Source organism: Gasterosteus aculeatus, chromosome 5 (assembly GCF_964276395.1).
Source record: "Gasterosteus aculeatus chromosome 5, fGasAcu3.hap1.1, whole genome shotgun sequence".
NCBI lineage: Eukaryota > Metazoa > Chordata > Actinopteri > Perciformes > Gasterosteidae > Gasterosteus > Gasterosteus aculeatus.
This window is the reverse complement of record NC_135692.1, coordinates 15,717,424-15,843,175: the sequence shown is the minus strand read 5'-3', so window position 1 is coordinate 15,843,175 and position 125,752 is coordinate 15,717,424. Positions and strand designations below refer to the sequence as shown.

At 47.5% G+C, this 125,752-nt stretch overlaps 15 protein-coding genes and 1 long non-coding RNA gene across 46 annotated transcripts; 8 read left to right on the top strand and 8 right to left on the bottom strand.

The window, feature by feature from the left end:
• Positions 1–4,257: 4,257 nt before the first annotated feature.
• lrrc3ca (leucine rich repeat containing 3Ca) lies at positions 4,258–8,624 on the top strand. 2 transcript variants are annotated; one of them, XM_040177388.2, is made up of 2 exons: positions 4,258–4,661; positions 7,260–8,624. In XM_040177388.2, the coding sequence occupies exon 2, from the start codon at positions 7,349–7,351 to the stop codon at positions 8,141–8,143; it is 795 nt and encodes a 264-aa protein (XP_040033322.1). In that variant the 5' UTR covers positions 4,258–4,661; positions 7,260–7,348; the 3' UTR covers positions 8,144–8,624. The 2 variants fall into 2 exon arrangements, with proteins under 2 accessions (XP_040033322.1, XP_040033323.1); XM_040177389.2 differs by lacking the exon at positions 4,258–4,661 and adding an exon at positions 4,718–4,855.
• Positions 8,625–13,440: 4,816 nt separating this feature from the next.
• On the top strand, positions 13,441–15,838 carry csf3a (colony stimulating factor 3 (granulocyte) a). Its single transcript, XM_078102528.1, has 5 exons — positions 13,441–13,616; positions 14,074–14,246; positions 14,650–14,757; positions 14,865–15,005; positions 15,106–15,838. The coding sequence occupies exons 1-5, from the start codon at positions 13,601–13,603 to the stop codon at positions 15,295–15,297; spliced, it is 630 nt and encodes a 209-aa protein (XP_077958654.1). The 5' UTR covers positions 13,441–13,600; the 3' UTR covers positions 15,298–15,838.
• On the bottom strand, positions 15,789–24,707 carry med24 (mediator complex subunit 24). 5 transcript variants are annotated; one of them, XM_040177046.2, is made up of 26 exons: positions 24,535–24,707; positions 24,118–24,248; positions 23,944–24,026; positions 23,807–23,845; positions 23,646–23,719; positions 23,269–23,495; positions 22,973–23,084; positions 22,678–22,828; positions 22,361–22,474; positions 22,053–22,106; positions 21,872–21,954; positions 21,649–21,735; positions 21,303–21,414; positions 20,975–21,117; positions 20,747–20,784; positions 20,555–20,637; positions 20,133–20,311; positions 19,676–19,775; positions 19,115–19,290; positions 18,726–18,990; positions 18,269–18,450; positions 18,094–18,187; positions 17,840–17,939; positions 16,983–17,063; positions 16,752–16,900; positions 15,789–16,471 (listed from the first exon to the last, which is right to left on the bottom strand). In XM_040177046.2, the coding sequence occupies exons 2-26, from the start codon at positions 24,245–24,247 to the stop codon at positions 16,355–16,357; spliced, it is 2,973 nt and encodes a 990-aa protein (XP_040032980.2). In that variant the 5' UTR covers position 24,248; positions 24,535–24,707; the 3' UTR covers positions 15,789–16,354. The 5 variants fall into 5 exon arrangements, with proteins under 5 accessions (XP_040032980.2, XP_077958652.1, XP_040032983.2 ...); XM_078102526.1 differs by having other exon boundaries at positions 19,115–19,287; XM_040177049.2 differs by having other exon boundaries at positions 21,303–21,402.
• A 5,321-nt stretch (positions 24,708–30,028) lies between these two features.
• kcnj12a (potassium inwardly rectifying channel subfamily J member 12a) lies at positions 30,029–40,275 on the bottom strand. The gene is made up of 2 exons (XM_040177370.2): positions 39,658–40,275; positions 30,029–34,722 (listed from the first exon to the last, which is right to left on the bottom strand). The coding sequence occupies exon 2, from the start codon at positions 34,583–34,585 to the stop codon at positions 33,284–33,286; it is 1,302 nt and encodes a 433-aa protein (XP_040033304.1). The 5' UTR covers positions 34,586–34,722; positions 39,658–40,275; the 3' UTR covers positions 30,029–33,283.
• A 13,643-nt stretch (positions 40,276–53,918) lies between these two features.
• LOC144407939 (uncharacterized) lies at positions 53,919–56,146 on the bottom strand. The gene is made up of 3 exons (XR_013467651.1): positions 55,971–56,146; positions 55,650–55,678; positions 53,919–55,331 (listed from the first exon to the last, which is right to left on the bottom strand). It is a non-coding gene; the product is annotated as an uncharacterized LOC144407939 (long non-coding RNA).
• A 227-nt stretch (positions 56,147–56,373) lies between these two features.
• lyrm1 (LYR motif containing 1) lies at positions 56,374–59,055 on the bottom strand. 2 transcript variants are annotated; one of them, XM_040176964.2, is made up of 5 exons: positions 58,005–59,055; positions 57,478–57,659; positions 57,337–57,397; positions 56,963–56,994; positions 56,374–56,856 (listed from the first exon to the last, which is right to left on the bottom strand). In XM_040176964.2, the coding sequence occupies exons 2-5, from the start codon at positions 57,634–57,636 to the stop codon at positions 56,743–56,745; spliced, it is 366 nt and encodes a 121-aa protein (XP_040032898.2). In that variant the 5' UTR covers positions 57,637–57,659; positions 58,005–59,055; the 3' UTR covers positions 56,374–56,742. The 2 variants fall into 2 exon arrangements, with proteins under 2 accessions (XP_040032898.2, XP_040032896.2); XM_040176962.2 differs by having other exon boundaries at positions 58,327–58,699.
• On the top strand, positions 58,754–63,859 carry dcun1d3 (defective in cullin neddylation 1 domain containing 3). The gene is made up of 4 exons (XM_040176961.2): positions 58,754–59,121; positions 59,844–59,914; positions 60,411–60,958; positions 61,999–63,859. Exons 3-4 carry the CDS (start codon positions 60,519–60,521, stop codon positions 62,543–62,545), a joined length of 987 nt encoding a protein of 328 aa, XP_040032895.2. The 5' UTR covers positions 58,754–59,121; positions 59,844–59,914; positions 60,411–60,518; the 3' UTR covers positions 62,546–63,859.
• Positions 63,860–64,047: 188 nt separating this feature from the next.
• Positions 64,048–77,432, top strand: katnip (katanin interacting protein). Of its 9 annotated transcripts, none has more exons than XM_078102512.1 (30): positions 64,048–64,168; positions 64,679–64,837; positions 65,003–65,034; positions 66,013–66,098; positions 66,312–66,487; positions 66,894–66,994; positions 67,082–67,183; positions 67,328–67,459; positions 67,537–67,777; positions 68,007–68,138; positions 68,287–68,438; positions 68,589–68,683; positions 68,964–69,060; positions 69,177–69,386; positions 69,489–69,626; positions 70,326–71,154; positions 71,606–72,373; positions 72,478–72,689; positions 72,792–72,870; positions 72,956–73,133; positions 73,629–73,794; positions 73,926–74,092; positions 74,196–74,260; positions 74,584–74,694; positions 74,821–74,960; positions 75,046–75,147; positions 75,234–75,394; positions 75,576–75,605; positions 75,864–75,958; positions 76,053–77,432. In XM_078102512.1, the coding sequence occupies exons 7-30, from the start codon at positions 67,178–67,180 to the stop codon at positions 76,109–76,111; spliced, it is 4,365 nt and encodes a 1,454-aa protein (XP_077958638.1). In that variant the 5' UTR covers positions 64,048–64,168; positions 64,679–64,837; positions 65,003–65,034; positions 66,013–66,098; positions 66,312–66,487; positions 66,894–66,994; positions 67,082–67,177; the 3' UTR covers positions 76,112–77,432. The 9 variants fall into 9 exon arrangements, with proteins under 9 accessions (XP_077958638.1, XP_077958635.1, XP_040032795.2 ...); XM_078102513.1 differs by having other exon boundaries at positions 64,059–64,168; positions 64,714–64,837; XM_078102509.1 differs by lacking the exon at positions 65,003–65,034 and having other exon boundaries at positions 68,007–68,132.
• A 65-nt stretch (positions 77,433–77,497) lies between these two features.
• On the bottom strand, positions 77,498–79,147 carry cox6b1 (cytochrome c oxidase subunit 6B1). 3 transcript variants are annotated; one of them, XM_040176885.2, is made up of 4 exons: positions 78,903–79,147; positions 78,347–78,474; positions 78,139–78,239; positions 77,498–77,702 (listed from the first exon to the last, which is right to left on the bottom strand). In XM_040176885.2, exons 2-4 carry the CDS (start codon positions 78,450–78,452, stop codon positions 77,649–77,651), a joined length of 261 nt encoding a protein of 86 aa, XP_040032819.1. In that variant the 5' UTR covers positions 78,453–78,474; positions 78,903–79,147; the 3' UTR covers positions 77,498–77,648. The 3 variants fall into 3 exon arrangements, with proteins under 3 accessions (XP_040032819.1, XP_077958648.1, XP_077958649.1); XM_078102522.1 differs by having other exon boundaries at positions 78,347–78,530; positions 78,642–78,943; XM_078102523.1 differs by having other exon boundaries at positions 78,347–78,566; positions 78,642–78,931.
• A 333-nt stretch (positions 79,148–79,480) lies between these two features.
• On the bottom strand, positions 79,481–84,277 carry fam234a (family with sequence similarity 234 member A). 6 transcript variants are annotated; one of them, XM_040176879.2, is made up of 12 exons: positions 83,929–84,277; positions 83,118–83,410; positions 82,924–83,031; positions 82,623–82,805; positions 82,148–82,272; positions 81,884–82,016; positions 81,497–81,623; positions 81,248–81,391; positions 81,019–81,100; positions 80,782–80,934; positions 80,598–80,700; positions 79,481–80,487 (listed from the first exon to the last, which is right to left on the bottom strand). In XM_040176879.2, exons 2-12 carry the CDS (start codon positions 83,377–83,379, stop codon positions 80,276–80,278), a joined length of 1,632 nt encoding a protein of 543 aa, XP_040032813.2. In that variant the 5' UTR covers positions 83,380–83,410; positions 83,929–84,277; the 3' UTR covers positions 79,481–80,275. The 6 variants fall into 6 exon arrangements, with proteins under 6 accessions (XP_040032813.2, XP_040032810.2, XP_077958643.1 ...); XM_040176876.2 differs by having other exon boundaries at positions 82,130–82,272; positions 83,929–84,275; XM_078102517.1 differs by lacking the exon at positions 83,929–84,277 and adding an exon at positions 83,554–83,865 and having other exon boundaries at positions 82,130–82,272.
• Positions 84,278–84,962: 685 nt separating this feature from the next.
• On the top strand, positions 84,963–90,500 carry luc7l (LUC7-like (S. cerevisiae)). 2 transcript variants are annotated; one of them, XM_078102520.1, is made up of 11 exons: positions 85,048–85,319; positions 86,676–86,746; positions 87,803–87,897; positions 88,028–88,126; positions 88,452–88,562; positions 88,675–88,818; positions 88,930–89,106; positions 89,282–89,370; positions 89,456–89,485; positions 89,574–89,771; positions 89,849–90,500. In XM_078102520.1, the coding sequence occupies exons 4-11, from the start codon at positions 88,031–88,033 to the stop codon at positions 89,967–89,969; spliced, it is 966 nt and encodes a 321-aa protein (XP_077958646.1). In that variant the 5' UTR covers positions 85,048–85,319; positions 86,676–86,746; positions 87,803–87,897; positions 88,028–88,030; the 3' UTR covers positions 89,970–90,500. The 2 variants fall into 2 exon arrangements, with proteins under 2 accessions (XP_040032815.2, XP_077958646.1); XM_040176881.2 differs by lacking the exon at positions 86,676–86,746 and having other exon boundaries at positions 84,963–85,319.
• Positions 90,501–90,922: 422 nt separating this feature from the next.
• LOC120819444 (epidermal growth factor receptor kinase substrate 8-like protein 1) lies at positions 90,923–98,578 on the bottom strand. Of its 5 annotated transcripts, XM_040176866.2 has the most exons (20): positions 98,473–98,578; positions 98,249–98,299; positions 97,153–97,233; positions 96,902–97,060; positions 96,657–96,806; positions 96,447–96,529; positions 95,497–95,609; positions 95,159–95,205; positions 94,936–95,062; positions 94,751–94,839; positions 94,584–94,658; positions 93,409–93,557; positions 93,004–93,136; positions 92,640–92,683; positions 92,445–92,553; positions 92,195–92,320; positions 91,958–92,105; positions 91,708–91,873; positions 91,489–91,621; positions 90,923–91,269 (listed from the first exon to the last, which is right to left on the bottom strand). In XM_040176866.2, exons 2-20 carry the CDS (start codon positions 98,291–98,293, stop codon positions 91,183–91,185), a joined length of 2,064 nt encoding a protein of 687 aa, XP_040032800.2. In that variant the 5' UTR covers positions 98,294–98,299; positions 98,473–98,578; the 3' UTR covers positions 90,923–91,182. The 5 variants fall into 5 exon arrangements, with proteins under 5 accessions (XP_040032800.2, XP_040032798.2, XP_040032802.2 ...); XM_040176864.2 differs by lacking the exon at positions 98,473–98,578 and having other exon boundaries at positions 98,249–98,430; XM_040176868.2 differs by lacking the exon at positions 98,473–98,578 and having other exon boundaries at positions 98,124–98,301.
• Positions 98,579–98,697: 119 nt separating this feature from the next.
• LOC120819445 (sodium-dependent neutral amino acid transporter B(0)AT2) lies at positions 98,698–106,068 on the top strand. 5 transcript variants are annotated; one of them, XM_040176872.2, is made up of 13 exons: positions 98,733–98,963; positions 99,816–99,972; positions 100,471–100,681; positions 100,783–100,940; positions 101,099–101,219; positions 101,463–101,638; positions 103,045–103,155; positions 103,236–103,477; positions 103,587–103,761; positions 103,847–104,048; positions 104,160–104,319; positions 104,392–104,554; positions 104,658–106,068. In XM_040176872.2, exons 3-13 carry the CDS (start codon positions 100,477–100,479, stop codon positions 104,904–104,906), a joined length of 1,962 nt encoding a protein of 653 aa, XP_040032806.2. In that variant the 5' UTR covers positions 98,733–98,963; positions 99,816–99,972; positions 100,471–100,476; the 3' UTR covers positions 104,907–106,068. The 5 variants fall into 5 exon arrangements, with proteins under 5 accessions (XP_040032807.2, XP_040032805.2, XP_040032806.2 ...); XM_078102515.1 differs by having other exon boundaries at positions 98,736–98,833; XM_040176873.2 differs by lacking the exon at positions 99,816–99,972 and having other exon boundaries at positions 98,698–98,833.
• Positions 106,069–106,848: 780 nt separating this feature from the next.
• LOC120819449 (uncharacterized) lies at positions 106,849–108,559 on the top strand. The gene is made up of 4 exons (XM_040176883.2): positions 106,849–106,913; positions 107,077–107,300; positions 107,426–107,575; positions 108,018–108,559. The coding sequence occupies exons 2-4, from the start codon at positions 107,099–107,101 to the stop codon at positions 108,251–108,253; spliced, it is 588 nt and encodes a 195-aa protein (XP_040032817.2). The 5' UTR covers positions 106,849–106,913; positions 107,077–107,098; the 3' UTR covers positions 108,254–108,559.
• Positions 108,560–109,254: 695 nt separating this feature from the next.
• LOC120819446 (vesicular glutamate transporter 1) lies at positions 109,255–118,596 on the top strand. The gene is made up of 13 exons (XM_040176874.2): positions 109,255–109,920; positions 113,316–113,568; positions 113,778–113,896; positions 113,994–114,108; positions 114,222–114,309; positions 114,519–114,605; positions 114,786–114,922; positions 115,022–115,171; positions 115,297–115,429; positions 115,942–116,052; positions 116,180–116,307; positions 116,717–116,786; positions 116,927–118,596. Exons 1-13 carry the CDS (start codon positions 109,859–109,861, stop codon positions 117,229–117,231), a joined length of 1,758 nt encoding a protein of 585 aa, XP_040032808.1. The 5' UTR covers positions 109,255–109,858; the 3' UTR covers positions 117,232–118,596.
• A 1,135-nt stretch (positions 118,597–119,731) lies between these two features.
• Positions 119,732–125,165, bottom strand: LOC120819306 (uncharacterized). The gene is made up of 9 exons (XM_040176580.2): positions 124,963–125,165; positions 123,392–123,461; positions 122,729–122,767; positions 122,410–122,631; positions 122,041–122,316; positions 121,638–121,916; positions 121,294–121,521; positions 121,041–121,166; positions 119,732–120,964 (listed from the first exon to the last, which is right to left on the bottom strand). Exons 1-9 carry the CDS (start codon positions 124,963–124,965, stop codon positions 120,489–120,491), a joined length of 1,719 nt encoding a protein of 572 aa, XP_040032514.2. The 5' UTR covers positions 124,966–125,165; the 3' UTR covers positions 119,732–120,488.
• Between the last annotated feature and the right edge of the window lie 587 nt (positions 125,166–125,752).

Sequence of the window (125,752 nt, the reverse complement as noted above, 5' to 3'; positions counted from 1 at the left end):
CTCAGATTTACCTGTGAGCGTTGCCTCGCTGGCCTCCTGTTCACACCTGGATCGCCCCACCAGTGATCTGAGGTTGAGTGGATATTGATCCTTAATGGAGTAAAGATACAGCTCTTCCTGGATTGTTTTCTGCTGACTTGAGTATTATTGTTCACTTTGCTTTCTCTCTCTCTCTCTCTGAGTGCACTTTTGGTGAAATTGGTCTCTGAGCCAAACCGGCGTTCGAGTGAGAACTGTAAATAATATTCAGAACATTTGGATTTCAAAAGTGCAACGTTCTCCTTTTCTCAAATGGTTGAGCTCTGATTTCGCCTCATACATCTACATTCTCTCCCGTAAACATCTCTCCTTCGATCTCTCTGCCACACACACTGGACGTGATCGCTGCCTAAAAGCTCTTTAGCAGTTAACCAGTTTATCTGCTGAGAAGGACGGCGGTGCAGTTTCATGATAGTCCTTAGCTGATGCTCTTGCAACTTGGTATCATTAAGCAGATCTTTCCTCCGTGTCAGCATTACAGAGCAGAGCCTGGATTTCATTCAGCACTTGGCAAACATCGGCCTTTCAGTTTATGGTTGTGTGAACGGATTCATCCAACAACTCTGTCGTACTGTGTTGCCCGCTCATCTGACCTTCGAATAATAATGATAATAATGATAATAATAATAATAGGGCTGAGAAACTCACAGCGGCACTCATGAATAAAGGCGTCAACGCACTTTATTCTGTATCTTCAGCGTAAAGAAAAAGACCCTGACTCCTTCAGGGAATGTGACGGGATGTTAAGCAAGCCGCCCTCGTCTTTTTCTTTGTCCGTGCAACACAAAGGACGCGCTGTGCTCCTGTGAAAGAGCTTCAGATGTGCACCTCTCGGGCCGTCACCTCGACCAAGCGAACGGATGTGAGACCGCAACCCATCTTCAAACCGAGAGGGAAAATACGCCACGTTTTAAACTAATATTTTCACGGCAGGATGGGAAAACTCCTTCCTCTTCCTCTGATACGTTTTTTTCTCACAGTCGTATTTTTCTTTCACATGTATCTCTCTCTACAGCGGCACATTCATAGAAACGTATATATATTTTTTGCAACTGTGCTGTTACTATTCAGCACACGCACAGACTTCCTTTTATCTCCAGTGGGCCGTTTGAATCGGGGGGGATACTAAGTATCCAAAAATAGTGTTTCCCTCTGACGTGGTTGAGAGACGTTAGCGAAGTAGATGGACACCGTCGCCCTGAGCACCACCTGCTTCCCTCCTTATTTATTGATGGGCCTGTGTTTTCTGAGCAGAAACCCGACGTGTACAAGCGGCCCGTTTGGTGCAACTCGGCGACAAGGAGGCCCTTTGACGTTACCTCTTCATTTGGGCTCTTGTCGTGGAAATAACGGGGGGGGAAATGAACGACGTCTAATGCGACATGAACTAAGTCGTGGCGTCTGTGGGAAGACGAACAGAGGGAAGCTCTGGTTTGAGCTCTAGTTGTCAAGATGTCGGATATTTCCGGCTTATCGCTGTACTTTATGACGCTGAATGTGACAAGATGTCAAGATTAGTACGAGATTAGAGAAATATTGTGTTTGTGCGTTTGTTGCCAACAGTCGAGAGGAACAAAAATGTGGGTTAGCAAAATTAGAGCTATTTGAGACATTCAATTATTCTGCTGAATGAAAACAACTCGATCTCAGAGAAACACTTTCATGTATGTGGCTCTTTGTGGCAGAGAGGCAAGTTGCTGGGTCAGAGGCCCGTGTGGGTTCACTCCCTCTTGAGTTTGCGTAAGTGAATTAACTGGAGTTGGACTCAGTGTTTCTGGGTAATTATTTCCTGGCAGGGGCTCGTCGCCTGTCTTCAAGTGGGTGTCGGGGAGAAACAGAGCGAAATGGGCGTGCTGATATGAAACAGCTCAACTAAAACCAATTAATGGTGGAAACGGGGAAAGCGTAATCACCGCTTTGTGGGTTCTGTGGGTTTTTATCTCGGGGTAATTTCCACGCGAGCGATGGACGAAGTCGTTAGCAAACAAACTTTAGAGGGCAAAACTATTTAATGTCTATGCAGGAAACCATGGAAACGGACGAGAAAACCAACGTCTGAACAGCTCCAACAGGTGTCCTCCATAGAAAGCCCGTAACCTTTATCGAAGTCCATGTCATGACCTTTAAGGTGAACACCCCTCCCTGGTTTTCGTAGTAAACATGTCTGAGAGACACAATGAAGGACTAGGAATTATTAATTGCTTTAGAAGGGCAAAGGAAAAACGCTGTAACCGCCTCTATCCTGTTTTGCCAGGAAACTGTGACAACTGAACATTTAAGTGCGTCACAGTCGCTGACGGCACTTTGATTATTGTGCACGTGACGTGACCGCTCACTGTTTTGCAAACACTAACTGCACATTTGCAGAACAAGGAAAAACTCATTTTCACAGCGTGCAGAAAAGTAACCGTTTTTCTTCAGCGAGGTCAAAGAAGGATCCAATAAAGTGATTCACCAGCTGAAATACAGAGCACCTCAACGGCGTCAACATGCGCGAGCCCAACAGAATGAACCGGACCTACTGGGGTGATCCTTTGACCTTTAGTTCAAGACAAAATGCCTGCAGAACTACTCCGTTGGCTGAGATGCTAACTAACACATGCTAGCATGCTGACTATTAATGTTAAACATGGCTGAAGAAACAATAACATTATCTTACAATTCTCTTTTCTTTTTATCCTTGAGGCGAATGAAATATAAAGCTTGTGGTTGGGAGCTTTTGAAAAGACTCAGCCGGCCGAGGCTCCGTCAGCGAGGGAATTCAACGGGGATCAATGAGTGCGGCGCTTTCATATCATCGGTCCATTGTTCCCTTCATGTCAATCATGTCAGACTTCAAAGACAGGGGTCTTCACAGAGGAAGAGGAGGCGAGGGGGCCCCTTTCTGTGACCGGCAGGAGCAGGGGGAATTCTTTTAAAACACATTTCTCACAGTTTGGGATGAAAAGCTTCAGTGCATGTAACGGAATTAAATAAATAAAGTCCAGGACGAGGTTAAATTCATAACGACGAGGCAGAGCTTTGAGCCGGCAGGCCAGACAAAGTAGGAGAGAGAAGAGACCTTATTCACTTCCCTCCTCTGGTTCCGTGCAACTCAGAGACCCCGGAACCGGCTAATGGAGAACCATTGCCAACTTCGGTGGATGGAATTGTAGAACTTTTTGAGCAAAAGCTTTCTCAGCCGAAATCCCGCTGCAGCTTCTTGGATTAACGTCATCCTGCTGGTTCGCCACATGCACAGGAGGGTAACAAAGAGGAGGCCCAGCATGCTTTGAGATACTTGACAGGCTGTAAGGTGGGGCGGCGGGGGGGTGCGGGGGGTAAAAATAAACTTTTATCCACTGGAAGGTGTGGTCGGGACTAATGCTCGGTTGATAATGCACACAGCGCCCATCCACAGCGGAGCATTTGAAGTAATCTGATAGAGAAAACGGAGCGCCGGCGCACTCTCCCCGCTGCCGATCAGGGAAGTGATCTTATTTTCTGCTATTTCGCTGTCACGCGCTCCTTCACCAATATCTGATCGCCATGTAATTGATGAGAGCGGCCTCTTGACCTTAAGGCCGCGACAGCAGCGACAGAGCAGCACCATCACCACGGAGATCAGGGTACCGTCGTGCATGATGGTTTCAAACAGGTGCGTCAAACTCATTTTAGGTTTGGGCCACAGGGGGGGGGACGCAGTCATTTTCAACTTTTTAGGAAGAGCAGCTACTTTTATAGAAATGCAAAGTCATTCGGTGGGCCGCACTGGGGAACCCCCCCCCCCCCCTCCCGTGGCGGGCCGGATTTGGCCCACAGGCCTTGAGTTTGACACCTGTGGTTCAAAGCGATGGCGGTAACTACCGATCCAAATGAGACAGCGTGCATCATTTTCCTCTATCAAGAAATGGATGCAAGCGCCTCGCCGCAGTGAACCCTTCACAGCCGATCATTCCACCAGGGAGGGGGTTCGAGGAGCGTCCCACCTCACTGATTTTAATTCCGTTAATACCCTGTGACCGACTGCTTGGCCGACTCCGGTCCCCACCAACGTCTGTTTTCCTGCTTTTGGATTTGATTGCGCTTCCTTATCGGCTGGCAGCAGGCAGGAAAAGGGCCCCGCGGGCTGCGTGCTCGAAACAACAAGATTCACAATCAAGCGTGAACTGAACTGGAGTATGACATGCGTGCGTGTGAGGGGGGGAGGGGGGGGGGGGCTGGCAGTCTGCTGGCACCAGATGCGTGCAGATGTACTTCACTCGCACGTATATGAGGGGGACCGGCGTCTCTAACGCGCGTCTGCGTTGACGCATCCTCCACCGCTCACATCCAGCCGCGAAGCTCTCCGTGCGTCTTCTTGTTCAACTTCTCCTCTCCGACGGTCACATCCGGGATCAGACGTCCCTCACGTGCCCCCCCCCCCGCACTTATGTTGTTTTTCTTCTTCTTTCGGTTGCGTGGAAACTAGATGCCGCACCGCGAGGAGCGCCGCGCTGAGGGCGCATCCCCACCGGCGCGTCCTGGCTCTCCGGCACAAGTCTAAGGACCCGAATGGAGGCGGGAGACGGAAATCGCGATCCGATCCGCGGGAGCGTTCCACCTCCGGAGGCGCGCGTCATGAGGAGGGCAGCGAACGGGACGTGAGTGAGCTCTGGCGTTTTGGGGAGGGGGGGAGGGGGTCAGCGCGCCTTTATGCAGCCGCGTTGGAGTTGTAACGCGCGGGGTGATCGCGTGGAAACGAGCGACGGATGCGCGGACGGGAAACAGGGTGAAAGACAAACTTGAAAAGGGAATCGATTCCCGCGAGGCATCGCCTCCACATCGCGGGCTTTGGGTTCGTTCTTCACCAAATGCGTGTCGCTTAGAATTAGAATTAGAATTAGAGCAGGAACTGATACCGCTGTTGCGCTGTGATGTTGTAACCTAAATGTCCCCAGATTGTGTTTAGATTATAATGACGTGAAGTAATTGCATCATGACTGTTGTTTTAATCAAGTTTCTGATATTTATCTTGAATAGATTTATAAACTGTTTTTTATTGTGCAATCCAGTACATTGTATGTAATGTAATTGCATTATTTAAGGATCCCCCCCAACGGTGTTGTTATTGATATCAGGAAGATCTGTGGGGTGTAATGGGGTCTTCTGGTAAACAAAAAAGATTGGCATAGAGGGGGGGGGGGTAATATAGCAGTTGCATTAAAAGCCTGCGTTAGTAAATATGTCAGGGATGCTTTATGTTTCCCTCTCAGTCATCCACACACATCCGTGTCTAGAAAACACTTGATTTGATATTCACGCGACGTTCATATCTGTGAGAGATGCGATTCTTCCACCGCAAAGTGCATTTAGATATCATGTCTTATAATACATTTCTGTTGCATTTTATCGCCTTTTTGCTTTTGGGGAACTGCCAGGTCCTGAAATAGTTATGTGGAGAGAACAGAAGTGAATTTACGACGTGAGAGAGTGACCTTCGTGAGCACTCTATTTACTGTGGAAATTAAAAGCAGGACGGTTATTTATCACAGAAGACACGACTTCGGGGACACTGATTGAGACCTCGCCCAGATTTAAAGGCCACTTGCAAGATGAGTTATATTTATTGTATAGGGCTAAAGTAAAATTACACATTTTGGTCTCTGGGATTGAAAATCTTTTTTAAACCTGTCACTTATTTAGTTAACAGCCGCTCTCCTGTTTGTATCATCTGTGTCTCTTTATTCTTTCAGTGCCAGATGTCCTCATCAGCTCTCCCTGCTACTGACAAACGTGATCCTTTCCCCCGATATCTCATTAGTGTCACTGTTCTCTTGTTATGGTAATGTTACCCCCCGCCCCCCCTCTACTTCGATATATAAGGCTTTCTGTCACAACCCAGTGGCGGCGTCCCCATTTTCCCTCTGTGCCCTGATGCTCATCTCGTCCTCCTCCGTCACCAGCTCCCCCATTATCTCTCAGCCAAATACCAGGCTGCCTCACTGTGTGACGGGAAGAGTGCAGCCTTCGCAGGAGCATAACATCTCTCTCTTGGTTTAGGGCGAGGGATTTGTTTCCTTGGGTGTTGAACTGCATTTGTCGGGCGCCCTGCAGACCCTAAGTGCAGAGAGACGTCCTCTGGGAGCTCAGTGGAGACGCACGTCCCGACCAGTCGCAGCTTCCTCACGGCGGAGGCTTCGTTCGCCCTTTGCTCTGCATCCATCTCCCCCTTCATTGTCGGCACGCATCTTCGGAAAGCGGCGTAACACAATGAGTGTTATTATCTGCGTGGACAAGACATCTGTCCCCTTTAACGCACACATACACACCACCATTGCCGCTATACACTCTGTCTTCTACCCCCCAGCGCCATGTGATACTTTGAGGTACTTAGAGATCGATTTCATTTTTTTAATCTTGGTAAGTGGATCTTGCTCTCCGGCCATTTTAAAGAAATCTTGAGGTCTGGTGGTTCTTTTTTTGTCTGGAAGAGGACGGACCGTCACATTCGTGCCATTTATTGCGTTAGCATTTACCACAACAAAAGGATTGGGTGGCCGACGCTGGTGCAACACTGGCTTAAGGAGTTTTTCCCTGAGAGGATTAGTAACAGGAGAGGAGGTGGCCCTGTTCAGCTATTAATGAAGTGCGTTGGGACGGGTGGACCTGCTATTTTTAAAGGCTTACACGCAAAATACAAAGTGTAATTCATAGGACACATTTAGCTGTGTTACTTGCACTTCCAAAGCAACTGACCTTAGCGACTGCATAGATTGATCAACACCAAGCTAAGACATGTTCAATGGCCACTTTTAATGAAACGATGGCATCAGAAAGGCAGCTGTGGTTTTAGAAATAACTGATGATGCTTAGATTTTACGATTGGTCTCACGTTTTGTTTGGAACGTTTTGTTTCACATGGTGTCACATCACTATGTTAATGCCCGTATCTGTGTACTGAAATAGCCCTGCTTAGCAAGGGTGTCAATTATAAACGAGCCACAGTGACATAAGAAGGAGTTTTCTGGCTTGTTTAATTAGTTGGTGTAAAGGCATTCTTTCACCCTCTGACTTTTCTGGAAATACTGCAGAGATGCAGTTGTTTGTCGAGCTGCTGCAGACTAACCGCTGCTTCCTGGATTAGATGACGTTACGGACTCTCAGAAACATTGCTAATGATCCCAACGCAATCTGCACTCTTTGGTTGCTCTTCCTTCCCTTGTTAATGTGACGTTCTGTTGTTTTTTTTCGTGTCGTAGACTCAAAAGGTACTGGGGAGGTTGATGAGGACTTCGCCCGGCCCCCCCGCATCCAGGTGGTCCTTCCTCGAGCATGCACGTATCCCACAATGCCCCTTCTTTCAGACTGGTTACTGCGCCACCTGGTGGTCATGTGTTTGCTGCTGCACAGCCTGGTGCTCGTGACCTTTTGCTTCCACGATGCTGCTACCGGCTGCTCCGACGGCTGCTACTGCTCTGAGAGCGGCAGCGGCGGGAAGACGGTGCGCTGCAGCAATCTGCAGCTTACGGAGATCCCCCAGGATATTCCCAACGACACGCGACACGTGTACCTGGACTTCAACCTCTTCACCGCGGTCCCAGCGAATGCTTTCGCAGATTTGCCCTACCTGGTCGAACTGGATCTATCGCACAACGAAATAAGCCGGTTGGAGCCAGGGGCGTTCAGGGGCCTGGGCTCCACGCTACAGTTCCTAGACATCTCTTCTAACAAGTTAGTCAACTTTGACCCTGAGGCCTTCGAGGGCCTGCGGGCTCGCGCCAACCTCACGAACAACCCGTGGCATTGTGACTGCAACTTGCAGATGGCCATGCCCCGCGTGGACCTGGAGCCGGCGTCGCTGACGGGCATCGTGTGCCAGACTTCGGAACCGGAGCAAATAGGAGTTCAGGGACTCGCCTTCCTGTTGGCACCGGACATAGACCTGTGTGTGGTGATGAAGAGGACTACAGATGTGGCCATGCTGGTCGTCATGTTCGGCTGGTTCAGCATGGTCATCTCCTACCTGGTCTACTACGTCAGGGCTAATACAGAGGACGCCCGCAGACACCTGGAGTATCTCAAGTCGTTACCCGGCATACAGGGCAAGTCAGAGGAGTCCTCCACCATTAGTACGGTGGTGTAGGGCGGACGGCGGTGTACGTGGGACCGTCAGGACCGTCAAGCCTGCGCCAAATAGGATGGAGCCACAACCCACAACTACGGTCATCATCTCTCTCAGACGGTTTCGCTCTATTGTTGCCAAGGTGGGCCATAGGACACGTGCATCTGCACTAGAAAACCGGGCCGATGCAACCGATGAATAATTGACGTTTCAGCGACCCATTAGGAGGTTTTGTTGGCTCGGTTGATGGTCTGGTCTGTGCGCTGAGGGAGTGAAAGCAGCAGCATGTTTTGGGATACAAATGGGATCTGTTCAGTGGTGCGTGCGTCTACGGGAGATTCATATGGCTCACGCGGACAATCACGGACACGGCGTCAAACAAGAGTATGGACGATAGGAACGGGCGACACTAGAGTGACGATCTCCATGTACAACTGTTTCCATTAAAACCCTTATCGTATTCACTAATATATTCTAAGTAAACTGATGTTTTCCAATCAAATTGATGTTTCGTGGTTTCTCTTACTGACAAACTGTGCTGGTAACGGACTGTTTTTAATTGTAGCTCAATACGGATGAAAAGCGCAGACTTCAAAGTGGCCTCTGAAGATGGTTTGACAGCAAACCGCTGCGAGCACACTCGCAATAGCCAGAGGGGGGGGGGGGCACAATATCTATACAGAAACAGCAGCATGCATGTGCAGCTCCAGAATTATCATGTAATAGTCAGAAAATGTGGATATGGGAAGCAGAGAATTAGAGGTAACTGCAGTTCACCTTTCATAAAGCACAAATAGATGCGGAGATGAGAAACTTGATTGAAACTTAATTGAAACTGGGACCCATCTTTCATATTCTGAGTATAAAAGCCCTTCGGTGACAAACATTCCCCTGCACTCAGCAGTAGTTAAGGGAGCACAGAGGAATCCTTTACCCAGCCTCTGCCTTTGTGAGGTTTGTTCATTATTGCTCATGCATCCAGGGAACCTCTGGAAGCCATATTGACTGATGCGGTCGCTGCCATGGGTTTTCCGAATAACATTTATGTGCCCACGATGTGCTTTTCCATTTATAAGAGCAGCCGGGGATGCAGATCTCCTATTGCAACCGCCGGGGAAAAGAGGAAGATCTTTTTGTGTCTCTTCTAAAGGAATCGTCGATGCGAAAGCGAGACCACAAAAAGGGAAACGTAGTTAAGTGGAGGCGTAATTGAATTCACATCAGACTGTGCTCTGAGATACGCTCTGGTCTGTTCCACAGAACGAGGTTAGGATAACCCGGCGCGGTCTTGAATAATGAAATCCGCTGTTTGAGATGTGGGGAATGATTTGTCAACGAGGGTTTCCCCGTGTCTGACACACACATGCCTCCAGAGCACAGCAGGGCCGATGCATGATTCATGATGGCCGCGAAAACACTCGAGCACAAAGTCTGGGAATGCACCCATCTTCTTGGGTGTCCCAGTTCTTGAGGAGATGTTAAGGGAGAACGCCACGGGGGATCACATGCCCTCCTCTCGGCTGCCTGGCCGACCCACGCTGGTTAAAAGCGCCTTCCAAACGCCCTCGAGCAGCTTTGTGAGGGTCACGAGAACTCACAGTCAGTTCCATCGCCTATTATCCTCCGTCCCACAGACGGCTCTCGCTCTTTGCTCCTGTAGCTGGACCGTTTGGAATGCTTCGCGTTACATGGAATGATCAATACCACTCTGGGGAGTGCGCGGGTAACATGTAGCTGCAGGCTGATTGCTTAGCTTAGCATAAGTTTTATTCTACGTTTCAAACCTGTTTCACACCAATCACAGGATTTTGTGGGATTCTGATGAACGCTTCTTCAGCTACAGTAGATAGTGGGGTGCAGAATGATCAGACGGTCCTCGATTTCCTGCTGCGGAAGTAGTTTATACATCTTATCTGTGCAAGCAGCCAAAATGGGAAAAATATCTTATCCATTTAGTTCGTCTCAAAACGCACGTTGTCAAAGAGACGCAGCAACAACTACCTCAAAACCCAGAGAAAGGTTAATATAGGCTTGAGATCCCCCAGCAGCTGGGATTTCATGAAGATGTAAGTGATATGAATTTACATCTCGGCCACAGATCGGATGTTGGCTCTGATTGTTTTTTCTATTTTAAACAAACAAGTGTGTAGATTGGGACTGTAGCTTCAAACAGAGGCCCCACTAGCACCTTCTGAGAAACATCCAACTATAAAACTGTGAGAAAGCAAACATGTATCTCTCATGGTGGATATTGATCTCGTCAGAGTTAATCTTAAGGAAGCACAGGTACAGCCTCCCATGGCGAGCAGGAGCTTCAACACCACTGAAAAATAGATGCTAAGCCTCTCTCTCTCTCCCTGACATTTCCTGCCACACGCAGACGGAGCTCCTTCCTCGATCATTCCTCCGGTTACGGACCAGAAAGCCGCCGATAAGAGAGGCCCACCACCACGCGAGACCAGCATTAAACTAGTAACAGACAAGCGCTGCTCCGGATTCCGTGCACCTCATGTCCGCGAGTGTGCACGCTCTTTTGTTCACCTGTATGTCCGACAGGTGTGTGTGCATGGCGGGAGTGCGGGGTAATGTAACACCGCTGTTCCCCTGCACACAGAAATGTCACTGAGGTTAATTTAAATTTCAGGCCGGCCCAACTCGCCCCGCCCGCCACCATGGACACGTTACACTGGTGTGAGCATTACAACTGCTGGGTAATGAGACACAAAGTGGGGGATAAGGTGACCCATCCAATCCCACGGAGCGCGGCCCTCTTTGGGGTTGGGTTGCAGGTGGAACTCTTTCCAGGCTCCGAGATCACATGGGGTCTCCCAGCGAGGGCCCGTACACCGACACCTCAGTTCCCCTTCCGGCCCAAAAAGGTAAGAGGCCCCCGAGGATGATGCATGCAAGGGCCGAGACGAGGACGGCCATGTCAATATTTTGAATGACTGAATCTGAAGAGAAAAACACTGTTTTGAGGTCCTAACTTCATGTTGGGCAACACAGCTCCCCCTGTTGCAAAACATCTGCATGTGCAGGTAAAAGAAAAGTGATCAGCAGCAAAATAAATGTTGCTTTATTATAACATAATACATGAGCAGCGTGCATCCACACAAGTATTATGAAACAAACAAAACACTGTACAGACCTGGCACGGATTTGCGAACAATGAAGTTGGTGAAGAATATGCGTGTAAGTATACCAACTAAAATATACTAGTAGTGCAATACATTTTCCTGTATTGCATCCAAGCCAGGACTTTGATGGAATAACACGTGATATTTATTGTGAAATAATTTCCTGACTAAACTTCCTGAGATCTCCCTGAATTGGCTCACATTTGATGAAACGCGCATTTTGCAATGGCTCATAAATCGTGGAATCACATGACACAATCTGTTCCCAACAGATTTAATTATTACGTTGAAAAAAGCAGAGAAAAAGTGGACACAACGTATGAAATCAAGCACCAGTGGAGCGAGGCCTCGGCGGTGAATAATGTCCTTCTTTCATGCTGTAGAGTATAAGAAATAAACTGACGACCCGGTTCATAAATTAATTAATAATATAAAATGCATTTAGTGTATTTAGTGAGAATGTTGCAAAACCACTCATTTTAAACTGTAACCAATAGAATAATACCAATTCACAGCTATGATTGTATTCAACGTAATGTAATCAAGCGAAATGCATGCATGTAACCCTTGATAGCACCACAACTGATATTGACTGAGAGACACTCGAAATGCGAGTAACAGTGAACTCATCAGGAGACCACGCCCCTTTCACACCTTTACTGATCTGTATAAATACCTGTGGGAACCCATTGTTCTGGAGTTCGCGGGTGGAGGCAACAGACAGTCACTGTGGGGGGTCAACGTGCTGCCTTGTGGCCTGTTGATGGCAGAGACCAGCGGCTCCTCAGCTGAGATCTTCTCTTTAGCTCAACACCTTTTCTTTTATTAAATACTTTGGGTTTTAACTCTTCAAACCAAGACGCTTCCTGTCCGCCCGGAGTTTCTTCATCTTTAGAACGCAACAATGCGTATATTTGATCAGAGATCAGCACAGTGTGGATTTCAGGGATTTGATGGCTTCACTTCACAGCGTATCAGGCCGAGATGTTACAGAGCTCCGCCGACTGACTGAGGAGCCTCGGGTCAGAGCAAGAAGGAGACCGATCTGTTACAACGGAGGCACAGGATGGACCCGTCGGGGGATGACTCCCACCACAATGGTGCATACCTGGATTTTATCATTTTGAAATGATTTAATGGATCACTTCAGGTGGTAAAATAATTGTTTGCAACATTTTGTGTGATGAGCTCATTTCATTTCTTATAAGGTCTCAGAACAGAAGATCAACACTCCCAGTGTGCATGCGCGGCAGCAGGTTAGCTTAGCTTAGCACGGCATAGCATAAAGACTGGAAACAGGGGAAACGGTTAACCTGGCTCCCCCTAAATGTTAGCGACGTAAGCAGACCCGTCCCTACGTGACAATAGAACCTGTAAGAGTGGGAAGCTGGGAATAACCTTTTGACCTTTGAAAAGAATCAGGAGATTTTCTTATCGAACTCCTGGTAAAAAGCAAATACGAGTGTTTTGACGTGCTTTAAAGCACTGGAAGCAAATGTATTACAGCCGACATGTTGTTTTATTCTGTTTCATACCAACACAACATCACTGAGGGAGGAAAAAGGCGTTATTCCACAAGGTGGCAATCTTGGGCCTGTGAAGTTCTTTCCGCTTTTCTATCACTCAGACTTTCTAATTGCTGCAACAAGGTGATTTTTTTCATTACTGCCACAGAAATACAACTGTGGTCATTTTTTTATTGTGAGATTTTCCAAACTATATAAATAGGAACAAATCAGTTTCTTAGAGAAGAATCACAATGACCAAAAAACTGCTGGATGACGACACACGAGGGAAGAAAAGATTCCTCCTGAAGAACCTAGATGTCATAACTGTGTTTTACACTTTCAATTTTCATTTCCCTGTTAGCTGCTGTCAGAGGAAATTCTGGTCCTGGATGACCTCAACAACTGACTGGGCTTGAAGCGATCTGCGTTACCTCAGAATTCCTAAAGTTAAACTCTAGAATTGTGTTACTTTGGCGTGTTAGATGAACACGTTATTAAGTAACGAGCACAGCTGCTTTCACCCTGTTATTTAAAATGTGTTCGTTTATAATTCTGGTAAATCTGAAAATAACAAAATGCTAGTAATATTTGACAGATTTTTAAAATATGAATCATCAATTTGTGATTGATTTTGTAAAATGTGAACTTACATATATCATTATTATCCAATCCAGCGTCCGAAGAGAAGCGTAAGAGAGGATCTGCTGACAGTCAAACTGACTCATTGAGATGAACACATAACGGGAAATCCCTCGGACTCCTGGCCTGCTCTATAAATCACTGATGGTGTCCACTCAGGGGTCAATACTCAAAGGCATCCGTCAACACAAGCCATGGACATCCTGCTGGGTGAGTAGTGATGATGAGGCAATGCTGCTTTCTCTTCTTCTGCTGCTCATCAAGTGTTGGACTGTTCCTCCATCAGATATCATACACTGAATATTATATATATATATATATATATATATATATATATATATATATATATATATATATATATATACATGCGTGTGTTTTATCTGTATGGGAGCATCGCAAAGCACGCAGGTGTGTTTTGAGGAGTTACCGGGATATTTATTTCTGGATCTGTTGGCAGTAGTTACTTTGTTCTCCAGTTTCAAATTACGCACGCCTCTATTTAGCCCGGAGGAGGGGGGGGGGGGGGGGGGCTGTGGTGGGTGGGAGGCAGGGCGGGGGGACCACGGGGGGGCTGCAGAGGAGAGAGAGCCCACCGGTGCATAGGAACAAGGAACAAGGGAGCAGCTCTTTGGATTGATTATTTTTTTCCTGCCCCCCCCCCGCGCAGTTCTCGCCATTCCCTGCTACATGGCCGCCTTCGCCCGCGGCGCGCCTTTGCCGGAGAGCAGCGCGCAGGTCGCGGATCAGCAGTTCCAGGGCGCCGTGCAGAGGAGCCGCAGCTTGACGCAGAAGATCCTGCTCTCCATCCCCGACGCGCACGAGTCGTGCGTCCACGCGGAGGTAACGCGGCCGTTCGACGAGCCGATGAGACAAAACCAAAGGGCTGAATGTGACGGAGAAGTTCTCAGAGCGCTGTTGTTAAAAAGGGACCAGCATCGGTCTCCAAGCTGCGGATGAATTCCTTTACGCGCTTGTCTGTACTTGCATTTATGTCAACGTGTTCTGCATTTCACTTCACTTTTTCTGTTACTGTGACTCGGACAGCAAATAAGTAAAGGCTGTAATGATCTTATGAAATACGAGGTTTCATCCACACAGAACTGTCAGGTAATTCAAATAGTCTAAAGTAAAAAGAATGCATGGCCTAATGTAACAGACGACTTCCTAAAGCATGTTAGGGTCTGCTACCTGTTGCATGCAGGTGAGATTTGTGCATAACGTCTCTGCTTTCTCGCTCCATCAGGCGCTAAAACTCGACTCCCCACAAAACGCCAAGCTTGCGGTCATGGCGTCCAACATCGGCATCCCGTCGGCTCCTGTGCTCAGAGTCGTGTCCGAAAGCTTCTCCTTGGTAAGCCTCCAGCAGGAGAACCATCACGTGTGACCGTGTGGCGGGTAAAGAGCGGAGACCTTGACCAGCTCGCTGTCATTCTTCCCCCCCCCCCCTCCCCCCCTCAGGAGGACGTTTTGAGGAACGTGTCCGAGGGCCTCCAGCTGCACCGGGCCTTGCTGCGCTCGGTCTCTCCTCGGCTGCAAAACAAAGACAAAGTGGCCGCGCTGCTGGCTGACATCAAAGACCTGATCATCCAGATCAATAAGGTGGGAGAGCGCTTTGAGATCGCTTCCATTCACGATTCCACCCGTCCGCCGCCCCCCCCCCCTCTTCATCACACGTCTCTCGTTTTGCGTTGCCCTGCAGATGGTGAAAATGGCCAACGGGGAGGCCGCGGTGCAGCCCTCGCCCTCGCCCGTAGTCCTGCGGCTCCCCGGGGAATACGACGTCCAGGTGGCGGCGCACCTGAGTCTGGGGCAGCTGCAGAGCTTCGGGCGGGACGTGCTGCGCTGCCTCAGGAGTCTGGACCGGAGCGGCGAGGAGGAGGCCGAGAGCTGACCACCGAAACACACCATTTATTTATCCGGTAAATGATTATGATGATTATGGGGTCGGCCGTGGCGCATGGAGTAGAGCGGCTGCTCCTAACCGCCAGGAACCGCAAGTCAAGGTTGTTGAAGTGTCCCTGAGCAAGACACCTGACCCCCCCGGGCAAAAATGTAAACTCCATGGGTTAGAAATGCAATGTAAGTCGCTTTGGATAAAAGCGTCGGCTAAATGACCTGTAATGTAATTTATATTTATATTGAAAAAAGATATTTATATATTTATTTATGTAATATTTATTTGGGGAATTTATTATGATGAGGAAACTGTATCCCTCAGTCACTTTGGTTCCATTCCTTATTACATATATTTAATATCTGTATAATTTCCTCCATATCAGTTAAAAAAATGTTGTGTATGAACTTTATCAACCATTATTAGAATTAGTTATATTGTGTAAACTAAACATATGTCCAAGAATCTGTTCCTGTGCTGCAGAATTATATTTTTCTGATATTTTAATAAAATAATGCATTTCCCGGAAACACAGACCGTTCCTTTTTGTGAATGACAAAGCGTGACCCATCAACCGCTGGCATTGCGTCACCGCGGCAGCGAGCTCACGGCGGAGGCAATCCGGTAATGCAGAAGTGTAACTAAAAAGGGAAAAAATGTCTTGTGTCACGCTGGAAGACAGACTCCCCGAGGAAGTGTTGCAAGCGCCGGATGACGGCCTGATGAGCACAAGGTCCGGTCACCGCTGAGGGGCATCAGGCGGTGGAAACCCACGTGGTCTCTGCCCAACGTCACGGAAGTAATAAGGTCTTACACACACAGTGAAGGAAACTTCCCGCTGTGGAAGTGAAGACTTGCATGAAGAGACAAACGGATCAGGAAGTTTTTTCAAACTTATTTACACATTTAAGTGTGAAAAACAAATCAAAACACAATAGCAAAACAGTGGTTACAGAAAGACGGTTATAAAAATGTCATTTTCCAACAAAGAAGCCCTTTAAATGGGGGAACTAATGAGGGGAGTGTGTGGAGGAGGGGGGGGGGGCTGAGAACTTTACAAGGCGGCGATGGCTTTGGCAGCTACTCTTCTCCCCAGCGGCAGAGTCAGGTCAGTGATGGCCAGGACGACTCTCGGTTTGGCCAAAGCCGGCAGCTTCACCAGCTCGGACACCTGCACGCACAGAAAGACCAACGACCGTTCAAACTAATCCACTAGTTATTCCATCTGTGCGCAGTCTCCTGCAAACGGGAACCTCACCGCCACAGCCCCAACTCAAACAACACCACCTTAACTTCACTGGCTGCAAGTACACGGATCAAACGCTGGCGTGACTCAGATTTATCACTTCCTCAAAGCACTTAATCCTCAGAAAATGTGTCTTCAGCCATTCCGAACAAACAAAGTCTTTCCCGGTAACGTACAGCAGCCGCACGTCGGCCTCGTAGCTCACCATCGTAAAGGGCATGAACTGCAGAATGCTCCCGCGGCTCCCCTGCTCCAGGCACTCCACGCACTCCTCCATGAAGCTCTGCACAAATTGGGTGTGGGGTCCGGCCATCTTGGAGCCCAGGATGGAGGAGATGAGGAGGAAGAGGTTGGCTGCGGGCAAGTGGGGAGAAGTCAATTTGGGTGTTAGTGGCGGGCGACGTGTCGTCGTCCGGGGGAGGACGAGGGTTCTCACCCAGGACTCGGTGGAGAGGGTCTCTCATGTTCACCGTGTGGAGCTGGGAGGCCGAGAGGGAACTGCTCATAGATCGGTCTCCTGGGAAATGTGACCAGACAAATTTTCATCAACAGTCTTTTTTTTTTTTTCTCAGTGTGTCAAAAATAGACAAAGTAAACAGGGAAGTGGACGTTTCTACTGTTAAAACCAAAACAAGACAAAAGTCCTCCACTGACGTCTTACATTTCATCATTTTCTTAACCAATATAATTGGAAACCAAAATTAAACAACCAACTAGGTACATATTACAAGTGGCTATTTTTATAATCTATGGCTGCAGATATAAATACATTTCAGTCTAGCAAACACTGCTTGTATCGGTTTCTAAATGACTTGTCTAGACATTTCTTTTCTAAAGGAACGAAAGGAAAGCCGCTCATACACGTTTTTTCCAAGTCATGCAGCACATCGATCTTTGACCCCCCCCCCCCCCCCCCCCGTCTGGGACTTTCTTCGTGCTGAGAGTAAAAATTCCCAAAGCTCAACACTAGTTCCAGCAGTCAGGTTTGGGACCTCAACGCCGCCCAGCGCGCTTTACCCCTCATTAAACCGCAGCGCTCAAGTCGCAACCTGCCGGCGGTCTGAGACACTCGCAAGATAAATCTTGACAGGCAAAGCTGATTTAGGAGTATCTGATCTGGCTCAGATGTGCACGCAAGAAGCAACTTGCTGGTAACCACCTCACAAAGCCCATTTTCTCTCTAGAAACCCGGCTGGTATTTCTGGTGATCCTCAGCTCACACACACATGCAGAAATGAGTGCCAGGCAACACTATTCAACCGAGTATTAAAGCCCCGACATTAATAGACTGACCCGGACTGGAAAGGGCAGCGGGCTCGTCCTCGTTGGAGCTGAGCAGACGCATGAGTTTAGACGGCTGAGTGTCATCCAATGGAAACAGGCTGTTGTAGTCCTGCAGGCATTGATAGATACACTAGACTGCATTGTAATACAAGTCCAATATGTAGACACTTATAAAGGAATTTGACCACAGTATTGACATATTTCAACAAAATAACTTTCTAGATACTACACAACCCAAACATGGCCCTCTGTGGCGGTCCTACCTCGATGTCTTCCCGCTGCCTTTTGCGCTGGCGAGCCGAGAACGAGCCTCTGTTGTGCGAGGAGAAGGAGCTGAGTGCGCACCACACGGACAACCTGAGGAGTCACCCAGGGAGAAAAGGTCAACGGCCGACCTCAACCGCCCCCGACAACCCGCCGCCACTGAGCTCCTCTTACTTGGCCAGCGCCTTTCCAGGTGGGTCAGCCAGGCCGTGCCAGTGGGCGGAGTCTGTGAGCAGGTCGGGCAGTATGGTGCCCAGCAGCGTGAGGCTGATCTGCTGAGTGTCCAGGCAGAAGATGCTGTAGAGAAGCTCCGAGACGCGATCGGCCCACTCCTGGCGAGTCTCCTTCAGCAGCTCCTAAAACACGATGCATGTGCAAATATATATATATATATATTAAAAAAAGAGGCTACGATCTGGAGTTTATGATTTATAATTTAGTGTCGTTTCTATTTTCAAGCAAATTTTCCAAAGATTCAGAGGCTTCGGGTTCTAAAATGTGTTTCCTGCTCTGCATTGCGTCGTATTGTAGGACATTTGACATACGCGCACTAACAATGAAAGCGATTGTTCGCTGCAGCCTTTGAATGCAGCCAGTTTTGCTGGTGTTTGCTCCGTTTTGGTCCCCTCACCTTGACCAAATTGTTGGTGAACCAGAAGACCCCCCCCATGTTGAGGAGACTCTCAAACAGGTGCAGGGCCCGGCTGTCCGCCCAGCCTTTGCGCAGCACCGTCTGGAACTGCTTGCTGAGGGCCACGTGGATGGGGTCTTTGGCCGGCAGCAGGTTGCGGTAGGGGATCGGCTCCTGGCCCTCCATCGGGGGCCGCAGGGTGGCGGCGGTTTGTTGGAAGACGTCGGCACACATGTGCTCCATGATGGAGCTCATTATGATCACGCTGGGGAGAGAGGATAGCGTTTTTTAACCCTGTATTACAGAAAAGGTCTGCGAGAGAGGCCGACATCGGGGCATAAGATGAGCGAAGGTGGAGTTTGTGCGTCGGCCGGGTTTTTTTTGTGTACCGTTCGTTGTAAAACTGCAGCGTGTTCTCCCCGTACAGCGGCGTCACGAGCTGCCGGATCATCGTCTGGGGCTTCTCCCGCTCATCCCTCCCCAGCATCCTGACGTGGGCCACCAGCCAGGCCACCGCACAGATGGCCATGCTGCACACCTTCCCCTTGATGTTGTCCGTTATCTTCTGCGCGCACACGCACACACACACACACACACACACACACACACACACACACACACACACACACACACACACACAGAGAGAGAGAGCGAGATGACGTGGCAAGAAAAAGGGGAAGGAAGGGGACAGAGTGAGGGCACAGTTGAAGGAGAACGGCTTCCAAGTAACATGAAAACTTGAATGAAGTAGGAAAAAAAAAAAAAAGAGGACGTCATTTCACTGTCACTAGGAAAATTCCACAGAATGAGTGGAGTGACGAGTACTGGTACTGCTCTGATCATCATGGGAGCACCTGACCCTCACGCATGCTCAGGAAATACTTTTCCAGTCAAAGGAGGGGCAAGAAGAAGAAACGGAGAAAAAAAGAGAGCATTAAAGTTGAACGGACCTGCACGGCCTCCACAGAGAGGACGCCGTTCTCCCACGCGTTCAGAACCTCCAAGATGGCTGCCGGCGTGCTGAGGCAGATCTCATGCCATTTCACCTGACTGACGGTAGATTAAAAAAAAAAAGGTCAAAGGAAGTTCATCCATCTATACAGCATTCAATTAAAAAACGAATGTACTCTGCAAGTCAATATTAGTCTAGGATCAATATTTGCAAAGGTGCTGAAATGTTCAATACATTTAAATTGAAATAAGAGAATCAAAAGAATCACGAGCGGCACGGAAATCTAAAATCAAACGTGGCTTGGTGTACTGTCCATCATCTATCTATCCATCTATGTATTATATCGGCTTGCAAACATATGGAGTTTAAAGTGGGAAAACTACTTTATTCAGGTATTCTTTGGCAAAATTGGTTGGGTAAATTGTGTGGTTGACATTGAAGGGCCAGCAACGTACACTAGCTTCATCTCCGACGAGTTGTTCAGCAGGGTGACCAGGCTCTCCACTTTGCCGGGCTCCGGTCTGAAGCAGGGGTGGTCTGGGTTCAGAGTCTTGCCATCCTCAGGCATACACGTCTGCAGCCATGTCTCGAAGAAGGGCGTCTCCCCCGAAGGGCTGGGGTCTGACAGGATCACCTGGAGAGGAGAGACGCGGGGCAGCCGCGTGCTTTACGGATCCGCTCACGCTCAACGGGTCAAAGCGGCCGGGCGACAATAGATCTAATCACACCCGCAACATTCCGTTCAGGTCACGCCCCCCAAGGCCGTCTCGTTTCATCACCGTGAGCGAACAGGCTGATTCGGGGGAAACTCCACGCAGGATCAATACCCGCTAACATCATTACACTGCGTTTTGCAGTCAAGCTTTCATTGACTAACCTCCGAACCGTATGTCTGCACCACATGGCAGAGCATGAGGAAGGAGATGTCGAAGAGGAGCGCCCGTACCGACGCCGACTTGGCTGAAGAGGGAACAGAATCCTCAATGTAAGCATCTACTTTAATCACCGATGCGTCAACGGGGAGAGAAACTCCCACATCGGAACATGTTGCGCTTGTTTTTCAACTCACATCCTTCGCCGCTGATGTGCTTCGGAAACTCGTTAAGCCTGGAACAAAAATGGGAAAAAGCAAACAATACCTTAAAAAGATGTAAAAACATCCTGTCCTAGAACCACTTCCAAGTTTCCAGCCTTAAAATATGTCTGATAATAAGTAGGAGTCAATAAATAACTCAGCGTTCTGGTGACTAAGGGGAATATTTGTCCAACCATGCAGCTCTATTTCACATTGACTCACTTGATGAACTTCCGGGCAAAGGATTTGAGCTTCCCAGTGGCCGCGGCTGCTGCCAGGAGCAGATCTAGGCTTTTTCCAGACAACATGTGTCCCAGGACCCCCAGAAGGCCTTCGGGCGACTTGGAGTGATCTGCATCTACTGTCTAATGAACCAGAGAGTAAGAGTTATGCTCACGTGTTCCTTTTACGTCGGCGATTCCTTGAAGTCTGCGAGCCCCCTGTATTCACGTCAACTGTTTTTTTTCCTCTTAGCATTTCATTGATAAGCGACCTTCTCACACCGACACGCTCACCCATTTCCTTCCCATCAGCGTGTCATGTGCTCTACCTTTAGAATATTAGTGACGGTGGGCTCAGCTCGCAGGATGAGGCCCGGGTTCGGCTGGATGTTTGCATTTTCTGCAGTCTTTAACCTCGGGGCAAACTCCCTGTCATCCGTCCTGAATCAAAAGGTGCAGCGGGAGAGGGACAGGAAGGAAAGGGGACGAGGCGAGACAGACGGGGGATGCAGGGGTTTGGATTGTGTGAGTACGGGGAACTGAGCTTCATCCATGATCCCATTGACTAAAATAGTTAATGGGAATAGAAAATAAAGAAAGAAAAAAAAAAAACAACAACACTAGATTGTCATTTCCATGAAGACGCGCGGGTTGATTGTGAGATGGGAGTCGTACCGTTTGGAGGTGAGGCAGGTTGTGTTGGAATCGGACAGCAGACCGAGCTTGTTACACTCCTGAAGCAGCATGCCGAGGCAGTCGCAACTAGGAGAAGAAGCACAAGAGATCTATGACAGTGCCGGCTTAACAGGAACTTAGCGTTCTTATCTCCAATATCTTAAAATTAGATTACAGGGGTGGGGAGGAGATGGGTGGGGTGGCTGCATTTTTCAGCACTTACTTGCATCTCTGATCCGCTTTGTCCAGTAACGGTGTGAGTTTGAGTAAATACTGAAATGCAATATTCACGTCGTCCATGAAGTCCTGGAAGAAAGGTTTGCTGTGTTTTGAAAAGTTTCCTTTTAAAATGGACAGTTATTGCGATTTATAATTTGTTAGAAAGACATCAGTGCATCTCGTACTTGTCCTTTGTCACTCTGAGGATACTTCTTTAGTCGCAGAAGAACTTGAGGGATCTGATATAAAGAAACAAGAAATTAACCTTTTTTAGCTTGGCGGAACACGTATGTGATCACATCGATCACATAATGTGACATAAATGATCACATCTGATTATCAGTTTACCATATAAACTAAATTGATACTGCATGTAAAGATCAACTCAATTCATTTAGACTATTTAAGACTGGAGAGTGGTAATCAGCGCATCAGTATTGAATTTGAAATCAATTTAAGGAAAAAAATGCAGATCACAAGCAGATGAACGTACCTTGAGAAATGTGAAAGCGGTCCATTTGAGCTCCTCGGTGCCCTCTGGTGACTCGATGAGCCCGGTGAAGCAGGCCTTCCAGATCTCCAAGACAAAAAGAGGCACAGGGATTCGCTGTGGAAGACAAAGAATTTAAGGAGGATTGCTGCTGAAATAACAAACTACATACAAACAATGCAGAAGTATGATTATGAACCGTGCCTGAAATCTTTAATCTGTAAAAATAATAACTGTCTCAACGACTAAAAGAAACAAACTCTCGTTCTAGAGAAAGTTGAACTGTATGGATGAATTTCTTTTCTTCTGTAAATGTCCACCTGCATTCTCTTGATCATCATCAGCTGCTCCACCAGTGGCTGCGTCTCCCCGGTCAGATTCATGGTCCCCTCCAGCATGATGAAGGCGTGGACGGATGGAAAGGAGGCATGGAACTTTGGGTCGCTCTGCTCGGACAGCATCATGGGAATACTGAGGAAGAAAGGGAAGAGTTAGCATGACAAAGATTATTTGTGATGTACTTTAAATGAATAACCTGCCACGACCAAGCCGGGCAGCCTCACGCCAAAGTTAAACCATGTATTCAAAGTGTAGGGAAAGAGGGAGGAAATTCACCCTTTTACTAGCGACAAGCTCTCCTCTAATTTTGTTCTCAGTGTCTGGTTTGACACACTGCCAAGACCATCGGTTACTTTCAGCACCGACTGCTCTACGTTGCTCCAGGAACCTGTGAAGAAGTAGCAGTAGCAACACAGTAAGATGTCTGACACGACAATTATACAACCAGAAAGTTTCAGGACCGGTACCGTCTTCTAACATCCAACTTGCCGGCATCAACAATTGATATAGTATGAATGTTCAAATGTATCTTACGTAAACCAATGAACACACGGACACACAGAACACCGTACCGCCTTGGTCCTCCAACCGGGCGATGTGGACAAGGGCTCTGTTCTTGGAACTGTTAATCAAATGTTGAAGCCTCTCCTGGCAGGCTCTCAGACTGGCCTCCGTGCCGGCTGATGGGCCGAGTTCTCCAAGCTTCTCGCAGTACCAGGCACAGCCCTGCAGCAGCCACACTACCACCCCGAGCAGAGCCCGACACAGCCCGATGCATTCCTCCGCCTTCCCGTGACAGCTTCACGTCAAGCAATCGTGTAACAAATATATAACGTTAGGTAAAATACATCATTACGGAAATGGCCAAATCTGCTTTCTTCATTCAAACCAGGCGTAAAACGTTACCGTTGTTACGCGGGATGGAGAATGCACTGTAATATTGACATACCTGAGACGATGGCAAAACATGTCCATGATCTCCAGCAGTGATTTTACACACAGCTCCCGAGAAAAGTCATCAAACTATCGGAAAAAAAGGGACGTCATGGAAACCTCTCATATGTTATAATAAACTGCATTGTGCAATCATTTCACATAAGTATACATCACCTTGCTGAGAGCTGTAAGCACACTGGAATAAGACACCATCTAAGGAGAGAGAACGTTCACAATGTGCGTAATACTATCACCGCTGTTTCAACACCTCGCAGTTACACCATTTTTGAGCACACCGCTTTTTCTCTCACCTGAGAACTTATAGCATATTTGAGATAAGACAAAATAAGAGGGTTGGGAGAGGGGCCGATCATTGCCTGCTCCATCAGGGCTTCTGGAAGACATAAACGCAATTTAGAAAAGACAATACGATCACTGGTATGGAGGGAAATTATCGCCGTGATGGTCAGCGTCTGTCATCTAACCTGCAAGGTTGAGATAGTCCCACGTTGCTCCCTTTGGGAAGTTCTTCTTGATGTTAATGGCCCACTGGTAGTCGCTCCATCGTTCTTTCCAAGCCTGTAGAATGGCTTGCTTCAGATTCACCACCTTCATCCTGGTAGAAACGAGCATATATTCATACCATATGAATAGATTTCTAAAAAAAAACCGAACAGCTACAAAGGCATTTGTGCAGTAAACTTGTATTTGTAATACAACTCAATTAAAGTGGGTTGAACATAATATGGCAGGCTAGCGTTAGCCGTTAGCTGCCGTTGTCATTTATTAGCATTAACTACTGATCTAAGACACAGTTGTATTGATGTGTACAAAAACAATGCATGCCACGTAAATGGGACAAAACCCGGAGCCAATGTGCAATTACCACCGTTAGTGCTTACCTGACTGTTTTAGTTTTTCAGACCATAAAATATATTTGTTTATAGCTTCCCCACCTCACAATACATAGTACGCCATTTTTGCTGAAAACTACGTATGCGCTCATTGGTTAATCCTTTGACGTCTAAGTGTTCTTGTCGCTGATTGGCCAAAGCGGGGCGGGAGTAATTACGCGACTGCGTCACAAGATGTCGCGCTTTGCAAAGGCAGTGGGGAGGTAAGTCAAATTAAATCCTGCGGTAAACCCGGTGGTTAAAAAACACATAAACGACCAACTGGAGAAGAGATTACAAATTAATTAAACCAGTCACGTAAAGTTATCCATCGTAAAATGAGATTAACGCTAACGCTGGATAAATTAAACAGTTAGCCATTAAGCTAACCGGTCGTTCATTTTGCTGAATCACCCCCACATCTACTCAGACAATTCAACGTACAGTATTCAAAAGTTCCGTAACGTCATATTACTGTACAGTTGGGGTGAATTAGGTATCGCTAAGTTATTTCAAATATTAATTATCTCTTCCATGGTGCACAATTAAATGCTTAGTTGGTTTATGTAACCATCCCATTCAGTTGTGTGAATCACTGCAGTTTCATCTTTTTTTGGGTGTCAGTTCACTGTTTTTCAACAGGTTTTTTTTGTCTATTATGTCACAAACTAGAGATGGAATGAAAAGCAAAAAAAAAAGAAATAGAAAAAAAAAACATTTTAGATCCTAGACATATCAGCCAAAGTAGAATGTTTTATGTGAGACCAAGTCCAAATTCAAAGTTTTAGATACCCTTGGTATCAACGGAATTCCCCAAAAGAAGACCGTACAATAACAATTTAGATTAAAATAGAATAGAAAGTGTTTTTCATTTAAAAGCATCTACTCAAGCGAGCATGGTCGGCAATTATTTCCCAACTGTCCCCGTTTCCACTTCTGCAGTCATTTCTTCGTCAGGCTCAAGGGGATCCTGTTCTCCTTATCCGACCAACTTCTGCGGGGCGAAGGTCCCGCATCGAGTCGGTCCTAACAAAGACCCTCATTCTGCCTGACACCGGAGACGCTCTGGCCTGAGCGAGGTGTGTGTGCCCTGGGACAGAGAGATGCCAGCCAGGCGAGAGATGATCCATGCTTACTGACATCGTGCAGGTAGGCTGGGGAGGAAGAGGCCGCGGGCCGTGTGTGTGTGTGTGTGTGTGGCCGTATTTGGGGAGAAGCACCTTTTACCGGGTGCCATTCACGGAGAGCCGCATTAGAGAAAGGGTGCTGACAGATTCGAGTCCACCCCTGGGGACACCAGAGAGACTGTAGTCGCAGCTCTGTGTCTCTTCTCATGACCTCACTGCTGGGACGGAGACCGTTTTGCCCACTTTTATTTGTCTTCTTAGTTACTGTGTGTTTTTTTGTTAAGTCTGAGGTTGTTGGCTGTGGCTTACTCCAATACAGTACAGCTTAATGGAATTCAGTGAGTGTGGTATTAAACACTCCCCCAAAATCACCCTGCGCTGAATACTTTTGTTAAAAACTTGTTTGAATGAACAAAGATACTGTTCATAACGCGCTTTGTTGTTGTGTTTTTTTCGTGTAATCGATGAGCTGGTCGTCAGTTTCTCGAACCAATTTTATAGGTGTTTTGCTTCATTGTTCTGGGCTGAACAGCTGCTACGTTCAACCTTCAGCACCTTATAATTACACTGCAGCGACGTGGATTATATTTATTTTTGCGCAAACTATTGAATCCATCGAGGGAAATGAAGACCAATTAAACCACCGCCTGCATGTGGCACAGGTGCAATAGAGGATAATCTTCACGCAATATTAGAAGTCAATAGAACTAATATTTAATGGCACGTGTCACTGACCTGTTGTAGAACTATATTTATGTCACAGGAAACCTGTAACATACATAACTTTTAAAACGTAACGATTTTGCTCCTTCTTTCTCCCTTTCGCTCAAGCTCACAGGGCCTTTGGGCACACATCGGTAATTACCCTGGGTTGAGAGGCAGGAAATGAGAGTTGCCCCTTTACGTCCCCTCAGGTTGTGCATAGATGTTGCTTCATGAATCAGCGTAGACTAGTGGCTCCCTGCTGTAACCGGGAGAAGACGAGGCGCATAATGTGCCACCGCGCTTAATGCTGCACACGGCCCCTTTTCTCAGGTCAGCGCCCCAAACGGCAGCCTGTCGCCACTCGTTACACGTTGGACAGGCCGTAAGAAAAAAACTATACAACGCTGGCGAACCCACACAGGTGTTACCAATTTATTATTTGGCTAATTGGATCTCTTTTCAGCACACCTTCTTCAGACATGCGTGATTGACATCTCTCACTTTCCTGTGACATCACGTGTACTTTACAGGGCGCATAGAGGACTAATTAGCCAAGTGGAGACACCTGTGTGGGACAAAGTATTTTTGAAAGACAGCCCAGCTGGGTACTTAGAACTCTGGCAGTTACGAGCTGGTCTCTCACAAAATTTTAGCTGTCTTTCCTTCTCATGTCGTTTTAGCACTGTCATTATTTACCCCTGTGACATATCAGCATATCTGCTCTATAAGAGCCCAATGATTATAAGCCCAAGTGATCGGATGACGTCATCAGCTGGCGGTAGCCCTGCGTGTTTTTGAAAGCCGCGTCCGTGCTCTTGATGTGTCCTCGGGCTGTGCTGACCGATAAAGGACAACGCAGTGAGCTCTTGGCTCATCGACGGGAGGACGAGCGTGGGCAGAAGGACCGTTGTGTCTCTTTCATTTAAGCAACAAAACATGTCTCAGTTACTGGATGAAATCCCATCACACTTCCCAGACACTTGTGATGTGTTTGGCACAACGCAAAGTCGCCATCTCTTTATGGAAGTTCATTTATCCATCAGTATGGACCATCAATTAATCTCCTCTTACAGAACCATGTGTTACGCATGTTTATTTTAAACTATTAAAGATGTCACATTTGAAAGTTTAGCACACATCTCCTGCGTACATAAAGATATAACACTGGAGTTTTTTATCTGATTGTATTATATGCTTTTGGTGACCTCTAAGTGATATTTCAATAGTACATAGATTGTGTAAGATATAATTACATGATATTTGATTCAAACTGAAGTAGATTCAGGTTTTTGCTCTAATTTTAACATTGCAGGATGAGCTTATTTATGAATTCCTGTGCAGTAGATCATATTTTCCAAGCAGAAAAGGTGTCCTTATGATAATCAAGTCCTCCAGTACGCATCTTTGATTGAGTCATAGTATCGCAGGATTTAACTTTAGGCCGTGAATTGTAGCCAGAGAGCCACATGCGGCTTGACACGGAAGAGCTTTATTTAGCCCCTTCAACATGATTTCCCCTCATTTGACTGTCGTCAAGAGTTCAGGCCACAGGGAGTTTGCTCCAGTATTAATTATAACTATGGGCTATATGGGCCGGCTGGCTGGCAGCCTGTCGAGTCTACGTGCTGCCTCCTTTCATACTTTCATACTCCTTCAACTGTCTCCCAAAGTCTTCTGTACGTGTGAAGCCTTTTGTTTTACATCATGCTGATGAAAGTGTGAGTCAGGGCCCCAGCTGGCCTAGTCAACTGTTCCCTGGGGGTCACAGGGGGGGGGCATTCCCCAGGGATCCTCTGTCTCAACTTGCGGTTACGTAATTTAGACAAAATATCCGTCTGTTAAAATTTGGGTCTGGTTGGTTCCTGACCTGCACACTACTTTTATTTCTTGCCAAAATAAGAGACTGCAGATTGCAAGCGATCACCCTCTCTGCAGAGCGGATGACACGCTGCAGCCTGCCCTCGTCCTTGGCTGTGGCTGCAGCGTACCAGACGGTGATTGAGGAGCAGAGGATGGACTCCATGATGGCCGTGTAGAAGTGGACCATCATCGTCTTTGGCAGGTTGAATTTCTTCAGCTGCCTCAGGGGAAACAACCTCTGCTGAGCCTTCTTGGTGATGGAGCTGATGTTCAGCTCCCACTTGAGGTCCTGGGTGATGATGGAGCCCAGGAAACGGAAGGAATCCACGGTGACGGGGGAGTCACACAGGGTGATGGGGGAAGGTGGGGCTCTGTTCCTCCTGAAATCCACAACCATCTCCACTGTCTTTAGAGCGTTGAGCTCCAGGTTGTTCTGGCTGCACCACGACACCAGATGGTCAGACTCCCACCTGTAGGCGGACTACAGGTGGTGTCATCCACAAACTTCAGGAGCTTGACGGACTGGTGACTGGAGGTGTAGCTGTTGGTGTACAGGGAGAAGAGCAGAGGGGAAAGAACGCAGGCTTGGGGAGAACCGGTGCTGATGGACCGAGAGGCTGAGACATGTATCCCCAGCTTCACGTGCTGCTTCTTGTCAGATAACCAACAATACTACCTGCACTCATAGATCGCCTGTCCCAATAAACCACGCATCCCTTCTGAATGAAATGTTCTTTAAGATTCAACAGCAGCCCACAGTTTTTCCAGACATGCCCTTAATTGTCCAGGACCTCGTGGCATCTCAGGCTGCTTTGACGGTACACCGACTTGACATCAGAGCAATCAGAAGAAGGCTCACTTTCCGGGTGAAGTCAAATTCCCAGAGTCCCAGAGAATGTGACACTAATGAAAAGTCGAATGAAAATTCCCTTCTGCATTTGGCACTGATTAACACGGCCCAACACTAATGCTGAGAGCTTCCCTGGGTGTCACTTTATGTGTGTGACACCCGGCCACAAAAAGCCTAATACACACTGGCCGTGCCGGCAAAGGCTTCCAGCATCGCTTCTATGATCCCCGTGTCAGTCGGTGCCGAGATGCCTGAGCTCAGCACTACCGGCGGCCAGCGTTTTAATCCCACATCTGTCGCTCGCTGGCTGATTTAAACAGCCCCCACCTGAATTATTTAGAAAGAACTGACGGCCACAGATCCCGTGCAAAGGATTACTCATCACCGATGACGTCGTCTTAGGAGCACGCGCGGATACCTCGTTCCTTTCCTCTTCTGTCAGGTTGTCGCATGCCAACGCTTTGTCTGACTGTAACTACAGCATGAATCCCTGCGCTTCATAATTAGACGATCAGAGAGTACTGATTGCAGCATGGAGACGGAAACACAAAGGGCAAAGGAGGTCAGCTGGATGGGCGAAAAAAGTACACTGTTTTGTTTTAGCCATATGCGGTATATTGGGAAAACAAGTGTTCCGAGCCTCAGATGACGGCTGGGAGCATATTCATCAACCCAAAGGATGCTTGAACGCAGAGTTAACGATGGGTGTCCTCCACATGAAACCAGAACCTGCGTAATAATGCAGGACCTGTTGGAGATACGACTCTTTGACAGTGGAGGCGTTAAACACACGAGAAGTGAGACATTGATCTGACAAAGTCCGCTGCAGGCCACTCGTCCACTTCAGTGTCTTTTTTGGTTGTTTGTCGCAGTGATCCCCCAATTAAGATGATATTGCATTTCAATGCAGCCCGGGACTGGTGGACCACTCACCAGACAAAAAAAAAAGAGGAAAACAACCTTTTTTCACAGTTAGTTTTTAATTTAATAATTTAAATGACTTTGAGTTAAAATCAAAAGCCCAGTAGACAATTTGCTGGACATAGGAAGACTTCTACAGAGGTCAAAAGCTTTTTTCCAATCATCCCTTTAAGAGAAATACCTGTTAAATCATGAGGATCTGTGCTGAAATGAAACAACAGACATCAAATCATTGAAAAGTGAGACAAGAATCATATTTTTGCCTCTAATAAGTGATTTCATTGTAGTAAAACAGATAAATATTGATTGCCGTATTCTATCAAAAAGAACTTTGTATAAAAATAAGCGGGTTGTTAAGCCTCCTGCTTCCCTATTATACTTTAATATTACTTTTCTTTTTACACTATAAATCTTTATGTTTAGCTGAAACTATTGTGTGTGCTTCTTTTTTAACGGCCCAGGTGAGCATCAACAAAGCTGAAACAATCTGCAAAAAAAATCATTGAGTAGAAATGCTTCACCCTTTATTTGCCAGTGAGTTGGTGCAGAGGCTTCACACATCCGTGTATAGAACCTTCCCAGAAGGTAATAAGCAATAAATATTTTGGGCCGGGTAAAGAACGCTTCACTTATTTGCCAAAAAATGCTCTGTATATTTGACTACATCCCACATAGTTCTAAAAAGCAACATGTAACCTAGAAATATCATACACTGAGTCAAAAGACTATTAGGAAAATATTAGTCATTGTGACCAACATAACGACCATTTTATGGTTCTCTTCTATGTGCTCGTGTTGTACGTTTCCACCATATCCTGTAGGCTTCTTTCTTAACACGCGTGTAATCTCTTATGAATGAAATGTAACTAAAATGCACCCACAGGGACACAACGTCCGCCTTTTAGTGAGGTAATGGATCACCTGGACTTGATTAACAGTATGTTGTGGTACAAATATTAACATGTTTAGGTCTGAGTGTGACATTCTAACTATGTATCTAAAACAAGAGATATTTTTTAACGCTATTGTTCATGCCAAAAGAAAAAGTGATCATGCATTGTCTCTTACACTGCTAGATTGAATCTGTAACCACAACTTAACCTATTTACTTTATTTGGTTTAACGCTTAGTCAAACAGGGATTTTGTTTAATTGTGGTTGTTTTTTAGGAATAACATGAATTTCATTTGCAAACCTTTTTTTCGAGTATGATTATCTATTTTTCAAGATCCGTTAAACAATTCTTTGGAAGATTAAGTCGGGAACAATCACTTCAAAACATAAGTCTGAGCTACAGTCATTACTTTGGTATGATATCTGAGAACTCACAAGCATACAAGTACAATAAACCAAGGAACTTCGGGTCATTCTCCTCGCACGGGCCTTTCTCTCGTAATCTCTGGATCCAGAATTATAAATATGCATGTTCAGTGCAAGAGAATCATTAAGGATAAGCCGACTAAAATGAATTCAGAAAGATGTGCTTTAGTTGTTATTGCTTCCATCCGACCTTGGTCCTGTGTATTGACTCATTGCATTAGTCTATTGCTAAATATGCATTTGCAACATGTGATGTTTATAAGAAGGAGTCAACACAAGGAGCTATTTTCTCTTCCTTCTGCTGCTGCTGTAAATCTGTTCACACAGCAGAGGGGGGGGATAGCAGGTTTTTAGTCTTACACACAATTCATTTTTGTTGTAAAAGCATACATTTGTCATATAAGTATTATCTATAAACTAGGACTAGTTTCAAACAGAGGCTGACTCTTTTATTATTAACATAAAGAACAGTTTGTTCACCCACTTATGATGCAAAATGAAGGAGAGCCGTGGGGCCGGCTACTGTGAATTGGGGCGTTTGGTCTCATTTCTTGGTTCTCTTTCTTCTTGCTGTGAACGTTGTAAAAGTTTAACGATAAATACAATTTTGACTTTCAGTTCAATTCAATTAAAATAGACGAATGATTGAGTGATAAACGCAACGGCTACTTTTAGAAATTCAATCTATACATTTGAGTCTCTTCTTCACGCTGAGCACTGAGGATTAATAAAAGCAATGTCGTGACATGGTTTACTCAAACAGAAATAGGATTTTCTCCCCTGATACTTTTAACAATATGCATAGATTTATTTTTAAAACGACAAAAACATTAAGTTTCAACAATTCAGGCCAGTTCTGTTACAGTCTGAATTGGAAAAACCTGTTGCTGACTGTCACTATAAAGGTTTGATTTGAACTTTTTAAGGTGCATCTCTTTCTCTCTACAAATTGCTGCTATTTACTATTGTTATTTATTTAATTGAAACGTGGGTATTGCAACCTGTATCCTCCAGACATGGTCATTGAAAGAACTCCAAAACAGTTGTCCTCCATTTGTGCTTTAGTTTTGTTTTACCTGACTACTCCTCAATCTTTCCACATGACTCAACATGTGTTGGCCATTTAAGATGTTTGTTTTTAAAAATACGGTCAAAATAGGAGGCATGAAGTGATTATAATCAGAGTGAAGCTTCATTCAATTGCATACATCCTTATGTTCTTCATGGGTCCATCAATTTAGCCTACAATGGTAGGTTTGGGATCACACCAATACATGAATGGAAGTGCTGAATTGTTCTCATGGCTCACTGTCCGATGTTTAATCTCGACTCATTGCGTTTTAAATGTGTCAGTGAACGCAGGTCCGGTGCGTTGCAGCAATGCGAGGGGAGCTCAAGCGAGGCCTTGTCACTCCTTCGGGCCCAAAGATTGAAGTTGAAATAACAACATCTGTTCTTTTGCGGGGAGGAAACTGATACTGCACACAAAACATAACTTACCTAAGCAATGTATTTACACCTACACTTTGATTATAAGGTTCTGTCATAGGCTTTGATGCACTATCGTTGAACACTCTTAACTCAAAATGAGCACGTGAAAAAAGATTCAAGTTTCCGTTCAGGAAAAAGGTCTTTCCTTTGCCTTTTCCTTGATTGTACACATTCCTTACCACAATTTTCTAAGTTGTGTACTCTTGCTTCCCCCCAGTTCTTCCACTCCATCTTACTGTTCCCCAGCAGTCAACGTTTCCTATGGCACTTTGCATTGTTCAGCATTTCACACTTGGATACAGCTATTGAAAGTTGATCCAGGGTCAATGGTTCGAGGTCATATTTCCGACTCTCGACAATATGACCTTTTATCCACCGCCCGAAAGTTGATCCAGGGTCAATGGTTCGAGGTCATATTTCCGACTCTCGACAATATGACCTTTTATCCACCGCCCGAAAGTTGATCCAGGGTCAATGGTTCGAGGTCATATTTCCGACTCTCGACGATATGACCTTTGATCCACCGCCCTTGGTGCCTGTAAGCGCTCAAACTCATGTCGGCTGTTCCTGTCTGGACTGAGGTTCGCCAGGACCCTGCTACCACCGCCTACGTCCTCCTCGCCATCATCGCGACTGAGGAAGGCCAGCTCATTTTCGTAGCAGAAAGCGTTAGAGCTTGGGACTAAGTACTTGTTCTCAACCATGTCCTTGGCACTGCAGCGGGGGGTGGACGGCACCTCGTAGGTTTTGTGAAAGTGAGAATAATCCACCTTGTACAGGTTCTTCTCCTCGAACAAGACCGGCTCGAAACGGTGACCCCAAAGGACCTCAGAGGCCAAGTAGGAGCTGCGAGCTTGAGTGGTCATGGCGGTCGCTTCAACCATCCCCTCCAAGATGACGACGATCTCAAAGTCTGCTGTCTCCAGATCCTGTTTTCCGATCCCAAACAGGGGGCTCTGCACATCTATCTCATGGAGAATGGTGATGGGCGAAACCAAGAAGATCCTGTCCAGACCTTTGTCGAAGCCCACATTAATGTCTATCTGGTCTAGTGGGATGTATTCCCCCTCGTCGGTGATCCGAGGTTTGATGAGCTGTGCCCTCACGTGGGCCTCTACGATGTGGCTCTTGCGCAGGTTCCCCACCCGCCACATTAAGCACAGCTTTCCATCCCGCATGGCAATGACAGCATTGTGGCTGAACAACAGCGTTTGTGCTCGCTTCTTAGGCCTCGCCATCTTGGCCATGATGGCGCCAATCATAAAGCAGTCAATGATGCATCCCACTATGGACTGGAAGACCACCATGAAGACAGCCACCGGGCACTCTTCAGTCACACAGCGATAGCCGTAACCTATGGTCGACTGTGTCTCAATGGAGAATAGAAACGCCGCCACAAATCCGTTGACCTGGAGGACGCAAGGAGTGAAGTTATCGTCTCCGGCGGGGTTATCCAGATCTCCATGCAGCAAAGCGATGAGCCAAAAGGCCAAGCCGAAGAGCAGCCAGGAGATAACGAACACAAGGGTGAAGACCAACAGCATCCACCGCCACCGAATATCCACACACGTCGTGAAGATGTCGGCCATGTAGCGCTGCGACTTGTCCTCCATGTTGGAAAACTGCACGTTGCACTGGCCGTTCTTTTTGACGAAGCGGTTGCGGCACTTGCGGCGCGTGTGGATCTTGCCATTGCCAAAGCCGTTCATACCATGCATGGTAGTGAGGCGGAGGCCCTCTTCCTCAGACGACACAATGCTGTAGCGGTTGATCCTGCCCACGCTCATGCTCCGGCTGCGAGGTCCGTATGGAGGTGCGGGCCCGGAGCTGTCGAGGCCCCTCACAGCGTGATCACTGGCTGAGTTGCATTTTAGGGAGTCGTGGACAGCGAGCTGGTTGGTTGTCGCGAGCGCTCATCCAATCCCTGTTGAGAATGTCAGGAGAGGGGAACAACGTGAGCATCTTTTCTGTGACATAACAATTCACACCAAACACGAGTATGAAATCACATTCACACGCTGTCATACAATCTGTCAGCGGCTGAGCTGCATCTGAAACTTACATATTACTCATAGAGTGCTGATGGCCCATAAAGAATGACTATTTATAGATAATTTCAATGTGAGTTATTTTCATTAAAAAAAAAAAAAAAATTCAAGAACATCCTCCCAAAAACATTTTTATTAAAAAAAATTCTAAATCACAATCATCTAGATTTACTTGATTTTAGATTATTTATTTGATTCAGAATATATTTTTTTCAATTTTAAGGTCTATTTAATGTAATATGTTTATTAATTATGATTATAGTTTTCCTCTTAACTCCCGGTGCAAAATCTGATGTTTAATAAGACAAGAAAAGTCTTAAGGGTGACAGTAAGAATTGTTCTCGCTCTTCTCTGTAAAAGGTCTATGATGTCAGTATCTACAATACCCGTTATTTCAGTTAATTCACTCTCCTTCGCCTCGCCATCTTGTTCCCTTTAAACATCACGACTCAAAAATCCAATTGGTCCTCACTGAAGGGTCCTCGTGTCTTTGGATGTTGGCCGGCTAAATGAAGAGCTGGTCTCCACTTGTGTCACGTGGCTTTTCCTCTGCTTTTCTCTTTCAAATTAGACGGTTGGCAGCGGTAGTCACCTGCCAGATGTTTATTATTCCGGGATGAAAAAACCATCATGTGAGTCACTTCTTGCATCTGGTTAGGTGTTTTATGAAATCAGGGGGGGCTGTCATGTTTCAGGCCTGCCGGTGACGGGGAAGGCTATCACACGCTCGCTTGCAGCACGCTTGTATTTATAGATTACCAGCAGCACCACACATCACGTATTGAGTGTGGTCTTTGCCACTGTCCTTTCACGACAATACTTGTTTGTCCCGGCAGTAGACTGGGTTGTTTGTGGTTTAGTATTTGAACACGCTGCAGAGGGGGGGGGGGGCTGCATGTGCGCCACTGACTCCACGGTCATGCAATTCCAGATGCCGAGTACAGAGATGAGGGAGGACTATTTATTTGACCCCATTCTGTATAATTTGCGATATTATTAATCATTTATAGCACCGCATGGTACAAGTAGGCAGCAGATTTCTCCCTTGTGTGATGCCCTGTATCACCTATTCATTGTAATTACACAGTGGAGCTTTACAACACACTTGGTTGTGTATGTGTTCAAATGTTAGTCTGGGATGTGATGAATCTACAATAGACAGATGACCCGGCCCCTGCACTGGATGTTGACCCTCGGGGTCAAGGACTTCGGCCCCCGGGGGGGGCTGGACCGAAGCCCTTCTAGGTGCAGTCAGCTTTTATCGCCTGGCAACATCCGTTCTGTGTCTGCTGGCCTGATTTGGGCCCTGAAGACTTGACGGTTCAGTCATGTGCGATCCCAAATCCCGGGTGCACTGCCTTCTGCCGAGCACTCGCACTGATTCCATCCTCACTTCCACTCTTTCAGGTGGAAGTTCTCCTCATCTGGAGCCAAATGACCCTAAAGATTGTCCCGTTAGTAAAATATACTGTAGCTAAAGGTTCTATTTTTATACTTCCAACGGCTCTGTTTTCACACCACATCACACTACATTCCCCAAAGAGCACAGCTGTTGATGCTTAAAATAGTCAACCTCATCCGCTCACCTCTAATCTGTAAAAATGTCACCTAAACTTTATTATCAGGTGCGTATGTGCTGGTTGGCTCACCTGTGTAGAGGCAGGTGGGCCTGGATGTATTGCACAGTGACCACACTGCTCTATTATTGAGACGGGCACTGACACTAGTACATTAAACATCTCTGTCTCTGCAGGCATGACGTGCGCAGTCTCCACGTCTTACTGTACAAGGTCAGCTGTCCAGAGAATTGGTCAATCGCAAGTAAAAAGGCTTTTGGAGTCATTCGATGAGAAAGCCTTTGCTGTAGCTCCACATGTAGCTCTATGAGTCAGATTGTCCCCCTGAGAGCCTGTAACGATTGCCTGTACATGCCTGTTGACTATGAATTTATGGTAGTCTTCAGCGTGCCATTAGATCGAGTGACAGCTGAACAGCTAAATTAGCTTGAAGGTAAATCGTCTGTAGCCCTTTAGTCATATTAATCACAGTTTGGGAATACATTTAATTGAAAAGCTCGTTGTATAGATGAAAATATACAGCCGTTTAGTTCCGTTGTCATTGAACCGGTTACAGTAGTCACAATTATTAAATTCAAACAAAAGGGTTGCGGCCAAAATGGAAAACACCTGACAAAATGTTGTTTGTGAAAGTCACAGCAGATTCAGATGCTGTGTTTCGACTTGTGGTAGTGGATCAACCTTTTTGTTTGTTCAGGGGATCAAAGTTTAGGCCTTTAATAGCGCTCTGCCATGCAGATGTTGCACTAGAGGCTGCTGGGAATGATCGCTCAGCGGGGGGGGGGGCATTGGTGTTTATTGTTGCATTCATATTTTTGTGTGGCCTCGCTGTTCATACGCTGTTCAGGATACATCCACTCTTGATTCATAAGGCAGGACAGAGAAAGTGATTACCACAGCTAATAATTTCCTACGTGACCTCTTGTAACCTTGTCCTGTGCGTGTGTGTTCTCGGGGAGTTAAGTGGAGAGTCGAGGGGTGACGATAAGCTCGCCGCCAGCTGGGATCAATGGAATGAATAATTGGATGTGCAAAATAATTGAAGGGATTGGGAGGAACAATGTCGTGCAGCGGGATAGGCTACTTCATCTCAGGAGAAGCTCGCAGGAGACCGAGCTGAACCGCCGCGATGCCGGGCCCACCTCCCAGGGCCATTGTGAAGGAAGAGCCGGGGCTCATGTTTCCTTGTATTTTCCTATAGCTCGCCGAGCGGAACTCAACTCGTCTCGAGTAACCTTCGGGTATTTTCCTATAGAAATAAACGGCGCTTCACCGCGAGGGGACGGGCAGCGGCATGTCCGATAGACAGCGTGTTACACGAACAAGCGCGTAGCGCGTTGTTGTTGTTGTTGTCATTTTCAGACTTGACGCAATAATTGACACTGTGCCATTTTTGAAGGCTGTTCACGGTTCATCTGGTAGACGAGCAGGTGACAGCGGGAATCAGACCCAGGGCTGGGATGCCGTCTCAGGTTGAGAGAAGTAGCAGGGAGACGAGTCCATAAAGTACCGAGTCACCTTCTCACATTGTTTTAACAGCTGGTAAATTATATACAAGTAGAACAAGATCTGTGTTTTTCTCGCTAGCTGCACCTGTAGTTTTTTTTTTTTCTGCACTCAAACACCTGGTGTCCTTTGATCGATCATTCCCACATGCAAGCTTCTCCCTGGGCCTTTTTGATCCTCATTTGTGCAGCTTTTAATTACTTGTACCCGTTCACAAAGGCTCAATCGTCCATATTTAACCTAAACTCTGTAATTTTCCAATTTGAAGCAGCACCTGTTGGTTTGAGCTCACAAGCGTGGGTACATTATTCCTAACGCGGTACTGCCAGATACTCTACAGCGAGATGTACAAGACGTTATTGTCCGTGTGTTTGAAGAGATGTTGTGCCTTTATTGTGGATGTGTTATATTTTACAATTTCAGTTTGCTTGCTAAACAGCCTTTTTTTTTTGGATCATAAAAGTGATTCAAACTGAAGTACGCTGAGATGAAAAGCAAGGTGAGGTAATTGAGCTGTCAGGCTATTCCGCATAGATCTTTGTCCTCCTCGTCCTCTGTCTCTTTTGTAACGTCACATTAGAGATTTCTTCATACACTGATCAAAAAGTGCAGTACCCAAAACAACGCATTAATCCATTGATACCTGCTCACGTCGGTGTTATATTATCTCAAATGACATCTGTGGTCTGTTATCTGCTACAGCACTCTCCGGATAATTAGGTGCCCAGAAAGAGCTCGAGTGCAAACCGATGCATTTATATCACGAGTTGGGGATGAATTTGGCAGACGTGGTGCAGACATTCGTGTCGTTTTACGTCGACTGAATGTTTTGATTTGTGCACATCTGAAACAGATGAACGTTGTGTTTCAGACCAAATTAAATTGAATTGAAGTCATTAGTGGATTAAATCTAAAATGTGTTAGCAAATGCCACATATTAATATAAATCACACATTTGAAATTGCTTCTCTTAAATGGCTTATTTTGTATGATTTATGGTCATATTATTCTTTCTAGATGATAACAAACAGATTAATTTGGTGCCAATTTCATAAATGTCATAATTATTCATATTATTTTGGCCAATGCATTTTCTTTAGACTGAACAATGGATCTTTCCAGCAGGACTGTTGTCACACAATACAATCCTTTTACATCTGCTCACCCTCTCGCGTCTGACTGAACAAGCTCTGACGTCAGCGGAGACGAGGCGAATCCACCAGCAACGTATATACAAACTTCATTGCTAAATTCTGGATTAAAGTTTTGCCTAAACGACGGCTTTTAATGCTTGACGTCGTTCACCTACATTTCTATAAGTGTGCGTTTTTTTGGAAGCCTGTTGGCCTCGTCGGTCATTCCAAAATCTATGCTCAGGATCAAAGGTGATTAACCCAGTTTGAGGGTCTTGGTGATGAAGCAACATCATTTAATATTATAAACACATTGTGCTTATCCACGTGTAGCTTTATTCTGTGCAGTTGTGTAATTATTTGTTGTTTTGAAATGAATCTGCTTTAATGTCTGGTGCTTACCTTCACATCGAGATGAATAATCGTGGGATTCTTTTTAGCAATTATCACACATTTATATAAACCACAAGTTTGGTATTGGACGTGTCATTTCAACAAGGTGACTATGGACTCCTGCTCGAGAGCATAAAGCATAAACTCCAGAGACCCGGGACACCTGACCGATGTCCATCAGGCTGCAGGCTCCCTCTCTTACCTTTCTCTCTACCTGTCCTCCCCCCGGGCTGCAGAAGTAAACGGCGGTGTCTTCTCTCCCAGTGTCCCAGTTAACCAAACTGAGGCATTCTTTGCATCTGCCAGCGCAGCTGCTCCTTCTTTGTGTTACTCTAATACCGGAGAAACCCACTCCATCATCTTCAGCACAAGGCACAGACTCCGCTTGAATTTCTTCATCCTTGCTTGTCTTCTGTCGCTCTCTCTCTCTCTCGCTCTACCTCTCTCTCTTTTTTCAGGTGCTTTCGCAAGCGCAGATGAGACGCAGTTGAGACGCAGTTGCGACCGGACCGATTCACACCAGAACCTTCGAGACACTTTTTTGTTGTCTCGCTGGGCCGTTGCCTCCCGTACAGAACAGGTACGAAGCGTTCAGCGAGGATTATCCCAGTGAAAATTCAGGTTTTTGTATCTCCATCTTCTGGGGCAATTTGTCCAGCCGGTCCTCTGCTCCTCCTCCGTCCTCGGCAACATCAAGACTTTCCTTCACATGAAGCTGTTCAGTCCTCCGCGCTGCTTATTAACTGAACATCTCTCTTTATCAATCTTTTGCAATCTGATCTAGTTGGACTGCTGATCTCTCTCTCTCTTTCACACTCTCTCTCCCCCGTCTATTTCTTCGCTCCCTCCCTCCCTCCCTCCCTGCTCTCCGTCTCTCCCTCCCTCCAGTGGTGTCACAGAAGCTGCCATTTGCAGTCCTGCCTCCCTCCTCTCCTCTCTCTCTCGCCCTCTCTCTCGTTGTCTCCCTCCCTCCCACATCATGGCACTACCAGTTGACAGCAACTTGCTGCACAGACGTATCATTCAGAAAGCACAAGCAGACAATTCACCATTGTATTTGATCAGATGTTAATCAAAAGTAAAATCATAAAGAAGAGCAGCTTTCACAATGACTTCCCACATGAAACGATCAGCTGTCAGCTGCCTTTTTAGTCCGTACGGCTTTGCTTTCACTCCTTACATCATTTACCTCGCCGAGGTAAGAGGCAGAGACTCTGCAGCAACAGCTGACTGTTGCACGGCCGAGTGAAATATTCTCGTGTCCTGTCTAACTTGTGATAGTCTTCTGCAGCAGCGACGGCCTGCGTGTCGTGCAGTGCAGTCTGGACCAGCATGTAATGCCGTGTCTCTGTGAGAGGAGAGGCCCTTCACACTTGTCACTAAATACCAGTGAAACGTGCACTTTGTGTGTGTGTGTGTGTGTGGGAGATGTTCTCCAGAACCCCTGTAGCGTGTCCATCACTCTTATCGCTCTTACTGTGGGACTGTTGTTCTTTCTCCGTATGCCTGTATCTCTGAAAAATGACGTAGTGTTCCGGGTTCTTGCCTCCAGCTGTCGTTGTGAGCAACCTGCAGATCGACCGGCGGGGACACGTTGCCCCTCGACGGCTTCAAAGCGCGACGTAGTCGTCAGACCCGAGCGCCTGTTTCCCTGTTCTCACGTCTTTCCACAGAGCCAGTCATCACTCAAATGCTAAAAGAGATGACAATTAGCGAGGGGGCGGGGGGGGTGGGGGGGGCTGTTGAGGGGGGTGTGAAGTTTCTAAATGCAGCCGTGCTAGCTCAGCCCCAGCTCGATCACTAATGATTCATCAGTGCAGGAACCCTCTCCCTCGCTCTCTTTTCTTTCCCTCTTCCTCGCTGTGGGCTCCCGTTCTTTCTCCCTCGCACACTCTGATTTCAGACTCCTGAGGGTGATTTGCAGTAGCCGGTGTGCGATCATCACCGGGCTATTGTGTTTGGCTGTGAGGACGCCAACTAGCGGAGCTCAGGGCGTCCTTTTAAAGCGCCTTTCGGTGTGTGTGTGTCGGCAACAGGTACCCGTACCCGTCCCTGCATAACGTAAGGCTTTGACGGCGTGGAGCTGCAGGCCTGGAGAACAGTAGATCACAAGGTTCACACATACAGACTGTAGAGCTCCTTATGTAACCGCACCATAATCACAGGTGGCAGCTCACATACTGTTTGCATGCGTGTGTGTGTGTGTATCTGTGTGTAAATGAGAGGGTTTTGCCTCCCAGTGAGACGGCAAAGTGGGATCTGCTGCCGCTTCCATGGCTACAGGTATAACACGTTTTCACTATTTTCAGACCACTGGGAGCTGGTGGGAATAAATCAAAGAGAGAGGCAGGAAAAGGGAGGTGGCCTCTGCAATACTCTAATCATGACTCCTACATTCAACACACTTTATATGGTCCTGGGCTTTATTTCTCCGAGCACTGGACATGGATAAAAGTCCTTCTAACACAGCCATTTTACAGTCTTTGAAGAAAACTCAAAAAGGAAATCGTGCAGACGCTGGCCGTAGTGCAGAAAATCGGAAAACAGGGAATGTGACACCGAGGTCTTCAACAGCAGCAGAGACGAGAGAGTGAAAGCCGTAATTTGCATTAATCAGCGGGGCCCTAAGAATATACTTTTGACAATCCTTCTGACGATAGTGATCGTGGCGTTTAATCTCCAACAATGACGCTGGCTCATCGCTGCCGGCGGCTCCATCTCTCTCCATCGCAGTCAAGGAAAATCACCTGAAGGGTTTTGACACACAAAGAGAAATACCTGCGGTGTAAGAGATGTGTGATACCCGAAGTGAATTCAATTCAGCACTGGTGTTTTCCTCATTTAGGTATCCACTGGTGAGTTTTTGAAAGTGATAGATTAGCAGACCGGATGTGTCTTTTGCTGAAATTGCTTCATGTATGTTCGTACAAAATACCCCCCCCCAGTCGTTTTGTTTCTTCCAAACCACAGCTGCATAATGTCACTGAACCTTCCTCTGTGTCTCTCATCTGAATAAATCATTTTGTCTGGAACGTCCCCCCCCCACTGGGCTTGTTTGAAGCAGCCCAATCACATTGTTCTCTGAACTCCTGTCTGATGCAGCTATTTCAGGCTACGGAGCCGTTCCTGCTCATTTCATTTCTGCAAGTTAATTTCTAAGTCACCGGGGATTTGGAATGCGATGTTACTGTACTCACGTTGGCCGAAATAGCTGTGAAAAGGGCTTCTTGTTCTCGGGCCCAGCTGTGGCGGAGGTGGAGTGTGCATGTGTGTCGGGGGGGTCGATTCAAATCCTGGACAGCGTGGAAATAACGACTTACACAAACCTCAAAGGTCATTCTGCAGAAGTAACCGTGTTACTTCATTTGTTGGTTCTAGCGTAGCGACGCGAGGTGGTCGTGTATGTTACTGTTGATGTGCCTTCTCTACAGGACCGATGGGGGTGGTGGAGGTAGAAATGAGTCTGTGGGGCTGCACAGTGAGAGGTGCTACGTCCTTCTGTCAGCTGCTGCTGCTTTGCGTCCAGAGAGTGGACGCTGATGAAGACCGTCCACAGTTCTGCTCTGATTCGGGGGAATTCGGTTACTAAGGGGAAGCGTGTCTCTGATCGGCCTGCAGGTGTTTCACCGTGTATCAGGACACCTTAAACACTACGTACTAAATTCGAGCTCAGACTACTGTATGCCGCAGGAGGCTCATTTAGGCTCAGTCATTTCTCATCATTTGTGATCCCCTACTTATTTAATAAGAGCTGCAACGTGCTGCATCTGCTTCTGGTTTTTATCCGTGCTTGGATTAATGATATAAAGCCTCGTGGGTGTTTATCAGGACAAACTAAATACATTTGTAATTAATATACAGATGAGGAGTAGATTTGATTATGAGCTGAAAGCACATTGTGTTGATGTTTTAGACATTATTAATGAATATGTAATACGGAATACAACAGACAAGGTGAATATAAGCCACCGGGCTCCAGTGGGGCCGCGGCGTTGGTGAGTGACACAAGTACGCCTTCAAATCACCCGATGAATACCAGATAGAGAAAAGTGTTTTCATACGGAGCAAAGCCCTTTATATTCTCTTTAAGCCCAACGTCCCAACGTTTCACCAGAGTTTCATTACCTAATGAGGCCAGCCGGGTGTCTGCGGTGCAACGTGTCCTCACCTTGACAGCACGCGGAGAAAAGCTCCTGTCTGCCTTTCAGCCGGCACGCGGGGGGTGAGAAAATTAATCGGCTCAGGATCCAGTGTCCTCGCGGCCACATCTCCATCTGCCGACCGCGACCTCTGCCCCGCTCGCCCCCCCCCGCCCGCCCCCCCCGTGGTGATCCAAGTACGTTTAGTCAAGTTCTGTTTGGGGGCACCAGAGAATCCACTTTCGAGAAGGTGTGATGTTTGCCTGCTTCAAACTTAATACTTCATACTAAATACGGGGGGAGTTTGGGTGGGAGAGATTGCTCCTCGCCTCCCGCCACGTTTCCCCCATTCCTGTGTGACACCGTGTTCATCACTGCAGATGCTGTCACTCATGACACAAATTAAACCCGCCTGCTGAACCGATTATGTATTCAGACGCTCTCAGTTATCAGAGCTGATATTTTTAGAACTGTTTTCAAAAAGCGAAAAAAGAAAGTTAATTCATTTTATGCGAGTCGGACCTCCTGTACGGATGACTGGGCGGTGTTATCGTTATGAATAAGGCCTTGTTCCTGTTTAGAAAGCGGGTGAATGTACATTTCTTGCACTGGCTCACTTTCAATGACAGAACAAGGCCAGAGGAGAAGGTACGCCGGACTCGGCCCGAGCTCCTCTGTGTGTGACCGGACAGTTCCAGGCGGGTCTCTCGTTGTGCTCGCGATGTTACGACCACAAGCCGGGTCAAGAACCAGATCAAATCTCGTCACGCCGCACAGAGACGTCGGAGCTTATGCAACGCGCTCATTGTGTGTTTCTCCCAAATGAAAGCCCAGAACGTTTCCAGTGTTTGTGCATCTGCTGTTCTGAGTGGGTTTCATGTCTGCATGTTCTACTGTATCTCGTGCAGCAGAGTGTGCACGCTGGGCTATTTGTAGCATGTCTGGCTCCCTGGGAACCAGCCTCCATCTGCCACAACGAAGCGCAGATTTTACCCAAAATCTACCAGCAGCTGACCCCTTTTTCCCCTTGGCATCACCGAGCACATTGTTTTGGAGCATTTGCTTTTTATTTTCCCCTTACGTTCTCGCTCACAGCCCCCCCCCCACCCCCCCCTGTCTCTTTCCCACCGACATACACAGTGATTGAAACCCCTTGTTACTCTCTTTATGCTCTTTCACACACTCAGTCACTGTCACACCTACACGCTTGCCTGTGATGGCACCAGAATAGACACAAGAGACACACTTGTGATTGGCCAAGAGATATTGGAGGTCTGCAATGTCACGTCGTACTGGAGGTTGTACAAAGGTTCAAAAGAGTGTTGTGGTATTAATAGTAATGTGGAGATGCTGAAAACCAGGCTTTGTAAGAATGAATTAACCATTGAGGCATATGGTGTTTTGTTGCAGGCATATGGTGGGACGCCACTTGCCCCTTTAGCTCGGGGCCTTTTTGGATGGAGCCTCAGGACGCCATTCATAAGACTCAGCTGAGAAGCTCGCCGTAACACACAAAAGCTGGAGTAAAGGGGCCATAACAGGATGTAGGATACAACATTTCAGCAACATTAAAATCACACGTTGAGATTCATGCCGCGTCTTGGGATCGATCGGTGAATCACCGCTTCAAATTTTCAAGTAAAATAAAGTAGGTAATTGCAAATGTGGGACCTGGGACCTGCAGTCCAATGGTGTGTTCAATGACACTCAGAAATAAAGAGTTTCAGGTTTGAGTTGCAACCCTTTCTAATGAAAGAACAAACAATGTCCCCTTTTCTCTTCACACCATATTTTATGAGGATTGTTAGTCGACTGGCCGCGGCGGGGCAGCGAGGTCAGCTCGTTTCTCCGCTGAGGCTTTGCACCCGATCCCGCAGCCACGGTCCAGTCCGGCGGCTCCAGAGGCCAAACGTTTCTCCCATTGTTCCCAGCAGAGCGGCCGGATGTAAAGGCATGGCTTTGGAAGGGGCTTGATGTTCAGCATTCTCTATGGTAAAGTTCACCAGAACCTTTGGGGGATCATCAAAGTCCGTGCACCTGCAAGTGTGTGTGTGTGTGTGTGTGTGTGTGTGTGTGTGTGTGTTACTTGGTGAGATTCACTGTGCTGTCCCTGTTTAGCAGCTCTCACTGTGGGCGTGTGGACGAGAAGTGAGAAATAGCCTGAAGCTGTGTGAAATTACTAAAAGTCAGCCCTCGTTTTAGTCATGGGAATCACATTTTGTGTTTAAACTGTGTTTAAGAATCCTGTTTTAATTAGAACTATGGAATTAGACACATCAAAACAGTGCTTTCTAACTATAATACCATCAGCAAGTTTTCTCAGTGTGTTTTACCTTTTTCTGTTTGTGTTCACGCTAAATTCTGTTGTGGTTTTGCAGCCTTTTCCTGACTTAACAGTACCAGCACCCTTTTGAATTACGCTTGTGAGCATGTTGATGATACTTTAATTATACTGTTGTGTCTGGAAAAAATCCATGGCTTCACGTTAATTAAAAAATCTAATTCCTTTGAGCAACAGGTGAATGTTTAGACTAAACAGCAACGTTTTCTACAACATATAAACAATTGTTAATGATACAGATTGTGTATCAGGGACCCTAAATAATAATGCAATACTGAATCTATTAACTCCTTTCAAAACAGTATTACAGAGTTATTTAAATCAGCCAAAGAAATGTAAGAATCTAAACGCAAAGGCGTCCATCGGACTCTTTAGAGAGAGATAAACCATTTAAAAATATTTCCGTTCAGTGAAGTTAATTTGGACCCACGGTCACACCTCTAAAAGATACCTTTCTGGGAGTGAACTCATTTCATTACCCTGGAGACCTCAGACATGAAGGACCCAAACGCCTGTAACTTATAGCTCCAGCACGGGGGGTCCTGAGCCTCCCGAGTGGGTCCTCGTGTCACCGCTCAGACCCGCTGCCCCGTGAACGAAGAGGTGCAAACTGACAGTCACCACTCGTCTCTATTACTGATGGACAGCGGCTCTTGCTGACGACAGGAGCGGCAGAGAGCACCCTCGGAGGTTTTGTGTCCCCTGTAACTCCATCTCACCCCTAAACGCTCTCGTATTGCATATGTGACAAATAGGGCCGAGGTGTCACGGTGGATTTTGGCTCCGCAGCACCTTTGTCAAGACAACAGACTTCAAGATGTGTAAAATAAATACTTCCATTACATCATTGATGTGTTGCTCGTCGCCTCATATGAGACCATAATGTCTTATAGGTCTTAGAATCACTCCAACAAGTAATGCTGTTCGGAACAATTTCCCTTTCCACGCAGCAAACAGCCGTCTCAGCAGCCACGAGACCGAGCGCGTAATCTTTCAGCGACTGGAAACGATCTTCTAATTACTGTAATTGGCTGGCGAGGAGGCGGCGTGGAGGCACCCTGATCACCGGCCTCCGACCGTCCTCTGAGCGTCATCGCTCCGACCACTCTATCCCCCTCGATTGTGTTACCGACGTTAGCTCCTAACCTTCATCGCCCGCTGACCCCCCCCCCCGAAGCCCCACAGGGCGGGTTGGTGTACATCTGCACGGGGCAGTTTTTATTGATAGCCTTCTACAAAACAATGTTATGATGGTAATATGCAGGTATGAAATATGGAACAGTATTGTACTCCTTCTAGAACGGCTCCCATGTTACCTTTAGATCTAATTTGCAATAGATTTTTGCCCATTTGGAATATGAAACCCTTGAAGTCTTTTGGCACGATTGTGATTTATACAGATCGATCTTCCAGTAGTCAAAACATTTGTCACGTGGTAAAAGGAGGATTCCTCTCATTGTTTCCTGAGCCGACACGATCGCTCACATCCCTTTTGTCCGTTGATGAACGGTGCACCAACTCTTCCCTTAATGAAGGAATCTAGCAAGGCCCCTCTGTCGTCTTTAGCCTCATTTAGCAACAGATTCAAAAGTGGGCCGGATTTCTCATCAGCATCCCTTCCTCGTAGGTCACATGGCGTGAACACTTTTCATGCTCAAAACGTCCAGTGGCTGCATTCAGATGAGGGTTGCTGGTGCACAGCAGGGGGGGGGGGGGGGCAGATAGGGCTGGACATAAAAAGTGTTTTGGTTCCATTGCATCATGGTCTCGTGAGGCCTCCGTCTGAAGATGGTTTGGTAGCTTTATCACTCCGGCGATGGGTTTCCCTCTGCGGGGTGTTTGATACCAGCCTCCTTCTTTGAATGGTATTGTACTAATGTGACGTCCTGTTCTTTTTGATTGATCCATGGCTGTTTTTAATAAGGAATAACACAGTTTGATAACACAAAAACAAAGTTTTCATACTGGCCGGCACCTTTCCATCCGGGGACTCGAGGCGGGGACTTTTGTTCTGTAACGATATTCGCTCTCATAATTATCTGAGGCACAATTTTTGCGGTTCATTGTCTGGTTGGTTCGTCTGTATTCCTCCCGGCGTTTTCTACAGGGAACATCTAATCGGGTCCTGTGTAATTGGAGCTGTGTTAAGACGATCTGCAGGAGTCGGGCGTCAGCTCTAATCACACACACACACACACACACACAATGAACTGCGCTCTGGCAAGTGCAATTATTACTTCAACATTGGTGCCTTTGGTTCTAATGGAAAACCAGATGTCCACAGGGAGCTGGGAACTCTAATAAGATGCTGCAGATTTTCTCACCTTTTCACCTTGTGAACTTTTACAGAATGTGCCGTGTCATCCGTCAGGTAGCCGCCGTCAACGGATCGATGGCCAGAGAGCCGCTTTGTGTTCCGTCCTGTCGGGGAGGATTTGTAACGGACACACTTGGCAGTAACACCAGTGTCCCATTCATTAGCATTAATGTTTTTAAACAGCAGACCGGCGGAGACGTCCCTCGTGCGCAGACCACTTTTTTATCGTTTTTCTCTTTCCGTTTCTTTGCCAACCTCTTTGAGACAGAGACCGAAGCGACAGCTCGTCACAGTCATCTGCCGCCACACGTCGTCTTTTAGGTTCTTGGGTCCGTTTAGCACGATTGCCAAGCGCCCAATTTCCCATTACAGGTGTTGTTTCTTCTCGGCCGTCCTTCCTGTTTTTTTCTCATCCACAATGGCACATCACTTCTTGTTTATTCCCGTATTCTCCCTGAGGATTGATAAAGTGCTGCAGGCTTTTGTAGACCTCAGCACTGCTGAGTGTGCGGCTGTCCAGCAGCGTGACGACTGCACTGTCACACAAGGGCAACTTCCAGAGTACAACCGGACTTTCAGGGTTTTGCAGGTTTTGCAGACGTGAAATCTGCACATATAATTCTCAGAGTGGCCGCTAAAGGTTAAACGCACCTCATACTGTGCTGGCAGCTGCTCTGGTGTTATTTGAACATATTTAAATGCCCTTTTCTGTACAAACGAGTGTCAGTGCAATTAACAAAGATCACAGGTTGAAGCCCACACATGTTTAGCTTCTTTAGCAAGTCGGTGGTAACTTAAGCGTATCTATGAGGGTCCTTCTGTCCAGACTTTGCATTAATCAGCTTTGAATGATATTGTTTCTTTTGTCTGTCTGTCGCTCAGTTCTCTGTGGAAAGGATCCGACATTTACAGTCAAGCACTTGGATAATTGCAGATAGATTGTTACCTCAGCCGACGGCATAATGCCCCTTGAGCCGCCGTCTCTTTTCAAAATGCATGTTTATCTGTACGGCCGCTTTCACACTGATGATGCGTTTCAGTTCATCCAATCCAAACAATCTGTAGGAATTCTGGATGGCTGATACGGCTACTTAGTACTTATAATAATTCCTATAGCATTATGACCATGGCTCATGTGTTGAAGTACTACTCGTGTGGTACTTCATGAAAAGTATGGACCTGTGATGCTGACCAGGATTAGTCGCCCTCTGCTCCACTCCGCTCCTGTCCGTTTCCTTCCAATCGAGCCATCTAATCTTTGTACTTGGGTAATTAACTGCAGCTGGTGGTATTTTTAGTGTCCGCGTTGCCCTGGCGTCTCCATGACCTGTGCGGACGGCCGGGGTTTGTGTGGTTCTGGTGGGATGGTCTGTGACATTCAGACATCAATGCGTTGCTCTTCTCTGTCGTTGATACATCTGGAGATTAAAGCTATTATTGGTTCACTAAAGCATTTTGAAAAACAGAACAAATCTCTCTGATTAAAGTATGAATAGGTTAGTAATTGCAAATCAACGGTTCTTAAAATCATTTATTTACAATAAGCAGATTATTTTGGGGCCTTTATGAACGCAAACGCAGGCGGCTGAAGTCTTCAGAGTGATGTGGAGCGACAGGAAGGACGGACATCCCGTCTGAGCCCCGTCCATCAGCATCACATCAACAGGAAGTAAAAGGACTTACCTTCTCTACTGTCTGCTAACAAACCACGTGTTTCACTCGCTGCTTGTGTAGCAGAAACGAGTGAGCGACAGCAAGTTTCCGTTTCTTCTATTAAGCAGAACCCATTACATCATTCAGTCAAACTCCTCGCTCCGCACTGAATATGGATGATTCCATGATGAGTGCTATATTTATGCTGCTGTCTGTTACACGTCTTGTGTGTGGGAAGCCCTATTTCTGTTGACGCTGTCCCTGCTGTAAAGCCCCTGCGTGGCCGTCACACCGAAACCCCCCCGTGATACTCAGAGCTGCTTCTTACAGCACGATGTTAGCGAAGGCCTTTTGAAGGAATCCAAAATGTATTATTTCAGCCGTTCAGAACACAAACCTCCGCGTCGCATCATGTGATAAATGATCGAAGGGAACCGGTTCTGATTGAAGTGACGAGCTGCACATTTGTTCGTCTTCCTACTCGTGGTGACTGTTTTCTCAACCACGCTCTCTCTCAGCGCGGCGCAATCACACTCAAAATGAATCATCCGCCACTCCCGAGTGCATTGTTTCTGACCGGGTCACCTGCTGCCGACCCGAAACCCCTGGCGCCACCTCGTCTCGGCCACTCCACAGGGGGGGGGGATGGGAACAAAAAAAAAGAAGTGAGCATACTAGAAATGCTTCCTCCACATCTAGATCCGGTTGATTGTTGGTTACACTCTAAACGCAGCCGTGTCCCTGCAGAAGATGGACCTGCGATGATGAGTTTTCACCTCCAGACGCTTTTACAGGAGGACGTGTGCCGGGCTGTGAGTCACCGTATGTCTGAGACGTGTGTCTATAGGAATGCATGCGTGCTCATACAAATGTTTGCGTGCCACATGTGTTTGCATTTGCGCGCGTCATGTGCTTTATTTTCACATTTTGGATGCGGGACAAATGCGACGATCCCTTGTGGATCTCTTTGTCCCTCGTGGAGATTCCGGCTCTGGTTACCACGTCGAGGATGCAACACCAGTCACAGTCACCAAGCACCTAAGGCCACCTACAAACACGCAGCTGCATTTCTCACTTTCACCACGCGGGTGTGCATGTAAGAGTCATGGTTCCGTGCTTTACACCTGCCTGAAGATACCGAGCACCACGTGATGACTTATCGCTAACTGCTGAAACGTTCATTATTACACAGTGGGACCACAAGCATGACTTTCAGAATTAGTGTTGGACTGAAAATCTTCTTCACTTTTCTTAGTACATGGGGGTAAAAATGCAGCTCGCGTGCAGTTGAACAGACGTGAACAGGTAACATTCTGAAATTAAACATGCAGAATCAGGCGGCCTATCGCGTTGCACGAAGCGATTCTCACCCGCAGTTTTTTTTTTTTTTCCACCTGCAACAATGAGGGAGGTTGTGTTTCCTGTCATGGCCGCCGCTGGCCAACCTTTTTCCATTTTTACCTGATTGCTGAGGTGCTGGCTGGACCTTTCAGTGAGGCCGTCTCCTCACTTTCACTCCGCAGCGCTGAGAGCGGCTGGCTCTCTGCCCTGGCCGCCTCCGCCGCCTCCTCCTCCTCCTCCTCTTCCTCCTCCGGCCTTGTATCTGACCCCTCCCCACCTGCCCGACGAGCCACAACAGCGATCCACCCGCCGAAGATGTAAACTAAGCTTGCACCAACACAACCTCCTCCATTATTCATCTCCCCCCCTTTAATGAGTTTTCCATCCGCCTTCATGCAACCACCACAATTACAAGTTTGATCACTTTAATTTGATTTCACCAAAGTATCACATTGTACAAATGCCTCTGTCCTGTTGTAAGTGCTTCCTAAGTGTGTAATTTAGGCAAACGCGTGAGGAGAAACGTATGGGCCTGGAAATGGAAAGTGAGGGGAACATTTTTCAGTTTGCCTTACAAACCACAGCAGCCCCCGGAAGCACACGGCTCCTCTGTCACCTCCTCGTTCATCTCTTGAAGCAGATTAGCGGACAGCGGGATTACTTCCCCAAAGTGTGCTCTCCGAGGACTAATGTACGACTGATAAGGAGTCCTCCTCCACTGCGACCGTCTTCTCCCCCGACACCAATCGAGATGAATACACACGGACGATGTGTTTGTTTACACACCGCGCTCATGAAAAGCAGGCCAGCTGAATATTTGATGACTTCCTTGAGTTACCGGTGGAGGTGGACCTCTGCACGTCGTCCTGCCACTCAGGTTAAACACCTCTAACGGGACACAGGACTCGACGCGCCGCACAAACCCTTCCATCCAGCGTCATAGCAAACAGGCCGCGAGCCTTTTCAAGATGTAGAAGCTGGTTTCGTCAGTCTCGTCCACCCCGACCCCCCCAACAGACACTCGTATACGCTTCACACGCTTCCCTCGCGGCGCCCCAGTGGACAGAGTTTAACCAAGCATGCACCACACACACACACACACACACAAACACCTCAGTCCTCCTCTGCGGATCTCAGAGTAGCTGCTCTTTGAGCTGAGACAATTTTGAAACGCAGAGTCCAAACAAAAGGCGAGAGGAAGACAAAGAGTGAGTGGGACGGGAGCGAGCGAGGGAGCTGGAGATGAGACAAACGTCTGCGGCTACACGGAGGGGCAATTAAAGGCTTAGTCATGAAAGAACATCTCATCCTTTTCACTGGCTGCATTGTGTCCTTCCAAATGTAACACTTTCACACAAAAACATATCCAATCATTGTCTGATATGTTGTGCTGTTTTTTTGTGCCGTTTCTCGTCCATCTCGCTGCACTTTGAAGAGCAACAACTACAAGTATTGTGCCGTATCGTCTTTGATAAAGCTCTGGTTTGCCCCCGTAAATACGCGTCCGCAATGGAGGCCGACGGGGACAACGTGCAGTCTGAAGTGATGCTGCACTGCATCCAGTCTGAGAAACATATAATTGAATTAAATCAAATCACACAATCCAACTGCATTCAAATCCTAAAGGCTTGAAAAAAGCCTTTAAAATTAGTATGCGGCATTCCCCTGATGAGGAGGATTGTTTTTAATGGAGTTACTGGAGCACCGAGCATCTAATCAAGAGCTTACAGTCATCTGGGTCCAATGTGCAAAGAGCTGCAGTTGTGCTTTTACTTTGCAAAGCACCAAAGGCTGTAAAGGTAAAATATTATCATGTCTGTATTGTTCTAGTCTTTAACCGGCAGCTTTTGGAACGTGCGTTATGGTCTGTGTCTTTTAACTCATCACAGACTGCACACCGTCACGGCGGTGATGTTATTTGCCTTGTGTTGCTTTGTAAAGTGAAAACAAGCTTGTTATTTATTTAATGTCGGCTCAAGTTGATCCGTGTGTCGAGGCATTAGTTGGTAAGGTAAGGAGTTTGTCTTTACCTATTTACAGGCATCTAATTAATTACCGTAGCTCCCCGAGTACAACGTTACCTGTCCACCTCCTGCTCTCTTCCTTATCTTCAACCTGTCCTTTCCCTTTTCCCTGCTGCCTCCTGCTTCTTCCACCATATTTCCCCCAGGGTCCCTCTGAAACCCCTAAATAATGCACACAGAGTGAAGGGCTTTAAAGGGGCCGAATGATGGATCACCCTCGTCTGTGTGGAGCTGTTGTACTGTAGCTTATTTATCATTTCCATAATGAAACTTGTCTCAGGTGAGTCTCTAAATATCTATATTTACCCGAGGAAACCTTTAAAAAGAACCGTTTTTTTCCCAATGATCCAGTTCTTAGAATGTGACATCAGCGCATAAATGGGTCATCAGCCCGCTTTCAGACTTTTATTTTGAAATTTTACATGCAAACAAGGAAGCAAAAAAATAATAATATGTGTACTGCATGAAGGGAGAATACATTTAAAAGATTTGTAATTGAAAACATTTTGTACAATTTTTGTCCAGAGAGGAAAATACACAGTATGATGACATCACATCTATAAGATTAGATAAGATGAAGGTTTAATGGCCAGCAGGAAGAACTAAAATATAAGAAAACACAACAAATACTAAAGATTCACTGCCATAAGAGTGAAACAACTTTTTATTTTGAAATGTATTTTGTTATGTATAAAATAACATTAAATAGAATAGTGTATTCCATCCAAAAAGATGGCACATATTCCTCAGGATTAAAATGCAGATAAATATGTATACAACAGTCTTCTTTAACTACACATATTCACCTTAACTTTCCGATCATTATAAAAGCATCAGCTATATTTTCAACCACAGGAGAGTCTCTCCCTCCGCACGCTGCCGCGCTGTGAAGAGAGTCAGCGCTCTGTTATTGAAGTGGTTCATGTTTGGTATTTTTAGGCTTCAAAATCAATATCGTAAGCAGAAGGATCACAGATCGCAGGCTGGCACATTTAAAAAAACAAACCAGCATGTTCCCCTAACGCCATCAATCTTTGATGGATTTCAATCCTTTTCCCCCTCTTGAACAGAAGTAAGTAACAGATGAATGAGCTTAGTTGTCGCAGCTTCGTTATTTATTTTATAGAGTAAGAAAGGAAACGTTCATTGCAAATGTGCTCCAAATTTTATGAAATTTGCGTTAAACTGCAGCCATGTCAATCTTATTCAAAGTGGCCTGAATGCACGTGAGGCTGTAAACTGTCCTCCATTCCCACTGTCTTAGACTAGCGTGTTGGTACGCGGCACAAATACAATCCAGGAGGTATTTACCCATAATTCACTCCACTGAGAGAACAAGTAGACTTCATATGAATCCAACGAGTGAGTCGCCACATTAGTACAAACTTTAAACAGTTAACAGCGTGCAGCAGCGGCTGCAGCTTCTCTTCATCAGTGGTCCATTACTGAGCGGAATGATTTATCACTGAGGTAACAACGGCAACACGTAAAGCGACGGCATTTAAGTCTCAGACGGCTCACTGAGAGACAATCCTCATACAAACAAACAGAGGACTTTTGGTGTCACCTGTTTAGACTCCTGTTCATATTTAATAGTCACACGCGATGCTCAGACGCACAGAAAGGCCAGCGGTCCACTCCACTGGTGCAGCGCGGTTGGACCCGCTGAACCGCTGCAGGCTCCGGTACTTGGTGTGGAGGGACATCTGGTGGCCGAAGAGTGGCGGCTCGTGTAGTTCACCGTAGTAAGAGCATCAGATCGGCCTTTTATTTTTATGTATCTCAGTAATCTTTTCAACCTGTTTTGGATCATTTCATGTAGTCATTTAAGATGCTCTACTCGGTCCATCTGACAGAATCACTCCGGCGTCTTGTCTTCTCGATGCACTTTGCTTTGAGCTTCTTCTGATGCTGCTGCAGGCTCCTCGCCGTCGTCTTCCAGGAGATGCTCTACAGTTTAAGGGCCTCCATCACGGGACAATGATGGGGCTCAAATGTGCGCCTGCTCAGGTCCTCAGGAGTCATGTTTGCTCGTCCGCATTTCTGTTTTTCCACCCGCTGCTGGAGAGTTGAGCAAAACATAATAGACCAAACAGAACACGTCAGGTTGAGGGCTTTTCAAGTACATTTGAGCTGTGGCCAACTCATTGAAGTGGAGGCATTCATCGTTCATGCAAGCTGGTTTGATCTAATAATCATTAAAGATAACTTTGAATTTTAATTTCTTTACTATCTTTTCAGAAAAGGTCATTTGTTCTCTTGGTATAGTGATTTAAATTAGAATATTTTAGAGCAGGAGAGAACATTGTCACCAGCACTGACTGTACACAAAGAAGCAGCACATGTGGATGATGTCATACGGGTGCAAAGGCCACTCACACAATGTGGTTTGTTGTGTCACATCAGATCTGAAGAAGAAATGTTGACATTATTTTGCACTAGTATTCAGAACATTTGAAGAGGAAGCAAACTGAAAATGACTCTCCGGCTGCAGAGCTTTTGTCAACATCTGGATGAGTCAACAGTCACAAGAAAAAAAGCTTCTATACAGAACTGAAAGTGACGTACAAAACAAAACTCTTCCTCCACGATCAAATATCCAATATGAAAGCAAATGTATTCCTGACTCTTAAATACAGATCCAGAAATGTTGAGTAATGAGATTCTTAGTTAAAGGAATTTGGATAAAGACAAACTTACTATATTTCAACCTCTTAACTCGCCTCACAAAGTTTACATTTCAGTTTTTCCATTTGCTCTTTGTTCCTCTTTTTGTGTCTTCCTGGAACGCTCTTTGTAAGTTCTTCCCCGTGTTCCCCGTGAGGTCTGTTGGGAGGAAAACGCTGTTCTGTTGGAGGCCCTTCCTCCGTCCTTCTGCAGAAAAGCTAAAGCTCGTAGGAAGAACATCTGCGCACACAATGGTTCAGCAGTTTGGATGAGTGGGACATGACCGGTTTCCCCATCTTCCTCTGAGCAGCTGCCAACATTCCTCCAATTATAGTTTCTGTGTGAATCAACAAGCTGCTGATAAGAAAGAGCCGAGGAAAGGGGCCAACGTTAAGGTGTTGGCTCTATAAAAAAAGATACCACACAAATGTACAACTGGAGTTAAACATTAAGATAACTTTATTTGTTTCTTTTAGCAGTCGTTACAGAATGTGAAGTATTCATAGAATTTTTTACACAGACAAAACACACACAATAACAACTTGATCTCATATTAAAGCTCCTCCACCCTCACAGCCTCCCTGAGCCCAACAGAAGCCGTCACCCTCCAGCTACACTGAGAAGCTCACGTTCAAACAGTTTGTAGTAAAAAAAGAGAACACCAACGGTGAAACATGGCTCCTTCCTGAATGCCCGATCGCGTTCCAGCGCCGCGCGGCGCTTGTAGGCCCATCGGACCGGCTCGTGACCGAGCTCCGGTTTCCCGGCCTGCGGTAACCCGAACTGTCGGCGAGGACACGGAGCCTCAGGTCTCGTCTTGTGACTGTAAGTACACCGGCTTGGCTTGCTTCCTCAGGCGCTGCTGTGCTTTCAGCTTCCTGCCTCTCTGAGTCGCCAGCCCCAGTGGTGGCAGGTACGTCTGCAGGGACATTCAGGGGACAGAGGAGGCGGGAGACATTTCTCGAAATCACTAAAAAACCCACGCAGAGAAAAACGTATTTGTGGAATAACTAGTTGTTACTTACAGCCCTGGGGTAAGGGTTCCTGTAATGTAGACCTGTGAAAACAACAATGCCGTTAGTCCATCTTCTGGAGTCAGAAGCCGAGCAGCTGATTCTCCAGATGTTGGAATGACAAGACTATGGTGCTCTAGTTAGTAATCTGTCAATCTTTTATTACCGTGTTTTGGTGCTACTTGGATCTTCGTCAGGTCAGAACACCCATGATTATAAATATTGTTGGATTTATGTGGCTTTAATGCAATTTTATACGTTTGGTCTCAAAGTGGAAGTATGATCGGTGATTCACATTACTTGCGATAAATAGAAGACAGCACACAACAGCTTTACTGGGGGAGAAGCTTTAGTCAGGTAAATGTGTGGAATGTCTCCGCTCTTACCCATTTCTATCCTTGCCTCACATTCCTCCATGCACTGTTTTATTGATTCTTCATCTGTGAGCTGAGAAGGAGCAGAAGAACAGGCGATGAGCCGCAGTATGAAAACGCAGTAGTGGCGTGGCGGCGTGCTGCGGCTCACACCTGCTGGTTCTGTCTGAACAGAGTGCCGGCCTCCTGCACAATGTACTTTCTCTCCGCCTCGGTGTCACTTGTCGCTCCGCTCAGCGCCTGCCAGACGCGGGCGACGCGAAACACCCGCATGTACAGCGACAACACCGCCCGGCGGGTGGAGGCCGCCATCGGGGCTCACAGGCGGCGGTCACCTGCACAATTAAGCGGTTTGAGGTGGAAATTAAATGATTTGAGGCCAATCTGCTGGACATCGCTTAAAGGTTACCGGAGAATAGAAAGAAGCCATTAAGTACTGTGTACGGAGCCCGCTGCAGTGGAACCAGTCCACGATACTGGGAAAATACCACGGGCCCAGGTGATAAGTTGTTGGTGATTGCATTTAACAGCTTTGAGAAATAAAATCATATTTGTAAAACAAAACGGTAACGGCCCCTATAAAAATAGCGCTTGCTGCAAAGCGGGAGCATTTGGGGCCCCTGGAGCATCGGCTCAGTTTGCTGTTTTCTGATCCAGCCTTCAGAGTTCCTGTTACTCACCATATGTCACCAAAGGCAACAGGAGCCTGGTATCTCCAAACACAGCCGGTTACGTGACTGACTGTGAGGTATACGATACATCGTATCCTCTGCTATGTGTCCAGGTTAAACACAAGAATGCCACCGATGCGTTTGCGTTCAAGTGCGAGGCGACACTTCAGCGTCACCTGTCGAAAATGTTGCTAGTGATCCTCGAGCTTTTCCCCTGACAGCCCCAATAAGACGTCACGAATAACGGAGAAGAAATGAGCTGCGACCCGCGTGTAATTAACAGAGAAGATTTACGCTATCAATGGATTTAATGTTACAAACTTTGACCTACCGGGCAGTCTGAAGAAAAAGGCAGCGCGCACGCATATGTCGCATGTTGATGACGTCAGAAGTGGTTCCGTATAAAAGAGGATAACAACATTAAGATAAATATTTTTTTTATCAAATTGAATTCATTCTAATTCTAATTCAGCAACAATGCTACAATTCATTTTTCCATTACTCCGTTTTAGGAATTGCAGATGAATTATATGTTTTATTCGAGGACACATTTCCCAGCATTCAACATTAAACCCGTAAGGGCTTCTGAAAAATGTCGAAAACGACCTAAACAAAACACGTGATTGAGTTAAATTAACTTATTTCGCGTTAACCTGACGCTGTGATTCCATGTATTAATTCCCAGCATGTTATTTAGTTAAAACGTCCGGGCGCTGGCGTGAGGATCAGCTGTTGGCTGCGCGCAGGCAGGAAGTGATGCAGGAGACGCTGCACTCAATGACTAGAAGGGGGAAGCACAAAGACATTGACTGCTTTGCTCCGAGCTGCTGCTGTAACTCATTCCAAAGAGCAAACCCTATTCAAAATGGACAAAAAAGTACCGTCCGGACGCTAGCGGTTCGCCTATTTTCCTCTTTAAACGCCGGGATAAATATGATACTGATGTGGAAGTTTTTCTGTCAGCTAGGTAGCTAGGTAGCTAGCAGCCTGAGTTAACGCGACGAGTTTTCCCCCAGTTCGTTTCTGCTCGCGTGCGCGAAACCGACAACTTACACGCCGCTTGACTTGTACCGGCGACCCCGAGGTGATGTGCGCCCAGTGCCCGACGACACGGTTCCCCAAACAGGTGAGTTGGTTAACGATGTTACCTGTGAGGTGTCTCGGGAGGAGTCTCGGCGGGGGAGACCTAGCTTAGCCCACGGCTAACTTTTAGTTGAACGAGCTGATGCTAGCTAGCTATGGCGACGTCGTCGGGGGCAGAAGGTTTGTTTGTCGATGCAATAAACACCTCGACAGTCAATAACGCGCTCGGTAAAATGACGCGATATCACGCACTCGAGAGTCCAGCTCAACTTCAGTTGTCTCCCCGGTTTCGGGGACGAACGGCTGCATCTGGTCGTCAACGTGAGGACTGGCGTTACCGGACGTTCGCGGTGTTTGTTCGGTGTTTGTGCGGTAACCCGGTGAGCAAGCGGGGCGTCAGCGAGGTGAGGGTTTTTGCCGGAATGCGCCTCGACATGCCCCGATCGGGCGTCACGCCGGTCGATCCGATCCGAACTCCGGCGGCGAGTTCGCGAACCGCCGGACAAAAGAGTCGCGAACCAAACCTCGCAAAGCAAAAGTCGGGTTTCGGAGGTGGAGTTGCGGATTTCACTTGAATCAAACTCCGGGGCGAAGTGCGTCTGTGGGAACACGTTTGACTCCCTCCCCTCCCCCCCCCCACGGGGAGGAAGAGAGATTCATGGTCAAGTGACGAACTCACGGGACGTGGACCAAAATAAGTCCTGCAGGGTTTTGTGATGATGAGCCATCGATTCCTCACGATGACGAGATAATGTGTCTTTTCAGCATTGCGGATGTCAAGGTCACAATGATGGAGCCGAATAGAAGGACGCTGTGATCCTTCAGAGGGATTGTCTGTAAGTACCTTCCAGCTCCTTTTTATTGCGAGTCACGGAGCAGGTTTTAAGTGAGTAGATGCTGAATAGTGGGAGAGGATTCCCGTCTGCAACTTCTGCTGCTCAAAGAAGACATTTTTATTGCCAAGTATTATTTCACACATACAGGAAATCGGAACCGTGAACCCTGCGTCTCTGCTCCATGTGCTACGGTCGCCCAAAAAGTTGGGAGTAATCATGTAGTCTGAAGTCTGTTTAATCATAACAATTGTTGCAAAATGGCGTATAATATATTAAGTCAATACACCGTCTTGGTCCATGATTACTATTTTAAAAATAAAAGTATATTGGTAATGTAGGCCTATTTTATCTGGAGTCACACAAGTAAAACCCAAAGTGTGCTCACGGTTTTTAAGTCTAGCAGGGAGCGGTGGCTTTTCCTGTGGATCCTGTTGATATTGAGCAAAGCTCCACTCTGAGACGGTCAACAACAATTTTTCCATTTTCCCTCCACCAGGCCTGAGGGTATGTGGAGACGTCTCGCGGGGCCAGAGAAGAGGCGCCTGGGTGGCTCGGACGGGGACTGAAGGTGAGGAGGACAGACTGAAGAGCGAGGGAGGAAGACATGGGTCAATGTGTCACCAAGTGTAAGAATCCAACGTCCTCGCTCGGCAGCAAGAGTGGAGACAAGGACAGCGGCTCCAAGTCCCACCACAAGAAAGGAGGCAGCGCCGGGGGGGGCCACAAAGAGGAGCCCGGTGCTCAGAGCAGCAAAGCCACCGTCGACCTGTCGAATGGCACCAAGGCCTCGGAGGTGAGCGTGGAGACGCCCGTCATCTCCGCAGTGATGGGGGAGCCGCGCAGGGACGAGTGCCTGGATGGAGACGGGCTGTCGCTGCTGCGCCTCGACGAGCTCTTCTGCTGCTACAAGGACGAACAGGAGGACGCCATCTTGGAGGAGGGCATGGAGATGTTTTGCAACGACCTTCGCGTGGACCCGGCCGAGTTTCGTGTGCTTGTTCTTGCCTGGAAGTTTCAAGCGGCCACCATGTGCAAGTTTACCAGGTACGTTGTGGATTCCTGGGAGATGGCGGGTGTTGCTTCTGACGAATTAGCATTACGGCTCAACGGCTATTTGCAATAACTGAGGACCGGTCCGATATTTGATTATCCCCGACAACTGAAACACAGAGTTTACCCGCCTGTGTTGCTTTTATAAGTTTATTTAATGTAAGTGTGGTATTTGTTCACACACGTAGAGATCTAGTGTGAGGGGTTTCACAGTGATGCAGCGGCCTTGTTGTCAGATGCCACGTAGCAGTTAGAGGTTTGGGTTTCTTTGCTCAAGGGCACCTCAGTGTGTGTGTGTGTGTGTGTGTGTGTGTGTGTCCTGCTCTGCTCTCCCGCTGCAGTTTGTGTCCGAGATGAATAGAGCCGTCCGCTCGTCACCTCCCCCCTCTGAGCTTTAACTCAGCACTTTTCCATCCAGAGGCTTTGGACGACACCACTGTGGTTACCGACGTGCTTCATTGTCAACTAATGCTGAGTGAAGCTGTTTACGTCCCATTCGCCTCTGACAGCCCATATTGTCGAGTGCTCAAATAAAAAAAGTCTTCTCAGCTTGAAGCGAAACGCTCTTTGTAATAGTAGCAGCATTTTGAAACGGCCTCCTTCCTCGTTTCTGTTGTTTTGTTTTCACATATCGGCAAATGTCGACATTATACATTCAAGCGTTTGTTTGCCTCCTCCAGTAGTGAGTTTATATGTACAAATACAATCTGTACAACAGACAAGTCAATAGAGAAAATACAAAGTTAAAGGCAGTTGTAGTAGGAGTTAGTCAGATAGTAGTTAGCTGCTGATGGGGTCAAAAGAAATCAGTGAGCAAATTTAACCTATTTATGCCGGATCTGGATTTTTAGCCACCTTAATGATAAATGATGTCCTAATTGCACATTTTACTATCAGATCTTGAATGTATGTCAAACTTTATCACACTGCGATGGTAAACAAGCCCTGCTTCATTTATCCGCTGTTCACCTGCGTGCCAAACACCAACGATCGATTACACCACCCTCACCTCTCCACCCGCTCTGTGTCTCCAGGAAGGAGTTTGTCGAAGGCTGCAAGGCCATTCAGGCCGACAGCCTGGAGGGCATCTGCTCGCGCTTCCCCGTCATGCTGCTGGACGCCCGGGGCGAGGAGAACTTCAAGGACCTGTACCGCTTCACCTTCCAGTTCGGCCTGGACGCCGACGAGGGCCAGCGCTCGCTGCAGCGGGAGATCGCCATCGCCCTGTGGCGCCTGGTGTTCACCCAGGACTCGCCCGCCATCCTGGAGCACTGGCTGGACTTCCTGTCGGAGAACCCCTCGAGTATCCGGGGCATCTCCAGGGACACGTGGAACATGTTCCTCAACTTCACCCAAGCTATCGGGCCGGACCTGAGCAACTACAGCGAGGACGAGGCGTGGCCCAGCCTCTTCGACACCTTCGTGGAGTGGGAGCTGGAGCGCAGGAAAAGAGAGGAGGAGGAGGAGGCGCTGAGGGCACAGGAGGAAGAGGGGAGGTGTACTGAGACGGAGGGTTCGCCCACGCCAGAGAGACTGGAAACGGAGGGAAGCCGCGGCTCACAGACGTGGGGGGGCCACTGACCAGGACTGGAGGGCACGTTGTGATCCGCACCTGAACTGTGAATCGTGGGATGAATATTAGTGTTACAATGACAGCTGTTCATTTTGGGATTCCTGATTTGCACCCTTTTTTGTTTTTGTGTTGAAAGGGCTCTGAGAACTGTTCTTTTTATGCACTTCTATTTAAGTTATTGTTTTACTCTTATATTTTTTTTCCACCTCATGTGTGTTTTACGTAATTGGACATGAGGTCCATTTCGACCTCCATCTACCGACCGCAACCAGAGTTAGAGCTTCGGTTTAAAGAACAGGCGACGGGAAGCCACAAACGTTTCCCACAACTCATTTTCACGGTTTCCTTTGACTCGATAACCCTGCCAATATGTTTAGTACACGGTTCTAGTTAATGAAAAGAGGAATGGAACGTTTGTCAACCTGTCCAAAAATGTTTTACCATCAAAACACAGGATTATGCGTAAGGGTCAGTGAAATCCTCTTGATGTGACTAATCCAGCTGGGTTTGAATGCGTTTATCTTGCAGTGCTGTGAAGATGAATCGGTTGCTCTTGTATCGCCTGCAATCAGATGACACCAGGACATTTCTAATGATAATACAATGTCATTATATACATCGAATTCCAAGTTGATGGTAACAGACACATCTTTCCTGTGCAGTGGTACCGGAGCGGCTTAGCTTGTGCAGCTGGCTTTGCTGCCCTTTGACCTCTAGCATCTACTATTTTGATGTCCACCTATTTTCAATAAGCGGTTATGTGTGTACAACACAATGATGCTGGCTTTTGGATGCTTCTATAAAAAGCTATAGGTCTTGGCCATTTTTTTTTCCCCCAATAACTGATGCCTCAACCTGTGTAACGTTCAGGACCGTCACAAATGGGCTTCTAACAAAGCTGGTGTTTACCTTCATGAGTATAAGAGTCATTCCATCCTTAAACTTCCATACAAAAAGAGTATGCGTACATCACAAATATTGATGACTGCTGCTGCTGATGGTTGTAATGGATTGCACAAAACCCCATGGCATGCTAAGACGCTATACTTGCACACTTTTCAGAAAGAATAATTTCACGTTATTTTCAATTTCCAACCTCTTCAAAACTGTATATTGATCTTAAGTATAGCCTGCGGTGTTCGAGAGAATGAGTTAACCAGAAGAGCCTGGGGGTCCAGTGTGGTAAGAGGGTGGCCATAACCTAATCTGTTCGGTTTACAGCTACAATGGTTTTATTTCAGACCCCCGTTGTCCTTTTTATATAAAATGTATTGATTTATAATAAATAAAAACAGTGTTGAACTTTTGACTGTTGGACCATAGAGATCAGTGTGATTCTTACTTCAACGATCTAATTATTAATCTTTAATCTAAAGTTATGCTGCTGGAAGATGGTTTTGCAGCAAAGGTCTTCGTGGAGGCTCGTCTGGACGCTGCAGAGAGGAGCAGCAGGCTGGGGGCGTGGCTACCACCGATGCGGCTGGGGGCGTGGTTACAACCGATGCGGCTCTCCCCATTGGCGGACAGCTGTCCTGGTTACTTACCAACACCACTGACTGGCCACATGAGAAAAAATGAAAAGTCGTTCATTTCAATGTTAATCCCGAACAAAGTATAGTTTCACAAGGCCAGTAAGTTTATTTCTAATACGTATTCGAACCAGGGCACAAACGCGTGTGACGACATGAGAGCAAAAGGCTATTTTTGTGTTATTTAATGTGTTTACTACATGCTAAAGCTAACTGGTGAGTCTTGTTTGTTGTTAGCGTCTGTGCTAGCCGCTTGCTAACGAGGCGTCTGCCACAAGCTAACCCCGGGAGGTAAACTGCAAATAACCATTAACCCGCCATGCTAGCGTTAGCTAACAACGTCGTGTTAACAGTCCGGAGCGTTTAAGCGTGTTCGATGTTACTGTCACATTAGTCCATGTGATGTGCTAACCGCACCGCACATCTGTATATACCCCACTCGAAAGGCCAGGTCAACGCCAAGCCGTCCCGAAGGCGCACGCCTGGTTTCAATAACATCTGGAATAACGTGGATATGATGCGCTTTGATCTGCCGAGTGTGCCAATTTAATCGAACTGCACTCGTTATAATATAACGATGTTATGTATAACGATGCATGTTTCGTGTCACAGGTAACCTTGGTCTCTCCTCGCTGCTCCCTCCGCAGCGGTATTCAAACCCAACACCGATTTCAATGAAATCTTCGCAGCATCACTGGCCTCCTGCACAATATGGGATACGGTTAGTATCATAGGAACAGCACTGTCTGCGGCCGCACGATGGATAACGAGGTAAGCCACCCGCGTTTCTCTGTCACTCTCAAAATCCCGCTGCTTTCCGGGGCAGTGAACGCCACATCGCGTGTCATATTTTACAGTCTCTAGTCTCTGTCACTAACAAGTCCCTTCTATTATTCACTACACTTCTCTCTGCTTCCCTTCTCCTGGCACTGGCAGATGCTGTAGCCTAGTTGACTTGTAGAAACTCAGTAAGGGCTTTCTGATTTTCTTGCTCGTCTTGCATGCTGGTTTGTGGAAACGGAATGGCATGAGCTGTAGGTGACTGTGTGAAGCAGACAACTGATGCTCCTTCCAAGACCTCTGACCACCAAAACATGTTGCACAAGGAAGAAGGCCGACGTCTGCAGTTTTAATGTGGAGGACTTCATTTAGATTGAGTCTGGCAGTGTCGGGGTTGTTTCTGGACCCACGTTAGAACACGAATGGTCAGTTGTTCATCAATCTCGACTTAAATGACATTTTAAGTGATGATATATTGATCGGTGTCATAGATTTGTGAGAAGTATTGTCAATGCTAGTTTCTCTGAGAGGGCGATGCTTTATGTAATATGCAATGACATGTTATTGCCAGATTCAGTCCCTGTGAAAGTGGTCTCACCGGGTAGCAGTGCCTTATTCAGTAGAGCATGACTTTATCATGGCATGGATCTATAGTATCACGCTTACTCGGTGCCTTTTGCTGTGATCACTATTCGCCGATGTAATCTAAAAATAAAAGGTCTGCATTCCTTAAGTCTTTATCTCACCAAACCCAAACTAGATCCTCAGCCAGAGCTACAAAGTGTTATTGAGCAGGAAAGATGTAAAGGGATTCACAGATCGATGCACATGGGAGTTTGCAAATGAAAGATGATTAAACCGGCTCGTTTGGCACCTGACCACATTGTAAGTTACATCAATATGTTTCGTCTTCATCTTGACACATTGCATCAGCGGTTTCCATGTTTCATTTAGTCAAGGAGTCTGGAGCAGCAAGTTGTTTGCTTGCATTTTGTGATGTACGGAATAAAGTGGATATTGATTGTAGTCTGTGATTGTGAGTGTTAGTGCAACGATGGGATGTATTGTGTATGCGATCTGTTTTCCTCAAATAGCTGATGTCGGCTTTTCTGACTCTGCATCGTGTGTGTGTGTGTGTGTGTGTACTCATGCCGTTGTTCTTTAAGGAGAGTAAGAAGTGTCGAGGAGAGAAGATCTCTGCTGTGGACACCACCCTGGATGAATATTTAATCGCCCTCCAGCATAAAAACAGGTGAAGTGTGAGCGCATGCTGCAGGAGAGACAGAAATCCCCTCTAACAGGAGCACCGATTGGCTCGATGCATTGGAATAAACTTAGTGTATAACATGAGTCGGAAATGCCCTAAAACGTTTGGCGCCCTCCTCTGAACCCAGCACGTGGAACGTTAGCCATCCCAAACGTGATCCACCATTAGACGCAGTCACCCGCTTTCTTTGCTCCCCAGGATCCTGAAGCGCCTTCAAGTCAAGGACTCCAGGGAGATCGAGTTGGAACAGCTCGAGCAAGGATTTTCCATTTATCTTAACGGAGCCAACGCTGAAGCCAGTAGGAAGCAGCCCAAGAGCAACAAGCAAAAGTGTGTGACCTCCGCGCCGGCCTGGAGACCCGCAAGCACAGCAGGTACGCTGCCGCTGCGCCGAAACAACCCTGCAGACACCCAACAGCAGCAGCGTCATATAAGCCCTCATTGTTTTATCACGTCTTTATTGTGCAGAGGGAAATATTGTACTCCAGCACGCATGTATTTTTTCACACCTCGTTCTCATATTACTCATATTTTGTAGCTTCTGTCATCTTGAGATCATATGGAGCGTGGGCTAATAGGTACGCTGCCGTTAGCATGGTGGGATCCCTCGCCGGGTCCCAGTGAATTAATGATGGCGACGGCTGCAGCTGGCGGCCGGTGCTGCGTTCTTCCTCTGTGTGCCGCGTGGACCGTCTGCACATCGTGACTGCGTGTTCCTTCTGCCCCGAGGCGAGGCGGCCCGCTCACGTTCCTCTCTTGTTCCTCGCTGCTCCCCGCCAGATGTCCGCCAGTTAACTGGAGACGGCCGCGATCCGGAGCAGACCCACGGGAAGCGGAGCCACACTGCCCCCGGAAAGGCCCGGAGGAAAGAATGGGTGCAGGTAGGAGCTTCTAAGTGAAATCATCCAAATGTTTTTCCCCGCGTGAAGGCACGTGCGTTAAATCTCTCTTTTTCTAATTGTCTGCAGGACTCTGTCAGAATTTGCACCGAGGAAGGACCAAGGTTGCACATCTGTCCAGAAAAGCGCTACTCTGAGGATTTTGAGCCATACGAGAGCGTAGACATGGAGGTAGAGTCAAGACGTGTCAATGACCGCGACGCCTGTCTGTCTTTTTTAGGGGGCGGAGCCACGTGTCAGCGGCAGCCGCCTGTTCTACTTCACATCTTCTCTTCCATTTCCCTTTTTCACTAACCACTTTTTCCCTTAACGCAGACCTCCGGTCCGCGCTCGCCTCGCAGTTCCTGCAGAGCTTCGCACTCCTTCGGCTCCAGGCACGAGAGCCAAGGGGGCCAAGCAAATCCGGAGCACAACGAGAAGGTGCTCCTCAACCTGGAAGAAGTGAAGGTGAGCAGAAGAATGTCGGTTGTTTGAGTGACGGCGGCGTGACGCAGGCGTGAGCGTTGGACCGTTTCGTGAACCAGGTTCTGCGTCGGAGCCTGGAGGTCAGCATGCGTCGCAGCAACCGCGGCTCGGCCGGCGAGGAGTCGGACGAGGAGTGGGTGGAGGAGCAGATCGAGAGGGAGGAGAGCGCCGAGAGCCTGGACGAACTGGGGCTGCCTCTCCCGGCCTCCAAGTCCTCCTCCAACCCTCCGCCCGGCGCCGCCCGCAGCCATTTTGACTCCTCAAACCTCATCGTGCTGGACTTTGGACCCTCGACTAAAGGTAGTCGTCAGCATCCACTTTTATATCTACGTTCCTGTTGATTTTTAGGGGTCTTCATTGGCCAGAGCGGTTCCATCCCCTCATATGACGTCTGGTAAGAATGCGAGCTGTCTGCCTGGTTCAGGTGGTAACCAGCCATCCGACCCATGGCCCGTCCATGCCGGCAAACCCCGTGTCACTATAAATGAATGAAAGCATCCTCAGTTAGACTTTCCTACGTTTACTCCAGGTCGTAAGATTGAACGCTCTCTGTCTGCAAAGAGGAAGGAACACTCTGACACCTTCGTACCCAGCAAGCCGGTGTTGGTGAAGAGCAAAACGTTGGATCGGCCACCTTCCAAAGAAAGCTGGGAAGGTCCGAGTGAGTCTTTTAATGTTATGAGAGCTCTTGAATTGAAAGCGTACATTCCACAGATGGCAGATTTGGAGTAAAACCGCAGACGTGCCGCTCCGTCGGGTTAAATCGGCGCGCAATCTTAATCTTGAAAGCCGTGTGCTTCTCGCCGAAGGGCCACGGAGTCGGGCGGAGAGGCCCCTGTCGGCCGCCCGGAAGGCCCCTGCTGAGGAGCGCGACCCGGAGGAGACGGCGTGCAGCGTGCGCCAAGCCGTCCAGAGGGAGAACGAGTCCGTGCAGACCGCTGAGCTCTGCAACCGCAACACGGTCCGCCTGCTCAATTCAGCCCACTAATTATCGAAAGCCAGAGTTGTTTGGTGTTCATTTAAAGGCCTAATACTTTAATGTGCTGATTTAAACCGATTGATAGTATCATGCACTCTGTGTGTGTGTCTCTGACTCTTTCCCTTTATCCAGGCCAGAGGACACCAGATGATGAATGGCTTACTGCACCACAACAATGAGAGCAGAGTCACTGCGGCCATGCAGAGGATTACGCTTATGGGCCCCGGGTAGGCTGACAGCACGCTGCACCGCGACACACGGTGGCTCTGGTGACGCTGCGGCGTGCGCATGGTCACCAGAGAGGAAGTGATACGTTTCTTGGCCATAATTCGTTCATTATCATTAAGTTACTAAAGCAATCTAAAGCAGAATAGTCCACCAGGAAGGGGCGGCCCTACAGAAATGCATGGTGTGGACGACCTCTGACCTCATCTGCTCCTCTGTCACCATCGATATGAAGGCAGGGCGCTATGGATGAAGCTCAGCATGCCCCCCCCTTCTGTCCAGGCAACAACAGAAGCTGCTGAAGGCCTTGGAGGAGCTCGAAGCAGCGCCGAGCTACAGCATCTCCCGGGGCGTCCGAGCCGACCGCAGCGAGCAGCCGGTGAGTCGGCAGCGCGGCGCCGCCGCCGCCGGGCGGATGACCCCGGCGCTGGCCGTGATGGACCGTGCGCACGGTGGCACAGAGGCTCCGGTGAATGTTTTGTGTTGTCGTCGCAGACCAGGCTGTCGTCGGCCGAGGTCACCCCCGCGCTGTATGTTACCATGGAGATCCTGTCGAACTGGGGGAACGCGCTGCAGGTCGGGCTCACTGAGTTGCAGTTCTTTTGCCTCGGAAACAAGAAGCTGTTCGTGTCCCCTCACGACCTCGACATCAGGAACGCCGACTGCCCCGGGAACCTGGGGGCCCTCGTCAACGGAAGGGTGAAGGTGAGCCGGTTGTCATAACCTTTGCAAATCATCTTTGTACAGCAAACTCTTTTAAATACAAAGTATTCATGGTTTTTTTTGTCTCTTCGCCTGGGTCGACAGACCACCAAAGAGCGCCACATGTGGACGTGTCCGTTCCACCCGCCCGTCCAGCTCTACTTCATCATCAGGAACACCGAGCGCGCCCCAGACTTCGGGATATCTCGCATAAGAATCTGGAACTACAACAGAAGCCTCGATGTACGTGCTTTTCTTCCCATTGTTCACGAGGGGATTAGGGATTAAAGGAAATAAACATCTGTTCGATAAAAGAGCCTTCTGTCCGTCGCGGCTTTTGATTGGTGTAGAGATTCTTCATCCCGCTGTCTGTAGGACCAGAGCGCTTAACTCCAACGTGCTCGTGGCTCCGTCGGGTCGGGGGGGGGGGTTCTCTTTTAGCATTGGCTGGCTGGGCTGCCGGTCACTCGGTCCAAATGTGGAACAGGGGGAGATTAGCCGTAGAGGATTAGTGTCGAAGGGAAACGTGGGCGTCAGCGTCTCAATGCTCTTCGTAGAGCGGTAAAACGTCTCTATGTCACCACAGCTTTCCAGAGCTAGTGGATGTTTTGAAGCTGGAAGGTAAGCGGCTGTTAGTGGGGAACTTCTTTACTGTGTAGGAGATTAGTGGATTTGAGTTTCTTCACGGGAGCCGTGACTAATTATTGCTTGAATGGATGAGGTGAGACGTAAACGGTAAACGGATCAAATGTATGTTAATGAAATGTATGTTAAGTACTAAAATATATATATTTTGAATGCATTCGTGCAATTATTTTGCTGTCACACACATTTTTGTGCAGATGCCAGATATTCAAACCTTAAACAAAGGCCTTCTGTAACGGTTTTGTTTGTTTCTACCTGTATATTGAGTTCAATCCAAGCCGTGTTTCTCTTCTCCAGGATCTAGACATTGGTGCACGGCGTGTAAAGCTCTACCTTAACAGCACCGCGGTGTTTGAAGGGCAGCTGGAGAAGGGCTGCGGCAACCAGGTCTTTGACTACAGCACCACAATCGACCTGCAGGGTTTCCATTGGTTCTCCAGCCCCGTGTCTTCGGGACACAATCTAGGGGGGACGAGCCCCCAGCACCACGAGGACCCGGCTGTGGAGGGTGGCGGCACCCAGCACCACCACAGTTGGAGTCGTCAGCCGTCAGACGCAGGCCGGGCCATGATGGACATGCAGGAGAAACCACACCCACTGCTCCCCCCCATCACTCCTTCCCCAGCGGGGGTTTCCTCCTCCTCCACCCAGAGAAACTCCTTCGACCTGTCCGTCTTAGAGGAGCCCCTCCGTCTCCGGCAGCAGGCGGAGCAGCCCGCACCCATGGAGCAGACGGTCACCACCCAGCCGTCGTCCTCCCGCGTGGCCCCCCAGTGGCTGCAGCCGCTGACCCGAGGGGCTCCAGAGGGATGCGAGGCCAGCAGGGAGAGGCCCCGATGGCTGGTGCCTCAGCACTCTGCGGAGCCCAAGTCCTCCTCCTCTTCATCATCATCGTCGTCGTCGATGCTGCCGGAGCTGCCGTGCAACCCGGGCCGAGTGTGCAGGGTGATCGAAAGGACGGCGAACGGGGGTCAGTGGAAGGCGGACTCTTTGGACCTGAGCGGCGAGCTGCTGGAGCTCGGCGAGCAGAAGCCAGAGCGGCCCGTCAGCGGACGGAGGAGCTCGTTCCGAAGCTGTGGCGCGGAGGAGCAGCAGCAGCACGGCGCTTCTGTTGTTTCAAACACCGGTAGGAAGCCGTTAAACTCAACGTCATCGTCTCCTAAAAGGATTTTACTATTGAACTTTATTAGTAACCGGAAGACTTTACGCCCCGATTCTTCACCCAAACAGCTTTTAGCTAAAGGTTTGGGTTATAGATTTTTTACAGTTTATTTTAGGAGTTCTGGATCACGTGGCTTCATACGTCTCATCCCCGGCTAGTGTTGCTCCCTTAATCCGTTTCCCAGCATCCTTAAACTGAACGTGTGGTGAAGATGCTCATTCCATTTGCTGTCATCTTATAATACTTTAAAGGTGTAATGTGAAAGACGTAACCACATGCTAAGTTGGTTAGCCGTTAGCTCGTGAGATGTCAGCACTGTCTTTCCATTCTGCTGATAGCGTAAACTGTGTAATGTGCCCATGAGATGTTTCCTGAATGCCACTTTATATGTCTGCTTTCTTTGTGATGTCTTCAGAGGAGCCGATGTCCCTGGTGAACCCGAGCAGGAGGCAGTGCCCCCCCCTGGGCCGGCTGCACAGCCAACAGGACGACACCCTCATGGAGTCCTGGGACTCTCTCACTAAATTCAACCAATTCCAGCGCGGACGCATCTCCAACATGGGCTTCGAAGGAGACATCTTTGACGAGTTCCTCCAGCGGCAGGGCCGCGCTCCGCCCTCAGCCCCGGGCAGCGCCTCCACGGCCCCCGGGGGCCCGCACGGCCCCGTCCCCGCTCGGGCGCCGTCGTACGGAGGCCCCGACGACGATCCGTCCGCGGAGCGCGAGGACGAGTTTGAGATCCCGGTGCTGCCGCGCGGCCAAAGGCTGGTCCTCAACATCCTGTCCACCTGGGGCGATCGCCACTACGTGGGCCTCAACAGCCTGGAGGTGTTCAGCGCCAGCGGCGAGCCGCTGAGGCCCGCCCACATCCGCGCCGACCCCCCGGACATCAACATTCTCCCCGCCTACGACAAAGACCCGCGCGTGGTCACCAACCTGATTGACGGCGTAAACCGCACCCAGGACGACATGCATCTGTGGCTGGCGCCGTTCACCCCCGGGCGGAGCCACGCCGTCTTCCTGGACTTCGGAGCGCCGTTCCAGGTGGCCATGATCCGCGTGTGGAACTACAACAAGTCACGGATTCACTCCTTCCGGGGGGTGAGGGAGGTGGAGATGCTGCTGGACGGCCGGTGCATCTTCAGGGGCGAGATCGCCAAGGCCTCTGGGACCCTGTCCGGAGGTACCTGGACGCGGCGGCGGCGGCGACGCACCTTTTTAATGCTGCTTTGCGGGTCGCTCTTGATCAACCTTTCCCCCTTTTCCCAAACCCGGCTGTCACTTCAGAGTTGGACCAGTTCGGCGACACCATCCTGTTCACCACCGACGATGAGATTCTGGAGGCCATGTCTCGCTACGACGAAACCTTCCTCGGCGAAGGGGAGGGTCCCGAGGGCCGGGCGGCGGAGGAGGAGCTGCTGCAGAGGCCGCGCACCGCTGACGGGGAGGGGGAGGAGAGACCCTTCACACAGGCCGGCTTCCGAGACGAAGACCTCAAAGTAAGCGCTGTGCAGGGTCAAGGGTATTCAGGAGAGACGTATGAACCAAATCCGCCCTCAGAACCGCTGCCCGAGTTTTAATGTGTTCTCATGTCGTCTCAGTTAAAACTCCACCTCCACCCCGCTGCGAGTCCTCAGGAGGAGAACGTGGAGCTCATTCCTGGGACCTTCACCGGAGAGCGTGAGTAGACCGTCGTCACATGATGGACGCTGTTGTTTGGAGGCTTTTACCGATGGTTACCTCCCCCCCTTCCTCCCCCCCGCAGGCCTCAGACTGCAGCTGCTGTTCACTTGGGGCAACTCCCACTACATGGGCCTGACGGGGTTGGAGGTGGTGGGGAAGGATGGAGAGAGTTTGCCTTTAGACCTCAGCATGATGGCGGCCTCCCCGCGGGACCTCAACGACCTGCCGGACTACGAGGACGACGTGCGCACGCTCGATAAGTACGCTCGATAAGCACGCTCGATAAGCATGCTCGATAAGCACGCTCGATAAGCACGCTCGATAAGTACGCTCGATAAGTACGCTCGATAAGTACGCTCGATAAGTACGCTCGATAAGTACGCTCGATAAGCACGCTTGATGAGCACGCTCGATAAGTACGCTCGATAAGCACGCTTGATGAGCACGCTTGATGAGCACGCTCGATAAGTACGCTCGATAAGCACGCTCGATAAGTACGCTCGATAAGCATGCTCGATAAGCATGCTCGATAAGCACGCTCGATAAGTACGCTCGATAAGTACGCTCGATAAGTTCGCTCGATAAGTTCGCTCGATGAGCACGCTTGATGAGCACGCCTGAACACACTGACGTCTGACCGGTGGAATAACTTCAGGCTCCCACATCATTACTTCCTCTGAGCACAGAGAGACGTCTGGGACGTCTCATCAGATCACTGTGACGTCCCGTCTTCCGTGTCTGTTTTCTTCACCCAGGCTCATAAATGGCCACAATATCACCACCGATGACCAGAACATGTGGCTGATCCCGTTCTCCTACGGAGAGCCACACACCTTGAGCGTGACGTTCCCCGAGGCCCAGACGGTGGCTGGTCTCCGTATCTGGAACTACAACAAGTCCCCCGAGGACTCGTACAGAGGGGTGAGACACCTTTCTGTCGGGCATGAATGACTTTGCAGTGAGATCAATCTATGTAATAGAATTAGATTTTGTAGGTTTCTATGCAGGAGACTTGGGAGAAGAAAAACTTGTTGTCCACGTCTTTGGCTCAGGTGAAGGTGATCCATGTCTTCATGGACGATGCTGCCATCTCCCCAGCGGAGGGATTCCTGATCAGGAAAGGACCGGGCAACTGTCACTTTGACTTCGCTCAGGAGATCCTCTTCATCGACTTCCTCCAGACGGCCAGCGACAACAGGAGTGCAGAGAACTTCCACAGGTAGGACACGGACATGTATCATTATTATTATTATTTTTCCTTTATTTTTATTTCATGAGAGAACTGAACCTCCTCGTTTACAATGCTGTCCTCTCTAATGCAGAGGACGCGCTACGAAACCAGAAGAGGCCAGCATGGATTATGAAGCTCCCATCATGCCTTGCGGCTGTATCCCGACATGCTTTGTTCAGTTCTTTTGCAAATGAATGAATTAGATTTGTATGTTCAGGCGATTGATCTGCATTTGCTTTTAATAATTACTTTTCTACTGTGCTGAATGTGGATCGTGTTATCTTCCCGTGTGTGCCGTCATATATTCGTTGGAAATGTAGGATTTGTTCTCATGTTTATTCAAAGGCCAAGTTTGAATTCAGACATAAGTAGTGGAGGATAAATCCAATGCACTTTGTAATAAATGAATGTGGACACGGACCGACTGTTCGCTGCATACGGGTTTCATGTCGTCATCTTCCTTCACCCTCACCCATCAGTCATCTTTCAGCTGCAGCTGTTAACAACCTGGGGAGACCCGTACTACATCGGCCTCAACGGCCTGGAGTTCTACGACCAAAACCACGAGCAGATCGGCCTCAGCGACAACAGTATCCTCCGTGACGCTCCTTTAAAACCTCAACCGAGCCAAACGCTCTCCTCTAACTACAATACGCCGTCTAGAAGGCCGACCGTCTCTGATCCGAGCTTTGTGTCCTCAACGCTCCGTCCACAAGACATCGCTGCTTTTCCGGACAGCGTGAACGTGCTGGACAACGTGAGCGGCGACGTGAGGACTCCGGATAAGTTGATAGACGGAGTGAACTGCACCTACGATGGCCGCTGCATGTGGTTGTCGCCGGTGCTCCCCGGGCTGGTGAGGATGGGAGCGAGAATCCGCGATAAGTGACAGTAAATAAGAAATTTCCCATCGGATCTGTGTGCCGATTGCTTCCTCTCAGGTGAACCGCGTGTACGTCATCTTCGACCAGCCGGTGACGGTGTCCATGATCAAGCTGTGGAACTACTCCAAGACGCCACAAAGGGGGGTGAAGGAGTTCGGGGTAAGCCTCTCCGTCAGCTGGCCGACATTGTGTTTGCTTTACATTTAGCAACGAACAAAAGGGGATGTGTGTGTGTGTGAATGCAGCTGCTGGTGGACGACCTCCTGGTGTACAACGGCGTGCTGGACTGCGTGAGCCACGTGGCGCGCGGCATCCTGCCCACCTGTGATGCAACGGTGCCGTACCACACCGTCCTGTTCACAGACAACGCCTACGTCGCCCACCGGGAGAGGAACACCGTCATCAGGTACCCGGCACGCTAGCATGTGCGCCATTGATCCGCCATGTTTGCTTTGTGACTAGAAGGTCGAAATGTCCATAGGACGATGACCTTCGTTACGTCGTGACTCGTAGTGATTGGAGACAGATTGAAACCCCTTTTGTCTCAAGTGGTGAGTGGTTTTGAGATGTGCTCTTCTCCACCTCAGCCCCCGTGGCAGCCGACACTACCACCACCAGTAAGTGACGTAGCGTCCGCACCTCCCTGTGGTCAATTCCTGTTTACCCAGATCCCCAAAGCCACCTCCGGTGTCCCCCTGTCGTCCCTCACCCTCCCGCTTGACTTGCGATGCTCCGTCTTTGCCCTCAAGGCCTTGACCTTGTGACCTCAGGCCTTGTGACCTCAGGCCTTGTGACCTCAGGCCTTGTTTTCCCGTCAGCCCTCCTCCTCGCGTTGTGCCGCGTCTTCATTCGTTCTTCCCCTCGGTGTGTTGCAGCAACCATGTGGAGGACCAGGATGTGAAGATGACCAACGAGAATCAGATCGTCCATCACAACCAGAAGAAGACGCAGCAGCAGGCAGCCGATCCAGGTGAGTCTCCGGGCGAATCGACCCACCGGTTTGTGTCACATTTCAGTCTGTTGTGATTCTCAAGCCTTTTGTGTTCCGCTTTGCTTTGTTGCAGCTCTTCGGCCGAAAACCTGCATGACCGAGGGGGGGAAACACGGAAAGAGGAGGTACTGACAGAGTCGGAAACTAAGACACAAGTGTTGGAGCCGCTCGCTCGCACACACACACACACACACACACACACACAGGACTCCACTTTATGGCTGGGCCGCTCCCCTCCCACCCGGGCCCGTTCTCCTGGACGTGTACCAGTGGTCCCTCCCACAGTGCCCTGATAACCCTGCGAGGCTGCATTTTATCAGTCTTTTCTTGTGCCTCGTACGTAACACTATATATGTGGCTGCTAATGTGACTTCTGTGCTGCATATTTAAATGCTGCTTGTGGCGTGAAAATACTCATGGGGGGGAAAAGAAAAAAAAAAAACCCAAACGAAAAAGGTTCCCAGGCTACACGGATACGTTCTCACATCAGGTTAATCAGACAAGCGGCTCTTTGCCCACTGGGAACCAGTCCCTCCAGTACACCAATCGTAATGCTATGCAGACACTATTTATATCGGGTGGTGATTTATATCTGTGGGCTGATGTATTTACAAGCAACGGTTTCACTTGGCAAAGTGCTTTTCGCCCTTTTCAAAGGTTTATATATCGAGGGGGCGTAAGTGGACAAAGTTGAAAAAAAAGTCTGATTTTTTTTTTTTGTACACTCAAACCTGAAGCAGCACGAAGCTTCACTCTTGAATCTTGAAATATACATTTGGCTTCACAAATTGGGTCAGTCTATTCTTTTCTGCTTATCATCAGGTAGAAGAAAAAAAAAGGTGGCAATCCAAGTGACCTTTTATCAAAGTTGCTATAAAGGTTTTATTAAACATTTCATGAGCCAGTAAAGCTGTTTGAGAGATTTGGTTAGAAATAGAAAGAAAATATCTACATTTGCCAAATTAGATTTTGAGTATATTCATTAACAGGCAACTTCTAATATGCAAACACTATAATCTTACCTCAAAATGAGAAGATTGATCTTTAAAAGGGATTCATCTGATTCTACGTCACTATATTACTTGGTAGTCGATGTCGTACTATTCACTCATTCAATATTTACTAACTTGTTGCATGGGAAGCTTAGCTGTTCATCTTAAATTGTTCGATATGTTGAGTTCTTACTGCTTCATTGAGCCCCGATATGTTTCACACCAATTACTCCAATTACTGAGTGATTGTAAATGAAATGCAGTTTCCTGTATTTAATTTCAGCGTGTCCCAGTGGTCATTATACTTTTATTATTATTATTACTACTCAGTCCTGCCCTGTAGGGCGGTGGCTCTATTTTATGTGTGACACCTATTTTGAAATATTTATTTTTCTAATCGTTATTGAATATGTATATTTGATGTAGCCTTATTTGAAATGAATAAAAATACTAAAGAAACACTCCTTACTTGACAGCGCATGAGATCTCTCACCGCGAGGAGAAAAAAAACTCTGATCCACATAAATACGTCCTGATAGTTTAATGCAGAATCTGTTTTACATCTCGTGTCATTGGTCAGGAATGAAGGTCGCCTGTAGGTCGCAGCCACGTGGTCGCCCAACACGTACGCAAACTGATTTCATCTGTGGTCCGAGGACGGAGGGCTTCGGAAGTCCTCAGATCTTTCCTGGAAAGTTGCCCTCTTCTCTCTGTTCATCCCATTTCTGGACCTGAAGGGACATCATTTAGTAAAGAGGCTTATTTTAGGACACGAGCAGGGTTTATTTTAGTCACAAAGCGTCAGAGGAGGACAGAGCCCCCTGTATCTGATAAAAGGCCCCACATGCCTCTACAATAAGGTCCTTTCATGTACGACCTTTAAGGGGTCAGAAGAGAGTTATTTCTGATGTCAGACTTTAAGAAATGTGGAGGACGTCTTTTACATGATTTGGCAGAAAAGACGACTGGTCTGAGAATTGTTTTAAAGGGCTCATTTCCAAATTTGGACTGAAACTCTCTCGTTTCGGTTCTCGGGCCCTAAAAGGACGCACAGGAACTCGAGGGGCCGATAAAGTTGTCTTGACTCCTGCTGAACAAACACGGCCCGCGTGGACACGGCGGAGACATTTTCTCATACGAATAGAAGTCGGCGAGAGCGCAGCGTACCCAGGCCATGGGGCACAGGGACTTGTAGACCCGGCGGTACCACTCGCAGGGCGCCGTGTCCGCTCCTTTGCCCTCCAGCGCCTTCTGGCAGCGGTGGAAGTCTGAAGCAGCCACACAAAAAAAAAAAAAAACATTAAAAAGCACTATTTCATTTTTGGCAGCAACGTCATTCACGTTTTTGAATAACGGCGCGGCGTCTTTGTCTCACCCACGTAGTTGGACCAGCAGTTCCTGGTCTGGTTCTGGTTGGGGAACCTGGCGTCAAAGGGGGCCGTGCGGTACTTCTCAAGTTTGGCCTGAATGTCCTCAGCCATGTTCACTCCTGTCCACAGAATCCTGTCCACAGATCCGCGTCCGCGGACGTGAGATCATGTCGGTCCCCCCGTACAGGTCTAATAGACGGACCGGGTCTCAGGTGTGGCGCAACACTATTATCACGACCATAACGTCATTATATATGAATACGTGTGTAATAACACGATATGTGTGTTACGTTTGTTCACCTGCATTTCTCCTTCCACAGGATCACTTCCCGTTTCGTTTTCATACAAACAAGCAAAACGCGAATTAACGTTAAATATCACGGAGCTAAAGACACGATACTCGCTACTGGAGAGAAACATCCGTAACAAATAGAAATGACCCTCAATGTATTGATAACCAATTCTCCCCTGATCAATAGACACAATCTATCAAACCCATTTGGTAAAAGGTCTAATAACAATGTTTTCTCCTCAGGTGTTAAAAGGCTAAACGGCTTTTACCTTTGCGGCAGTTCGGACCCGCGAGCTCCAACGACTTTCGCACCGGGCGGTTAAAGTGTCCGTTTGCCGATAGGCGGCGTGCCCGCGCACCGCGCGTCGGCGGGCGCGCGCAGAGACGGTCGTGCGGGCGGCTCGCGGCGCCATGGCGGACACGCGTGCGCACAGGTGCGCTCCGTGGGGGGTCTCAGACTCCATCCAGGTGATGGGAAATAGCGCGGTGTGACACGTGACCACCTTCCACACGCACACGCACCGGCCTCGCGCGCCAGCTGTGGTGCGTTTACCAGGATGTCCTTGAAAAGGAATATGAGAAGCAACTAGTATTTCATTGTTTGACAGTAAAACATGTGTTTTTTGACAAAGCGTGTCTTTAAATGAGACAACATATTAGGTCGTATCTATTTAATATCATAGCCATCCACTATTAGGGGATTTATTCATCTAGAAGTTGTTTTGCCAAGGTCATAACACCAGAGCAGACCAAAGTTATTTGATATATTTTAATTTAAGAGATGTCTTTGGTATTTCTACTTTCACTATTTTCTCTAATAAAACGTCTTTGAGGGAACACAGAGGCAGATATTTTAAAGTAGTTTAATATTGCTCAAAACAAATCACAGAAACGTCAGCTGTGACAAAGGCCTTTTTGGTTCAACACATTACAGCAAAAACAGAAACAAATCAACATAAACCCCCCACAAGGTAACTAGATATGAAGGAGAGCATTCGGGACGAAGGAGTTCAAAGGTTAAGTCAGTGTGAATTAAAGAGCATCACTAGTTACAGCATCTTGGATTGAAAACGATGATACAAACGATGATACATTGACCACAAACAACAGATCCCGTGAACATTAAATGTAACCACAGTGTCAGCTTAGCCTCAGCATAGTGTAACCACAAGTACGTCTTTCAGTACCAAAGAAAAGCCCTATGATTGTGCCTTTTAGACTGCCGTCACTTGAACTAGCACCTGTGCGTCGGCTGCCTTCAAAGCCCGATACGACAAAGATGCGTAGATTCAAATAACGATCCAGCCGCTAATAAAACAAAAGAGCATCGCATTAATGCATGAAAGTGCTAAGAAACGCTACTGCATGGCAGGAACTCATCAGCAGGACGGAGCAGACATGTTGTGCCTCTTTTGGATACAAAGTCAAATCAAACTCCCGCAGCAGTAAAGTCTGGAAGCAGGTAATGCCCGATGGAGACTAATGGACGAGCTCTGTCAAATCAACTCAACCCAAGTCTCTAAACACAAAAGGATGTTTTGGCGGTCAGCAGTTTGAAAGCATAGCTCGTGTACACACTTTGGTTTCGAAGCCACTACGGCGGCCGGCCGCGTTTCGCCACGCAGGATGAACTCTACGCTCTTCACCAATCGCTGAAGCGGAGGCGACCGAAGGCGTCTTTGATCTCCTCGCTGGTCGCTGCGCTTCCGCCGGTACCGATGTGGAGCACTCGGCTGTCCAGGACTTCCTGCTTCATCTTTCGCTTGCTGAGGACCACGGTGCCTTCGGCTCCCACCGCGCCGGGACCCGTCAGCAGGATGTAGGCAGCATGGCGTCCCTTCTCCAACAGGGTGGCTGAGATACAAAGAAAAACGCAGGTCAAGAGCTGGACTTGGTCCGTCGTCCTTCATCCCGCCCACCGCCGACTCACGACTTGACGAAAGACAATTTAAAATAATGAGCACCGTGAAAGGTTAGGATGTGGTCCATGACGTTGGCCGACTGAAGGAGGACTCCAGCGTAGAGAGGGTGCAGCAGGTAAGAATGGCGATCACTTTCAAATGGTTCCTGGAAAGAAACATTTCAGTCCGATAAGCTTTTAGTGCGGATCCGCCAACGTGCATCTTTTAATAAGGACAGCGTGCTTACAGACGAGTTGGCCTGTGAGGGCATCGTGCCCCAGAACACAAAGATGGAGAAGGAGTTGATGGTGTGTATGGCGGCGGGTCTGGGCGAGTTGGGACTCGCCAAAAGGTTGACCTCCCACAGCAAACCACCGGACTTCCCATCGAGAATCATGACCTGCAGGACACACGGACAGCAGTGGAGTGAGTGTGGGACCCGCGGGTTCGTCGCCGTGTGGCAGAAGCCGCGCGGCGGTCTTACCCTCTTGGTGTAGTTGCCGATGTCCTCCTCGACCACGACGTCCAGGACATCGTCCTTGTTAAAGTGGCCGAAGGACGGCTCGCTGGATGAACGCAAACACAGAGGAGACGTATTTGATCCAAACAGCTCGGTTGAAATGACTGAACAGAACAAGGTGTACATCTATTTTTAAAGCGACCCGTGTAGCTACAGATGAGATTGGACAGCAGAATGTGATCCTAAATCATACGTGAGGATTGCGCTTGTATTGAATCTCCACAGTAGCTGCCGATGTTTTCCATCAACTAAGGCCACGCTGTTTGCAGTCACCAGCAGCAGCTTGGGCGCACAACCAGTTTGTTCTACTCGGAGCACTCGTCTCACTGGATCAGACCTACGAAGTGAAAAATCAATACAAAACAAAAGATTAAGGCGTGACGATGAATCTTTGTTGCTGAACTAATCACCAAAAGGGTACTTTTTTTCTCCTGCTTCTTACTCATAGATGGGTACAAGGCCAGATGTTGCGTTGGCGTCGTCCTCCCAGTCTTTGTCCTTCTGGAGGCTCCCCTCCATGCCGGCTTTAGCAGCAATCCTCCACAGGGCCAGTCCATACAAGCCAGAGCCTGGATGGGCACAAGATTACTCACTACCGCCATCCAGTGGTATCAAGTGGGATTGGGTCATTTAATATATATGAATATATTCATTTTTTCCTTTTCATATGGATCAGCTTTTTAACTTCTAACTGTTTTGAGTTATTGTCTTTTCAGCAGAGAAACTGACCTACAGTTTTAACTATTTCAACACAGTTCGCTGCTCCTTCCAAATATAAACGGGCACCAACATGTTGTGAATCATGTCAAAGCTTGTTTAGGATACAAACCTTTTTTTATTAGCACATAGTAAGAACCGTCGGTTGTGCAATGGAGAAGATGATTGACCGTCTCTATGGAGTCAAGAACCACCGTGGTCCCTATCTGGACCCCCGTCGTCCCCGAGAGGAACGCCAGCCGACTCTGCAGATATGACGCCAGACACCAAAATCATTATCGTGGAAGAAAACGCCAAAATTCAATGTGACCGAAGCCTCACAGCGTTAACATGAAGCAAGGCAAGTAAATAAACGTACAACACCGCCGGTGTTTACCTGCGTCAGGTCAGACGCCACCAGAGCCACGTCGCTGATCTTGTCCCCATTCAGATCTGGGACTATAAGAACCGGTGCGGTGCTGTTCAGACCGGCAGGCTGAGGCTGCTGCCACTGGATTTCACCTGTAGACACACCGGACAGCAAAGGGCTACTCAACCTCACTAAATGTATCTGATTTTAGAAGAAAATGTAAAAAATAGAGTCGCTTTATACCCTTGTTTGAATTGTTAGACCAAATTTAACCTGCAGACAAAGCGATAAATGAGCAGATGGCAACGCCGGACAATTTAAAAGGGCTACGATCACTTGAAACTTCACACACACGCATCTTCATGTCTGTCAAAACACTAACGTACAAATTAAAACAGGTCGTCTTGTTTTTGATAACTTACTTAAATTGTAGAAAATATGTTTGCATAGATCTGTAATTCCTTGATATTTGTTTACAACACAGAGCGATGAGTCAACCAACCAGTGTATTTGTCAACAGCAGTGAGCTGGTCAGAATGGGACAGCAGGCAGTGCCAGCTTCGGCCTTTTTCTGCATCCAGACCGCACTGGGCCCAGTGGAACTCGGGGTCCAGCGCGCGGCCCCACAGGGTCTCTCCATCCGTCCCGTCCACCGCCAACACAAACACACACGGCGAGGGAAGGCCTGAAAAACACAGAGCGCCTCAGAATTACACTAAACGAATGTAATTAGATCTACTATATGAAGATCAATCCTCCTGAATAAGGAATAAATGGGATTAAAACAGAATGACCCGTCATACCTGCAGTGCAAGTTTTGTTCTGACCGATTTCTGTGTTTTTGAGGACAAACAGGACATCCATCACATTGTCGTTGTTTGTATCTTCAATAGCTAAGAAGTCATAGGTCACTGTGGCAGAGGAGGAGGTGAAGTTAGCAAGTGCCTCAAACAATAAAAACCCAACCAAGCAGTGAAAAGCACACAATTTGACACACCTGCTTCAGAGAAAGTCCTGTTCCAGGTACTGAGATACTGTGGTCGGACAGGACAAGGGATGATGAATGAGAAGGCGAACACTATGGTGAGGCACAGGAACAAGGACAAGAAGAAGACCGCCGTTCGCCAATGGGTGAGTTTGGAGAAACCCAAGACTTCCTTGCAACTTTTCTTCTTCTTCAGCTCCGTTACCGACGGCCCGGTCCCCGTCTCTGCCTCCCCCTCACCGGCCTTCAGGGGGTCGCCCTCGGTGGTCTCCATGGTGGCCTCAATGCATTACTGGCCCACAGACCTATTCGACAGGGAAAGGAGCGCACAGTGAAAACCGTATTCCATTGGCGGCAGTATTTAAAGACTAAAGTTCCTGGATGTCCCAGGAACACCCGTAATGAGACAACAACACACACACACACACATAATGAGACAACAACACACCAATAATAAGGAGACACCACCCCCGGGCCGGCACACCCTGTTATCTGTCGCTGAGCCACCGGCTCTTAACCATCAAACGCTAAAAGTTCACAAGCTAATTTACTGTCAAATGATGTTAGCTAAGTAACTGTTCGCCCAAGAAAGACGGGCCCTGTGTGTCGATGTTTAGCGAGCTTTGGCTCGGGGAGTTCACCGCTGACATCTGGTTAGGCAACAAGTTAGCACCGGCTGCTAACTACGAGGAAGTTAGCGCTAAGTTGCTAACGTTAACTTGTTTAAGCAAAGGCCTCGCGGCAGGAGGGCTACAGGCTGACGTCATCGCGAAAGAACCACCACGTGACGCTCAAATGAGGACAAGACAGAAAAAAGTCCTACTTTACTCTCCACCGTCGTCCTCAGTGGTCACTTGCGGTGGCTGACTAGCGGTAGCGGGCCGGTACGAACACCAGCAGAGCTGCCTGTCATCCGCAGCTGCGTAAACAAATATCAGGTACACCACCGAAGAAGTCATTTGCCCTGAGTTGATGCCTCAGGTAAAAGCGTTCTGCGTTGTGTGAATATTCATAGACACCAATGAGGTAACCAAAAAACAACCGATAAAAAACAACCAAAACATAAATGTCATCTAACCTCAACCCTAAATATAAATATGGGTTATGGGAGCTGCGGCGGACAGCGGTCGTGGCGCCTGAGAGGTTTCACTCAGGGCAAAGAACCCCAATACATACCGGCGAGGGCTCATGAAAACCGCGCCCCCTTCCGGGCACAGACACGCGCTGTCTCCTTAAAGGAGGAGTACAGAGGCCCCATCCTTAAACTTACATCTTTCCCTCACAACTATCTAAACAAAGATACCACACAAATAGCTTTTTCCCCCCTACTCGTTTACACTCTAAAGATCAGTAGACCTCCTATGAAAAAAAAGTAACTTAAAAGAGTTAACGTAGTCTAACCTGTGTTCCCTCACCTATGCTTACGCCTTTTAATGTCGGTTTATGCACCCGTCATTTTCCCAGATTATTCCTCCCGTTCTGCATCTCTTACTCACTACAACTCGACTCCTCCACATTCCTCACACGATCCTATCTCGGGTTTTCTTATCAATTGCATTGTTTTGTTTAGCACACAATCTCAAACTCGTCAACATTTTTCACAATCTCCTGCTTCAAATACCTCCGGAAGTAACTTTGACACTCGAATACGATATAAATAGCTGCCCTTTATCCTCTCTGTCCCACATTTTTCTCCCCATTGGTTGATTGCTGCTCCCCAAATAATACACTTGACCTCTGCTTTAGTGGATTACGTCATTGACATCTATCCTATCGTCGGTTTCTATCCCCTGCAAAAGGGGCGCGGCCTTCACGGCTTCACAGGTACCCGTATGCTCCGGCCGATGCGTTGGGTTCAAGTCACTCTGATTGGTTCATTCACCAGTCCTGAAACGTTACGATTGGTCGTTTCTTGAGCCTGTTCGATGTCCCGCCCTTTGGTGTGGAAGGAAACGAAAACTTTGAAAAAGGGCCTTTCTGTGTCGTCACTTCCCCTTAAATGAAACGGAAGCTGACCAATCCACGAAATCGAGAAAAGCGGGCGAGAGGCGATGCTTTGACGAATAAATAAACGATAACTTGATAGAAAATACGAAGGAACTGTTTTCAGTTGCTTGCTATCACACAGCGCCGTCGACGGAAGACCCACGACCATGTCCGCCCAAGCTCAAATGAGAGCGTTGCTCGACCAGCTAATGGGAACAGCGAGGGATGGTGAGTTGCTGTTGCATGCTAGCTGAGCTAGCTAGCTAGCCAAGATGGAGCCACTGCTGCGGCTGGCTTGTGTTGGTGTGTGATGGCAGGCCTGCATGAATGGATTTAGTACTGCAGGGGGCTGTGTAAAATACAGTTACGTGAGATTCAAGTAGCTCCTACGGATTAACGTTAGGCTTTAATGTTTGTATCCATTTAACGTCAGCTTGATTTTAATGGTGAGTTTTTAAGTTCCTACTGACGAAATGTCTAGCTTTAACGTTAGATATCGAAGTTAGCATTGGCTACTATGTTATCTAACACTGAATGATTTACAAGTCATCAATCCCTGGCATTTATTAGGTTGTAACCAATGATGGTTTTGTGGATAGCGTAAAAGCCACTGCGTTACATTGGCAGCGTGTAGTTGATGCGCTATAACGAACACCATTGTTATGCGTCGCACAGGCCTGTCCGTTTTTCCCGAATTGACTTTAAGCTTAATGTGTTTAATCGTTTATCAACTAATGCCGTCGATGGACACCGTCATAATGGGACAGAGCCGATGTATAATATTAGCATTGATGTCAACAAGAGCTCAACAGTGTTGAACAATGCTCACATCTGTAGAAGGAAAGGTATTGTACCTAATAATGTTTCTACAGTAAATCTCGTCTAACATGATCGGCCATACATTTAGCGGATTAACCTTTAACATGCAATATGTTATTACCAATGAAAGAGTGTTTGTTATTCATTGGTAGCTAGTGGGGCTCATTTATAATAGTTTTTTTGTAACTGCTTCCTAACTTGCATTGCAAGTTGATGTATGTTTTGATTAAAACACCTCAACAATCAAACTACTTTTTACTGGAGTAAAAAGCACAATATTTTCCTCTGAAATTTGGAATACACATAATAATGAAGTGAGGCAAAGGGGTGTCAAGTTTCGAACACAATGATCCGTGGCATTTTAATGTCTACAGTCTAATTTAAAACGCTAATTTCCTGCTAATTTAATAGCGGTGGTTTTTAAAAGTAATTTGACATGTGAAAGTACCATTTTAGTTTTAATTGCTCGCAGCAAATTGGATACAAACATTAAGAGGTAACCAAGCTGTTGTGTCTGATTTCCAAGGGCAGGATAGACAGCATATCGCTGCCCAGTTATTGTATAAATTAGAGGTTCGTCCTGACAGTTTATTGAATGGAACTGTGGATTTCTTTTAATAAGTTGATAATTTGATCTCAACAGTAATAATGACTTTGTGTTGTGAGTTTGTGGGTGTATGTGTGATGAGATTGATATCAAATTCTTCCCATACATTTGTTGCATACAAACTGAACAATTGTGGCCCCTTTATTTTATTCATTAAGGTTCAGTGTATCTTTGCCAGCCTACAACAATCTGCAAAGGAGTTGCAGAAAAGCCTCATGTTCATCGAGCCGTGAGTCACACATAATTTTTAAAGCTGTTATGATGAATATCCAAACCATTTGTTTACCTTCCGGAAGTTATTGTAGCTTTTTTTTAATTTTTTTTTTTTTAAGTCACAAATGGTACATCTTCAGGGACACAATAGCTCTTCCCTTTTGGGGTAGTGTTAAGCCGCTTCAGCTAAGACGTCTGATCGCGCAGAATCCAATCGAGCAGTTCGATGAGACTGTTTTCAGAAGGCAGTTTGTCACCGAAGAAAGGAAGAAAAAAAAACGTGGCACACATCATTTACAATCTGACTTGTGTATGACTCCCAACTTCTTACTACAGGTATGGGCAAGAAAACTGTTCCCATTTATACTTTTCTACAGCGGGTTTAAAATTCTGCAGCTGAGGTCTTGAAGATGCAGAAGGGTACAGTATGTGGTGCAGATCGCAGTGTGTATAAACACATTTTTTTCCTTGGAATTGTTTTTATATTTTTGTTTTCAATGTTTCGTATTTGTAAAAGGCTTGGCTGGAACATTTGTCTGAAATGTTTGCATCTTCCCTGTATAGTCCAATGCATTCGAATGTAATGAAACCATTACAAAAGCAATGTACCCCTGTTTCAAGTTAATTGAAATACACGTTTATATTTATTTACCTGTTTTGTGTCCTTTTTAGCATAATCTCGTAGTTGATCATTGAACCGTATCATAAGTTAAACTGACAGCCATATTTTCATTGAGTCTGGGGTACGGTAAGCACCGAGAATAAGAGGAAGAGCCACATGTTACTTTTATTTCTTTAATCTTGACACATAAATGTATCCTACGCATAGTCCGGCGGAAACAGTATTTATTATTAGCAAACAATGTTCTACAAATGAAATGTATGTAAAACGTTGACAATTGAAAATAAAAGAATTGCTTTCACCCATTTAGGTGGGTACAGAATCCTTGAATGCAGTTATAGTGACGCGTGTTGTATGATGACAGTCCTGTATGTTAAAGCACTGGTTACCTCGCCCACGATGATGAATACGTGAGGTCTTTCTCACTGGTTGCTTTTTGGACTGTTTCAGGCGATGAGACGCGGCAGAGGGTGAAGTTCTCCGACGAGCGGGTCTGCAAGAGTCATCTTCTGAACTGCTGTCCACATGACATCCTGTCTGGAACTGTAAGTGGCCTCCAGATGACTGCAGTTTATATTTCACATGATATTAAAATGAAACTAAACTATGCACTGCATGTAATTTGTATTTGAGTCGGTGCAGGTTGAGTCATGTGTGCTTTTGTTTTGGTGACAGCGGATGGACCTGGGAGAGTGCACAAAGATCCACGACCTCGCACTCCGGGCAGATTATGAAATTGCTTCCAAGGACCGAGATCTGTTCTTTGAGCTTGACGTAAGTGCTATTCTGCAATAAATAGTAAAGTTGTTGTGTGTGTGCAAACACACTGATTAAGTTTAGGCCTGGCGGGGACACAACAATATACTTGTTGTTGCTTTAAGGATGAAAATGTCATACTTTAGTCAATGCCAATTATTTGTATCAAAAATAATGAATAACCATCAGGTTGCAGCCATGTTTTAGACGGCATATGTCAAAGCAATCAAATGATTAATAAAAATCCTTATATCCCTAAAGACATCTTGTGCATTTGTACGCAGATCTACTGAGTTACTTATTTAAATTAATATGAAAAATCCATATTTCCATCTTCTCAAAGGCGGTGGATCACCTGGAGTCATTCATTGCTGACTGCGACCGGAGGACCGAGTTGGCCAAGAAGCGCTTGGCTGAGACCCAAGAAGAGATCAGTGCTGAGGTGGCAGCAAAGGTTGGTGTGAGAATCATGTATGACCTTAATATGTCAATGCAGCGTGTCGTGTGCGCTTTAGTGAGGTGTTGTGGGAAAGGCGCCGGTCAACTGTGTTTTCCGTTGTGCGCAGGCAGAGAAGGTTCATGAACTGAACGAGGAAATCGGGAAGCTTCTGGCCAAGGCCGAGCAGCTTGGAGCGGAGGGCAACGTCGACGAGGCCCAGAAGGTCCTGCAGGAGGTGGAGAAGGTCCGCACTAGGAAGAAGGATGCAGAGGTGAGGAAGAAGGACTTGCAGAAAGAGATGTTCTCAGTTTCTCTCTGATCTGGTGCTTTGCTCTTCATCAACAATTCCCTGTTATCCTTAAATACATTTTTCCCTCTTCAGGAGGAGTACAGAAACTCCATGCCGGCTTCCAGCTTCCAGCAGCAGAAGCTGCGGGTGTGCGAGGTGTGCTCCGCCTACCTCGGCCTCCATGACAACGACCGCCGCTTGGCTGACCATTTCGGTGGGAAGCTTCATCTGGGCTTCATCCAGATCAGAGAGAAACTGGACCAACTCAAGGTGAGAAGTCTGTCCTGCCGTCATTGCTACAAGAATCCTGAATGAGTTACATGTGCATGTTGTAATTGGTGACATAGGGGTCGATCAGTCAAACGCACACAAGAGAATAAACCATCCTGAGGTTCGGAGTTAGATGGTTCTCCCTCTAATTGTAATGCGTTTTTATTGTGATCAGAAAACTGTGGTCGACAAGCAAGAGATAAGGAACCAGGAGCGCTTGAAGAGACGAGAAGAGCGGGAGAGAGAGGAAAAGATGAAGAAGGAGTGAGTGCAAACATTTGAAGTCCTTTCGTCTTTGTGTGAAGTGAATGTCCGCAACCGTTTAAACTTTGGCCGATTTATTTCATAGGACCAGATCCCGGAGCAGAGAGCATAAAAGGTAAACGTTATTCCAGGAACCCTCGTTGTGATTAAAGGCGCCGCCTCAGTACGTTGGAGCTCACGTGTCCCCTGTTGTGTTGGGTCAGATCCCGCTCCCGTGACCGCAGGAGGAAGCGCTCGCCGTCGCGAGAGAAGCGGCGCTCGCCGTCGCGAGAGAAGCGGCGCTCGCCCTCCCGCTCCAGGGAGAGGGAGAGAGAAAGGGAGAGGAAGAGGAGGCACCGCAGCCGGTCCAGCTCTCGCACTAGAGGACACCGTCACAGCCAGGAGCAGAGCTCCAGACACAAGTAAATAAACACACCATGTATATTTAGCTCGTTCCGTGCTCGTGCTTCTCTTAATAACTGAGCGTCTCGACACTTAGGTCGTCCCGGGACCGAGAGCGCTCCTCCAGAGACCGGTCACGGGAGCGGGACAGGAGGGACGGTATGAACGGCAGGTCAGAGTCCCGCCGGGCGGACGACAGGGACATGGGGGACCTCTGAGGACGGAACTCCATCCATCACGACACACCGACGTCCTGCGGTCTCTCTCCCCCGTCTGTGCATTTCTAATAACCCGATGACCCATCTGTCCCCCGCCTGCCTAATTTTCCCTTTTTCTAAGTTTATGCAGCTGACCTAGTTTACACAGTGTTGGATTGGGGGGGGGCGCGCATGGTGCCTGTCTGCATCAAACACCAGTATCAAGGTTTCCAACTGATGAAGCAAACATTAACTGACAGTCTGCAAAGCAAAACGTGTGTAACTCCTCCATATTTTATTTTTAACTGGTCTTTTGATACTGAATCTGTCTGAATATTGTATCTATGTTTTGGGCCGACTGATTGTTGTAGTTATAAAGAGCCTCGTCCTGTCAATACGTCTTTTTTTTTTTAGTCTCCGTAAAGATTTCTTTTCACCAGCTCCTGATGAAGTTCCCTAAAACCTCTCCACATTTTGGGGTTTGTATTAAGTTTGCTAAAGCCCACTTAGTTTTAGGAATCCACTTGAAAACCAAAAGGTTAAAGTTGCGACGAATATTAATGTTACCAACCTTGTTTTCAACCTTTGTTGTGCTGCCATTAGTGAAGGGAATCTATTTGAGTTTAACCAGTGTCAGTAAATACTTGTTTTGACTTGAGGGAAAGGCTCTTGTTTTATATCTTGATTTCTCATATTTAAGATCAATTGTGACTTCAAAGTTCGTCGGCATGTGAAGCAGTAGGTTGGTAAATGATTCATGCTGTAACTGTACATACCTTTTAATTAGTCTTTATGTTCCACCGAATAGATTATAATTGGACAGATTTTAATGGATGCATCGCTTTACCTAATGTGTGGAGTCAAATCTGTTTATGTTCTGCTGGAAATCTTTCTTTTAAAGTCTCAATAAAATTGAAAAAAAAAAATCCACATCACAATTTCTTGTGTGCTTTTCGCTCAATGATCCGGTCAAGGCATGTTAACGGTTTAATTCATGAATTCTACAAAGATATATACACTTCATTTAAGTTAGTTCTCCATACTAGAAAAAAAAAATCAAACAAGACAATTTACATGCAAATCAACACATTAAAATACCTAAATATGAAAATATTTAATTTGCACAGGGCCTGTTTCCATCCGATTCGCTGGCCTCCGTCACATGTTCCTTCTCTGGACGTCAAGTGACGTCGCTACCAGAACCAAACACTCCTGTAGACGGCGGTCGGTCTGCTCACAACGTGCTGCTCTCCGCTTTCACGTCCGCCTTGATCTTCTGTTTCTCCATGACGGCCTCCAGCTCAGTGGACCTCCTGGCGTCCTGCGAATGGTGGAAGCACGTGAGACCAGGTGAAGGGGAAAAGAACATCACTGAAGCACCTGATATGTAAACGGCCCTCAGCTGCTGAGCTCCAGGGGAATTAATGTGGACGACGTGGCTGATTGAAACAAATCTGCTGCCCTTTTGTTTTCCCCACTCACCAGTCAGCCCAGTTTAATTTATTCTCGCGTCGCCTCGTTTTGAAATCACAGTTTTTACCTCCAGCAGCGCTCTCTGTACTGCCAGCTGGCTGTAGACCCGGGCGCCCTCTTCTGGAATCACAGCGCGGAGCTCCTCCTTGTTGAGGGAGAAGAGCTGCGCGCCGGTCAGAACCCCCAAACACTGCACCGTCCTGAGGGGGGGAGAACCCATTCCAATTCCCTTATTCATGATTGAGCATCATGTCGTGACGCTGCGCCGGGAGAAGACGCCACTCACGGTTCACCGAAGCCTTTTCCCTGGAGCCACTCGGCCACCTCCTCCGGAGGGGAGTGGTAGTCCAGCGGCACCGAGGTCTCCGAGGAGCGAGGGATGACCAGAGGCTTGTTCAGGTTGGTCTTCCCGTTGGTCAGCCTCTGGAGCAGCTCGTCGTTCATCATCATCACTGGGACCGTCACAAGTCGCGCGTTAGGTCACTTTTAACATCTGATGCAGCTCGCGACACACCTCCCGCTCAATGGCCCGGTACCTTTGTTGTCTTGGTCCTCTCCGGCTGGTACGCGTTGACCGTATTGCGGCGAGCCGTGCGGGTGCTTGGGGGAGTGGGTGGGGCCGTGGGCGTTGGAGCTCGGTGGGACGGCAGAGAAGGTCTTGGCGAGGGGAGGTGGAGCCGGAGCCTGCGAGGAGAAACACAGTTGAGTTCCCTCAGGCGTGTGCAGGCGGGAGCGCGGTGATCCGTGTGTGTGTGTGTGTGTGTGTGTCTTACACTGGGGGGTTTATTGGGGGCCGGCGTGTCTATGTGGGTCACTGGATCCAGGATGTTGAAGGGAACGAATCCGATCTGGTCGAACCGATTACGACACTTCCACCAGCGCTTGGACGACTCGATCACCTGTCGGGCGGAGGAGCTGCGGTCAGTCGGCATGCTTTTGGGCAATCGGAGCTTCAAGGCCCCTGAACGCACCACGGCCCTTGAACGCACCGCGTCCTCGTCTGTGCTGATTGGACCTCCTTACCTCCAGCGTCTCCCCTTGCTGCACCGAGAGCTCGCTGCTGTTCCTGGCTATGAAGTCGTAGGTGCAGCTGTAGATTCTCTCGGACTCTGGTGGGAGGCTGCTGGTGTCTCTGAGAGGGAAGGAGATCGACGATGTTATCAGGGCGTCGGTGGGAGAAAGTCTGTATAGCAGCGTAAATTCTTAAAGATGACCTACGGTTCGTCGCTGACTCGGGCGTCCTGAGCGACAGACTGTTGCTGCTGTGGGTTCAGAACAGAGAAAAAGGATAAAAGGGTCAAAATATGGGCTCATCAGCAGAAACACCTCTTTTAACAACCGTTCACATAGCAACGGGAGCACTGTTAATAATAAACATGCAAAAAAAAAAAAAAAAAGCATGGGAATACATGAAAAAAATGTAACCAAGGTGAACTAAGGCGACTTTACAGGAACGTTCCTCTCCAGTGTTTATGGTGCTTGTTATTTAGGGATCATTGTCCGTTATTACGCTCATCCCCCCCCCCCCCCCCCGGTGTTGTGCAGCGAGCGGCTCGCCCCCACCGAGGGCGGCTCGATTTACCTGGAGCGCTTCATATTTGTGCTGTGACTCAACCGGATCCTCCCAAACCGGCCCGTCCGCCCTCGAGGCCTCCGGCTTCCAACCGTCCAAGAACACGGGAGTGTAGGGAGCTACGGGCCCTGAAAGCTGGGAGCTGAGAGAGGACGCACGACTTTACAGCAGGAACCAAACACAGCTTTCCTGCGGTTGTTTTTGATAGTCAATACCAATTAAAATCGTCATGCTGGACCATCGGCTGGATGCATATGTGGATCGCACTAAAAGTCCCCATCAAAGCTTAAATGCATCAAGCGAAAAGGTCACTTAAAAAGGTGTCATGCAGCAGTTTTAATTCATTAATCAAACTTGTATTTTTCCACTAATACGTATGATCATTAAGAACTACCCGGGGGCGTCGGTACTGACCGTGGCAGCGTCCAGTTGGGACCCAGAGACGTCCACAGCTGCCTCTCCTCCTCGCTCAGGTTGTCCTGCAGCAGGTAGACAGCCGAGCTGGTCATGGCGGGGCTGGACACCGAGGCTCCGAGAGACGGCCCCCCCGTGGTTTTCACCATCTGCACACAAGCAAAGAGAGTTCAACGGTCGCGGTCTGAGAATCCTTTCGTGCATCGGACACATTATATATCGATCTGATATACGATCGATTTCTCTTCTGTGGAGAGCTCGGTTGGTCAAAGCCTGCAAAAAAAAAAAAGCCTAATGGATTCATTCACAATCAGGAAGACGTGACACACAGACACACACTCATAAATATGAGGCGGTTTCCCTGCAGGAGTGCCAGTATGCGCAAATCAGACGCGCCCATTTCGCCCTTAGATTCCCTTTGTGACTTCATCAAAGGGACACACCTTGAATCCCACCTGATACTTCTTATTTTAAAATGGAGTTGTATATTTTAAAAACGAGTTGAACACATATTTTAATGAAATGATTCTGGTTTCTCCGAAAATGTGAAGAACTGAGCTTCATCATGGACGTCGGCTTTCATGACGGACGTATTGGTTTGGAAACAGTTACGGTGAAGTTCCACCAAATCTCCCTCCCCTATATTTCTATATCACATTAACTGTTAGAGTTAAATGTCCCACTTTCGACCCCTAGGAAACATCTGCGCTGTAACTCAACTTTTACAATAAGTCCAGATGTAAACCTTGTGTGTACCAAGGACACGTACCTGCATACAGATTCTGCCATGTAAACTAGATTAAACAAAGTAAGGAGTGTTTGGAGTTCCAATGACCACAAAGGGAACCGCCCTGTGTCAACACTGACAGGAACATGTAGTTTCTGTATTAACCACAATAAAGACTTATTATTATTGATGCATGTATACATTTGTGTTCAATATCAGCTCGGGCAGGAACCTCCATCCTATTTCTGAACTCTTGTCTTCAAGTAAATAATCCCAAAAGCTTCGGCGGTACAATTTAATTCTCTAAACTATTGCTACATTTGATCCTTTTTGCATCAGTTAGGTGCTTTTTAATGTGTCAGCGTCGGTTTGAAAGACGCGTCCGGGTGTTTGCAGCACCGGCGGCCGGAGGAGGGACGGGTGGAGACGAAGACGTAACGACACTCACCATATTCAGCGGTTTGAAGACGTGGTGAACCAGCTCCTCCGAGGAAGGACCGGAGATGGTGGACTTCAGACGGGCCTGTGGACAAAGCGGTAGAGGGAGGGGCTACGTCACGCCGCCAGGGGACTTAAATGAGGAGGAAAAGAGCGATAACTTGACCGGATACACACCAACAGGCTGAAGCAATATTTGAATTTCTGGAAGATATGGATGAACTCCTCCTCTGGCGGAGGGCGGGCCTTTGCAGTGAGTAAATCTTCTGCTCACAGAACACAAGAAAAACACATTTTGGTTTCATCAGGATCCAAAAACGTGTTGCCGCGACTTCTTCTTCTTCTCCTCCTCCTCTTTTTACCTTCAGCACTTTGCTTTTTACTTTTCTTCTTCTTCTTCCTCTGCGCCAGCACCGTCGAGGCCTCCGCCGTCTGCTGCAGCTTCCCCATGAAGCTCTCGATGTCGTCGAAGCAGTGATTGAGGATCCCCTGAGAAGCAGAAGGGGGTTTTCCCATCACTCCGTTCGGATACGTCAGGTCAAAGGTCAGTGAAAAGGGCACAAAAAAAAATAAAAGGTGACGTACCACTTCTCTCTCTGCCCGCAGGAAGGAGATATCCGGCCCGCCGTTTGCTGTTGTAGAAGAAAGGAGACGACTCAGCGCTTCCGTTCGCATTCATTGCCCTGCTTTTCCCAGCATTTGGGATCCCTGACCCCGTTGCCCTTGAGACGCACACCCGTTACACAAACACACACACACACACAAAGCCACCTCTGTGCTCCTAAATACCTCTCGCTTCTCCTTCTCTCTCTCTACTACCCGCTCGCCATGACAGATCCCTCCAAATACTTTTACCTTTAAAGTCTCACGCAAGCATTCATGTAAAAATGGTGCTTTTTGTTATTGTTGTTGTTGCCCCCTACCTTTGTGTCCGGGGTAAGGGGGGGGGTTGCCTGGGGGTGGATTTGGAGCCTGCGCGATGGGGTGGCTCGGGATTCCATGGCGGTCCATCATCTCGCCGCCACTCTGAGAAAGCCTGGGAGGACGAGAGGAGAGCGACTTTAGTTAATGCCGACGGGCGTCTCGTGGGATCCCGGCGAGGCTCCTCCGGCGCCCTGAGGGCCTCGGGACGGTCCGCGGGACGACGTCTGCCATTAGCCAATCTTAAAAAAAAAAAAAGCAGAGGAAACAGTCGGACTGTGCTTCGTCTCACGCTGCGCTCCTCAGTTTAAACAAATCAGCGGGAAACACGCCGCGGACGTGCCGATGTACCGTTGCAAAATATGCAAACACCTGCGAGATTGGAAGCCAACAGTCGTTTGTTTACCGCCGTCTGTCCTTCACACGTCTTCTAAAAGAGAAGGTGTATCAAAGCAGGTAATCCGTTCAGGCGCCGAGCGCGGTCATCCGTCCTCCTGCTCTCGCTGCGCTCTGTCACAATGGCCTTGTGATCTCAGTTACACCTTCCTGAGCTATGCACAAACCGGCCAAACAGGTCTTTGTCTCCCTGTCAGCTGTTTACTCTGTCCTCTCTCTCTCGCTCGCTCGCTCGCTCGCTCTCTCTCTCTCTCGCGCTCAGGCAGGTGGATGGTGACACCCGGCTGCTTTGATTCAGTGGAAAATATTACATAATGGACAAAAGAAAAAAAGGGGAAATGCAAACAGGGAAACAATTCAAAAGTCAGAATTATCAGTTTTATTTGTCTGCCTTTTGTTTGGCTGCATATGAACCGTCTCCCACACGACAGAGAGACTCTTTATTACCATTGAAACCACAATCAAACATGGAAATTGGGCCCATTATAAGCTTGAATATATATATATAGTATTCAAGCGCATGATGTGTTGCACGCGGATGTGTACGTCAGTCTACCTGAGGGCATCCGGAAGCTTCTTTCTGCGGCTGCCGGAGGAACCCGATACTGAGTGCGTGATGTCGTCACAGATTTGCTCGGCCTGAGAGGAGGAGGAGGAGGAGAATCGGGTAATGGAGTCACTCGTAAAACCTGAACAAGGCCGACGACACAAACTGACACACTGACTCAGCAGGGGGGGGGTCAAATGTTCAGGTGTTATTACTCACCTTCACTGTCTCGCAGTCGAAGAAGTGAATGTCCGGCTTCTGCTGGTCTGCACCCTGGCAGACCAGCAGCAGGAGGGAGGTGAACTGCTGCTCGGGGTCGATGGCGTCGCAGCGCAGGATGGACGCGAGGCCGTAGCTCTCCAGCTCGTACTGCGCGAGCACACGGAGCCAAAAAGGTCGTCAATCGCGCGTCGCCAACCGCGCAGCACAAACGAGCGACCGCGCGCGCGCGCCGCTGTCCTCACCTGGCTCTCGGTGTCCCGCAGGACGACGGCCTCCGCTCCGACATCCAGGTACATCTGCTGACTCCACAGCTTGTCGCTCCGAGCCAGGGCCGAGAGCCGGGCCCGGGCTTCCTCCACGTTCTGCACATCCCCGGCCTCCAGAGAGTAAGTCAGCAGGTGCTGCAAGCGGGAGAGACGATGAGGACTCGAGGCGAACTGCGCCTTTAAATCAATCACACAAAAGGTGGGTGGGTGTCGAAGAGGAGACTCACGTTGACACGGTAACGGGAGATGTTTATCATCCTCTGTCCAGTGTGAAGAAAATGCAGAGGTTTGAGCTGGAGAACGGACAGCTGTGGAGAGGAGAACAGAAAGGAGATGTAAGGTGGGGGCGGTGGGTCACACCCGCACGCGGTGGTGGCGTTTAAACGCTGCCAGCAGGTACGCGGATCCTCGTGCTCTACACAAACTATTCTTAACATTCATTTCTTCATTTCCCCCCCCTTCAGCTTCGCCAGCTTCCGCTGACTTGCGGTGACGTCGTGAGAGTACGTGAGCCGCCCAGCCGGTCCGGCGGCACGGACCTCGCTATTTTAAAGGCCTACTGGAATCACTGGGTTCAAAAGAGCAAACCGCCGGCGCCACTGGCGTCTCCTAAACACCGGTTTCATGAAGACATAAATGTGTCCCATATTATTATATTGTTTACAGCAGGAGCCAAGCTGCAGCTTAATGTAATAATAATGTAGTATTTCAAAATAAAAGTCTGGCCCTGATTTTTCTGAGGATTAGTAGAAATGCATTATAAGAGAAGATTGTGACCAACGCCGTTGGTTTACAGAACTGGAATTTTAGTAAAAAGTAGAAATGAGTGGCAATGGGCAGCTGAGCCTCGATTTAGTTTTTGATTTCAGTAAAATACCATTAAATGGTAAGAAATACTGAATTAGCACATTCGTCCCCGCGTTTCACAAATTACTACACAGGAATTCTACAACAATGGAAGAAGAGAAACGTATTGAAACATGTCGAACGTGCCAGAACGTTTCACAGTCGCTTCCAGCACAGTTTCCGATCGGTTGTCACTCCACAGATTCCTTCAGGAGCGAACCAGTCGTTAAGTTGACACGTTCTGACAAGCGGCGGTGATAGGAAATGGATGCGTGATCAACTCACCTGCGTCTATAGGCTTCCAATACTGTATTCCAGGTGTTACCAGCTGTGTGAGTGAGCGAATGCTTACCGTAAAAACCCGTTCTGTGTCTCAATCCAACCTGCTCTCGTTGAAATTGAAAGCTTTTACAGAGCTGAGGTGTGCCACTTTTCGCAGTCCCGCCCAGAATACCACCTGGTGATAAAAAGATTTACCTGTTCTCCTTCCCTGCGCGCCCACAGACTCCTAAGTGCACACATGTCACACTGGGAAACGTTTAGGAGACTTGTGAAGGGGGGCGAAAACTGACAAAACAGAGTTAATTTAAATGTGTTTTCTCATAAGATGTGCACTGATAAGTGCATGTTTTAGGCTTGTTAAATATACATGAGGCTACTTTTGAGGAACGCACACGGACGAAGAAACACATTCTACTCACCAGTTTGATTCCAGCAGTTTGGGGGGAATTAAATAAACTGTCAGGAGATGTTGGACAACCACCTTGTCCAGACACACCTGGCAGCTGGTGATTTTAGACCCTTCACACCGCACAGGAAATAAAGCAGAAACATTTATACCACGTGCACCTCAGTGTGGGGGGGGGGGGGCCCACCACACATGCACAGCTGAAAGAAGCAGGGTGTCAAGTTTCATAACAGTGTTTGCTGGAGGAGAACAGGCCTCCATTTTCCCCTCCGACAGAGGAGGTGGGAGGAGTCGGCTGAGCAGAGCTCACTTGCTTTGCTTTTAGGGTGTTTGGGGGAATTTACTCACGGATCCGCGTCGTTTCACGTCGCGAGGTATTTTCCACTTATTCATAACTGCATGACGTCATGTGCACGTGCGGTACTGTAAGGATGGGTTGATGGTGACAGGAGGCTGTTTTTTAATTGCATCCCAAAACAAGCATACGTGGCATGTGCAGCGTGGGTGAGTATACGTGTGTGCGTGTGTGCGTGTGCGTGAATATGTGGTACGCTCAAGAGAATTGTCAATGCCGGTTAATGTGACCTTTAAAAAAAATACTGTAACAGCACTGAGAACATTAATGAGGAAAAGTGCAGTGTGACATTTTAATGTTATTTAAATGGTGAAATTATTCAGAAAACGCTGCGCGGTGACACGAAGCGACTGTTGCATCAGCCTCGACTTTCCGGTGTTTCTCCAGAACTAAAGTTGAACCAAAATAAAATAATTTACAGCGATAGTTGGGAGTGTGAAGTTATTTTTCCCACGTGGTATGTGTGGCAATGCATGACACGTCAGATCAAGTGTTAAAACGTTATTCCATCAAACTTGTTGGCAGTTCAGTTACAGACAATCCATCATGAATGAAGTGTGGGGGCCCGATTCCCCTGTTAAACTGGGGGGTTTAAACAAGCAGCATCAGTCACGCGTGTCAGTAAATAGTCTAAATCTTATTAAGAGGATCATTGTTTGGATAAATGCTGCGTTCAGGCTCATCATGTATACACGAGACCCGCTGTATTTGAATCAAACTTTATACCAGCTCAAATTATCTATGGCTGTCGGTTGAGGCACTAATACCCTTTCACTACATAATTATAGTATTGGTAGGAATTAATATGTACTTGAGTACTACACAAAATCCGATCACCGTTCTTTTTTCTTGAACCTACGTTTGTACATTTTCTGCAACTATATGATAGTTTATCATTTGACAAAAAAAGGTATTCAGAGATCACCTTTGGTGGCATAGATCATAGATCTGGGGTAGATTTATAGATCATAATAGATAATCAATACATTTTGCTATACTAGGCGTCGCTCTCAACAGGATACCCGGCTCCGCGGCGGTGCGCAGATGTCCTGCGGCCCCTGAAAGCAGCACCACTACGTAGTAGGGGAGCGGTTGACTGTAAAACCCCAAACAGGAAGAAACAAACGCACGATTACGCCAAAAAAAAACGCGGGGACGGTAAGAGAAATTCAAAGCACATCCCGCTAACTGTACCCGTATGTGGAGTTAAATAACGCGAGTATCCGACACGTTGCATTTTAATTTGACAGTATGTACAAACAGAAGAAGCGAGACAAAGACTTCCGGTCCGGTTTACGCTCGCGCTGCTCGGCCACGTGGTGAAGCAACTGACGAGTCCTCGTTGATTTTTATTGAGTTCTGTCATAGTTCACTCCCCCTCCCCTCTCAATTACCCATAATTAACTCCGTAGAGCAGAACATGAAGACCTCCATGCAGGTGGGGTTTATTTCATGGCAGTGGAATTAGATTAATAACAGTTTGTCTCTGCTTGCCAAATATATCGGTGCATCCTTAAAGCAATTAAGATAAATCTACTTCGGCTCAACAATGGCTGTGTTGGTCATCACGGGGGATCGGCCACGGCCTCGTACCCTCCTTATTCCACGTTCTTCTCACCGTTTCCTTTTGTCTTTGCCTCCTCTTGGTCCCTCCAGTGTGAGATGGAGAAGCAGCCGCTGCCGACGGATGACCACCAGCCCGAGGCCACGGAGGCCGAGGTGGAGGCCGGCCAGCCGGCCTCGTCCGAGCCGGCGGCCCGAGCGGGGTGGGACAGTAAAATAGAGTATTTTTTGGCTCAGGTGGGGTTCAGCGTTGGGCTCGGCAACGTCTGGAGGTTTCCATACTTGTGCCATCAAAACGGAGGGGGTGAGTGCCTGCTGTCGTCGGCCGTGTGAGATGTCTTTCCCGGGGGTTTGGGTCCTTTAGGTCCCGTGGGACCTTGTTGACCTCCTGCTTCTTCTCCTCAGGGGCCTTCCTCCTGCTGTATGTGCTGCTGATGCTGGTGGTGGGAATCCCCCTGTTCTTCCTGGAGCTGGCGGCCGGTCAGGCCATCCGACAGGGCAGCATCGGGGTGTGGAAGTTCATCTCCCCCCGGCTCGCCGGCATCGGCTACTCCAGCTGCGTGGTGAGACGCCGCTGTTCGCTATCGGGTGTAAAAATACATATTCCAGGCGTCGGCAGGCGCTGGCTGGGTTATTTTCGTTCGACACCACAACCATGTCAACGGTTTTTGACAAGTGATGTTCTTACTAACTTGATGGTCTTGTTCTCAATTGTCTTCAGGTGTGTTTCTTCGTGGCTCTGTACTACAACGTGATCCTCGCGTGGAGCCTTTTCTATCTTGGGAACTCGTTCCAGTCCCCGTTGCCTTGGGAACAGTGTCCACAACAGGGCAATGGAACCGGTAAACACGCAACTCGAAAACTGATTCAGGGATTTTTTTTAATTCTCATTGTTTAACAAAGCGCAGCTGGACCCACTTGCAGAAAAGAACACGTGCATTTGGATCAGCATCCTTTCAGGGCCGGTTTGTGGTGGTTTGGTTGGCCGTGGTCCCGACGCGTGTTAACTTCTCCGCCGTGAGTCACCTGTGAGGCTGCTAACGGAAGATCTTTTTGCCCCCCCCCCCCTTTTTTTTTAACGGCAGTAAAGGAATGTGAAAAGAGCTCGCCGACGTCGTTTTTCTGGTACCGCAAAGCTTTGGATATCACCGACTCCATCGACGAGACGGGCTCCTTCAACCCGTACATCGTGGGCTGTCTGCTGGCCGCCTGGACCCTCGTGTGCCTGGGAATGTTCAAGGGCATCAAGAGCTCCGTCAAGGTGAGTCTGCGGCCGCAGGTGACCATGTGACCGCCGGGCGGCTGCAAACGGGATGTGGAGTTTTATCTGCTCACGTTGAACAGTTCTCAGACGTTTCCTGATTATCATGAGCTGGAGCTTTAGTTGTTTTCACTAAACACAATATTACATTTGAACATTTTGTGGTGATTTCAGCACTACGGGGATTTGTTTGGGTACCAGGATATTGTTTCAAAAATGTGAAATGTGAAGCAAAGCGTAAACGGTATCCTGTGCTGCACGGGGCTCCGATCCCCGTCATGTGCTGGGCTTTAGATTTCAGGGTGATCGCGGGTGATTTAATCCCTCTGGAATGTCTAGAGGTGCTGACCCACTTGAAGCAGCAGCATGCACCTTGTTTCTCAAAGCACTTGCACATTAGCATTCGTGGGATCCGCTGACGTTTGTTCTTCCCAAAAAACATCAGCCTGCTGTAGAAACGTACACGCTCCTCGTTAAGTTCCATCAGGTGGCCTTTGTGTCGCAGACCAGGTATGATGGCGGTTCATGTTTACTTAACAAACACAGGAATTTGGCTCTGCCCGGGGCAAACACGCCGCGCGTCAGGGTGTGGGAACAACGATACTGATGAAGTTAGATGATATCAGAGGGGAGGCTTAACGCTGCTTAGTCTCACGTCAGGTGTTTCACACAATTACTGACTTAAACGTCTCCGTTAACGACCTGATGGTTTGATTCTATATTTGAATAGTTGTTAAAAACAACTATTCGAATGTAAAAAAAAAAAAGGTCTGCGACTGTCTGCCTAGCGGGGGGCGCGCGCCTCTACTGACTGTTGCATGAATAAAATAGACTAGATCTGGCCGTCTACTTATTTTTGTGTAGGTAATATGTTGTTAAATTGGTTTAAACTTAAATAAATTACCTATTCAAGTAGTTATGTCTCGATGTATCAATTTGTCCTGTTATTGACGTGTCTAATGCGCAACCATATTCGTACACCATTTTTGAGACTTGACAGCCCTAGTGGCGACCAGCAGCCTCGCACTGTGAGACCGCGTGGAGGGTTTGGTGGCATCTAGTGGTGTGTTTGCAGATTGCAACCAGACGAACACTCCGCTCAGTCCTCTCTGCTTAAGGCTGCAGTGCCGCAGGGCTCGTTCTGAGCTAAAAGCACTGATAAATACAGAGGGATGAATGATATTTTGGCCCTTTAAGGTTATCTGGGACACAATGGGGAGCGAGGAGGTTGAAGCAGTGCATTTTGTAGGATTCAACGAGGAACTCTAAACAAATATCGAAGGACATGGGGAGAAATTACAGCCATTTAATGGAAAAACAGGCAGCCATTTAAGTAGAATCCACTGAGGTCTGTCTCAGCCGTCTGGATTCACTTGTCTTAAAAACCGTCCGTTGTCACTTCCCAGGTGATGTATTTCTCCTCCATCTTCCCCTACGTGGTGCTGATCTGCTTCCTGGTCCGGGGGCTCATGTTGGACGGGGCCTTGGATGGAATCGCCTACATGTTCTACCCCAAGGTATCCTCGCCGTTTAAAAGACGCGCGTAGAGCAGCGAGGCGGATGTGAACATCTCCTTTCGTTCATTTTCCGTGCGCAGCTGAAGATCTGGGCGGACATTCAGGTGTGGCGGCAGGCAGCCACGCAGGTCTTCTTCGCGTTGGGCCTCGGCTTCGGCTCCATCATCGCCTACTCCTCCTACAACCCTAAGAACAACAACTGCCACCGCGACGCCTTCACCGTCTCCGGCATCAACTTCCTCACGTCCGTGCTCGCCTCGCTGGTGGTGTTTGCTGTGCTCGGCTTCCGGGCCAAGAACAAGACGCTGGAGTGCGTCGCCAGGTGCGTTTGACCGAAGCAGGAACGTCGGGTTCTGCACCCAAAACAAAAGTCTTTATAAAAACGGCTTCTCCGTGTCTGACCGCGGAGTTTCGTCTGTTTCTTTCCTCAGTAATTTAAAGAAGTTATCCGAGCGCAGCGACGTGGACGTGCACCTGATGCCCAGCTTCAACTATTCCGATCCCAGTTCCGTGACTCCAGAGCTCTACAGGACCTGGTTCGGTCTCATCGGCAAAAATATCTCGGGCAATTTCACAGACTGTGACCTGGAGAAAGAGATGCAGCAGGTAGATGTCGGGTTTCTGGGCTGCCGTGCATGTTCTCTCGTTGGGGGGTTTTGTGTACTGAGCCGGAGCGCTTGTTTGCGTTAAGGGCGCGGAGGGAACCGGCCTGGCGTTCATTGCCTTCACGGAGGCCATGTCCCTGCTGCCCGGCAGCCCCTTCTGGTCGGCGCTCTTCTTCCTCATGCTGCTCAACCTGGGACTCAGCACCATGTTCGGCACCATGGAGGGGATCCTCGCCCCGCTCACCGACCGCTTCAAGACTCTGGCCAACAACAAGACCAAGTTCACAAGTAAGCGGCTGTTATTTTAAAAGAACGTGTTCGCCTGGAGGAGATGGAGCGTATCTGCTGATTTCCCTGACCCGAGGGCAGCATACAGAAGTTCTTCTGCTCCCCTTGCAGTCTTCAGCTGCGTCCTGGGCTTCCTCATCGGCCTGCTCTTCACGCAGCGCTGCGGGAACTACTTTGTGGCGATGTTCGACGACTACTCCGCCACCCTGCCGCTCATCATCGTGGTGGTGTTCGAGACCTTCAGCGTGTCCTGGCTGTACGGGGCTGACAGGTGAGGTGGAGAAATCCTCCCGAGGGCGGAGGTGGTGTTTGTTCTGAAGGCGTAACGCGTCGGACGTTGCAGGTTCCTTGATGACATCGAGGAAATGCTGGGCTGGCGTCCTCCCGCGATTTACAAGTACATGTGGAAGTACGTCTGCCTGCTCGCCATGCTGGGGCTGCTGGGAGCCACCGCCGTCCGCATGTTCATCGAGCGCCCAACTTATTTGGCGTGGAACCAGGAGACGGTGCGTATAGTGTGGACAGAATGTGGCTGTGAGCGACCAGTCTGTGTATTTAGCTTTTAGGTTGACGCTCTTTGATCGGCCGTTTGATTCCTTCTGTCTTCAGGCGTCTGAGAACCGCCTGGTCTACCCCGACTGGGCTCTGGCGGTTTTAGCGTTGCTGATCGTATTTGCCATGATGCCCGTCCCGGTGGCGTTGATCCACGCCGTCCTGCAGGACAGGACGAGGCGAGCGGCGAGAGGCGCGGAGACCGGTCAGTACCGCATCGTGAGCACCGACGACAACTGTGAGACTCCGATGACCGACATGTCCGAACTGAGTCACAGAAACGGTACCGACGCCTCCTCTCCCTAAACCCTGGACGCTACGTGACGCTACGTGATGCTACGCGGGGGGGAACGCCATCGTCATCATTGCAGTTCGCAATTTTAAAGGACAATTGAATCTCACAGCATTTGGTGGGAAAGTGAGAAAAATGCTTTTTTAATATTTAAAAGCTTTTACATTTTTTATTTTATTTTTAACTTGGAAAAATGTGCAAGGTATCCAAAGCGGTATACTTTAAAAAAAAAGAAACTTTTAAAAGAAGTGTGTTATTCGGACAAAATGGAATAAACAATTTGTTGCTTCTTGGTTACACAAAGTAGAATTTAAATTTAAATATAACTTTAAATTGTTAGAATTTTTGTCCAAATGAGGAAAAAAAACACTGCTTCTTATTTTGCCACAGACGTCACGTCTCAAGAGGTCATTCGTCCATGAATACAACTTTTTATCTTCTACATCACAGTGAACGTTACTGTTATTGAACCGTAATGAGAATTGTTTTTAGGCTGTGCTTAAGATTGGTACTTATGAAAATCAGCTCTGACTGAATTTAAAAGAACAAAAAGTGGCGGAATGTCTGACGCCCGTCTCCTGGTCACATGGGGTCTCGTTGCTGGAGGCTACTTCTCACAGAACAACCAGCCACAGGCTGAAGGCTCCACCTGGTGAAGGTCTGTGGCTGTCTGTTTACCCCAATGTTGTGTGTGTATATATTCAATATTACAAAATAATACTCATGTCTGCAGGAGCATAATGAATCTCGTTTTTTTTTAAGCTTTTCTGTCCATTGGTCAAAATATTGAGCCAGACTCTGGACATGAAACGTTTGGCAGCCTTCTGGTGCCGTGGTACAAATATAAGGGTCGACTCCTTGTAGTGTAAATATTATTATTTGTAAAATGAAAATATGCGTCATTTATTTTTTTTTCTTCTGAAGCTGAGGTTTTAGGAGGAAAATAGTTGCATGTGTGAGTTTGAGTTGGACCAGACAAAATACTTTCTTACATCTAAGTGATTGTTTTGTAAAAGTAAATGTTATTTGAGAAGAAAGGTGTAGTTTACTTAATATGTTTGGTTTGTTTGCTTTCAGAATGAATCCACATGTTGTGTATTTATGTACTAAAATAGTAGTACTAAAGTCTCTAAATGTAATATTTGTTGACATTTTAATAAAATTATTTCAGCATGACTGAAGGAATCTTTTCTTTTTGACATAAGCTTGAGATTACAATTCCAGTAATGCTCAGATTTAACCCGATGCGCCCTTAAGTATTGCCTTAAATTAAATGGTGTTCTGTATTTACATTTCTAGTGTTGGGGCCCTTCACACCGACAAGATAATATTTATCTGCAGATATTCAGAGCCAATCAATAAAGTCGAGTCGAGGGTCGTGTGTCAGATACCTTGAACTGTATTGACCTACTAATGTACATCTTTGGAAAATACAAAGATGTTCAGTAAATTAATATACAGTCTGTCATCTATCTTTAGAGAACAAACACACAACAACATGTATATAAATGAAACATTTTATTTTGTACTCAGGAGGATCCCACCGATTGCAGAGTTTTCATTTTTCACATTTGGATAAAACAAAAATCTTTAATGTTCTTTAAAAATCTTCAAAAAGTTCTGTTTTTCGCCTCCGTTGCTCGGAACTATTAACTATTCTCAGGTTGCGTCAGTACGTTCACGCGTCAGCAGGGCGCTCTGTTGCACTCTTGTCGGAGCACTTCTATGTTTCAACTTTTGGTTAAATCTCGCTCTTTTTATCCCCCCGATGATTTAATCACCAAGATGAAATTGTGTTTCTCTCATGAACAACGTGAACGTCTTTAAAAGCGCAAACCAATTCAGAACTACTGTTAAAAGAAAGACAAAGATTTGTTGTGTGTGTGTGTGTGTGGGGCGGCGCAGCTCCCCCAGGTGTGTCCTTGGAAACATTGCGTGTCTGGGGAAAGCAGTTGTCTTGGCTGCAGCCTCACAATCAGTCAGCCAGAGAGGCAGAGAGGACTCGCTCGCTTCGACCTCAGGTAAGATCCGTTTAAAGTGTTTAAAACGTGAGTCTGCCGACATGTTTTTAAGACTGAAAACATGTGAAAAACCGCAGAACTATTATATATAACTAACCCTCAGTTTATAACAACCGGCACAAAATACAGATGGATGTCAAAGTGTCTTGTTATTGCCCTGCAGACGGACCGGTGTTGGGACACACATGGGGGGCCTTGCAGCTCTCGGCCTGCTGCTGGCGTTCCCTCTGAGCTGCTCCCAGAGCACCCTGCAGTCTGAGCAGATCATCGCCCATCGGGCCCCGGCAGCCCTTCCTCCTCCTCCTCCTCCTCCTCCTCCTCCCCCGCCGCACATCCACGACCTGCTCAGAAAAGAGGAAACCGCTCATTTGAACACAAGGCGAACCTGTGAGTGCAGCTCCAATAAACAAGTTCTTCCGTCCTGCAAGATGGCCGACGTCAGAGAGGCAGCAGAGCTGCTCGACATGAAGCGAGTTTGAAAGGTTTGACGGGCGGTGCTTGTGCCTCCACAGACGCCCGTGTAGACAAAGACAACGGCAGGGCGGGTCTGTTCATCGCCGCCGCCATGGGAACCTTCGCTCTGATGGCCGCAGTCTACTGTATCTACGACAAGTTCTACACCAAACAGCAGTACCTGCACACGCAGCTCAACGACGACTCAGGTAGGCCCAAGGACCTTTGTCAAATTCTTCTTCTTCTTTCGGTTCAACAGGAAACCGCGTCCCCTTGGTACCAATTTGCGTCGTCCCCCGGGGACTGTCAGTAAAATCTTAAGATATCTAATCGGCCTTCACTACAAAGCAGATGGACGCAGAAAACAAAAAGGAATCGGACAGTGAGACCTGTCAGTGATGAAGCTGAAGACCGTCTCCTCATCATCAGACACAGAGGGGAGACTTCCAGAGGAGACTGGAGCGCTCAGCATCTGTCTGCTCACTCGTCTCTCGGGTATCATTCATTGTAAAGCATCACTGGCAGGCTGGTTTATTAACAACATCAGCAGGCTGCATTGCCTGTTTGCCGTGATTGTAGAAATACAACAGCGAATGTCGGGGGAAAATATCTACAGATTTTAAGAGTTGTCCCTCATATATTTGGCTGCAGATTTAACCATGGACCCCATGGACCCTCCGCCCGTGTTTTTCTACGCATCTCCCGGCTCCAGTGCGGTAGATGTGCAGAGACGTGGTTACGGCTCGCTGTCCGACACCCCGTCCATCATCTCTGTGCCCCCCAGCCTGTCCCCCCCTCCCTCTGCCATGCCCTTCCCTCCCTTCTTCCTCTCCTCTCACTCCCTGAGGACCATATCGGCCAGAGACCTGGAGAAGAGCTGTATCTGACCTTCTGATTGGATGTTGTTTAATATGCACTTGGTTTTACCATATTCATTGACAGCTTTCGTTTTTGCAGGCAAATTACTTTGCTCACTAGAAATTAAGGGACTTTTCCAGATACTTGCTGCTGATGGCAGAAGAAGCTCCACCTGCACCTCCCGCCCCAAACATTTGTCTTTGCATCTCCACGTAACACCTCCGTCCACATTTGCATAGCAACATTAAACCCCACTCACATTTATTTCATAGACACCAACATTTCAGTGGTCGTTGAGTATATAAAAAAATAAAATGTTGCTGTTATTAAAGAAATGTTGTCTCGCTCATTGCAGTCCCTAGTTAAAACCGGATATAATTTTAATTATTAATGTCGTAAATGATTGCTATGTGCAGTTTAAGTGTAATAAGCCTTCAGTTAGCCGCCATCGAGAACACAGATGAGCCGTTTTATTGTATTCACACCTGGGAAATGAAGTTATAACCATTGGCCCGTTGCTGTTTACGTTCAAGGACTTTTATTCCAGACTTGGCTAATACAGGATTAAGATGTTGGAATTTTAAGAGTTTAAAACAAATAAAATTATTATGCGTTCAGTAACACTTTCGTCATATTGACAGACGACACATTGCAGTTGAATAAGAAGGCGAAATACATACTTATGGCTGCAATGCTTTATTTTCCGATTCATTAATATAATGTAAATATTAAACTGACCTTTTGGTCCGTTTCGGACACTTAAATACAAAGATATCTCCATATCAGTTGGCCTAGAATAAACTCAAGGGGCTCACACTTGCTTCACAAGCAGAGAAAGCAGCTCTCTGCAATTCATACTTTATTCAGTTTAATGTTGGTATGACGCACGAGAGGAGCCGCGAAAATCCGGAACCTGTCGCTTTTAAAATCCCGTTTCTCTTGTTTTAAAAATAAAATCGCAGGTCATTTCAAATCAAATGATCGCAAACGCAGGCCAGGAAACCCGGCAGCGTCCCGGGAGCAGCCGGCCCCTCCCGCGCGGGAGTACCTGATCGGACGCTGTTTGCTCCAACTGTCTCCACTCCAAGTGCCAAGAATAGACTCCGCTTGAAAAAAAGGAAAAGAGGGGAAAAGAAAAAGCCCGTGCTTATAACGCCCGGCTGGCCGTGAGGGAGGAAGTGACATGTTCCCTTCCACTCACTACACACACTTGGAGAGATTAGCGCGCTGGCGGTAATCTGGTTTCAGGACCACGGACAGAGACTCCGTTTGCCAACGGATCCGCGCCAAAGTTCCCTACGAGGCGCGCTGCGGACCCCCCGCGGAGACCTCCGGGGGCCGGGAAGTTCGTTTGGACCTGAAGAACTCGGCCGAAGGACGGACAGAACAATGTTTGCTCGGCTGAATTGACACAAAGGCGGTTGAAGCAGATTAAACCTCCGGCAACAGATCCCGGTACACGGGGAGCGGCGGGTTAAGCGGGCCAGTAAAATCAAGTTGCTTTTTAATTTTTTTTTTTGTGTGTGTGCATGTGTGAGTGATAAGGACGGGGCGGAGGGAGTAAAGGAAAAGGCCGTGCGCTCAATCGGGGGCGTGCAAATCGCGCACGTTGGTCGGATCCTGGAGTCGTGAGGATGGAGATCCGGCCGGACAGGTTTAAACTCGTGGCAGCCAAGACTCTGGGGAAGATATACGGGTACGTACAATCCGTCTGGGGCTGATTACCACAGGCGTGATTGGCCTTTTATTGTCTCGTGCCATTGATACTGGCTCTGTGCGACATTAAAACATGACTGTATTATGGGGAATTGATTTTAAGAAGAAGCAAGCGGCTCCTCTGAAGATCAAGGTGTCCAGAGGGATGGATTAGTGGGTTCGGATGACCTGGGACAACATCTGTCCCTCCATAAGACACATAAGACACTGGCATAACGTGCCACGATTTAAGCATATGTGGAAGATAAGATACGAATATTGCTTATTAATACATAATGGGTTTTTTTTCCAGAGAAACAATCCAAGATAATTAAGTTCCATTTGAGTCTGAAAACTGTCGTGTCGGTGTAAAACGAGGCGTCGGGTCGATGGCTGAATACATTTCGGCTCTCACGTTGTTCACCGATGGACGCGTTGTCCCGGTGGTATGTGGAGGTTTATCTGGTGTGTCTCAGTTGTCCACCTCACACGGAGATAAGTTGTGGCTTTGTGTTTAATGTCAAACAGGACGTGCGGCCCGTTTTGCGGTGTCACCTGCAATTATGGAACAGTGCGCGTAAAAGGACCTTCGTTGACCCTCAACTCGAGGGAAGGGTTCAAAAGCCGAGCAACGCGACTTGTGATAAAGGACCGAGGTGGGAACGTGGCGGCGGATCTTATTGTACTTGTAGACTCTCAGATCAAGCTCAAGTTTATGAAAACGTCTGCAGCCAAAAGAAGAAATAGAAACAATGGAAGGTGAGGGTCCTCGGGAGGAGTCTGGCCAGTGATTGATGTCTGAACGTGAGAAGGTATTGATGAACTCCCCTTTCTTCCTCTCGGGATTTGGTGTAGCATCTAAACACTTAAATCCTCTCCGAAAATAGCCTCGCTCGTCCAAGCTGTCGGCCCACGTAAATCCCTGCAGGCCACACACCTTGGACACCTCTCTCTCTCTCTCTCTCTCTCTCTCTCTCTCTCTCTCTCTCTCTCTCTCTGACGGGCAGGATTAGGCCGCTCGACCCTCGACAGAGATCCTGTACAGCGGCCTGTGCGCCGGCGTTTCCGCGGTACCGGGATGGCGTGCGTAACGGTCACGGGTCTGTCCGCCGGTTCTTTGCACGCTAACGGGCGCTGAGGGACAGACGATGCCTGGTTGACTCTTTTGTGCACAGAAATGTAAAAACACGACCAGCCTTGTTCTGTTCAACCAAAGTGATATTTATCTAAATCACCATCAGTGCAAAACCTTAATAATATTCAATTTACTATAAAGCCAAGACAAGGAAAATCGAATTTCAAAACATTTGAGAAACTCAACCAAAGAAGTAGTCGAAGTAGTTGCACATTGTAGATAATTCATTCTGATTTGGCCTCAGTGTAACTGCAGTGGTTTAAAAAAAAAAAAAAAACCCTTTCACACAATCAGCAGTTATTTGACACTCTTTTATCCGATCAATGATTCCAAGCCGCTGAACCAAGCTGCTGACCTGCCCTGACGTTTGTCCTTGACGTATGAATTAAGAGATTAACCACAACCAGTGACACTCACTGAGCACAATAGGTGGTGTGAATTCAGCTTTGAGTTGCACGTCCAGAACAGACCACTTTTTCTTCTTGAGTCAAACTGGTTCGAGGAAGCGGGCCCGACGGGTTTCTCGTGGAGGAGCGGAGGAGTGGACGTTGGGAAGATTGTGAGGATTACAAAGGCTTTCTTTAACTCCGGGTCGGCCATGAAAAGTCGCTGCAGCAGATATCTCCTGCGTGCAGTAGCAGCGAAAGCTCCATGTGGACATCCTCTGGATACTGGGAGAGAAATTGGTGTCAAAAATGAAGGAAATGTTGTGAATTGTGTGAGGCGATGAGTGAGTCGGGGGAGTTGCCGATAAAAGGGAGGGTAACAGATGAAGCCGACACAGGAAGGATGAAGACAGAAGCCCGCCCGGACAAAAATAGTCCGAGAGAGTCATGGTTATTAATAATTCAAGAGTGAGAATCATAAATACTTGATCAGTGTTGAAGACAGAGCCCCTGCTTACAGTAACAAATAAATCATTTTGTCTTACAATTATCTAGCTTATATTTTCCCAGAGAGATTACTGATTTTAGGGGACCGCTCTGATAAGGTTTTTAAGTCTGTTTCTCCCTCAATATTCTGCTGTCCAGATTTTTAAGCCTCCACAGGAAGCACATCTCCTGACGCTGGAGAGCTTCGCTGAAGATCACCTGGTGCTTCTCTTTCCCCGGTGTTTCAGAGCGCTTGTTGTCCTCGTCCCCGCTGACTTGACGGAGCCGTGACATTCTGGTTCGGGGGTTTGTTAGCAGAGAAAACATCCTGCACACCGCTGAGAGAATAAACCCCTATTCCGAATCAGTCGCAAAGGCCTGTATGCAACCAGGACGCACAAAATGAGTGAGGTCGTGTATGTGGTCTTGTTGCTGCATCTAACCCTACTTTTAAATCTATGCGCCATGTTTAAGCGAAGAGCTCCAGTCACAACTCTGGCTGTTTGACAAGTTTGACCCGTCGTTTAACACCTTTTGCACAGAAAGCATTGATTCACTTCAATGTGTTTCAACCCGAGTACTCGCACCACCCACCGTGGGATTAGGCTGCTGTTATTAGTGGTTCTACCTAGTGGCTCAACTGAGTCATAATACACATCAGTGGGGTTAAGTTTCTAGCCCATGCTGGTTTCATTTCCTGTCCTGTACAACCAGCTGTAAGACAGAGTAGTCTATAGAATACGTCCCATCCCCCAATGCGGCCTTCATTCACGCTCTGCACCGCTGGGTGTTGTATTTTGACTAAAAGCTGCAGGGCTGAGTGGACTGATATGTACTCTCGTGTACGTGTCTCTGTACGGTGGCTGTAAATTACAATCAGGCCACAGGGACGTTTGCTATTTTAGTTTTACGCGAGTGTGTCCAATGAAAAATGTGTTTAATAACGAAAGCTGATCTCTGAAAGGATCTCTGCTCCCTCGTCTGGACCACGCAGTGCTGCAGTCTGCCGGAGAACTCAGCACTGCACATGTTTAATAGATGACCCGCTGCCTTTAGATTCATATTTGATGCCCGTTCGACTGCGAGGTTCGCAGAGGTCACGGCTCCTCAGGGTTCTCTGGGCGAGCGCATGAACGCAGCTTGTAGACGGCGGGCCAACCGTATTGCACACAGTCTGGGATGATAGCTGGTTTATTAACACCGTGGGAAGACGGGATAAGTCAACGTCAGCTCCAGTGGTGGCAGGCTGACAAGTAGCCGCGCCGAATGTCTCTTCGTTAACAGCCAAAATGACAGCGAGTTGTTTTTGTTACGAGTGTTTTTGTTACGTGTTGCGGGATTGAGGCTGTATCAAAGCGTAACTGCCTCGACTCGATCCCTTTCTTGCAGAGCTCTTGAGAAGAAGCAAGAAAATGGCGAGACCATCGAGCTGTCGGCGGAGGGCCGGCCGGAGCTGGTGGAGGAGAAGGAGCTCCCCGTGGTGGACTGCACGTGCTTCGGCCTGCCCCGGCGCTACATCATCGCCATCCTCTCGGGCTTCGGCTTCTGCATCTCCTTCGGCATCCGATGTAATTTGGGCGTGGCCATCGTCAGCATGGTCAACAGCCACACCGTCTTCAGGGACAACAAGGAGGTCATAGTGGTGAGTGGCGTCCGCGACCCCGAGGGCCGGGGTGTGACATCTGCTCACAGTGAACATTTAGAGCCGGAGGAAACCCCCCTTTTGGTCTTATTTCTGTCTTCTACTTGCAAATGATTTTGCGCCGTTGTTGAGAGAGGTTTTTTCTAACAGTTACACACGGTTCTGGTAAATAACTCAATTCAGCACATGTTCCCTGTGTGTCCCAACAGAAAGCTCAGTTCGACTGGGATCCAGAGACAGTGGGAATGATCCACGGCTCCTTCTTCTGGGGATACATAATAACCCAAATCCCAGGAGGGTTCATCTGTCAAAAGTTTGCAGCAAACAGGTCCGTTAATTCACTATTTGTTCTACACACTTGGTGTTTGTGCATTCTGGCATCCACACTGAGTGTTTCTCTGCGTCTCTCTTCTCTCCTCTTGCAGGGTGTTTGGCTTTGCGATAGTGGCCACGTCGTTCCTAAACATGCTCATCCCTGCTGCGGCACGCACGCACTTCGGCTGTGTTATCCTTGTCAGAATATGCCAAGGGCTTGTGGAGGTGCTTCCCCCTGCAGCCGGCTCATAGACACACGCAGAATTGGTAACGAGAAATACTTCCATTTTTGCTAACACATTCTCATGGTGCATTTTCTCACCTAACCCCCCCCCCAGGGTGTTTCCTATCCAGCCTGTCACGGCATTTGGGCCAAATGGGCGCCACCTCTTGAAAGAAGTCGCCTGGCCACAACCGCCTTCTGCGGTGAGTCCGTTACCACTGCGCAAGAGATCGCTGTCACATTGAGATACCTGCATTCCTACTCAAGTTGAATAAGGTCTCAATTACAGCTGAAACAGTTGGTCTATTATTACTTTAACTTATTTAAAGAAAATGAAAGCCACTATTTCGATAACTTATTGACAGTTTCAAGTGAAAGGCAACGGCAGCCCTAAATACTCTATTTGGTGTAGGTTCTTATGCTGGGGCTGTGATCGCCATGCCATTAGCTGGGATCCTGGTCCAGTACTCAGGGTGGTCATCTGTCTTCTACGTCTACGGTGAGAGACACAACACAGAGGTCACACACGGGGCGGCTGGTTTTAGTTCCACTATTAGACATTAGTGTGTTGTGAGGTCACCGGAGTAAACACGTCTCCTTGTTCCTCATGACCTTTCTCCCCCGTTTCCATACTTGCATTGCTCTTTCATCCCTGCCTGTCCCCCCCCCCCCCCTCCAGGAAGCTTTGGGATCATGTGGTATTGCTTCTGGTTCCTGGTGTCTTATGAAAGTCCAGCAGCCCATCCCACCATCACCGAGGAGGAGAGAACTTACATCGAGGAGAGCATCGGAGTGACGGCCCAACACGCAGTCACGGTACATCGAGTAGACTTGTATGACGTGATTAAAAAATGTTTGAGAAACAAGTCGGACACTTGATTGATATGGGCGCATTATATTTGTGCCGCGACACAGAAATTCAACACGCCGTGGAGGTGCTTCTTCACCTCCATGCCGGTGTATGCCATCATCGTGGCCAATTTCTGCAGAAGTTGGACTTTCTACCTGCTCCTCATCAGCCAGCCCGCGTACTTCGAAGAGGTGTTTGGCTTCGAGATCAGCAAGGTGAACAGACCCCGGCTTGTGGTTTGCGCGCTGCGTTCCGTGGAGGGATGCATGCGCAGCAGCATCAAACCACTAAAGAGTCGGTTACGTAAAACTACGGTCTTCTTTGCGTCGTCTCTCTCCAGGTGGGCATAGTCTCCGCGCTCCCCCACCTCGTCATGACCATCATCGTGCCCATCGGGGGCCAGCTCGCCGACTATCTGCGCACCAACCAGATCATGACCACCACTAACGTCAGGAAGCTTATGAACTGTGGAGGTAAGGGAGCAGAAAGGCAGATCCCTGGGTGGAGCACACGCAGGACACGCGGCTGCTCATAGCAGCTGAGATTAAAACGGTTGTCCTTAACTAACAGACAACGCAACACTATTCTGCAGTTAACTACAGAGTTCAGTCAGCTGTGATGGGAAGAGAGTTGCTGCAGAAGGGAAACGATGACTCACCGTAAAGCAGAAGCTCGGCCTCTGACGGCTATTTTTGAACTGCAAAGGAATCGATAGCAAAGTGAAATGGAGAAGTATGCGCGGTACGTGCCGCTTTGGGCGAAGCTGTCGGTACATGAAAGGCCCAAAGTCACTGCTAAGTCAACAGGAGACCGGAGAAGAGAAAGGCATGAAGAAAACAGACTTAACTTGACGTCAATTAGCATTCTGCTAATGTTGCTAAAAGAATCCCAAAGCGACAATAGAGGGATTCATTTATCCAACCTCACTTCAAAACGCCAGAGCTGCTGTTTTGTGACGTTAGTTAAAGTGTTCTACGTTTGCCAGGGTTCGGGATGGAGGCGACCCTGCTGCTGGTCGTGGGCTTCTCTCACACCAAAGTTGTTGCAATCACGTTCCTGGTGCTGGCCGTGGGTTTCTCTGGCTTCGCCATCTCAGGTGAAACGCGTTCTTGCCGTTCAGCAGTAAGAGTTGGATAATGCATCTACACCTACGCTTTTTAACCTCACATTAAAGTACAATTTGTAGAGGTTGTGGCTGTATAACTCTTTATTTACCCCGTAAGGCTTCAATGTCAACCACCTGGACATTGCACCGCGGTACGCCAGCATCCTCATGGGCATCTCCAACGGCGTGGGCACTTTGTCCGGAATGGTTTGCCCGCTGATCGTTGGGGCCATGACAAAGCATAAGGTGAAGGCCTGTGTTGTAAAAAAAACACGACTATTCAGTTGTCTGTTGGGAGTGTTTTTGTCATTGTCATAGATTATGGCACAAACAAGTGTGTTGCATTTCTTTATTGTGGATAAATGTGCACCTCCAGCTTTGGGCATAAACATGTTGATAAATCAGCAGCTGTTCTTTCCTTTCCTTTCCAAAGAATTTGATCACTTTGTCCAATAGTCATACGGGGAGAAATGTATGACTGAAAAGGGGCCGATATAAATTTTAATTCGCACCAGATGTCGCAGCCTCAGGTCGAAGATGAACGTAAAGCTGTTTAAGCAACAAATTTCATTGACAGGAATGAAAAGTATTGTCAGTTTTTGGTGTTTATTTCATGCTCACAGTGTCTTTTCCTCCTCTCGACCTACTTGGACAGACGCGGCAGGAGTGGCAAGGAGTGTTTCTCATCGCCTCGATGGTCCATTACGGAGGTGTTATATTCTATGGTGTGTTCTACTTCCAGAATCAGAGCATTACAGCCTTCCAGTATGAATGAATTGCTCCTCATGCTGGTCGTCACAAGCCTGCCATGCTGTGCAGCGGCTCTGTGTCTCACGGCCCGGATCGTGTCTCTCTGGTGCCGCAGGACTCTTTGCATCCGGAGAGAAGCAAGCCTGGGCCGAGCCGGAGGAGCAGAGCGACGAGAAATGCGGCATCCTGGATGAGGACGAGCTCGCAAACGAGACGGAGGAGCTGTACCGCACGAGCGGCGGGGGAGGCTACGGCGCCATGAACCAGGGAGCGGACCCCAACGGAGCCGGAGGCGCGGGGGGAGGAGGAGGAGGAGGAGGAGGCTGGGTCTCCGACTGGGACAAAACCGAGGAGTACGTCCAGCCGGGAACCAATAATTACCTTCACGAAGGAGGAGGGGGGGGCCGAGAGTTAACATAAAAGCTGCTGCACACCACAGAGGCAGAGCTCCACTTTGAATGTGCGGATGAACCATTTCTTCTGCAAGCCTGACAATATCATGAACTGGATCCAAAGAGACTCCACAGCGGAGGTGAAGACATTAGTACATGTAAAGCGTGTGTTTGCGTCGTGTGACAGACGGGCCTGAGTGTGAGTGCATTAGGACTCATCACCCTCCCTGCAGTCTTTCTCGGGGGGGAGGGGGGGCGGTCGTGTTTTAGGCCTGCTGTGGCTTTCTTTGGTGTTCATTCACTGTAATAATAGTAGACGTTTCTATATTATCTGACGGTATTTCATTCGGATGCCTCTCACTTTAATCACCACGGATCACTCGGCGCACTAAAAAAAGATAAAATCTGGTTTTCACACAATGTCATAAAGGTCATTTATGAGCCTCGTCTTTAATGTGCACACTTTTAAGGAAACGCATGCTTCTCGTGCCAATACAAGGAAATGTTTTGCTCTGTAGTATTGGTTCACACATTTGCAAAGAAAATAATGGCAACACCTACAAATGTTCCTGCACACAGCTTCGTGTGAAGTCTAAATAGCCCATGCTGATATTTTTAGATGCAGCACTTTGATTTCCTTGTGCAAAAATGTTTTATGTACCAGGCCTCGAACCTGTCTGCCTGCTGACAAACTGGGGAATAAAAAAAGCCTCATGTAACCCTGGGAGAGATGTTACTATCCAGAGTAGCTGCAGACACTTTCATCTGTTTTCCTCCCAACTGTCCGACGTCAGAGCTCCTTTCAACATGAACTACTAGCAATACGTGCGTCGTCGATTTTACTTTCTGTTACTGTTGTGTAGGAGTGTAAAAAACCAGCCTCCCACCACACATTTCCTTCACAAGGAACACCGAGCCGAGGCCGTTGTATGGTGCAAGTTGTGTAGCTTATGTCGAAATAAAACAAATATCCGTGGTGAAGATGTCAGACAGTCAGTCACGTTTAATGGTGGACTTTTCTTTTTTATGGCAGCGAGCCGACGGTACGTTAAAAGAAGAGGAACCTGGCTGATAATGGACAACAATACAACATAATTCACTGTACATGAGCATTATGATTTACTTGTTTTAGTAGATGTCGTAACGTTTCTAGGCAGCCCAAAAATGAAGGTTAAGGACTTAAAAAGATCCCTGTGTTAGATCACAGAAACGCTTGCATAGTTCACGGGCAAATTAAATAGCCTCATAAATGTTAAGGTTTTTACTGTCATTTTTCATTTATTTTATTGTTAAATGTTTTGTTCTGGATTGTTAACTAAAAATGTATATGTAAAAATGTACATGTACATGTATTGTATAATAAAAACTAGAGGGGAAAATTCCTGCACAATAATTATACATTGTAGTTATTATTTGCTTTATCATCACTCCTGTTTTTTATATTTCGATGCTATGAGAAGGTGTAAAAGTCTTTCAAGAAAGGAAGAAGAGCTTTTTAATTAACGTTTCACATTTTGCATGTTAGCACCTGATATGAGACAACTTCCTTCTGCCTCACGCAGGATTCAGGCGTGAATAATGCAGCTTGTGGAACCTCTGCGGTTTCATGTTACACGTAATGCTTTTCTCTTCCCTAGACGGTGTATTGATCAATGCGCTCGAGTATAACGGCACAGAAAAGAAGAGGAAAAATAGATTTTGGCTGAAAGGTCACTCATACGGACCTGCTCTGGTCTCAATCGGATCATCCTGCATCCATCTGCCCGCTTTAGCAGGCTTTAATATTGGGTTACCTCATTAATCCAGACTCAACTGCTGACTGGGTGAAAGACCCCCGAGCATCGCCCGCCCAGCGTTTCCAATTGGCCAACTGGCCGCCGGCTCGGGGGGAGGGGGGTTAACAAATGGTGGACCTGGACGTGGACCTGGAGATGCCGGCGGTCTGTGTGGAGACCAGCCGGAACCCTTAAAAGCAGACGACTCACAAATCCTGCCGGCTGTCAAAGAGTTTGGAGGTTGGACGTCCTCGCCCTAAGTGAACGAGCGGGTGGAACAGCGGGCGGCTCGCTGTGCGGCGGCTACATCCTGATTGGGGGGTGATTGCGAAATGTTTATCCCAGTGTGGCGATTAGGGGGCCGAGGACACACGGAGCCAGAGAGCCGCGGCTTCCCTTTGTGCTCCGTGTTGAAAATACTCAAGTACATTTCACACGTCTCATCTTTCTAACTGAAGTTTCTGGATGTAAGGCTTCAAAACAGGAAAGACATATTTAATGTCCTAAAAACCTAAAGAAAGCTTAGCAATAGAGTGTTCAAATGGGCCGTGTTCCTGTAAAATAACTGATAACTGAATTTCACTTCCCTAAAGGCGAGTTATTGCTGCTGGCTCATGTTTCTGAACTGGCTGCACTTTGTCCTTTGTCTTAACATTTAGAGTATGCTTAATACATATGAATGATTTGTCGTTAATTGGATGGAATCAAATACATTTATGTCAGCAGATAAAAGGAATGACGCTCCCTCTCACGAGACTTTTAATCCGCATTTTAATCTGATATCTGCTCGACAATTACGATGATATACAGACATTATGCTAGAATGCAAAAGCACAGCACATGCAATATTATGCCATTTGTTATTTGCAATGTCACAGAAATCATCGGTAAAGAAAATACCCTTTCAGAAACAAAAGTCAACTCCTCCTTGGCTGTACAATGAAATTATATATTAAGAAAAATCTTACGACCGTTGTGGGATTACAAATATGACGATGAAGAAAGTGGTCGACAGGATCAGACCTAACAAAATATTTGGTATTTTCTGAACATAAATCATAATTCTCTCTTTACTTCTAATGGCTATTTACATTTTACAGAATACTCCACATAATCAACATGATAAATACAGTGAGAAAAAATAAAACGCAAACTGCTTCCTGCTGTGCTATGCAACATACATTCATATAGAGGATATCATTTTGTTATTTGGCTTCTCTTTTTCTTAACTCCCAGTAAAACTAATTTCACAATTGTGGGTCATGTTTCTGTTGTTTCCCTTATATCTTCACAAAGTCAACGTCTGATGAAAGAATTGGATGTTAAAGATTGGACAAAGGTATTCCTGGACTCTTCTGGTTTGTGGAAAAAATTGACTTTTTCTAACAATAAAAAGCTACTGAGACCCATCGGTCCTTCATGTGTGTCTATGTGTCTATGTCTTTTGTTCCTCTGCTGTCTCCCCAATCTCCTATTCTCAATCCTTGTCCTTCCCCACGGCCGCCTACGCTCACTCCCCCCCCGCTGCCCCCTCCATCCCCAGGGTGTGGTAGATCCCCTCGCCAACGTCTTGTTTCTTCAGAGCCTCGTACTCGCCTCCTCTCGCCAGGGCGCCCGACGCTTTTGCCTGCAGGGTGTCGTAGTCGGCAACGTCTTGTTTCTTCAGAGCCTCGTACTCGCCTCCTCTCGCCAGGGCGCCCGACGCTTTTGCCTGCAGGGTGTCGTAGTCGGCAACGTCTTGTTTCTTCAGAGCCTCGTACTCGCCTCCTCTCGCCAGGGCGCCCGACGCTTTTGCCTGCAGGGTGTCGTAGTCGGCAACGTCTTCTTTCTTCAGAGCCTCGTACTCGCCTCCTCTCGCCGGGGCGCCCGACGCTCCTGGCTGCAGGAGGTCGTACTCGGACTCCTTTTGGGGACCTTTCTGCAGCTCATCGTATCCGCCGTCAGCGGTGTCGCGAGATCTCATTGGCACGTCCTGGTAAAGTGGTTCTAAAAGTAAAAGGGAAGTGCTATTTAATGCTATCAGTTTATTAAAAAAAGTGGAGAATACGTAATTGTTACTTACCAGTGGTATTTCTCTTCTTATAAAATATGTAAACAACAACCACACCCGCACCCACGAATAGAAGAACCACCAACCCGATCACAATTACAACTATTACAACTGTAATTGGAATGCCTTTGGGTTGATCTGAAACAGAGATGAAACATACGTGAGTGGAAATGCTTGTGACTGAGATCTTTTAATGGTAAATATGAGTCAAATTTTCCGCATTTGTCATTAATTTGATATTGATAAGTATCTTGCAGGAACTCACGAAGGTGGTCGTTGCTGAGCAAGGACCTCCCCTCGGTCCAAACGAATCGACATGCGTAGGTGCCTCTCTCTTCTGGCGTCATGACCCGTTGCTTGGAACCAATAAGCAGCCGTGCCTGGCCATTATCTGTCTTGTACCAGCGATAGGTGCTATCGGCGGGACAACGCCGACAAGAACACGACATGCTAGAGTCCCCAAAGACGTCCAGCACCGCCCTCATGGGAGACACTGAAAAGGGACAAAGGAGGGGACAGACTTCAGGAGTCGCCTACTGGAGGAAGAAAAGGTGTGTAAAGCATACAGTGTTCCACAGAAGAGCAAAGCTGTGTGTTGGTTACGTTTACCTTGGACAAACACATCTTGGCCATCAGAGACCACTTGGTACGGGGGCCCAGCGGTGCGTTGCACGTGTGTGTAGGTGGCCTCACACTTATATCTTCCACCAGTAGATTCTGTCACATTATTGATCTGGTAGGTCGTCTGCTGGGTTTCCTGAATGATTGAATTGTCTTTGTAGAAAACAGCGCGGGTGACTCTATCGGTGCCCCAGGCGAGGCACTTCAGGGTCAGACTCACTCCAACCACAGCGGGCAGAGGGTACATCTCCAACGACACGTCCTTCTCTGAAAGTAAAACAAAACAAAAACAGACTTCTGAGGCCGGCACTGAGCTGAATAATATAACAGGGATTGTTCCTAGTGAAGGATGTCCCTCTATAGTGGAGCATTAAAATAACAGTCTGCCTACCTGAGGTTCTGACCCGGATTTGGTTGCTCCTGAGTTCTTGATTAGTACACCAGAAAACGCTCTCTGGCACTTCCAGTCTGTTGGGTTGAAAGGACACACTCACTGCCTTCTCATCGCTCCGCCTGAGTCGAACAGTCTTTGTCTGCTCTCCCGTGTTGACCCAGCACTTCCATCCCTTTACACCATCGTCATAGTCCAGCTGCAGGACGACTGAGCCTCCGCTCCGCACCACAGGCTGGCCGGTCCGGATGATGAGCGCGGCACTGGGAGCGTGATCTGAACGGTTAAAAGATGAATAATACAATTATATTTCCCTTTTACATCACTGGGAGTTGGATGCAATACGTGTGTTATACGTGGTGAATTTACCCAGGACGTTGATGTGATAGTCGTCACTCTTTGACCCGTTGCCATGCTGGCATTGATACCTGCCTGAGTGCTCGGGTGCAGCAGCTTCAATCTTCAGGCTGGGGTTCCTCTGCGCTTGTACCGTGTCGTTCACGTACCATGTCACTTCACTGTCAGTGGAGCTACATCTCAGAAGAATTAGGTCCCCTAAAAAGATCTTCTCTAGTGGAGGTGACATTTGAACTGAGGAGGCAGGAGACCAAAGAAAAGACATTGAGATGGTTTGTGTCACTACGGGGAACCACACAGAGTTGTTATGGACACACAAGACGCTGGTTACCTTGTGGCTTTTGCTGACATCTTGCAAGTAGCACAAACTCTATAACGAAACAGAAAGACAGGATTTCAGTCAAAATGATCCACTTTTTATAAAATTCGAATTATTTTTTCAGTAAATATATTTTATTTTCTGAGTTCATTTTTTATTGGAAATTAGTCAAAAACGATCACATTTTAGAACCATTTCTGTCTTTCCAAACTCTCCGGTTAAAAAACGTCACAACAAGACAAAGTTTGAACTCGACTAGTTTCCAGAATTCCACAGAAGCCGCCTGTGGATGCAGACAATTTGAACAGTTTGCATTAAAAATCAATGAAGCCCGGCGGATCAGGGAGACGCTGGCTGGAGCAACGCGATGATCGGCCAATCTGAGTTTGAGGGGAATCACTTTTATATTTATATTAGTCACAATACTTCCAATTCCAAAGGAACTAATAATAAGAGAAAAAACTAAGTTAGTGCTGAGCAGACAAAGTTCAAAAAGAGGAATTCGGAACACACTGATCCCCACCGCCCTTTGGATTCTTTTGTCATTTAGTTTTGGAAATTTGAAAAATGTATTAATTCCTTGATCACCAAGATCCAGATAAATATATATATTTATATGTATATAAATAATATTTTTAACCCCAGCAATCCCGGTGTAGTTTCACTGGCTCTTACCTGCCAGGAGCAGCAGGCGCTGTATTGTCCTCATGTCTCTGTCGTAGAGACGCAGAGGAGCAGTGATGAGCTGTGGAGTGAGACCGGACACTTAAACGTCTGTTTTGAGTCACGTTGAGGAAGTGGCTGTCGGGGCTGAGCCGAGCCCACCAAGAAACGCTACAAAGGTTATTAAGTATACTTCCCCTCTGCAACCATATTCCCCTAAAAGGCTTTCCAAGTAGCATACCAAACCTCGCCTTAAATGAACTTAACTAGTACTTGTTAGTTGTGACGCAGAAAGAAAGAACCACTTGAAAAACTTTGCCTAAGAAAGTGCTGAGTGCAACATTAAGACGGCAGCTCCTTCTTAGGAAAGACTGAGTGAATTGAAAGTGAAGTTAGAATGAAAAGGAAGAATAAGTACTGGAAGTTCATGACTTCTTTGCATCTTTGCAGATTGCACATAATATTCTCTTTAAACAAAAAGAAATGGCAAAGTGCAGAAAAGCTTTACAGGGCCAAATGTAAAGTTAGAGAACCACAGGTAAACTAAGACGGAAAACTATAAAGTCAAAGGACTAGTTCAACACGACATTTGCGTGCAGCATTTCATTGCGTGTATAACGTACTTGCAATGAAATAAGTTCCTGATTTAGAAGTGTCCGTTGCTCACTGGAGGTCAAGACACATTCAAACGTTTTGATTGGACAATAAATGGACCCTCATCCAATAATCGTGTGGTTCTATCCACAAAAAAAGTTAGACTTCTACGATGTACAAGGAGTCGACATTCAGCGAGAATGGCAAGATTAGTTTGGCTAAAGTCGGTTGTATTGTGCTTTAAGGAACCTAGATAGACCATCTGCTTGCCAGTTGGTCTCTATGTGAGACTTTTCTGAGAAATGACATGCGTTGGTCAACATTATATTTATGGACTTCTTTTCACAATTGTTTACTTTTTTTCAAAATATTTTTTGTCCTAATACTTTTTAGACTTTATTCAAAACATTTTTTTTAACTAACTAAAAATAGTTCCATGAAATCCTCCAACATAACAAATTAGGACATTTTTTTCAAAACATTTTTTGACTGAATATTTTACAAACTTTTTTGACACATCAAATTTAGACTTTCGACAAAATATATTTAGACATTTTGTTCAAAAACATTTCTAATAATTTCAGACTTTTCTTCAAAACATTTTTGACCTGAAATATTTCCACTTTTTCCATATTTTTCAACGTATTTTGTCTCTTTTTTCAAAATGTTTGTTGACCTAATGTTTTTCGGATAACTTAACAAGATACAGTTGTACTTTGTAACGGTTAACTGTACGGGAAGTTCATCTCATTACACTGTGGCTTTCAGTGAGATTTCCAAAAATAAACTCCTTCTTTCACACATTTTAGAAAAGCACAACACCGTTTTTTTAGAACATACATCTCATTAACGCTGATGTACTTTTACCCTGCATAAAAATAACATTGCATGCAAGCCAACTGACTTCTGCATCCAACAGATGTGTGTCAGCAAAATGCACGTCTCTGAGCTGAGCTGCCGAAATGGCAAAAACATTTACCGGCACGTACCATGTCAAACCCGAACGTGATGTTTCAGCTTCTTCTTCTGGTTCCACAGGGACTTTCCATACTTACTGTAGTCAGACACATCCATCTACACCAAGGTATTAAAATAAAGCATATTTAAAAAAAAGCTTAATTCTTTTTATAAAGCTAAACATTTGGTGTATTACTTTTTTCTAAATGTACTTATTATATTTCCATATGTCCTCTTTTTACGAGAGGAAGATGAACCCAGATCAGCCCACAGCGCGACCGTTGAAACCCGTTTTATGCAAATACATTCAGAGAACTAGAAAACGGCCATGGTTGACATATTTCTAAGAGAGCAACATTCTGAGAACTTTTTTTTTAATATACTGTTCTCTGGATCAGTGACTTGAAATGGCCACCAGAGTCCAGCACTGCATCGGTTTCTTTCTCTGGAAAACAGTTCACGAAAAAAAAGGCCTTGAAGCAGGTTCAACCCTTTTTGTTGCTCTATGTACCTTTTTTATTGTGCATGTACAATAAATTAATAATATATTTTAATGTTGATATAGATATTGTTTTACAGTGTGTATGCTCAATTTTAAAGCCAGACACATTTCAAGTCCAATGCAAAACCTTCTCTGTGCTGCAGAGCTTCTATCTCATACATTAATAATTCATCTCTTCTTCTGCTTTTGTTTTCATTTTCCGTCTCTTATACTCCACTAAGTAAATGCGCTCAATAAAACACCCTGCACAAAAAGCGAATAAAAAAAAATAGAAAAGAAGCCCCTAGCTCGCCTGTTCTTACTGTGGTCCGGCTGCCCGT

Coding starts and splice junctions, on each gene's coding strand:
- LOC120819449 (XM_040176883.2), top strand. CDS start 107,099: ATGGGGGGCCTTGCAGCTCTCGGCCTGCTGCTGGCGTTCCCTCTGAGC. Junction 107,301..107,425: donor TTTGAACACAAGGCGAACCT/GTGAGTGCAGCT, acceptor GTGCCTCCACAG/ACGCCCGTGTAGACAAAGAC. Junction 107,576..108,017: donor GCAGCTCAACGACGACTCAG/GTAGGCCCAAGG, acceptor ATTTGGCTGCAG/ATTTAACCATGGACCCCATG.
- med24 (XM_078102525.1), bottom strand. CDS start 24,247: ATGAAGGTGGTGAATCTGAAGCAAGCCATTCTACAGGCTTGGAAAGAA. Junction 20,785..20,974: donor TTTGCCCGGAAGTTCATCAA/GTGAGTCAATGT, acceptor TTTTTGTTCCAG/GCTTAACGAGTTTCCGAAGC. Junction 17,064..17,839: donor CGCTGCCCTTTCCAGTCCGG/GTCAGTCTATTA, acceptor CACATTTCCCAG/GAGACCGATCTATGAGCAGT.
- luc7l (XM_040176881.2), top strand. CDS start 85,259: ATGTCCGCCCAAGCTCAAATGAGAGCGTTGCTCGACCAGCTAATGGGA. Junction 85,320..87,802: donor AATGGGAACAGCGAGGGATG/GTGAGTTGCTGT, acceptor GGACTGTTTCAG/GCGATGAGACGCGGCAGAGG. Junction 87,898..88,027: donor ATGACATCCTGTCTGGAACT/GTAAGTGGCCTC, acceptor TTTTGGTGACAG/CGGATGGACCTGGGAGAGTG.
- cox6b1 (XM_040176885.2), bottom strand. CDS start 78,452: ATGGCTGAGGACATTCAGGCCAAACTTGAGAAGTACCGCACGGCCCCC. Junction 78,240..78,346: donor CTGCTGGTCCAACTACGTGG/GTGAGACAAAGA, acceptor TGGCTGCTTCAG/ACTTCCACCGCTGCCAGAAG. Junction 77,703..78,138: donor CCCTGTGCCCCATGGCCTGG/GTACGCTGCGCT, acceptor ATGTCCCTTCAG/GTCCAGAAATGGGATGAACA.
- lrrc3ca (XM_040177388.2), top strand. CDS start 7,349: ATGCCCCTTCTTTCAGACTGGTTACTGCGCCACCTGGTGGTCATGTGT.
- LOC120819445 (XM_040176870.2), top strand. Junction 103,478..103,586: donor ACGCTGGAGTGCGTCGCCAG/GTGCGTTTGACC, acceptor TTCTTTCCTCAG/TAATTTAAAGAAGTTATCCG. Junction 104,049..104,159: donor CAACAAGACCAAGTTCACAA/GTAAGCGGCTGT, acceptor CTCCCCTTGCAG/TCTTCAGCTGCGTCCTGGGC.
- kcnj12a (XM_040177370.2), bottom strand. CDS start 34,585: ATGAGCGTGGGCAGGATCAACCGCTACAGCATTGTGTCGTCTGAGGAA.
- fam234a (XM_040176876.2), bottom strand. CDS start 83,379: ATGGAGACCACCGAGGGCGACCCCCTGAAGGCCGGTGAGGGGGAGGCA. Junction 81,624..81,883: donor CTATGTGCTAATAAAAAAAG/GTTTGTATCCTA, acceptor GTGCCCATCCAG/GCTCTGGCTTGTATGGACTG. Junction 80,935..81,018: donor TCGGCAACTACACCAAGAGG/GTAAGACCGCCG, acceptor TGTGTCCTGCAG/GTCATGATTCTCGATGGGAA.
- lyrm1 (XM_040176964.2), bottom strand. CDS start 57,636: ATGGCGGCCTCCACCCGCCGGGCGGTGTTGTCGCTGTACATGCGGGTG. Junction 57,398..57,477: donor TGTTCAGACAGAACCAGCAG/GTGTGAGCCGCA, acceptor GCTCCTTCTCAG/CTCACAGATGAAGAATCAAT. Junction 56,995..57,336: donor TGAGGCAAGGATAGAAATGG/GTAAGAGCGGAG, acceptor TTGTTTTCACAG/GTCTACATTACAGGAACCCT.
- dcun1d3 (XM_040176961.2), top strand. CDS start 60,519: ATGGGTCAATGTGTCACCAAGTGTAAGAATCCAACGTCCTCGCTCGGC. Junction 60,959..61,998: donor ACCATGTGCAAGTTTACCAG/GTACGTTGTGGA, acceptor CTGTGTCTCCAG/GAAGGAGTTTGTCGAAGGCT.
- LOC120819444 (XM_040176863.2), bottom strand. CDS start 97,362: ATGTTAAGAATAGTTTGTGTAGAGCACGAGGATCCGCGTACCTGCTGG. Junction 95,610..96,446: donor AAGCTTCCGGATGCCCTCAG/GTAGACTGACGT, acceptor TCGTCCTCCCAG/GCTTTCTCAGAGTGGCGGCG. Junction 92,106..92,194: donor CCCCCAATAAACCCCCCAGT/GTAAGACACACA, acceptor TTCTCCTCGCAG/GCTCCGGCTCCACCTCCCCT.
- katnip (XM_078102505.1), top strand. CDS start 65,944: ATGTCGGCTTTTCTGACTCTGCATCGTGTGTGTGTGTGTGTGTGTGTA. Junction 73,134..73,628: donor GACGTGCGCACGCTCGATAA/GTACGCTCGATA, acceptor TTCTTCACCCAG/GCTCATAAATGGCCACAATA. Junction 75,606..75,863: donor AGCCGACACTACCACCACCA/GTAAGTGACGTA, acceptor GGTGTGTTGCAG/CAACCATGTGGAGGACCAGG.
- LOC120819306 (XM_040176580.2), bottom strand. Junction 122,768..123,391: donor GCGCCTGCTGCTCCTGGCAG/GTAAGAGCCAGT, acceptor GTTTCGTTATAG/AGTTTGTGCTACTTGCAAGA. Junction 121,167..121,293: donor GCTCAGCAACGACCACCTTC/GTGAGTTCCTGC, acceptor TCTCTGTTTCAG/ATCAACCCAAAGGCATTCCA.
- LOC120819446 (XM_040176874.2), top strand. CDS start 109,859: ATGGAGATCCGGCCGGACAGGTTTAAACTCGTGGCAGCCAAGACTCTG. Junction 116,053..116,179: donor CTCTGGCTTCGCCATCTCAG/GTGAAACGCGTT, acceptor TTACCCCGTAAG/GCTTCAATGTCAACCACCTG. Junction 116,308..116,716: donor GGGCCATGACAAAGCATAAG/GTGAAGGCCTGT, acceptor CTACTTGGACAG/ACGCGGCAGGAGTGGCAAGG.
- csf3a (XM_078102528.1), top strand. Junction 14,247..14,649: donor AGTCGTGCGTCCACGCGGAG/GTAACGCGGCCG, acceptor TCGCTCCATCAG/GCGCTAAAACTCGACTCCCC. Junction 14,758..14,864: donor TGTCCGAAAGCTTCTCCTTG/GTAAGCCTCCAG, acceptor TCCCCCCCTCAG/GAGGACGTTTTGAGGAACGT.